The sequence below is a fragment of the Synchiropus splendidus genome, chromosome 1 (genome assembly GCF_027744825.2).
Source record: "Synchiropus splendidus isolate RoL2022-P1 chromosome 1, RoL_Sspl_1.0, whole genome shotgun sequence".
Classification (NCBI taxonomy): Eukaryota; Metazoa; Chordata; class Actinopteri; order Syngnathiformes; family Callionymidae; genus Synchiropus; species Synchiropus splendidus.
Window position 1 is genome coordinate 53,750,095 of NC_071334.1, and position 144,179 is coordinate 53,894,273.

Here is a 144,179-nt window from a genome sequence, read left to right on the forward strand (position 1 = left end):
TGTCCAGGTGCATTTTCCAGGGTGGGATCGTTTATGAGATTAATCTTTTTGAAGATAACTATAAATTTGTCATTCAATAATGAAAAACTAGAAAACAAATCTGCATGAAACACTGGTGGCGCAACAGTAGCAGAAGGCGGCGGTCTGGACACATACGCTATTGTTGATGCCCTGCTACACACTTTGTGAACATATGACATATAATGCAAACTATTTTTAATTATATTTCGGAACAAAGGTCATCCCTACTTCTTCTTGTACTCACCAGACTAACAGTTTTGTCCATAATCGCGTTTTATTATAAGATAATTTTAAACAGGGGTTGTAGATACAGTGTTTATTTACTATTTATTTATTACAGTTTTATATGTTGGTGAGGATCACCCAGTACTGTCTTGTTTCTGTGCGCAGCCATCCATACTTCTTTCCTCAGTTGATCTGAATTGGTAATGTAAATCACACAATGTAATAACAATCTGATGTTCGGGGTTGTCACTAAAGGTGGCATTGGTGTAGGTCGTTTGAGAAGGTCCAAGGTTTGGAGAGAAAAATGAGAAACTCAAATGTCGGTCCATGCTCAAATCATTTCTTCTTCGTCTTCAGGTTTGAGTTTGGGTAGTTTGAATAGGTTCACAAAATTTCCACAGACGTTCTGAATGCTAAGCCTAATGGATTACTGTCTTGTCTTTGGATTTAGTTCCACTCAAACAATCCACAGCAAAGGCTCTGGCAGGTCAGGTCTATTTTAAAAAGCGGTCTGTCTCTGCCTCCCAGACTCTCCCCGGGTCTGCCAGCCCGGCCCATCCTTCCTGGATATGAGGTCAGTAGAGAAGAACCAGAACAAAGGACGGGCAGCAAACATTTCAACATGAACACTTCTTGTATATTTGCTTAAACTCCCTTCTCGAAAAGTGGAGACGTCAGAGTCTGTGACTGCTTTTGACATCACATCCTTCAACAAACAGAAAATACATTTTATATGTATCCAACAATGGATGGATGGATGGATGGATGGACGACATAGATAGATAGATAGATAGATAGATAGATAGATAGACAGACAGACAGACAGACAGACAGACAGACAGACAGACAGACAGACAGACAGACAGGCAGACAGAAGTTGCGGCAGCAGTGACGAACAAGTCAAGTTGCCCTTCTTTCCATTACAGCATGCCACTAGAGCGAGCTCCAGAATGATGCACACACCTCAGACACACCTCCTAGAGATGGGGCAGGAGGAGGGAAAAGAGGAGGAGTGACAGGGTTTGACTCTCAGTCCGCAGCAGGCAACTATTGAGTTAGGAGTAAAGGATGAGGCGCACCAAGGGAAGAGAAGAAAATTGAGATCGTAGCCGAGTAAAGATCAAACCTGTGAGGTGTGAGATGTGTGTCTTCTGGAGGGACTCTGAGCAGAAGAGCTGGACTCACACGGTAAGACCTGTTCTTGAACCTGCATGGAGGGAGCAACCAGGTTGAGTTTGAGCTTGAGCTTGTGCCAGATGCTCATCATCATAGTTCAGGACCGGAGAGTAAATTGAACCCATTATTTTGGACTTATGAAACCACTTCACTCAACTGTTACTGACTGAGATGTTTTGAAACTTATCTACAACACTGCATGCAGCTTGTAATTGGCTACCTGCAAAGAAGGAGACATGCAGAGAGACCAAAGTTCCAGAGCTCTGGGAGGAAACTGGAGAACCAGAGGAAACAGTAAAAATACCGACATTTGAAAACATCAGTAAACACAGCTACCAGGTAGATTTGTCATCACCAGTTTCACACACAGCAAGAGTAAGAAACTACGATGTTGGAAACAAGCAACATGCTTAGTTTATCACAGTTTTTGTTTTAGAATGTGTGGAAGTCAATTAAAGAACGGTACAGGAACAGCTCTTCACTGACCTATAACGGCATCTAACTTTATCATTTAGCTGAAACAAATACAAGAAAAGGCTCAATAAATGTTTAGGATTTAAAATAATAATAATAATAATGAAGAAACATAGTTGCCAGTCTGAGCGTCATCCATAGCTGTCTGTTGTTAAAAGAAAACTGGCTCATGAAAGGTGAAAACCACATTCAAAATCTATGCCTTTCCTGTCCAGACACTGGACTTGCTGTGGCTCAAACCTTTGGACCCGCAGCGCCACCACCAGATGTCCTGAAGATGATCAACCCTCAGATCTACCTGCACTACAACTACACAGGCAAGCTGGACCACCGGCCCACCATCTCCAGCCCGGGAGCCATGGACATCAAGACCATCGTGTTTCTGGTGGTGTGCAGCTTCATTGTGTTGGAGAACCTGACGGTGCTGGTGGCCATCTGGAGGAACCAGCGCTTCCACAATCGCATGTATTTCTTCATCGGCAACCTGGCGCTGTGCGACATGCTGGCCGGAGTGGCCTACCTGGTCAACCTGCTGCTGTCCGGAGAGAAGACGCTGCAGCTGTCGCCTGCGCTCTGGTTTGTCAGGGAGGGGAGCATGTTTGTGGCTCTGGGCGCGTCCATCTTCAGCCTGCTGGCCATCGCCATCGAGAGACACCTGACCATGATTAAAATGAGGCCTTACGACCACAACAAGAACTACAGGGTCTTCCTGCTCATCGGCACATGCTGGCTGATCGCCATCTCCTTCGGGGCTCTGCCCATTCTGGGTTGGAACTGCTTAGACAACCTCCCTGACTGCTCCACCATTCTCCCACTCTACACCAAAAAGTACGTGGCCTTCTCCATCTCCATCTTCATCGTTCTGCTGCTGGCCATGTCAGTGCTTTACATCCGTATCTACATCCTGGTGAAGTCCAGCAGTCAGAAGGTGAGCAAGAACAGCAGCCCGGACCACGCCATGTCACTGCTGCGCACCGTCATCATCGTGGTGGGCGTCTTCATCGCCTGCTGGACGCCCATCTTTGTCCTGCTTCTTGTGGACGTGGCCTGCGAGCAGCGCCGGCGCTGCCTCATCCTCTACAAAGCCGACTGGTTCGTGGCGGTGGCTGTGCTGAACTCGGCCATGAACCCCATCATCTACACTCTGGCCAGCTGCGAGATGAGACGTGCCTTCCTCAGACTGGTGTGCGGAGCCTGCTATGCTGGCAAGGATTCGGTGAACGGGAGCGTGTACCAGCAAGCTCGGGAGCTCAGCCGCAGCAGGAGCAAGTCTTGGAGCAGCCAGATAAACCAGAACCAACTGAGCTCCAGCAAGGCCGAGCTGGACCGAGAGCCAGAGCAGGCGGGTGATGAGGCCCAAAGCACTGCGGGTGGGAACAAAGCGTGCACTGGAGCACAGACCACATAAGAACTGAGGCGTAATCCCACATGACACCAGGAACTGCTTCCAAACTTTGATCCGGTTCAAGTTTTTGACATGAAAAACAGCCGTTAACACAATGACAAAGAAGGATATTTATTACCCCAAAACGTTTTTGCGTTTTATATACACGTCATTGAGGATCTGAAAGTATTCATGGAAGTTGCTGGCGACAGAACATTGTGACCTGTTTAGTCAAGTGTCGCTAAAGCTTGTGAATGTACAGAGTGAAGCATAGACGGTCACTATATTCCAGCTGATTTAATGACAGAAAATGTTGATAGAGGACGGTGGAAGCGTTTTATTACCCGGAAAAGCGTCAATGATGGTGGTGTAAGCTTAGAGGAAGTATTAACTACTAACGCCCATGAAACGTGGCAATTGCTGTGAGAGCCGAGCTCCATCTGCTGGTTAATAGTGGAAGTTACAGAATTCTGCAAAGATGTTGCATGTGGACGAAATGTTGACGGAGACAAATACCAGACCTTCTCAGTCTGATTCATTCAGTATTAAAATCGTTTTGTGTGAATTCTCGATGTACGTAGCTGTATACATGAACAAATATTCCCATTTATACTGAACAATAGGAGGTCTGTAACGGCAGAGATTCTCTATAGCGCCATCTGCTGAGTCGTAATGGACATATAAACTCGCCGACGTCATTCGCAATAAACGTATCTCCATTTGATATTTCAGAACGCAACCATCTCATATTAAGCTGAAAGCATGATGAGTATATATTTCCAGATGCACGCGAATGCAACACAGGAGGAGAAGCGAAAAAATAAACGCAACTAGAGAAGCAGGACCCACAGCAGGTGTTTCTTGAATGGTCGTGATACATTTTCAAGAAGTGTTATATTCAAGTGTTACATAAAGCTGTTTGGAACTGGATGTACTCACTGGGTATTCCTGGTTGACGCCGCCTAATGACGTCATCGTCCATCTTCCCATCTTTGACGAAGCATTGCGACTCCTTTGATCTCAGCCAGACTTTTGGGGGGGGGGGGGGGGGGGGGGGGTTGTACTATCTCCATTCCATGCGTTATACGTAAAAATAAGCGTTGCTCGACAAAAATGAAGAATCGAAAATGTCTTTTCTCGTCCATAATTTAAATTGTCTGTTGTTTATCATTGAAATTGTCATTGTTTACACTGTTGTATGAAAATCACTGGGAAACGATTAAAGAAAACGAATAACATCCACCGTAAACACGTTCTGGCACACGCGCACAAACCATGGGTGTTGAACAATATTTGACTTCATCTAGAGCGACATCAGCTGGACAGAAATAAGGATTGTTTTTTTTTTTTACGTGTATTCGACACGACTTGAATGGAATATATTACGGTAAATTCAGAAAGACAAATGACTTGCTGTTCACCAATCTAACACACACACACACCAGGTCAGAGTAACGACTGGATCCAAAGACAAAGTCAGCAACCCTCATTTGGACTGTTTTTATTTAGATTCTATTCCTGTTGCAAAATAGTGACTTCTGCTGTGATTCTCTTGGACAATATTCAGAATCTGGAAATGATACATTTATTATAATATATATCTGGAGAGGGAGACAAAAGAGGAAACGTTCATCTCAAGCATCAACACGCAGCAGGACCAGACCCGACCCGGCGTGACGGGTCATGCCCCGGTCACGATCAGCTTTTGCACTTTGAAGAAAGGAACTTGAAAAACAACAAACTAAAGGCACATTTCATCAACAGAAGGATGTGACAGTGATGACGTTGTTTCAAACATTCACTTCAGAATGTGATACTTTCATGTTGTTCATGAGTGCCGATCTGTTGCCGGGGCGGGGGGTTGTTGCACCAGGAATTTAAAGAGCTCCAGCTGCACTCCAAGTCTTGGCGTCACATTGCTCTTGTTCTGTGGTAGATGCAAGCAAAGCTATCCTTTGTCTGCTGCTAGTAGTGGAAATAAAAACATGCCTTCTGCCTCATATTTCGTCAACAACACTGAACTCCGCAAACTAGCTCTGTCACAGAGCCAACATTGAATCAGTTTAGATGTGTGAAGGTTCTTCATCATCCAGGCCATCGTACTTAGATGAAGCAGGCAAGTTAAGCTCTGGTAGCTCCAGTGTCTATTTAAATACTCAAATTCAATCAAGTCTACTAGAACTTGGAGTTGCTGGAAATCTCTCTGGAACAGAAGGCACATACTTATGAGCAAACAAATCCAGACCATTTAATCTAAAAGCTGGTGATTTTGATCAGACACCACATCTGAAGGTAGTAAATAAGAAGACCATCATGTAGGAAAATCACACGTTTGGAGGTGCTGATCCACAGCCTCTTTGATTCAATGACCAAACCAACAGAAACATGTCAAAAGTAAAATTTGTGTATCATTGAGTCTGTTAATAAGCAAGAACAGACATGTTAATATTATTGGTGTAGAAATTGGTGGTCAATGTCATTCTAGTCAGTTAAGTCGGAAGAGCTTCCTGGTAAGCTAGGGTCTAACACGGACATAATGTCAGGTAGCACAGTACACCTGGACAAACCCTAGCAGAATCGATATCCTAAGTAGCTTGGACAGAGAAACCACAAGTAAAGCTGCACACCCTGTAACCCGGCAACAGATGAAAGTGAAACATACATTTTCTTCATATGAAAGACAAAAAAAAATGTAAAAAAGTAAAACCTGCTGATGTCAGTGTTGGACGTCGATGTAAAACATTAAAAGGACTGCTGGAGTGTGTCATGAGATGCTCCTCCCTCTTGCAGCAAAATATAGGCACGTTAATATTTTACATTGCATCTGTCTCGTAGTCACACTATGATTTCGGTTGGATGTAAGATGGCTCGGTGCATTTTGCCGTATTCATGAAGCTGTGAATCATTTCCAAAACACAACAGGAAACAGTCTGGACAGGCCGCCGTGAAGTGACGCGTGATTCATGTGTCCACTTCCAGATCACCAGTCAGAGCTTGAGTGAAATAAAATCAGCATCTATTCAAGTCACAGCAAGACCAGATCCTTCTTTGTCAACAGGCTATCAGGAGGAATGGGGGCTTTTTGGTGCCAAATTTGGACGATGAGTCTTTGTTCAATATACGCTCACTGGCAATTTCATTAACCAAACATAACTTTTGCCACACCAATTCTTACATCAAATTCTATTAGTATTTTGGGAAATGAGTTTGTATAGTATCTGAAGAGAAAAACGAACGAACCAGTGTCAAAGAGAGATGAAGCACAGCGACGGGCTGTGGAGAAATTTGACAAAATATTTATAATTGTATAACTGTAGAATGTCTTTTCTTCAGCTGTGGGAATTCAAAATAATAATTAGCAACAAAATTGAAAGCAAATTGAAAGATTTTTATGTTTTTGTATTATTTTACAAGTGGATCAATGGCATTCTTTTCTTCATGATTATAATACTCTCACATTAGCCTAATAAATAGTGCAATTCTTATAATGCCAAGAATACTTTTCCTATCATAATACTGATCCAATATAAGTGATGCACTTGTTAGGAAATGCTGTAAAAAGTGCAACAATCTAAAACCAGTGGAATCAAATCTGTTTCATTGACTGCCAGCAAGTTAAACTAATAAATAACAATGAAGCCAGCATCCACACCCCAGACACTACTGAACTGCAGCACATACTGTACATTCCAGAACCATTTGTTGTTTGTTTGGGTAATTCAATTTCACTCAGTTTGCAGCAACGTAACAAAGATTCATCCTCATTTCATGCCTAGTGAGACGACCAGTGAGTGTAAACATGCTTATGGTGAACTCCTCTAAAGTGATTGTGCTATTTACCCGTGGTAGCTGAACTAATAATTCACAAAGTCAGTAAATAATGTGAGAATATTCAGTGCTGCCAAACTAATCATCCACTACACACTGAAAACAATAATCCATAGAAAACCAACTCTCAAATCATCACTATTGCAAAAGCAAAAGTTATTGTACAGTGTCAGCAAACACAAGCACCTGGTCCAAATAAAGGGGTTTTGGGGGTCTACGAACAACGTCCACGACAACAGCTGATTTTAAGTCATGCGACTGCAGTGACACGAGAAAAAGAAAGTTTGTCTTCGGATGCTAGTCGTCTCCCACTACTGTAAAGCAAAATCACCTGTAATCCATGCTTTCATTCCGTAGAGCAACTAATCTGCGGAGCTGACAGTTGGTGACGCTTTTTCCGGAAAAGAATTCAATATAAACAGCTTTGTAGACGGATCTGATTTCCCAACCTTCTAACCAGCAGCTCTTGTAGAAATGTGGTTGTGCTTGACAGACAAAAATCAGTTCTTATTCTAAAATACTCTGCTAACACCTCTGTGAAGTTTCCTCTAAACTACAAGAACAACCGTCTTTAAAATCTGTTTGAACATCAAATCAGGATAGAATGTTCAAATGCACCTAAATCTTCTCAAAAATATAGCATTTCAGTCGTCGCAACAAAATAAGAACAGTTCTATAAATATTTTTCATCTTTAACCAGTCGTCCTCAGTCTACAGTGTCACGATGGCAACTTCTCCCTAAGGCTCCACTGCAATGTTTGTGTTTTCAGTCACAGTTTCCTTCCCACAGGCTGCAGGAGACAGAGTTCACTCCCAGCAGACACAATTGGTAGATTGTTGTCACGGTGATGACCAATAAGGTGGCTAATGCTGTCAAAGACGTGATCTTTTGTCCGTACCTTTGGAGACAGAAAAAAGAAAGGGAGAGGTTATTGCCCTATCTTGTAACGTTTGTGACAACGCCCTGACCTCCTCTACACTGCTTACTTTTGGGTGAACAACAGAAAATGCACACACACACACGTAACCAAAACAGGAAGTGGCCCATCCATCCAGCAGGATGGGCTCCATGCTAGTGGGGTTTTTGCAAATCAAAGGTTTCATGTTCATACGAACTCCAGAGTGAAAAAAACAATTGAAAAGCCATTCCTTTACAGTAAGGAAAGGCGAGGAGGACTACATTTGCTTAGGGGCCAGTACTGAAACAGTGGTGAGAGGCAAAAGACAAAAGGAGAGAAGAATGGAGTTTTATATTCTTACTTAAGTTACATATGATAAAATAAACAATTAACAACAATTAAATATGAAAGAAAAAAAGCATGAAGAAGAAAATTATGACATCATGAGCTTTAAACATTATTTGATTCGATATTGTTTATGCAATTTTTATTTAATGATTCCTAGTGTAAATAAGGGATGGTTATCAGTATCAACCTGGATCGTGTATTGGATTTTTTTTTTTTTTTTTTTTTTTTAAGATTTTCACCAAACCGATCCATAGTATATAGCAATGTACATAGTAATGTACAATAAATAAAGCACAGTTTGTTTTTTTACTTTTGCTCTGATCCATAAATACAGCCCACATCGGCTCTCAGCCCAAGGAAGACTCCACAAGTGTTCACACTATGTAGCTACTGACAAGCAGAAACTCAATCGGGCACATATTTCAAATGCACTTTTGCAATGATTCACTGCCACATGACTTTCCTGTGCAATTCTTTGGCCTCTGTTCATCCAGCATGTATTTCAACTAATAAAATGGTCTCTAAAGGTGTTTCTATTTGCTTCTATTTTTGATGGCACATCAGACTAAAATATCCACAATGAAATATGTTAAACAAAAGCTGGTACTGTTGACAGAGGATTGAAGGAAAATTAAATAGTGGAGATGTTTTTACTACTTATAGGTACAGCACAACAGCTTTCATTTACTCATCCTCACACTGCTTATTAGTTTATTTAGACGTTCTTTTAAGTGTGTGGGGTTGATCATGAGATGAGAGGCCTGCAGATGGACTGATCTCAGTGACTTATGAGTCTGGATGAGTTGGAAAAAAAAAAAAATCATACTTAATCGCTCTTTGCCTTGATAAAAACTAAATGTGAAATTAAACACAGCAATCGAATTTAAATATTATCACATTGTTCTTCAAGAATTAAGGAATGATGATCTTATCTCTATTTTAGTTACCAAGGGTGAATCCTTACCGTCCCCTCCGGGTCCACTAGCAGAAGGTGCTTTGCGAGTCCGTTGTGCATGCCCGTCAGTACAAAGGAACCCGGGTTGGTGGTGCTCTTACGAACCAGGAAGTCTCCGTCTTCAATCAGCAGCTTCTCAGCATCACGGCGGCTCATCTTGCCGTGGTACCACATCTGACCCTCGAGCTCCTCCTGAGCTCTGAAGGCCAGTGACCGCACCAGCAAAGGACTGGAGTTGTCCACGGATGCAGCCTTCTGGAGACCAGCTATCTGGGACTGGGGCTGAGATTGGGATGGAGGATGTGACTGGGACTGGATGGCGTCCTCAAAGGGCTCTGGTGGATAAGAGTATTGAAAGATTGGCACAAGACAGGATATATATGTAAAATGACACCTAATCTGCTGTGCCATGCGACTACTGGGCGATTCTGCAAAATAGTCTATACCAGGTGTCTCCGACTCGGGTGCGGCAGGTCCTTGATCCAACCAATCCAGCACAAATTGGTTAACCAACCAGGTCTTTTAGATCAACTAGCAGCACCGGACTGACACTCACGTTTTGTATACATATATCTTACTGTGTGACACCTGAATGGTGCACTGGACTGCACCACACTGGGCCCTTTCAGTGCCAATTGGAAACGTATAAACTCCTCACATTTCCACTCGAGGCAACTCTTGATGCTTCAAGATGAAATTGAATAGCACTTATCACTTGCACTTGGTTGAGCACTTACTACGAACCACCAGCACCAACATGGCATATATGACAATGGCATAGAAACAACATAACACTCTACTCACATTAAGGACATAGTATTCAAGGCAACTTAAAACACTTTAAGTTAAAGGTGGTAAATCTAGTTCTCAATGAATCAAACTGGATACAAGCCTTTGTGACATCACTGGAGGTAGATACTGTCAGCACACCAAGCCGTCATGCAGCCAGACATACAAGTCATGTGAGCCTGTTCTTCTTGACAAAAGATGAAAAGTGTCATAAGAAATGTCAAGTAAGTTTAAAGAACAAGGGGCAAGTGCAACCTTCTGTGTTTTGCTGCTTTGCACAATTATTTTGATTATATTTTATGAACCTACTATTCTTCCTCAAAAACTCTTGACAAATGTCTCATCATCCGTTGATATTGCTGCTAGTACCAGTTTGGTACCACCAGTGACGTCACAAGATGGCAGCGGAGTTTGGCCCTCTTATAACAACCTTTTCAGAATCGCAATGTGTTTTATGGTAGTATATTGAAACGAAATTCAATAAATTTTTTTGTACACTGCACTTGGAATAAAACTTCTGTCCAGTTATGAATTGTTGGTGTTGGGAGACATTAAATACACATCATGCCACTAGCAGCTTTACTACGGCGTAGCAAGAGTAGACAGGACTCACTCATATCAAACAAGTCCTTCTGTGGACTTTCTTTGGCTGCAACTGCCATCCCTTTGGTCACATTCTCGGCCTCGGCCTGAAGAGCGGCCAGAACCTGGACGTCAATCTGCTGCGTGTTCACGTATGTGGCCACCTCGCCTGCTTTCCCCCCTTTACTCTCCGGTTGACTGCTTATGTCAAAGGACCCTGGAAATGAGGCACAGTATAAGCAGTCATGATACGTCATTGAAGACATAGCTCCCAAGTTGGCATTGGACCACCTTACCCTGTTGAATAAAGCTGGACTTCTTCTCTTCGCCCCAGTTCTCTCCACAGTGTCGACCCTGATAGTATGTCTGGTCCACAGAGGCCAGACCCATCTGAGCAGAGGAAGGCGTTTGATTCATTCATTCATTCATTTCCCCAAATGTGACACAGATTTTCTTACATCAGTGGGATTGACTGTGTTTCATGAACAACACAAAGAACAGACTTTGTGGAAGACCACACAACAACGCTTGATGGATTGACTTTGTTTTTAACTGCCGCCAAGTTGGACTGAGCCATCAAACTATGCAGCATACATTTCACGGGGAAAGATGCAACGACATGACCTACTGCATTGTGGGTTCTGTGGAGAACCACTGGTGCTCAATCGAATCACTTTTTCATATTCTTGTCCTGGATCAGCACTTTTATGTCACTCACAACCCAAACAAGTTTTAATAATTTTATTTTGAAGCAAAGCTACTCGGAGAATATGTTGTCCACCAGGTTTTTTTTTTTTTGAAGGTCAAACCAATTCTACAAAAGTTATAAAAGCTTGGCATTATGAACAACAACAACCAATGGGATTCAAATTGAAATGCTTTTTCAGATGGAAGCTCCTAAAGCACACGATCACTGAAAAGTGGAAAATCTTCCAGCCATGTACAAACAAACCTTCCCACATAGGTTTGTTGTTGTTTCAACTTCTAGTACAAACGTATTTCTTACAACAACTACCAAAAGCTATTGTCTTTTCGGATCAACTGTACCTGACATCCATCTGATGTTGAATTCTGACTGGTCAGACGGGTGTCGATGAAGCCTCCAGGAGGGGGCATCTTGCCAGGTATATTGTTGTAGTAAGGATGCTCTGCTGACTCTTCCTCTTCCTCCGTCCACGGCGGCTCCTCTACATTTACCACCCTGAAAATGAAATCAAAACATGCAGCTTGGGCTCATATATTGTCACTGTCTGTATCAGACATTTCAAATGAAGGGCTCACCTGTCATGAGTGCAGGGGAGTTTTGTGGCCGGGCACTGCAGGTACTGCTGGAAGCGAAGGTCAAAGGCCTGACCGATGGTGCAGATTACATCCTGGGCCAGGCCGTCCGAACACTCCAGGATATGACAAGCTGGTCAAGGTAGGAGCAAAAAGTCATTAACAGCTTGTTCTACTATCTATTTCAAATAACCACAGAAAAAAATGTTCACCTCGTCTGTTCACAGGGTCCTTTGCTACATAGGCAACATAATCAGTCGTGTCCTGAAACACATATATGGAGGTTGTTAGGAGATATATTGGAGTCAGACCAATCATATCTGCAACAACAAATCAAAGACATCATATTCTACATTGTCTGCACTCGATACAAAGAACAAAATGTGGCTTTATTGCAAAGGTCAAAAAAGCAGTGACATCTGCATTTGAGGTACTTACAGGGTCTCCTCCTGATGCAAAGGAGATAGACTGCATATGATGGTTGGCAATGATCTAATGAAAGAAACGGACATGTATTAATACGTTTAAAAACACAAAGACTGACAAGCAAATTGAAATAATGTGACTCAAAATAGAATCACACAGGTGGTCATCGAAAGTACTTCAAGCTATATACTGTATGCAAGCAATATGTGAATTGTGCAGGACAAATGTAAACAACGGACAAGTGGATAAACCTCAGTTGCATTTGATGCTACACTTTGATTCCACCTGCTGGTGATTAGATTAGATTAGATTAGATTAGATGACCTTTATTAGTCCCACACTGGTGAAATTCAACATGTCACAGCAGCAGCCAATGACAACAACAACACTGACACAATCAAAGACAAGATACAAAACAAACATCAAGACAACACATCCACAAAGCATCAGCAAAAAAAAATAAATCAAACAACACAAGACAAATAAATATCTATAATACACAAACAAACATCATGACAAAATAAATAAATAAAATAGATGTAAAGATAAGGAAATAGATATTGCATAGATTATGGTAAATTATATAAATATGTCCTGACATTGATCATTTTTGATTAACCTGGACAGAACCCTTCAATATTCTTCCTTTAATAACCAGCTAAAATGTGCTAAAAACAGGTTTGAGGTTGTGAAAATAAATAGATAAACTTGCACCAGGGGTACGGGCGCCACGTTACACTGGTGAACATACGACTGTCACGCTCTGACACTGACAGTAGGACTGGAAAATTAGCCACAAATGGTAATCAGAATCTTTCCTAAAACTTTGTTGCTCCCTCCATAGCCGTCATCCCATGCTCCCTGACACGGCGAGGGAGGTCACAGCTGGGTCATTACTGTTATTAGCGCAATTTGTTTTCCTGAGCTAATTAAGAAGAAATAACAAGCAGCAGTGAACTTTGGATCCATTTTTCATCAAGAAACTGCAGGTAGAGGGTCCAACGTTGCCCCAGCGGCGGAGGGAGGAGGACAGGCTGTTCACGTAGGATCTTTTGGGATTATTGATTGGTTGTTAAAAACGCTGTCAATGGCCCCTTCATTTAGTTTGATATTTCGAAGGAGATCACAGCAAAATGCATTATTTTTTTAAATAAATGCACAAGAGACATACGCCGAACGAGAACCGGCAAACTTGTGAATCACAGTGCTGTGATTTAACCACTATAGTACCGCAAAGTCACGTGACTTGATGCTCAACCGAGCATAACAGCCGCGATTGCTATTCCGCAGCTTTGAATAGAACGGGATCAGGATCCTTCGTATAGCGCAAAATGATACTACACTTGTACTACTACGCTGTCGCTCAAAAAAATCTATTCGATTGGTTGGGTAGCGCCGGCGAGGTAGGTTGGCCTGGGGTCCACAGTGAATACATACTGTACAGACAGGTCTTCATATCACTGTGAGTTATGAATCCGTTATCACTGAGCAACCACTGCCTTGATCACGCTGCAAATCATGACTCAAACATGTAAAATGAAAAGTGAAAAAATATTTTTAAAAATATGAACCATCAGTGAGTATTGTATTCAAAAACCACATACCTGTTTGCAGTCCGGCGTCATTAGGTTGAGGCTACTGGTGGAGATATTTAGGTTGATGGACATGCCAGCAAACTGCAGGTTGCTCTTTCCAAGGATATTGGACAGTGATTTAGAGGGTGGCTGGGCAGAACACAAAAGGCAGACATACATTAGTGAGGTCCATTTTCCTCCTTATTAACTCATACACAGTATTTTTCATTCTTAACAAGAGTGGGACTTCTGTTATATTAAAGCCCATACTGTAACCATCATATGTGAATCAAACTTAATCTGCACCTGGGCTTCACTATACGAGTGAATGCACTTCAACTGAAAACAGGAGTCAGGCTTCAGCTTTCATTCCATGCTTAGATCTTAAGGTTGTCACATGCTGCACATACAAACACACGTTTGCCAACCAAAACAAATGGCCAACCCTAACCATTACTCTGAACTTACTTATGATGACCCAGTTATTTCGAAGTCTTCATCCTCAAATTGAGGCTTCCCCTTGTGGGGTCCAGCCACATTGCCAAACGGTCCTCACAGGAATAGTGTTTTGTCAAGAATTGGTCCCCACAAAGTAGGATAAACAAGCAGTACGCGCACACACACACGCACACACAGCCTCCTGATCACAGATATTGTGAACTACATGAGTCACTGAGCACTGTGCGCAATGCATCATGGGATAGAGCTACGCCTACACAGTCCCAGCACCTCTTCATGTCTTTTCTCTCCAAGAACAATCTCTCATTATGCCTCTTCCTGTCTGAATACTCCACTGAAGGGAAGTGTAATACAAAGGATAACTACCTATCAATTTCTATTTTCTGTCACTAGTGATTGTCTCAATATCTTCTCTGTCTCAACAAATCTATATTGAACGGGTCGTGCCATCTCTGACTGAGCGCTTTCTGATCTCACTCATGTACCTTTTTCTTTCGGGGACCTCCTTTTGTGCCTGGAACAGCCTCACACACCAGGCTGATGGCCTCCCTAAAGACGAGATGAATGAATAAATGTTTATTTCCATTCCCGGATACATTGCAATCGTGTTACAGGTTACATGACATTTGTGTAACCATCATGTCGGTTTCTACTCATAACTTGTGAATGACACGTCCTGGACTTGAATTTTGACACACCACTTTATTTATCTGAATTAATCATTTTAGTCAGTGTTACTCATAAGAAACGTGCACATCAGCATCTCAGCAGTAGAACATGTGTAAACCCAGCCACTAAGAGAGCAGATCCTTCCAGAGTAGCAATGTAGGGGAAGCAAAGTCCCACCCAGCTGATTAGAGTAGAAACTAGGGATTTATTATTCGCATTTCAATCGTGAACACTATTTTTTAAACAGCCTACATTTGCAATACATGCAATACATGCATTTACAAACCACTATTCTAGCATACATTAATAGACTGGTCACCGCAGCGCAATATGTCGGGGGAAACAGAGAGGTGTATTAGAACTGTATTCTTCATTGTTTCTATTCAGTTGTGCGTTGTCACTGCACTCAGTCAAAGCATAATTATTCCTTTATTACATCGTAAATTCTTAGTGTTATTTATTAGCATTTATTAATATTTAAATAAGTAATAAATGTATAATGTTTTTCCTGCAGATCGTGATTATTGAACACAAATAATCATGATTATAATTTTGACCATAATCCCACAACCCTCCTGCAAACAGCGGATGAAATATCATTCAAAACAAATCAGACGTGGAAGGTATCATCCAAGCAATCAGTCAATATGAAAGGGAAGATTGTGTGAAAAAAAAACAGCAACAACTGGTTTGAGAAGAAGCCGCAAACACTGCTCTCTGATCACTGTATATAACTTTTGCATACAACTTTTCTTTGCGTCTGCCTCTGCAATGCAGCAACAGCTGGAGAAAGGTGCTGAAACACTCATCGGTCCTGGGAAGTCTGTTCATCATTAGACTGAAGTTGCACTGTTTCATCATCCACCACTTGTCCCTGATAGAGTGATTAATAGCGAATGATGAGTACAATTTCTATGAACAATAGTGAAAAATACACTGAGACATTAATGCAAGTGACACTTAAGGGCCAGGAAGAGTATGTTGACCTCAATTACAGCTACGGGGGTACAGTTACAGTTCAGTTTCAATATTCATAGGTCAGTTATTTTAGGACTTTTTTCTTTTTTTGTTGTTAGTTGTTGATTTATTTATGAATTATTCATTCACAGTCTGAAGTGGAGACATAAGGATTGTTGTCTGTCACTGTTAATCAGAGTAACCACCTATTCCTGCGATATAAAAGAAACCTAAAATAACATTTCTTGACAAAGCTGTTCCTCTCACCTACTGATAGTTAGCAGATAAATAAACAATGGTTACTCATAAAAGGGATCATCATTAGAAGTTGTAGAAGTTGATAGACATATCAATTAAAACACAATGTATGGTTTACAGACAGTAGCTCTGACTCAAAGTCAGGATGGCAAGTCAGAAGACAAGCAGGGGAAATAAAAGGAGAAGAGGAAGACAACCTAGTATGTGACTAAGGTGAAGGATGCTTTTTAGTAGACATACATACATATAACACAATGACAATAATAACATAATGTAACAATGTTACCTTCATTATTATTTTGAGTAAAGACTTGGATGTCTATATCCAGACAAGTACAAAACCTGTATGACTGCATCCAAAGCAAATATAGGAACTGAATGAGGCATTTTTGGGAGACAAACGGATACAGATCAGAGTGTGCACACAGCCACACAGTGCTGCCCTTAGCTAGTGGAGCAGAAAAGTGGACATGACACAATCGGATGTGACTCTCAGCCCTTGGCTCACAGCACATTAGTCAATGATTTTACAGATGAGACAAAAATAGTCATACACATGTATGTTGTTTTTGAAGGAAGTAAAGGATTTTTGCCAAAACCTTTCAAATATGAACCAATATCAATGGCGTATTCACATAGATTGCTTTTATTAAAGCATTTAAAATTGCTTTGTAATAAATTAATTTTGGATCGATGAGGCATGTAGGCGTTTAGGCGGGGTGTTATGACGTGAGTATTTTTGGGCATATTTTGAAGAATTATGAAGAAATCTGAGACAACGATCATGCATAGAGGATATGTACAGAAGAGGTTGAATTCCACTAAGCCACTCATTATCACCCATATTTCATTTTTCATCTAATATTATTTCAGTATTAATGCTCTTATGTATTTGTTCCACACAGTTACTTCATCCATACTCTAGTTAGATTTTTTTTATTTGAAATTGACGCCAATGAGTTCAATAGGGAAGCAGGTGGTGGTAACATTCCTGAACTCATTGCTCCGCATACACAAGCAACACTGGGATCACTGCAGCGCCATCTGTACCGCAGAGAGTTACGAATCTTCAAAGGATTCATGGATCCAGATGGTAATTTGGAACAACACCAAAATTTTGTGTTCCTTGTCCGAATATACATGTCCATATAAAATTCGATTGAAATCCATACGTTAAATTAAGGTTATAAGGCAGGCAGTCAAATAAACACAGACTATTACCTCTTAGACGGAGTGTCAAACTTTGATACTTTGATGGAGTATCACAGCTTTGTTGTGCACATCTGTTAACTGAGATGTATAGTGAATAGGTTCATCAGAGGATGTTATACAATAGTAATGAAAAAATATATATTTTCTTTAGTGGTTGCGTACTGTACATGTAGGCAAAGCGGCAGCTCTGCCTCAGAAAGCAACCACATGTCATTCAAGCATGTGATCAGACCAGCACAGTGGGCCTTGAAATGGACGTGTTGCAGCAAAGGAACTGTCGGACTGTCACACAATGAACCGCAACAAACCAGTTGCCATAATCTTCTACGTATAGCAAAGAAAAGGTATATGAAGGAAAAGCATACCTAGTTATTTGTGACCTTGTGGTGAAGTCCAGAGACCTCATGGATTGCAGAACTTCAATACAACCAAGGTACTGGGAAGAATACAAGAATGGTTAATAATCAATAGCGATTAAAACATTTAATAAGACAGGGTGACTATTTAGAGCATACATACATCCCCAGTTAACCAGCACTTAGCCGTGTTCAGGGTAGCGGGGAGTGCTGGAGCCTATCCCAGCGGTCATTGGGTGAGATGCAGGAAAACACCCAGGACAGGCCGCCAGGCCCACACACCATTCACGCTGGGCTTTTTAGAGTGTCCAATTGACCTAGTGAGCATGTCTTTGGGTAGTGGAAGGAAGCCGGAGTACCCAGAGTAAACCCCCGTTCACATGGTGAGAACATTCAAACTTCACCCAAAAAAGGTCCAGAGGTTCTCACCTTAAATAATCCTTTTCATACTCTTACTTGACCTTTCCACTTCTATGAGACTGCAAGTTCTAGAAAACAAAGGCCATTTTGCCAATATGTTGAAGAATTATGATCAGTGATAAGAACCAAGTAAAATGCAGAACTAAGTGAGTCCAAAAATACATCAAACACTGCGAAATATGGCAGAAAACGATTTTGGGAATATTGTGGGATATCATTCCCTCAAAATGCAATAACAAACAAAATGTGATTCACAGTGCAAAGGAACACCAGGAGCTCAACAACAACAGCACAGTGTTACATTCAAGAAAACCTGTTCCTATTACCACACAAAGAAAATTCAATAATTTTACAAAAAAAAAGAATACTGCAATGATACAATTAACATGAGCAATGTGTCATCAATACTATATTATATATAAGTGACCCCAAAAAACAAGCCGCCAAGGGTTTGCTAGGGGTCAGTGTACTCAATGTCAAGGCACTTATGACGCTGCATGTTTAGTGTCCAGTCCTCCTCAGTAGTCACAGATCCTGTGCTTTAACATGCTGCATTGTTGTTGTGCATTTCTTCATCTTAAGTGAACATCTACCACCTGGTCTGGTTCTCTAAAGGGTCTCGTACTGTGCAAAAGATTTTATTATTTGTCACTCTAGTGTTCATCAAAGACAAAGATTCTGCTTTTTCTTTTCATATTGAAGGTTTTTGTTCCAAAACTCGCCTTACGTGCAAAGGGTGAAAAGTGTGAGTCAAAACAGTGTCAGTGTCAATCAATGTCCCTACTGAGTAATGGTGCATGAAGTGCGGGGAGTGACCACATGATGTTAATTAAAAGTGCTGTGAGCAGAACAGCATGTTGAACTCAATACTCAGACCACAGGAAAAGCAGGAGGCTGGAGGCGAAAGTCCCCTTTTCTCTGTCAGTGCGGATGCTGTCGGCAACATCGACTGGACAAATAAGTGCTTGCAGCCCTAACACAGTTAATGGAATGTCACGCTGGTCCCAGAGACTGTCGTCTTTGTTCAGAGTCGTCGTAGGTATCATATGATAGCAATCAAAGCCTAACTTGATTTGGATGGCAACTCATTTCGCCAGACAATGGTTTGCCCATTTATAAATGTTTCAGTGGCTGCGTTAAGAAAAGGGCTTTAAATGTACAGTACACTGGGGTAGTTTGAACGCTCCACTGTAGACGGTTTACCCAGTTCATTTTCATTTCACTTGACACCCTGAGGAAGCCGAGGTCTACATCATCACTCCCCATGCCAGTGACTCATAGCCAGCATGATGATATTCAGTGCCTTACAGTTGTGCGCCAACTTGCTCCCCTTTAAATGATGTACACTGAGTGCACACCAACAATTACTGGGGTAATAAGATAAACATTAAATCCTCCCTGTCCACCATTTCATAGTCTGAGGACTAATACAGCCACACAGCTGAATGTACAGAAATAACACATCACCATGGTTACAAAGCGTAGCGCCATGGCTGTACAAATGGCTGCTTGAAGCAATATTACCAGCAAATTATATTTTATTGCTTTGTATGTTTGGATTACTTAATGTTCATTTTGTGGTCAATGCGCTTCACTTCAGGCTACTACCTGGTTTCAAGGGCATGTTGTGATGTACAAGGGAAACATGGTTTCCTCTTCCTCTCTTACAGGTGGATGAGCTTGTTTAACAGTGTGTCATGAGCAAAGACAAAAATATCCACTGACCTTTACAATGTATGTGACTCCTGGTCCAGAGATCTTGTCACTGGAGTGTAGCCATCCCCTGGAGGGTTTGCTCACCAGTCCACCTGAGTTCCAGTCCTCTCCTCCATGTTGAAGCTCCTCCAGCCTGCTCTTCTTGCTCATGCTGACTGCTGGCTCCAGCTGCGAGCAGGGGGTCGAGCTGCACAGAGAGCCGCCCACACCAGAGGCTGCTGCTGCTGCTGCTGCTGCTGCTGTGGCTGCGCTGGGACTGGATCCACAGGAGCCGCCGGAGCCCGATCCCCCACCCCCCTGCAGCTTAGACACGGCCAGGTCCTTCACAGCCGAGGGCAGACCCTTAATGGCCAGCAAGCTCCCTGAGTTGCTGAATTTCAGGTTGGACACCTTGTTGATGAGGGTGCAGAGGGTGGTACCTCCATCTTCCAGGTGGTCAGAGCCGTGGCTGGTGGCGGTGCTGGAAGAAGTGGTGCCAGAGGAGGGCTGCACCTCGGTCGGGGGTGTGTAGGATGTCTCGGCTGCAGAATGGGGATTAGCCGAGACCTTGGAGTTCATGGACAGGCCGTGGAGAAGATCATCGACGGATGTTACTGACTCATTCCTGAAGCGGTTGTATTTGGTACGGTGAAGCATACCCTTCTCTCTCTTGAACTCTCCACTCTCCCCACCAAGCGATGCACACAGCCTGCCTCTTTCACAAGTGTGCTGGCAGACGCGGCTGAGCCGAGCTGATTACCCGCTCCATTAACATAGCAGCGGTGCGGCGGCGGTAGATACAGGTAGCAAACGTCTTTGAGCAATCAGAAGCCACCTGACTGTAATTTCCTCTATTGAGGTGACAGTGGCGCTTGTGTTGTGCTGCCGCTTCTGTCGCCAAACTGCTAAGTAAAATCCACAGCTGTAATCCAATCAGTCAGAGGGAAATGTGGCGACAAAATCCGTGGAAACACAAATGTAAAAGCTGAGGAAGCAAAGTAGGAGCTGTTGTTGGGTTTCCAGCGGTGACACTGTTGCCACAGCAAAAAATAATGATTTCTCGCCCGACAGAAAAAAACAAAAATAAAAATAAATAATCCAAAAAGTATGGAAGCAGAGAAAAGCTCTGTATTGTCGATGATCAGCAACACTGTGAGGGAAGAGCAAACACTGTGTACTGACTGCTGCCTGCCTGCTCAGAGCTGAAGCATGACTCACTGATCTGAGAAAACCTTCTCAACAAAAGGCTTGCTGAACACTGCAAATCACTTCCTGTTGGAGGGAGAGAGAAAAATAACTCCCACTTACAGCACAGAACCAATCAATTTTTAAATTCCCCAGTCTGTTATTAGTTCAGAGAAATGTGCACCCTCTTGCTTGTTTAGTGAGAAATAAAAAAGATGCGGTTGTTTTAAATAACATAGCAAGATAATTCATGCAAAACAATTTCATCCAAAGATGAAATCAAAACATGGCATGTAAATAAAAATGGAAATCAATGAGTGGCATATCGCTAACACAAGAGAAACAGCCATTTTTTTTACTTTCCATCCAAACGTCATTTCAGTCCATCCACAAATTAGAATTCATATCTGATTATCTGCTAAAAATAAGCACATTTGTGAGTGATTTGCCTGATTATAACTAAAACACATTATAATAATTTATAAAAACGAAGACAAAACATACGACGGCCATTGTGCACCGTTGTGCAGGACATACAGCGATGTCCCAGTGCTTCATATCATCAACCAAAAGTAAGATATCAATTTAAAACAACAACCTGTTTCTCAGAAAGACGTCAGGTACAGCATTAAGTCTAAATATATACGCATCAACTGGCTCTACTTGAACTCCCTGAATGACACAACTCAGAAACAAACAGCAAGAACGACATGTTTCTACAGTCAATGCGAGAGCTAATGGGACAAACGAAAAAGCTATGGAGTCTCCTTAAAACCAGCAGCAACGAAGAAGCATCTTTGTCTCCCTGCTGGAGGAAAGCACACAGCCAGACACCATTCATGTAAAATGTCCTCAGGAGCATCTAGCAAAGCCAAAAGACTGACGCTCATTCATAAGCAGCTTCCGCTCTCACTCTGCCGCAGACTTCGCACTGCAGTCCCTCCCAACATCTCTCTTCCCTGCCTGGCAAATATAGAAAAAGAGGGAGAGAAAAAAAACACCGCGTCTGCCTTCTCTCCTTAGAAACAAAGGAAAAAGACAAAAGCAGGGAGGAAAATCATAGCCCCTCGCAAATCAAAAGTGGCAGCAGGATAAAAGTGCAAACGGGCAGAAGAGAAAACAAGCGTGCAATATTTAGCCTTTTATGTGAATGAAATAGCAGGCTGGCATACCAATGTTTCTGTGAATGGAAGCAAGGCCTTTCTGCCTCTGCAAGGCAATCCCTTGGGATGGCAGGGTCTTATCCAATGAGGAGCCGGCAGGATGACTCATTCAGGGAGGCTTGCAGAATAGTGGAAGAGACCATTCTGAAAGCAGGTACACGTTTCCTTATAACCGCCTGGTCCATGGCTTCAAGCGTCATCAGCTTCAAGTAAAATGCAAGAGGTGGAACTACAGTGTGATTGTGACATTATAATGATATCAATGAAAGCATCAGCTTCTTAGCAAAGATGCACATATACACCCCCACTACGGCTGTCACTACTTACTGCTCTTTTTCAACAACCTCCAATAGTCACCACCTACACATCTAATTGGTGATTATCAGCAGGGATGCATGAGGAGAACAGGTAGTAAAATGAGCAAGAGCATGAACTAATAGAGACATGTATGTTATATATATATATATATATATATATATATATATATATATATATCAGGCTGGAAACTATACTTAGTACGGTCCTTTTTATTTTAGATTAGATTTAGATTATACATATACGGATTTGATTGAGGCTATTTTTTTCCATTGTTTTATAATCATATTTAGTATTTCTCATATCTTTCACTGATAACAATAGAGGGAAAATTGTTATTTTTATTTTTTAAGTTTTAAATTAAATTAAAAATACTCACTTTACCTGTGGGAGAACAGTATTGACCATATATACATGTGAACTATACCTATACATGTGAACTAACCTATATAACTGTAATCGCAGCAGTCACAGTCACAGGGATGTTATATATATATATATATATATATATATATATATATATATATATATATATATATATATATATATATATATTATAACTGCGAGTTATTTGATGTCATGTTTGGGATTCCTCTGTGAAAATTTCAGGACTGTTGGACCATGACATGCAGAAAATATTTTCTTCTAGATAAACAGGCTTTCATTTAGGGCAACAACTAATGATCATTTCGACTAGTCACGGACAACTTTACTAGTCGACATATGACGTGCAGGTGAGGCCGAACATGATAACATGTCCGTTTGTCTGTTGGTAAATAGAATACATAAATATACAATGTATGTAAATTGCTGTAAATGTGATACATTCCTTACATTTACACAAAAATGAGGAGGATGTAGGTCTACTATTATTACCCGCTCTGTAGGATTGTGAGGGGGACGTTGCTCACTAATATACTGGCATAGAGGTAAATGAGGGTGACATCAGTAGGTAACAGCAAACAAGGACATGGGAACAGACAAAAGGAGTGTCCATTGACAAGGAATGGATATTGCACTGTCTCCACTAGATGACTGTTGCCTGGCTATTTTGAGGCAAGCATGAAGCTAAATGATCTGTGTAACAGTGACTTGAGACAGACAATATTACTAATAATGTTTTTTTGTTTTGTTATCTGAAACTAATTAAGATCTTCCATTTATACAAGACTGCAATTTCAATTATTTATCTCTGGTAGCACTGAGGTCATAGCTGTGGAGAAGTGCAGGCATGTCAGAGTTGTAGTGCAAAGCTAATACAATGTCCAATAGTCCATAAACCGAGGCAACACAAAATTAGTTCAACTTCATTAGAAAAATTATATTATATTATATATTTCCAATGGCACAAAAAAGAAGGGCAACTTTTGAGATGCCACATACAAGGTAAGAAACTGTACGCCTGCCCACATTCAAACAACCCTGTCACTGCCTGATGCGGTACGCCGGAAATTTCGGGACTGGAACCGGAAATTGCGCATGTTTTACCAACTGGCGTTTACTGGTAAGCGCATGCGTCCATGGTTATATCGCGCACAGGTGCACTTTTTTTTTTTACTTAATATTTTTTTTTACTTCTAGAGTCTAAATTAAGAAATTGTATGTTTTATATGATATTCTATTTTTTTTTTTTTATCCAAAAACTCCAGCGCCGCACCACGGTAGACATAAACCTCGTTCAGGGGCAGATGAGCTCGCTCCTGCTCCTTTTAAATCAAAATGAAACAAATTTTAGGAGAAATGTTTCCCATACACTCAGTATTGTATCGGAAGCAATGCACAGTGCAGGTCAATGTATTGGAGGAGTTTGAAATTATTAATGATTCAATAATACTGGATTAAAAAACTAAAGTAGCAGATAGAAACGTGCAATCTCCAGATTACAATGACAAATATTGGTTATTTTAATCATAAAAAATAATCAATTGACTGGTGTGCGCATGCATCAACAGTAAACCGGTTTGTTCATAACGTCCTGCTCCAGCACCATCATTTCCGGCGGACCGCATCAGGCAGACGGACCAGATCGTACTTATGCATGCGTGTAAAAACGTATCATTTTTAACAACTATTTTAGAAAAACCCACAACTTTACGCGCTATAACCAGTAAACACAATTCGAAGACCTTGCGCATGTGTGTTTCTCACATCTGGTTCCAGTCCCGGAACTTCCGGCGGACCACATCAGGCAGTGACAAACCCACACCTGACGCCCTCACCTTCCTAAACAGCGCCACCCTGGGCAAACCTAGAAACTACACTCAAAACGATAGAAGATGACGTTACAACAAAATTATTATTGTGGCTCCAACAATGATGTACGCAGCCCTGCAAGTTATTATAAGTTAATATATACGTTTAAAAACCAAATCTGGAGCGACACTTCTTTGTTTTCATTTCTGGGCTAACTGTTATTTGAGAAAAATAAATACTGTGTGCACTGTGTACCACTACTCCTTTGTCAAGAAAGAAATGATTAGCCATATATTTCTATTCGCACATGTTCGGAGTAACGAAATCGAGTGTTAAAAACAGTGAGATGAAAACAGAAACCAACTGTTAGCTTCGAAGCTAGTCTGTGCTCCGCACACACTAACCACAACAACGCAGAACAAACGCTCCGACCTTGACACAGTGACATCCGTCGACTTGTAAAAGCCGTAACAGTTCACTAAACTAAAATATCACGCATTAATCATCCATTGCCGTAAATGCGCACCTGGCGCTTGATTACGAACCAGAGCCGCCGAGTGGTTCACATGATCTCGGTGAACCAATCGAAGATGGCCGTACCATGTATTTAATCGGATGCTACTCCAGACGTCAGTTTTTGTCGGATTTTACCCAGGAGTCATGTCCCAAAACCAAATATACTATTCTAACAGATACAATGACGACTTGTACGAATATAGGTGAGTCTCTATCAGCGCTATATCAGTGGAGTAAAGTGCACAAGATTGGGAAAGTAGTGTGCGTACAGGAGCGTGGCAGATGCCTTGACTTGTTCAACACAACGGCCAACGTGTGATTCTCACTTTTCGTTTTGTATTTATCCACCTGAGGCACGTTGTCCTACCTCGAGAGATGGCGAAGTATGTCCCACGGTCCCACCTGATGACTGAAGACGAGTGGAGACGACTGGGTGTGCAGCAGTCCCAAGGCTGGATCCACTACATGATACACGAGCCAGGTACTTCTGTCGCCTGTTATGACTCAAGGACGCTGGACTTTCTCTCACACCACAGATTCCTCTTCATGACAAATCTAACGGTCCAGTGATTCTCTGACGTCGAATCCTTGTTTGCTTCTGAAAATTTGACGCCAGTAAATCTGGAGTTACTGAGCTTCAGTTTTCAAAACTACTGGTGAAAGAATTAGACATCTGTATTAAAAAAGGGGGAAATTTGTTATGTATTTGCAAATATACTAATTTTATTTTTATAAAATAGAAGCACTACTTTTTGTTGGGTAGCAATACAGCAACCGTTCATACGTGATTCGCCTGCCCATTAATATATGTGTGTTTGGAGTCCTGCAGTTCAGGAAAATAAAGGGATGCAAAGGAGTATCACTGGCTGAGTTCCTAAATGTTTTGCAAGTACGTCTGGAATATAACAGTTTGGTAAATGGTGAAGATCTCAGTTGAAACATGTGGAGCTGCAGATCAATTGAGCCTTAACCATGTGGTTCTGGGTCCTGGGTCAGGAATATGAATGATCATGTTTTATCTTTCAGAGCCGCACATTCTCCTGTTCCGACGCCCCATCTCCAAGAACTGACCGCTTAAAGGATGCCTTGATTTTTAAAGATTTCATAACGTCATAGTCCTGCCCCTGAGGCCAAACACTCATGCCTTGATGTGGTCTCACGGCTCGAGGCTTTAATGGGAGGGAGCTGCGTCAGTTTTGTCAACACACAATTAGCCAGATGCCTTATTTATCTTTTTATTGTACTTTTTTTGACCGTTAAATTGTTATGAAGAATATTTTTTTCCACATGAATTTGTCAAATTTTGAATAAAAAATGTGTTAAAATGAGGCCATTTAATGATCCGTTACCAACATTTGCCGCTAGATGGCGCCGGTGTAAGATTTATGAATCTGGCTCTAATTCCATTTTCACTTAACACCGTTTGGTCCTTAACTTTTGTGATTGTAATGCGTTTCCAGTGTACACTGGTAAACAACAAAAATGAAGCACCATTTCATCAAAAGCGTTAAAATGATTTGAACTTTTAAGACCACCTGATTCGATTTGTCTTTTCATAGTTTGCCCCCAAAGCGTTCACAACTTCATCCAGACATGTCAAGATTAAGTTTTATTATTTTGACTGCAAAACGAGCACAAGGTTCCAGCATAGAGATGCTTTGCATTCAGTTTTACTGAAATGAGAATATATACACAAAAATTGAGGACACATTTCCACTGCACATGGTTGTCTTGACTGTCTTCTGGACCAGCAGATCCTTTCAAACAGATGTGAATAAAAGCTCCACAAGTGACACAGCTCATCTCTGTTTCGATGTCACAAATGAGGCTGACACCAAGAAAGTGGGTTTCAAGTCTTCAGTGGCCATCACAGCTTTCCTGTTAAACACAAGTGAATGAACTTGTGTCACGTTACTTCATAAATCAAGCAGATCCCATCACTGCAAAATTAATGTATAATACTAATATACCAGAGAGGGGAGAAGCTTTACTATGAATGTATTAAAGTGATGTGCTTCAACAGCTGGTTATTGGCTCAGTCTCACGTCCATGCTCGAAAGACACACTGAAATTTGTCAGTTTCACAGCACCAGACCATTCATCAGTCATGCTGTGAAAGGTTCACCAAGTGAGTAAGTTGCATGAGGATGACAGTGGAAACACTCCGGCAGGTCCTACCCAGGCCTTCTGCCACTTCTTCAGCAGCTGCTCGTGCTCAGTCATTGCGCTTCTCCACTGGTTTAAGTCCCTCGATGGAACGCTCTCATCTGTCAACCAACAAAAGACTTGTACAATAGTGCAGTTTGATGTGTTTAATTCTGGACTGTCGGGGGTTTCCTGTCTAGAGTTACATTCAAGCAGTGCGATTGAATTTTAAATGTAAACTGTGCATCAGATGCAAACTTGATAAAAAAAATTAAAAAAAAAAAGATAAGAATGAACCACTTTAAAAGCAAAGTTTGAAGTTGAATCTTGTATTTAAGCCTACGTTTGTAAGCAGCATTGATCATTTCACTCCTACTTTTGTTGGAATGTTAGATACCATTTTTTAAGGCACTATTTTCTTACCATGTGTAATTTCCTGCAATTGGAATATGTTTTTGAAAATGTGTTTTACCCAACAATCTGATAGTTTATTTTACAATTGTATTAAAATTATAAACAAAAAGATGGCTATTGGAGGATACAAGTGCCGCCATTATAATTTCTGTTTATGATGAATGCAATACCCACGACACGTGAACTAACTTGAAACAAGGATTCCTTCACAACACCAATGCCTAAAAACAAAATATTAAAATTGGAGGGTCAGGGGGGCTAGTGATGACTTTTTTCTATAAGAAACCACACATTTCTAAATACCTCCGATACTGAGTTGGAGGTCAATCTCAGATACGTCACTTCCTGTGCTGGCCTCAGCAACACAGTGGAATTTGGCATCTTTGAGGAGTGGCCCCTCTTGGAGCCAGCTGCTCACCAGAACCAAGCCTGAACCCAGTGGTTGACGATACTCCTTTACTCCTTTTGGAGCGGTGTTTAGGATGTGCTTATCCTTGAGCCAGTGAATGTTGACGTCACTGGGACCTGGAGGACAGAGTCAATGACATCAAGGGCACAACTGCTTTGAATGCAACGCACAAAAACAAATCACACTTCACACCGCAGTGCCATGCTCGGTATCAAAGATGCACTTTTTTTTAATACAGAATAAGGCAGAATATAAGAATTAGTAGCACCCAATCTATTTTTAATGAATGAATATTGTGACATTATTAACCAAACCACCAGGGGACGCCCATGGTGACAGCAACAGTTCAGCTAGAGGGTACGTTTCCAAATGATGTCCAGAAAAGTTTTTTTAAACATCAAAGGTTGATATATTTAAGGTGAATATTTCACCCTCCATGCCCAGCTTCCTGCAATGACAAAAGTGTTTAACACTGCATTTTACAAGATGCGCATGCATTATTCAGAGTCCACATCAAGAGGAAAACATTTTCATAGGCGAGTCAAATGAAGAGGCAGATTTAAAAAGTTTCATGTTTATTGAACACCCTAAGGAGAACTGCCCCACCCACCCAAAGCCAACTTAACTGTACATCTACAAAAAGTCTTTTCTATATACACAAATATATTTACATTGTGTTCACAGGCATAAAAATATCGAGTTTCTTCAAGACATCTGACACCATAGATGAGTTTACAACTTCAACTTCATGTCAGACTGCCATTTCACAAGAAGAAGACACTTAGCCATCCAAAGACAAAGACTTCAAAAAAAAATAAAGTGGGGTTTGGGATTCTTTCGGTGAAGCTAGCCATTCATATTTCAAAGACGACAATCCTTGTTTGTTTGCGAGCATGCAGATGTCAGGTGTGAGGATGAAGGGAAAACAAGACGGTGAGTGTCAGAGACAGCAGGACTCACCTAGGGCCAAGCAGAAGAGCAGGAAGGCCTCCTGAGCATGGACACCCCAGGCCTGGTCCTTCAGCAGAGGCGGCAAGAGCCTTACCTCCTGACCCTCAGTACTGTGGGGCTTTTTGGAGAATGAAGGTGAGGAGGAAGAGGAGGAAGGAAGTGTAAAGGGAGGACTACTTCCAGAGAAGGACAGTGATGATGCAGTGTCGACAGAAGAAGAGGCTGTGAGGAAGGGAGGGATGGAAAAACGTGACTTCCAGAAAATAATGTCATCCATCAGAACTCGATATCGCAACCTTGGCGAGTGGTGTCTCACTTGATGAAGCCACCATGGATCCTCACCATAAACCTGTTATGCATAATGAGGTCAACATCTTATAACATATAATCTTGTGTGACAAATCACTGAAGTATTTTCATTTTTGAAACATTTTCAATCATTTTTTAAAAAAATCAATACAAAAAGTAAAATGAATAATCTGAAACACTGATGAATAATTTAACTAAAAAATAGACTATTTGATGACAAGAACAAAACCATTATGTTTGATAAGAACTGAGCTCTGGCACAAGGCAATAAATAAAAAAAATACCACAGGCTAAAATCTTAAATAATCTGTAAAGGTTCTGGATTAGAAGGTTCACTAAAAGTAACTAAAAAGTAGTTTCAGATTGTTTCCAGGGAAGAAAAACGGCCACTGTACATGGAGGCGATCAGTATTGACACACAGGAGCATCTGAGTTCATGACATCAGAACAGTAACTGCACAAATTTAACAAGGCTGCACCGCCTCACTCCTGGGACGCCTTCAACACCTCACAGTGGTTAGAATGACTTGTCTTGAAACGGCTCCTCGCTGAGCCGCTCGTCCAGCATACAGAGAAATCCTTCCCTGAGAAACGCGCCCTGCTTCCACACCCACTTCCCACCCAGGCTGTACAAACGGCTCCAATTTGGAAAACAGCGCATCTTACCAATTTGGTAAACAATGTTTCCAATTTGGAATTTAACACATAGCTTTTCTTGCTGGGCAATAAACGTGTGCAGCGATCGCAGAATTCCAACCAGTATCTGCGACTGAGATGTGAACTCCATCCACACAAGTAAGGTTACATTTTGATATCGTAAATTTTGCCTTTTTTCTGCTGCCAATGTCGTCTCCTGCTGACTAAGGTTAGAGGCTCATGACTGGGATTATTTTCAACATTGTTATTGTGCAAATACTGATCAAAAGAACGTAACCCAAGTTGTGTGAATGCAGAATCACGTGTGGCGGGACTCACAACTTTGTGTCCACTTTGGGTCTACAGCTCATCTGCGTCTGCGAACTGTATTGGCTGTGATGAGCAGTCCACATCAAAGGGTTTCTCATGGGAGGGCATCTCGTCACCAAAACTGTGAGAAGAGATTCTCCCATTGCCGCACTCCGGCTCGGTTTCGTAACCAGTGTCGCGCAGAGCTCGCAAATTTTGGGTTGTTTGGCTGCCATTCCGGGTGGGCTGCTCTGTCATGTTAACTTTTTCAGTGGTAGACGTCTCCATCAGACCCGCTTCACAGGCTCGGTACTCGGGCTGCGTGGCGCTCTTGTGACTTCCCAAAAGAACAGCTCGCAGCCGCAGACAAGAGGCGGGGAGGTACTGCATGTAACAGTTATATGCCAAGGCAGCCAGGAAGAGGAGGAAAAAGAGCAGGAAGAGTGAAAGGAGCGCCATGTTGTTGTTGTGCTGAATGTATTCTGCCTCTGGGTCTTGACTCTCTGGTCGAGAGGCGCTGGCTCTTGGGAGCAGGGGGTTGGACTTGATAACAAAAGTGCTGCTCTGAGACGAAGTTAGTGATGTGTCAGTTTGAGGTGGGTGAGTGACAAAGCTCTTAGGCGTGAAGCTCGGAGGGGCAAGGGCTGAAGTTAGTGGGACCGTATCAGCCTCAACATTACCTTCAACAGACAGGGAGCGAGCTGCCTCTACGCTGTTGACCGTCGAGTGGTCGGAATGATGAGAGGGTCTGGGCGGGAGGTCCAGAGCCAGCACATAGGCAGCCAAGAGGCGGCTGAAGTTTTTCTTAACGCCAAAAGACCATTCCACAGACCAGCACTCATAGTGGCCTTGGTCCTCGGGAGCCACGCTGTAAATAAGGAGACCATTTTCTCCTATGAAGTGGAATCGAGAGTCCTCGGTGAGGAGCGAGCCGTTGGCCTTCCACATCACCTGGGCCACGTTAGAGCTGAGCAGGCATGGCAGCTCTGCAGAGCTCCCCGGTTTTACTGTCACAGGCTGGTAGTCCTTCAGCGGGAGCCCAGGCACTGTGGAGGACAGAGTCCAGGGTCAGACATTGAAGATCTAGTGGAACTCACAGCACATGTTGGGCACATTTTAGGAATCACATCCTTCACACTTTCCATCACCATGTCTGTAGGACAACCTCCACAGTACAATTTTTAACATTAACACTTCCAGTATGATTCAACCTCAGCGGCAAAACGCCACATCATAAAAAAAAAACAATCTAATTAATTAGAGAATTTGTGATTCATTAATCTCAATTAATCACAGTTTAATGGTATAAGAAGCCACATTTTTCAATTTGAATTAATTCGGTATATTACTGAATGAAATGATGGACCCATACATATATTTAAACAACAAAATATTGTTTATTTTGCATCAGTTTGACAATAGCACAATAAATCACGGTGGTGGCTATATTCTAGTTTTTCTATCACCTTAGTTAAACTAAAGCTCTTTTAATGTCTTGAAAATATTTGTGTAACATTTGTATATGGCCTCAATGCTTGTTTACATCTTTGTACTTTACCTGGAGGACAGCGGCCTGCATCGCCATTCAGGCTCTGAATCAAGATGCTGGAAAGAAAGAACAAAAGAAACATCAAATTGTAATCTGTCGTTTTTGTAGTACAACATACAGTCAGTCAGAGTGTTACCTGAGCTGCAGATGGGGATATTCAAAGATGCTGACACAACTTGCACCATGAGGGTCCCACGCACAGTAGGGGTCTCGAGCCAGCAAACAGTCAGTGCATGACAGATGGCGGCTGCAGAAGGATGTGGGTGACTGGACCACGCCTGAGTCAGAACCAGCGTAGAGGGAGCGAGTCTGAGGAGGACAGCAACATCACTGAATCAAATTCAAATAGTTTTATTTTTTATTTTTTTTTATTTATTATTTTAAATTTCAATTATTTTGTTATTATGGCAATCACATGATACTTGATAAACTTAGATCAGGGGTGTCATACTCCATACTTGTTGAACAGTTTGTAAATGCCATTCTTTGTTGCAGGATCCTGACATTCATCCACTACCCCATCTTCCACCAATTCCCCTTTCAACTACATCACTATTTAGGAATTTTACAGATTATTGTTGACAAGTACAACTCCACTAGCCAGTCTGTCAACGCTGATATTTATACAAATATTTGAGTTTGATTTCAACTGTATGGATTTAAAGTTCTTGGCAGCCGCATATGATTTGATTTTGTGCGCCAGAATTGGCCCCTGGGCCTTGACAGACATGTTTCAGGTGAAAGTTTCTTGCACAGATAAGGTTGCGGACTAATTTTGTGAGTGAAGCATCAACTACTGAGACCTGCAATACTGACCTCTGGTGACAGCAGCAAGTTTTTGATGGGCTCAGCATTCTTCAGCAACTGAATCTCTTCCACAGTGTGCACGTCTCCTTCATATATCACTGACTTGTGAAGGATGCCCTGATCTGGACGACAATGATTTGCAGCTTTGACCTTTGTTGATATGGACACTTAAACAATGAGAAATCATGCCTGTATTAATTTACCCGTCCCAGTGAAAATGACATCATGGATCCGTCCATCGAGGGCTTCAACTCTCTCTACCACAATCTGAGTGTAGTTGACGTCTTTGGCGATGAGTCTGGGTCTGTTGCCGATGGGCAGGATGGGATCCTCCAGCAGGGGGTGGTCTTTCACGAACTGTAGCGTCTTATCAGGCAGGTGCAGGGAGCTGCTGATGTTCTGATGCCTCATCAGGTTGTTGATGCACTTCATGAAGGGATTTAATGCAAACGATTACAAGAAAATGACAGCTAGATGGCGCCGTTTCACACAAATTAAGCGATGGAGCTCGATTCTCAGCTTGAAAGAAATGTCATTCTCAAGAGTGCATAACAACCTTAAGCACAATCGCTTGGAAATTTTGATGCATTCATCTAGATCCACGCAGTAAAACTGCCAAATGAGAAACATTTGCTTTTGTACATGATTTTTTTAATGACATGGGTTAAGGAGGAGCTTCAGTATTTTGGGCAAAAATGAAGTTGGTGAACGTGTGTATAGGTACTTACAGCTCCAGGGCGAGGAGAGGGTGTGATGCCATTGTAGCGCACCCACTTGGTGTGAGACTGTTCCACGGTGGCCTTCTGCATGTACTTGCCTTTGGAAAACACTTCTTCCACCGCCGTCATGTTGTAGGCACAGACAGCAGACAATCCAACATTTCCCCTGAAGAACAACATCATCACAACACGCTCTTCTTGTTTGACTTCTTGACCTCTTCTGAAAAGGTTCAAACCACTGACCACTGAGAGGTGAAGATGCCATAGATGACAGTTTCCCTCCAGTCAGCACCCTTGAGGATGAAAACATCATGCACAACATTGAAGACAAAGTTGAGCTCAGGCATGGAGCACACTAATTTGGCTTTCAGGAAAGAGGTCCACTTTTTCTGCAGCGTCCGCTGGCCCCCGAGGTCGCCCTGTGAGGAGAGGAGATCCACAGAGTTCTTTAACAGCTGGGAAGGTCAACTTTCTGACAGGCGATTAGTACAAAAACAAATGTAGGTGTGGTGTTAAAATACATGCAAAGATAAGTGCAAATCATAGATATTGAGGATAGGTGACAACTGGTTCACAAAGACAACTGACCTTGCAGACACGGGCCACACGGGGAATCAGCAGCTTGCCAAAGAATTCGTACTCCACAGACACCTCAGTGAAGAAGTAGTAGACTTTGTCATCTTCACCATCTGCATCATTTCTCCCATCTCTGATCACGTCAGCAAAGACAAAACTGGGCTCTGTGAAAATTGAAGAATAAAATCAGCTCATACATCCATGTGTCAACAACATAGACATAACCCGATAATTCAGTACATTCATCTAAATAAAACACCACTGTAAAAATACTTTAAGTCCAGCCACATGCTTTCTAAACAGTAGATTTTTGTTCATTTCACTTTTCTTTTACTTTATTTTATCTGTTGTTCTTCAGTGAATTTCCATCCTCATGTATTTTTGTTGCTTTCCTGGCATTCAGTCTCCTGAGTATATTTCAGTCAGATGAATAATGTCAAGTAAATTTGACTGACATGCCACACTTTTCTAAATACACAAGAGTCATCACAACACAGTAAAAAGCAAGCCTTGAAAATATACTTACCGTTAAGCCACGATGTGGAATACTCTGTCCTCAAGAGCGTTTGTGATTGTGAATATCTAGAAATAATGGGTTCACTTCCCAAGAAGTTAAAAGCTGTCCCAGAGTACAGCTCTCCATCTGGAAATGGACAACACTCGAATTAGGCCTCCTTGGTGTGTGAAGTAAAACTACTAATATATGGAAATACTCAAAAAGCCAACTCCAAAATCACAGATTCAGGTGTTCTAGATCTGGCTCATGGATGAAAAAGTGTCTTACACAAAAGTCAGACAATCGGACAATTTTTTAAATCAATGCTTAATACAAAAAAACATCAGGAATGATATTACTGACTCAGGGTTCGATTAGCACATGATTGAGAGTTAGTCTTCCAAGCTCCACTCCACAGCAGATACATATACTGCTGTTATCTTTGATCAAAGATGAGAGCCCGAGAGAGATGATCATATGTGGCTGTTATGAATCGGAAAATGACGCTTTAAAGCCACATGCAAATGAAGCCTAAGCGTATACAGCTTTGGTTTTAAAATAGCAAAAAGGACCTGAGCCGTGGTACAGAAGATTTACTTACCAACCATGACTGTGGTGAAACTCTGCATCGGGTCAAAGGAGCACTGTCCACGTCCGTCTTCAGGTCGACCCGCCAAAGAGAAGTCAGATAGTCTCTGTGGAAGGTTGGGGCATTGTAACTTTGCTTTTTAAAAAAAACAGCTTTCCCAAATTTAATACACAACAATTATAAAACTTATATTATACACAAATATAAAAACTTATGACTATGTCCTTCAAGCACAGACAAACAAGACCTTTGTTAGACACCATGAATTCTAAAAAAGAAAAATCTACATACGGATGGTGAGTGAACCTGATGTAGAAATGGAAAGCCTAGGAAGAAGCCTACACTGTCCAAGAATACTTCACTGGAGAATAATAATTTCATGATAATAATAATTTAATACCAACCAGATAATCACACTGAGGCTGAAAGGCGTGCGTTCCGCAGACATAAAGCTGGTGGTCATCCATGAACTGGAGCACTCGAATGTAGTTCAGACAATCTCTCTGAGTGATACAGAAGGTAAAACATCAAGATGTGGGCTGATATATTTTTACTGATTCAAACATGGAGAAAGGACTCACATCTTTGGTCTTTCCCTTGAGCGTGCACATCCTCATGGGCTCGTCTGCCACTTTCCACAGAAGCTTCAAATCCATCAGAAATCACCAGTGAGAAATGTCTTTTTCAAAGTGTTGGTTGTCTTTGAATACCTTGTTGTGACTGAGGGTCACATTCTTCTTGCTGAGCTCAAACACAGCCTCTCTCGCTCCCACATACAGCGCGTCTTGTTTCTCACTCAGCAGTAGCGTGGAATAGTTGAAGACTCCCGGCTCCGAAAACTCCATCAGATCTAAATCTGAGAATTACATCTTCTTTTAACGTCCAACAGGTCACCATTACACACTTAAAACATGTTTTGTGTTTGGCTTGTGTGGATCCGGCCAGCATTAGTCGCACCAGGTGCAAGAGGGTTCATGTTGCTGGTGCTTGAACACAAACACACAAAGATGAAAGCAAACACTGTTGCTGACTGACTGCTGAAGACTGTGAGAAGAGGAACTGCACTTTGTTCAAGCTGTGCTGGTTCTCACCAAGAACTGCAGCAATTTATGTGAGGCATAGCAGACAAACACCATGCTTGACGGCAAGACAGCAAGGAGACTGGAAACAGCACAGATATAACACAAAGCAGGAATTCGTAGTAAAGGTGACAGTGGACAGCAGAAGACAAGTGACGGTACATGTTCAGTTTCAACAGTTATGTGTCATGGCAAATGATTAATGAAGCTGTTAAGACATCTATGAGGTAGTGCAAGTCAAAAAACTATCCACACTACAACTGTGTGAGTGTGATTACTGCACAGATTTATTTTTTATTTTTTAAGTCCCAGTTTGCATGTAGAAATATGTGTGGCGATCTGGCCGATAGTGTGTAATTTAATGCCTTTTAAAAATCAGAGTCAACATTTTTTTGGTTTGCACAAGATGACACTGTTGAAATAGGAGAAGTGGGTCTGGTGAACCCAACTTAATCAACCTTCCCAACACTGAGGACCTCTGACAGTGCTTTCAGGAATGCTGTGGCCTGCCTCTGTTATGTGTCAACGTAAGAACGAAGCACACGGTTGATAAAAAAAGCGTTGTGAAACAAGAAGGAATCTGAGTGGCTTCTTTCATTGATGCAGTACATCGAATGACAATCACTGCAGGCATGTCTGCACAGTAACGCAGATACACAGCTAGGACATCAGAATCAGAATCAGAAGAAGAAAAAATAGAAATATTCTACCAAAAAAAAGGGAATTTCTAACAATGAAACTGCTCTCAAATTAATCAAGTATAAAATTAAATTCCACGTCCTGTCAATAACAATGTGTCTAAACACACCCCGTGAAGAACTTTATCCAGGACTTGTTTCTTGACACTGTGCTGATGCACATATGGTCGGAAATTGCTATGCTGATGATGTCAGCACTTGATGCTCCAATATTTAGAAGGAAACTGGAAAGTTGTGGTTCAGACGTCTGTGGAGATGCAAGGCTGGTTTGGGAATAAGCATGCAGCAGTTTCAAAACTGTCTGCTAATACTTTTTTGCTAAATCATCACTAACTGAGCGTTCGTGTTGCAGTACCTGCGGTTTCTCTACTTCATGACATGAACAACTTAACTGATTAACCCTTCATTTTACAACTGCGTTTTGTTTTTTTAAAATCACACGCTTCTTGAAGAGTTTGAATCGATTCATTTTTAAGTGTATTTCACATTCAGATTAAAGTTAATCAATTAACTATTGGACACGAGTTTGGTCTGGAGGTAAATTCAGCCATCTAATTGGTAGATTGTGACATCACTCTGCGGCAGCCGCAGAATATATAACATTTACAAATATTTATCCAATTCACTTCCTCATCTCTGAAGCAGCAATGCTGATGACGTTGCTCAGATTAGGGTTAAAGCAATTTGCCAACTGCTCGTGTCCAGTTGTAACTGCATCAGGCTTCATATTTGCAGTTGGACAGTTTCAACGCTGCCTGACTTTGGCGTCCAGAGGGTTAATAGTCTGAGGCAAACGCAATTTTAGCATTGCAATCGCATCTCCTTCACTGCAGCAAAATAAGAACAATTAATGAATAACAGATTAAGACAGACTAAAGAATGAACAAAATAAAGCAACTGAAATCTATTACATTCATTCTCTGCAACAAATTAACTTAACACACAAACAGAGATTGATTTTGTAAAATAATGACAGTGCGCACCAGTTAGCTTGCAAAGCTGTCCGTCCGCCAGAAACATCTAATACGAACATAAGCACCTTATAACTTGCAGCAGGAGATTGAGAAACATAAATGAGACCAACACATATGGGTGATTTAGTTATGAGTTAAGATTAGCGACATAAATCGCGGATGTTTGCAGATTAATAGTGAGCATTAATATATCAACATTAAAAACCATATTAGCAACAAAGAAATATTTTAACTGCTGGATCAGAAATTCTATCTTTGGACAAAATATTTTAATAAAAACGACAGTTTGCCTGTGCAGTTTAAGCCACCTATTTCAAATGTCAGACATTATATTTAGTTGTGTTAGAGGAAAGTAAAATACAGTATTTGTAATCTAAACTTAACAAAGATGTATTGTACATGTTAGGGGACAGTTAAAGAGGGTTAAGGATTAGAGCATTTTGCTAGCTTTAAGGGATTCTGTAAGTGTGTTAATAAGGTCTTGGGGACTTTAGGGAACCATTCTATTTCTCAGGGACTCTTTAATGTTCTTGGTGTAATCAGGGTTTCTCAGAATCACTGAAGCAAGAAAATGAAACTTACCTTTATGCTTCCAGGAGCTTCGGGGCACAGCGTGAGGTCCATGAGTGGACACCTCCAGAAGTAAACCCAGAAACACGCCCAGCACGCCAACCCCCATATTTGAATCTGATAGCTTGGGAACGGTGAAGTTTCCTCTGCAAGACAGAAACGAGGATAATGAAACATCAGCTACGGGAAGGTTTAAAGACGAGTCGGAAAGGGAGAGCTCCTCACAGGCTGAGCTCATCAGGAGGACAGGGGCTGAAAAGGGGACAGACATGAAATCCACTTCCCTCATACTGAGAGCAGGCGGCTCTGATTCATCCTCTTTTCTATTGCTCAGTCGAGCACGTCACATGAAGAAAATTAGCGCAGATTTATTGAGCCATAATGTGTCTGATCTCTGACGTTTGAACATGTCAAGTGAAACAAAAACTACTTTCGAATTTGTGGCATGTTTCAATATTAACCAAAAACTATAGCAACAAATATGAATCTACAATTTACTAGTAGTATTGAGTATATTAGAGTATTGAATAGAAGGTAGTGCAAAAGAAAACAGATCGGAAACAAGAGATTACATTATACAAGTTTTACTCCGTATATTTAAGGCCACTATAACACTGAAGGAAAAAAAATGTAAACCATGCAAATTAATCGATATGCACTTAATGTTACACAATCTAAACAGAACCTTAATTTAAAAGTATACAATACTTTCTTTAAATTCAATTAAATATTTTCCAACTCACAGGAAGTATGCAATTAAGAAGGCAAAAACTTAACTTATTCAAATATTCTACATATGAAGAAACCTCACAGCAAAATTTAGAAAACCTTAATAATAAATTAATAATTAGAGTGCATTCCAGCAAACAAGTTCAGAAGTGAATCATTGCTAAGACAAATACAAAATTAATTAAAAATACTTGTATCAAGAATCAGACCAATGAATCCTTGTCTTTTGGCATGTCCTGTCTGGGGTTTCCATGTTTTCATTAGGTCATTCACTGTATCAAGTTCAACACAAGAAATGTACACAACATTTTGTATGTGATGTCGTGACATAGCAGGGCAAAGCCATGAGTGACGCATCAGTACTTGTGTGCCAAATACTTCAGAAAATCCCCCTTTTCTCACAAACGTGTTATTCCACTTTTTGTTGAGACAGACGAGCGTATCTGATGGCAATGGCGACGGGCGTCATGGTGGCAACATTCCTTGTGGATATCGGATGCCGGTGTTGTTTGTCATTTGAACGGTTGAACAACACAAAGCTCACGCTATGAAAGTCAATTCCGTGTGACTGAGGGCAACTTGAGGTTTGTCATTTGGTATGTATGTTGCAAGGCACTTCCTCATTTGCAAAGCAGTATCTGGCTAAAATGATACATGTATAGAGCCAAAGGTGAATGTGTTGTTCAAAAGCCTTAAGGTCCTAACAATGGTCCTAACAAAGGCTAACAAAATTGCAGGTCTTAAGTCGGCCTTAAGGAACCAACACTGTACTTATCAGAAACATGTGCAACTTCATTGACTCACGGTTTTCAACCAAACTAAAATTTGTGAACACTATTGTAAAAAAAAAAAAAAAAAGGCATAACCACAGGGTGGAGGAGGTGAATCCAACTAACAGCTGGAACATCTGTTGAAAATGAAACAATCTGACATATTTTAAGGCAGAGCTTCCTGTTGTCGTAATAAGTCACTGACCACGCAATGACCCTTAGTTCCTCTTCTTGTTATGTTTCCTGGAGTTGATGCATACATATTTGAAATCCACTTATTAACATTGATTCTGATACAAATGGAAGTCGTTTTGACATCAGTTTCCAATATATTTGGGTGTGGTCTTTAGCATTAATAAGCTCTGCCTTCTTTCAGCATTTTGCCAGTTTGACTTAAAGCAGCTAGTGTGTGTTTGTGTTTTAAGTATGATCTACTAATGTTTGACCCTTGAGTCATTTTTCGCCTCCATTACTTCTATTTGCTCTGTAATTTCTTCACTGCAAAACTAACAAAAGCTCATCTTTTCTCTTTTGAAGCGTCAAGCTAATTTTTTGGGTCACATTAATCCAATGTTGCAAAAAGAGCATAAATTAGCCTGGTTTCCGTACAACCAACACACTCTCAGCCCATATGTGCTCCCTGAATAAACTTCTGTCTTCTGGTCGTTGTTTCCTTGAAGCGATTTACCAAAAACAAGTGTGTCACGTCAGACTAAATATAACAGTCTTGCTTGAATTCAGCCAAGTAGAAGAGCCTCAAGTCCGCACGTTATCCTTAACCTCATTATCTGTTTTGGAAGACTTCAAACACAGGTAAAACTTAAAACCAACAGCCTTTGGTTTAGGTGGTTTTAGGTCGCAGTATTTAAGAATATGTTGTTGTTGGGTTATTTCCCCTATAGCTTAGCTGCATGTAGAGAGGCCTAACTGCCATTTCAGACTCAATAATGCTCACATTAATTTGGTTTCAAGCAACCTGTTATTGAATTTCCAGGTGCCTTCGGCTCAGTCATGTGAAGAATAACATGACTCAGTGTGACTCTGTTTTATGTAAGACGAAACATCTACAGTGATGCGTCTTGGGTTCACTCGCCATGGTTGTTCAGATAACCGCTGACTGAGTAAAATGATACGGACAAAGCAAGTAAAACTGGTTTGGAAGAAGAAAAAAAAAACTTCAACTTGGCCAGTGAAGCCAAGGATGGGATTAAGGGTTGTCAGATAACATGAGTGATGAAGACAGAGATACCAAACTTTTTTACAAAACATGCCAAACGGCAAACCGCTCTTACAGGCTGCGCTAATGACTTAACTCGGAGATTCTGTAAATTTCCACAACATGAGGGAGGTTTCTAGGGCCTGGATGACAGAAGAGGATCACACGGAAGCCCTGCCATTGTTCCTCAAACATAATCTTTTCAATAAAACACAAATAATAAATAGAAGTTACCCATCGGCAATAAAATTGTTCTTGAAGAAGAGGGGGTATTAATCACTTGCACATCACAAGGGTTAAAACGTAACAGGTCAATGACAGATTTTCACACACTACACCCTGATCGTGAACTGGCTCTACAGCTCTGCACGAGTTCACCTACCATAGCGAACCACTGCCGTGTCAAGTATTGTCACCTAACACTGCATTTTGCAAGAAAGCATCACCTCACTGAAAGATGGCGAACACAAATCATGTGTACAGCGAACAACTTCAATGTCAGGAAACAGCCGAACAAAAGGTTTATCAATGAGGACGTGGTAATTCCTACAGACACACAAGGTTATGTGAAGAACTTTAACATCCTTCTCTTGCCTCCTTTCTGTCACTATGATAGCCATAGAGCCTTCAGCTGCTCTGCTCTCTAACTGCCGGGCTCACTCCCTACCGACGTCAGAAATTTCAATTTGCTTTCACTTTTCGGCCTCTCCCTCAAACTTCGACTGTTCAGGTGCACTTACTCCATCCAAGTTATATTCATAGGCAGTGAAAAAGAGGTACTTTTGGGAGTGCCCCAGAATGTGTTGACATTATTCAGTATAATAATTATGATAATAATAATAATAATAAGAAGAAAGCTTAATTTATGTAACACTTTATAGAATGATTTACAGGCAAAACAGTGAATCCGTGACCACAAATGTGGACAGCAAGGCCCACAGTGAGCAAGAACTAAGGAAATGTAAGGAGGATAATGCAAGCCTACAACAGTTGAGATTGAAATGTGGCGGTACACATTGTGTTTCGGATCTCTTCTGGCTCGAGGACAACAAGCAGAGACCAACCTAAGGATCTGAGGATCCTGGTTGGCTCGTAGGTCAGCAGTTCTAAAATGTAGTCAGGGGCCAGGCCAAGACAGGATTCAAAGTTATCAGTAAAAATCTTAAAATCAATTCTGAAGTGGACGGGGAGCCAGTGCAGAGAAGCCAACACTGGAGTGACGTGCTGCCATCTGTTACAGCCTGGTAGAGGTCTCGCCTCAACCTCTGGGTTCAATATCTTATTTGTATTGCAGATTAAGCAATTGGAATGTCATTTATCCACCATTAATTCCAACTAAATATTTAATTAATGACCCAGCAGGGAAAAATCTAAAGTATTTAACACATAAACCACTCAATCATGACCTACTAGCACAGTTTGGATTTGTTCTACTTAGAATGATCTATCTGGTAGAGCCAGGAGGTAAATATATATAGTACATCACACACAATCAATAAAACTCAATCTGTTTGGATGAAATGAGAGGGGCAGTAAATTGATTATTGATTACTTCTTATTACGAAATGAGCAGTGCTTTGGGTGTGACCTTCCACGTTACTGTTCGCCAGGGTTTCCTCCAACTAAATCAGGCTAAGTTGGAAATCCATTACAGTGTGACTGGCTGTGGACTCTAGTCAGCTCAGAGGGGTCAAATGCACAAGGACCTATTGTTCACTGAAGATGAGGGTAGCCTCCACTCAACTCCTCCTCCACATTATCACTGTAGAGTCCGGAACAATGGACACACAGATGGAAAGAAAGAAAAGAGGACAGGGAATGAGGGACAGCATCTCATCTCCTCCTCCATCCAAGTTTCTTCCACAGTCTTGCCAATCGAAATTCCAGGACTGGCTTTCTGTGAGGCACTTCCAAAGATCACAGTCTGTTAAGATCTGAAAACATGCTGTTAGGACCGCCCATAAAGCAGTCAGGTGAGCAACTGTTAGGCGAAAGAGGCACACGTGAATGAACACGAAACTGAATAATTGTCTGCTAACATAGATAAATCCTGAAAACAAGACCATCCATGTCTTCGAGTGCAGCACTCGGTGGTTGGCAACTATCAATTTCTCCATTCGGCATGAGCTCCATTTAGGGCAATGATTTAAAAAAAGCTTAAACCCCCTTTCAGAAGCACTGATACAGTCACAGAAAGAGCACTTTGGCAGTAACCCGGTGCTGCTGAGAGATTTAGAGCAGTAACCACACTGGCAGGGGATTTTTTAAGGTGGTTACCATGCTGGCAGGTTTCTTTGAGCCCTTTGTGTTCCCTTCTCAGCTGCTTTGGCTGGACCGGGAGGTTGACACCTGCTTGGGGCCTTGGGGTTCCCAGCACCACACTGTTCAGTGGGCACACAAGCTGGCATGCAGCCCAGTGAGGACAGAAAGGAGAAGAATAGGTTTATCAGAGATGACCAGGGAACAAAATGAGTGTGTGTGTGTGTGTATAGATATATATATATATATATATATATATATATATATATATATATATATATACGGATGGCAACTTTCTTTTGTAGCTATAATAAATAATGGGATTATAACTCCTGGGTGAGGTCTTTGTGGTCGCCATGGTTTGCTGATTCATAATCACCACAAGAATTTCTAACCAGGAGTACAGTTTCCACCTATGACCAAGCGTGTTTCAAGGGGGAAGAATATTTTTGATTCTTGATCTCTGATGACACAGTGTACTTGATTAGATGGGGAAAACCCACGAAAAGCTGGGTTGAGAGACAGAGGGATGAAGAATCATGGAGACCAGAAAGGGAAGGGAACCAATGAGGTTCATGCATCCAATGTTCAGCAATCAGTAATGACATCTTTGGCAACCATACTGGCAATCGCTCTGAATTTTTAAGGTCAGACAAAATGTGTCTCCTCTGTATGATACCCTGTGGGATTAGAGCACTACAGCTTGTGCAATGATTTAGTGTTCTAGAATGCATATGACATTTTTCTTCTCACACCCATGCCACTTTAAATTTCCCTCAACAAGTTAGAGAATAGAAAAAATAAAATAAAATAGTGAAATATTCTATATCAGTAAATGTAACATAATGAGTACATTGGGTACAATGTTATGTGGGCTGGGAAGTGTTTAAATTTAAGATGGCTGTCAACATGGAGCAAAGTTGAGCAAAGTTCTTCACTATTTCGGTTTTGCCTTAATGCTTTCCATTGCACATAGGGTGTGACCAGAGTGCTGGTGAGTGGAGTGACAACAGATGTTCTTGTGGAGAATAGAGGAGGGTTAAACGTATGACAAAATTGGAAGGGAGGATAATAAAAGTGGTCGTTAGACTTACTTATAATAACATCCTCTGGGACAAGACGACTCACGGGACATAACTTTAGCATCAACGTTCCCCATGTTGTTTTCAGACAGTGGAGTGACACTGATGTAAGAGGGTTGGACATTACAAGTCAGCTAGCAACCTTACTTCCGTTTTTCAGTCTGACACTTTATCCACCACAGTGCTGACACGCAACAAGGTCATTGAAATTTTCCTGAGGATTAAACAACACGGGTGATATGGATTTTTAGGGGCACACACACATAAAATCTACCAACTTAACTTGACCACTTTATTATTTTTGTTATTGTTTTTCCTTTTTTTGCCACGTCATTGTGTAGAACAAATGTGATTATAATATGAGTGTCTTGGGGAACATCATTTATATCAATGTATAATAATATACATTCATGGCTGTCAGGTTAACACATTAAAAACATCTTTTGTGAATCTTAATATGCACGTGTTTGGATGACGACCTGCTTCTCCACATGTACATTTTGAATCACCCTCCGACTCTCCTGTAGTACACGGCAGACAGATCAGGAAGCAGAGCAGCAGCGACACGGGTGGAGGTAAAGGGGGACGTCTTTTTAATGGCAAATTTAGTTTTAAAGTCATGCCAGGTGGCTCTTGTGACAAGGCTAAAGTTATTTGTAGTTACTGTCGCTGAGATTGAGTTACCATCAGAGTCTCATGTGTATTTGCACAGTGATGATGAAGGTTCCCACGATGGAAGTTGGATTCAAGCAGGGCTGACACAGTCACTGTTACAATGTTGTGCTTTTGAATGTTGTGTTATTAAGCATTCAGTGTCTCAAAGGTTATTCTAAAGAACACTTTCTAAAACACTTTAGTATCTTATGTTGGGTTGTTGTAGTAAACAAAAGTTTGCATGAGGAAAACATAATACGCCACTCTTGTGTTTAACATTTTGGAAATTGCAAGTTAACTATGGTTATAACGCGATTACAATTGTAAAGTTATTTCAGAAGTGCATTCCAAACTGACGGTAGCACTTGGGGTTACACAGGGTCCTTGGAGTAGCTTGCAGTTGCAAAAAGGTTGGCGACTCCTGAATTAGATTACGCATTACAACATTTTTACACTCAATTTGCAACGCATCATTATTCTAATAGTGAATTCAGATGCCGATACTCCAGCTGATAGGTTATTACTTTGTCACAGTAGATGTAATGGTACTACATTGACAGAGGAAAAGCATTGAGTTGCTGTGTGCACAGACATTTTGGGGGCTGGTGGCCCAGCCAAAAAAAGCTCACCATCACGAAAAACATCATTTTTGGGTGGGTTCATTTGCTAAGGTTTGCTTTACCGTGTCCTTTTAGTACAGCTGTTATATCCAGTGTTCGAGAGAATCAAGTGCAACACAAAGCATTACTTTGACGATATCCATTTTCCTCTTAGGTAGACATTAACAGATGTATTAACACATGAACAGATATATTTTTTCAAGCATCCACGTAGAAGATGGCAAATGCCCTGCTTGGTCTATTCATGAGGGAATTTTTAAAGTAACATAATTTAGCAATCGCAGCAGAAAACATCTGTGATGGACAGTAAATAGACGTCAGATTAAAGTGGCGCAGACTAAACCCTCTGTAATAAAGCTGCATCATGTTAACATTAAGTCACCATAAACCCTCTCAACAGCTGCGCGACCTCCTGTGGAGCGCCAAGTGTCGGTCACATGGAGAAAAATCAAGTGCACTCCGCAACATATCATATCATAGCGCAGTCACGGAAAGCCCACTGACAGATGCAGAGATGTTAACCTTTTAAAAAGCCAGATTTTGGATTAGGAACAAGTACTAAAATATTAAAATTAATCCAAGTACAGCTTGGACTGAATGGGGTGACAGTGGCCATTTATTTTGGAGGAGACAGCAGCTGTTAACAAACCAATTCTGGAGGATTAAGAAGTGATTGTTCCGTCATTGAAAGCCAAAATCTTTTAGCTGAGGAAGAGAGTTTGTGTGAAGGCAACACCATACGGGGAAGTAAACTGGAAGCCCTCGTCAGTAATTACTAGTTGGAGGGGCCGCGCTGAGCGGGTATGTCAATCTAAAGTGCCCACAGCAAAGGCAAATGAGGGGTCAGGTCCAGTAAAGAGTATATTTAGTCTACTGATGGCAAACTTTAAAAACAACACGCCCTCCCTGAGTCACATGGGTCTGAAAAATCTGGGGGAAAAAAATCCATATAAACATTTGAGTGAAGTTGTCCAAGTGGAGGAACAAGGATTTCAGTGTGGTGTTCCCCTCCTGAATGTGCCTCTGTAGTCCAGCAGCGAAACCATCGACGTTCACATTTACTCTAACTAAAAGTGACAAGGTTTTATTAACAACTGCGGCAACAAAATCAGCTTTTTTTGTATTGTCCACAAAACGCTCATAATAGGACATAATACCTCAAATATAAATCATATTTCTTCGCTTGTGAAAGCAAAAACTACTCGATCAAGTGATCAACATCGTAAGGTTAGTCTATCAAGTCAAAGAACCTGCATTGTATTCAATACATGGTTTATGAAGAATTTCTGTATATAATGCAGACTGTTATTTCGATCTGCAGGGCATTCCTTCAATTTTGCCTCCTGTGCATTTACATCAAGGACATTCATGCTCGACCAAAGTGTTCACAATTGTGTTCAAACAACAGCATGTGATCCGATCCATAAGAGGGCTGGTGACACCTCACAATACAAGTAACATCCGACTTACGGCCTGCTCGACTTACGTCCACCCGTACTTAAGACCACAGCCAGCAGATTCTTTTTTTTTTTTAATTCAATGTCTGGCACCTCAGCACGTAGCAGCCCAGCATTGCATACGACAGTTATGGCAGCACAGTATCCCAGCATCTCACTCTCACACAGCCATCTAACACTACAGTAGTACCTATAACCTTCACGTCGGCTATTTTGAATGGTAATCGACTTACGTCCAATATGACTTACGACTGGTTGGTCGGAACCGATCCTGGAAACTCAACCCATCAACCTCAGGAAACCACCGTGAGAGACCATCAGGAGTGGCATAGGAAATTATCCCATTCCACCAAGTCTGTGATATATTATACATGCATTGGAACGCGTTTACCTCATTATTTAAAACTAAATGGCGAACTAAATAAACAAACACGCACTAAACTGTGAACACAAATGAATAATTGTTTTGACACAGGCTGATGTATGTAGAATGTGATAGATTTATCTAGAAACTCCCGAAAAATAAAATAAAATTATGCCAAAAAAAGGTCAATTAGGAACTGTACACCAACACAGGTCAAACAAACAAGACAAAATGCTCAAAATGGCTTACAATCTGTGATAGGAATCTGTCATGATGTCTACTTCGTTGAAGGAGAAGAGATATAAGATAACTGAACAGTAACAAGTTCGAATGTCACTGTATCTTTTGGCCTTTTTGTTTTCAAAGAATGCAGTGTCCCATGGCTTATACTGCTCTATCAAGTAATGCAATATGATCAACTCGAAAGCAGCAAAATTTGAAGCTTCACAAAATTCAATGGGTTCAAGTGGGTTTACGGCGCTTGTTCATCATTCACTTAATAATCTGACACACACTACTGTTCTGTGTAACACACGCTCAGACATTTAAAATTGGGAAAGACTTATGTCAATTATGTACATTTTTTCCAAATGATTAATCACATTACATTGTTCATATATATATATATATATATATATATATATATATATATATATATATATATATATATATATATACACATGTGTGTGAAAAGACCAAACCTGAATAAAGGAAAGCAGCAGCTGATTTAGGAGGTGAATAGTATAAGACACATGTAAAACAAGCACATGAAGTATGTCGACATTGAGCACCATCTGATGAAATACAAGTGACACAAAAGAAAGTAACCTGATTGGAATATAAAGCGTTTGACCCCAAATCACCATAATGAAACAATAAAAATCAAAGGCACACTGCAGAGGTGTGGTCATGCGGGATATAAAAAAGAAGGGAAAAGCCTCAGGGTGGTCTTTGGCCAGAAGAAGATTAGGAAAAGCATGCAGCATCGCGTTGAAGCCTGCGAAACCCAGGAGGAGATGAGTAATGGTTTGCACAGCAAACAGGGGGATGAGATAGGAGTAGAGTTTCTGACCTGTGGCTCCTTACAAGACGCGCCGCTCTTCCTCTGGAGACAACTATAAAATCCTCAAGCTGGTGAAGGGGGAGAAGACAGACAGATCAGACATGGCAGTTAAGCTGTGAGCATGTATGGGGGGAAGGAAATGGTTTGTTAGTTCTCAGAAACAAAACAGATAAAATGTAGACATGTCGCAACACTTACAAAAAAGGCACGAACAAAAGTCGATCATGTGAACTGTGTCAACTGAATGACCCAACGTTTGTTCTGCATAGAACTCCTCGTGATGACCTTTTATAGTCAAGGACAAAATATTTTTGAACAGTTGAATAACAAACCATGACCCAAAACCAGCACCGGAACATGAGGTCTGCTCCCCCACAGTCATTTCCTCCAATGTCTGCTGCTGAGAACTCGCACCATTTCCTTTATTGTTAATGTTACATACAAATACCGCACTGAATTATGTTCCCCTAAACACTGGTTCACATCAGTTTTATATCGACATGTTCTGAGAGAAGACAAGCCACAAAACGTGCTGTAGCTCTTTAACAACCTCTATAACAAGAACACCAAGTGAAACATCGCCTTGTGTTAGAATCACTTAGAGAGCTTAATATTTGACACGTTGGACAACAAAGACATAAAATATAGAGGAAACGGTTAACACATGGGTGAGAAAGTAAAAATCATATCCGCTTTTGTTGAACCGCTCCCGTTCGGTCACCAGCTGACCAGTTCAGGTGAGTCAGTGAGTCGGTGCTGCCAGAGCTGAAAGTCACAAGAGACGATACTCCGTACCAACATGCAAGCATTACCGAATATTATGTCACGAACTTGGTCAACAGAGAAAATTGTATTTTTGATCAACTATATTTGCTGCAATAGACAGTGACAAACTTTTACAGTGTTGGATTGATCACTGTGGTGTGGCTTTTTATGATTTTAGTGCTTTGGTTAAATGTGATCTGTTCTGGACACTTAAATTCATACCTTCCATTAACACAGGGTCCAGGCTACTCTAGTTAATGGATATTGCTTGTTCGACCTGTTCTCTCCTTGAAGACAACTGACCTGGAATAAAAGCAGGTCGACATAAGACTTTGACCTACAACCCCTGGAATATGTTTGATTTATTGTGAAATATTAACTATTTAACATTGGCAAAATACCATACTGTATACAATAAGAAGTTTAGTTTCTTTCAAAAAAAAAAAAAAAAAAAAAAAAAAAAAAAAAAAGAGTTGAAGTGGCAACCTTCTTGTGACAGATGGTTGGGCTGCTATTCAGAAAACTTTCCAGTCTGTTCCCTTAGACTGGCTCCCTGAGTGAGAAGAAAAAGCTCACGACTGGCCTGAATTCATTCTCCTTGCACAAGTACACCAGCTTTATTCCCACAGTCTCTTGCGAGCCAAATCTGTTTGAGTGGAAAAACATGGGTTTACATACTTGGCCTTGACCATTGCTCACTTCACCAGTGCTACAGAAATGGTCACATTTTTTCATAGGGCTACTAATGACTGTATCACAGCGCAAAGTCTTAAACAGTGTAGTCATGTGAAACAAAGGCAAACAAACTGAACCTAAACATACCTATTCATTAGCGTTTGTGTTGTCGTGTAAGCTCGACTGGAATATAGAGATCCCCTACACCTCAGTGTAAAACAATAATATAAACATGATTATTACAATGTTAATAAATAATTTTAAGTAGGGATGATAGACCAGTCCACAAGCACGTGCTGGTAATTGAACAGGAGTCCATTGAAACTCCTCAAATTCAAGACTTTTCTATGTCATTATACGTAACCGATGTTCAGCATTTTCATGAGTCACTGTTGTTACTAAGATGACTGGGAAAATGAAACAGTGTGTTTGCATGCATTTTTTAAAAATATGAGATGTATTAATTTATGAAAGGCAGGCCTAGACATCGTCACATGTCCATTAGAGGGACGAGTGGGCAACAGATATCAAGGTCAGGAACTGTACACTTGCAGGGCATGTTGCTACTCCAAAAGTCCAGCTTCATGTTTACATATCTGTCTGGCCTTCTTTGTCCAGACACGTCCATTGTCCAGTCACTAATTCTCACCACCACACACACAGAGTAAAACCAATGACAAAAAAAAAAAAAAACAGGTTTGCGGACAACAAAAAAAGACAACACAACGGGTCCCTAGTCTCTCCCCCACTTTGACATCAAGCTCAGGGTGCAGATGACAGTAGCGCAAGATTGATGTAGCCCAGGTCGAAGGTTACATCCCCTTCGACATCCTTCGGAAGCACTTTGACTTGTATACCCTGATTCACACAAAACCCACTGACAGCTGATAGAGATTTTTACTCTGCACCCTCAAATCCCAATGACAAAACGCCTTCGCTTGTCTTAATTCAAAACATCCTGGCGTGGAGTCAGGCCTCACGACTGTGACCCGCACCTTGCCCTTGCTGACACCACCGTCTGGAGAGGAAGTGGACATGTCAGAGGACTGAACTTCTTAATGATGAGTGGACTTGAATGAGGGGAGATTGAATTGAAGACTCTTCAGCCACAAACAAAAGTACGAGTAGTCCTACTTCAGCACCTCAGTCCAGGGCAAACATGGTATCGGGTGGGCTCCTGAGCGACCCCCATCTGCATCCAGTTTCAGCCTTGACGGATCAATCACTAGAGCAAAGCATTCATTTTGACATTACATGAATTGGAAATCGCTACAACTGACAAAGTACCACAAAAACTAGCGGTAAGAGAAATCAGTCAGTGGATTAAAACACAACAAAAGCAGGTGAAGCATAAATCTACAGAATTATGGTCAGAAAAATGTCAGGATGCTAGATAACAAAAATGAAAACATAGCCATTTCTCAACTCCTGAACTGATATGACCAGCGTAGCGTTTGCCAGCCCTGCATGGACAGCGCAGGTGGTTTGTAGTGCCATGAGTTCCAAATGTTGCGTCCACAGCCTGGCTTGTTCCTGGGAATCCAACTGGAATGCAAATATCTAAACAGGAATGTGGATGGATACCCACTATGTGTAAATGTTTGCATGGGGGCTAACTCCAGAGCATAACGAAGCATTTGTGCGCTTGTTGGAACATAAGAAGGCATCTCTCAGACTATTGTGTGAATCTTAAGTAGCCGCATGTTGAGGGAGTCTTTGTTTGCCTTCAGCATCAGGGCCACGTCCTCCAACTTTTCCCCTCACATCCCTTTTGGCACAACATTTATCATTCTCCAACCGACAAACAATCACCCAACATTGACCATGCTAGAGCTCCACAATAAACCACTGCCCTCCCCCTCTTTTCACTCTTACCCGTTGCCTGGTTACTTTTCATCCGATGGGACAGCTCATCAACAACATCATCACCAACTTAAATACTCCCTCATGTCAGATGGATCTTATCCAGGAACGCTTGCTAACAAATTCTAAATCAGGTTCTACCCTTATGAAATATTTGGCACACAAGAATATTGAGTGACAGTCTCACAATTTAAAGCATATATAATCATTGCTTTTGATGCTCAAAACACTAGACTTGCACTGAAGAACCACCGCGTAACATCTTCCTTGATTGATAAGATTCAACTAAACAAACCACAACTCACATTTGTGGAATGAGTCTGTTGGAGCACAAACATCATAATCTGGAATGTTTACCAAGTTCCTTCTAGCAAAAATGTTTCTAAAATTCCAATCATTCGATATGCACCATCTTAAGGGTAAGCAAGACCAGCAGGTTTCTTTACAAGCTGCCAAGTTATAAGCAAAGAATGCAGTCAAAGTTGTTGGTAACTCTTGAGTTTTTTCACAATACACTCCACACCCAAACCACTGCTAAATAGGATAATTATTTTCGGTTTTGACAATGGCCAAACTTGTGTCAACGCAATTTCCATTTACTTTACTGAGACACACAATAGGGCTGCCCTCATTTGGCCTCTTGTTCTGTTTCTGCCTATCCTTTTCAGCTGACTGGACTCCACCGCTAATACTGCTTATTAAGAACTCGGGCAGATTTTTTTTTTTTTGCTTACTAGACCCGAATCCTCCGTCTTCTACTAAACTCAAGACACACTTGGAAAGAGAGACAAAAGCCAAGTTGACAAAAGAAACACAAAAAGCGAAAAGAAACAGCCGGACAGCCCACACAAAAAGGAAGTACAATAAAATGAGATTACTAACCAGAAGCAAAGGAAAATCCTTCAATGGACTGTTTTGTACAAGAAGTAAGGCAAATGCAGCAGAAAAAATGCAAATCTGCCTAGATGCGAATGTCATACATCTTCAGGGGTGACACTGACCATCTTCAGACCAACCCCCCACAAGCTCCCGTTACTCTGGACTGCTCTACTGCAGGCTCTCTGCTCACAAGTACACTTTAACTCAAATTGTGCAGAGCATGATCATACTTCATCGGCAGCAAATGAGACCCAAAAATGACAGCTAAAATATAAACCACTTACTTGTCCGTCATGGCGTCAGTTAGCGTATACTGGTTCATTAAAACTTCTTTTGGATTCCCCTTGCTTGAACAGAAACAGTTCTTTTGCACAATGTCCCAAGGGATTCTAGAAAGACAGATTAAGTAGAATATTAGTTTCTCACATGTGCAGCCAACAAAAACAGTTATTAGAATGAAGTTATAAAGAGTCTCATACGGATAAGACTGTGTCAGTATTTAATAGAATACAGCACCTAGATGGCTAAAATTTAATATCCCCAATTGACCTCTCTCCATCTTATTAAAAGTACTGATCAAAAAATAAGTAATCCACACATAAAAATAATGTATAAAAATAGAAATGAAGTTTGTACAAAATATTTAAGTTGACAACTAAAATAATTTAGTCTTACCAAATATATTATTATTATTAAATATATTATTTCATTATTTTTTTTAATTATTTTTGAATGGACTTCAACTCATATGTTCTCAACATGCCTACAACACTTTCAATTAAAACAAGAAACGTTTGTTACCTCACATAATACAGTGCAAAAATCTCACTGTAGAAATGTCACCAAAACACTGAAAACACCTCATAAATGACAAAAAAAAATGTGGTTACCAAGTAAACTCAGACTACTTGTTGTGGAAAGTTTGGGGGCACATTGGGACAAATGATCATGAGCAAAGGATGTATGCAACAATTCGAGGAAAACAGCCACAAACTGTCTAATTATGCATCCTTGCTTCAGTGACTCACAATTATCCTAACAAGGTCACTTAAACTTACTGGGGTGCAGTAACCATGGTTACCAATGCAGCCAAGCAGCCAGCTAGCTAGCATAAAGGGAGCACAAAGTAATCCTGCAGCTAGCGAGCCAACAGTGAGAATCCAGAAGAATGCATTGTGTATAACTTGAATGAGATGAGCCAGAGCTGCCAGTTGTCGCCCCAAAACATAAAATGCTTTTGTCAATATAGGGTATTTGACAGTTACCAATAATATAACTTGTAGCAGATGTTCTTAGCTAGAATTCCAGCAGTGAAATTGCGATGAGATGAGACCAAGCAAATCCTGAATCCTCTGAGCAATATCCAAAAACCTGGCGTTAACCCCGCAGCTTATCTGCCTTTAAAGGATTATGACAGGAGCTGTGGTCATAGATTCCAGGCTATTATGTACAATAGCCTGCCAGAGACATAGACACAGATTAGGACCTGCAAAGCAGGATTGTTGAAGTTGATGGGTAGATACATGATGATTTAATTCACGCAGTTGCCGAAACGTTTGACACAGAAATATGTTCAAACGAAAATTTAATTTGGAGGATTATGAGTTTAAAAATAATTTTCATCATGCCACCCACGCAGTGGCGCCTGGTAACACGAGCTCCATTTGTGATTGAGGTTCATAAGACGGGTTTTGTAGTAACCAGGTTATTTCATCAGAATCTCAAGAGATCAAAAATATACACCATGAAGAATCCCTCTGAATCCAGCAAACATGGTGAGATCACATGTCTTCCGCTTAAAAGGCTGTGTAGGCAGAGAATCAGCTGAGGGACTTATCTCATGACCAACTTCTAACAGGCCAAATTGCAGCAATCCAAAAGACTCAACAGCATTAACACCACAGCCTCACAGTGCAGGACTGTTCTACGACTTCTGACTTGTGTTTTAATAATATTATTCTAAATATTACTCTTTCTGAACCAGTGACAATTTTTAACACAAAAAAATTGCTGGTTCAGACAAATGAGGTACATCAGAGAATCAGACAGCCAGTAGCGACGGTCTCTCGGAGCCACACCCAAGTCCATCAGCCTGTAAGTCAGACAGCCTGCAGCCATGGAGACAGCACGTGGGCTTTCAAGGTGTCTGTCAATGCTCAACAAGCTAATGTATTTCTGTTGCTTCTGTTTAAATCACCCCAGCATTTATTCTTCGGCTCTGCAAAAAACACTAGAAAGATTAGCAAGAATAACCAAAATGAAGGAAATAGTTTGTTTGGCTTTGTAAATTACAAATAATTTCAACAGTATAAAATTGATGGTAACTGAAAGTGTGCACAATTCAGTCATTTCACAATTTGGGTTTTGAGAGGCAGATACAAAGAGCAAAAACTGTACTAACCAACAGTCAAATTCCCCTAATCCTCAAGCTGAAGCAGAATTACTGAACCATTGTAAGATGCAATTTTGAAACCAGCAAACATCCCCTTCCACAGTCACAAGACAACATTTGGTCAGTATGTGGTGGTTTAAAAAAAGTCACATGAGCGAGAGCAGATGAAAAAAAGTTTCAACTGTTCAGCACTAGTGATAAAGAGTCGCTTTGTGTCAAGCGGACAACCTTTAAGTGCTATAAACCACAGAACTCTATCACAGGGCTCGATGAAGTAATTCAACATTCAACTGTGCTTGACTTTCCACCTGAGGAAAAATATTAGTTAAATATAAACTGTATAGATGACATATCAACCCATCTTCAATAATGGTGGAGATCCATTTATGTACCCAAGATTAATATCTGTTTTCTGACAAGAACGTTTGACTCAGAAAGCGGTGCTGACCAGTACAACCTGATACGAAGTGTGAATGGTAGACTCCTGTAACAAGCTTTAAAATTCTGTTCATGGTCATAGCACGAGGCAGACAACAGACAGTGGCGGGCCCATACCAATCTAAATACTAAATCTGACAATTTTTTTTTTCCCAAACTATGAGATGATAGCATGGAGAGTCCAGCCAGCTGTTGAATACCAGAAGGCAGTTAGACTTACTGTTCATTGACATGGCCATGTAGGATGTTTTGCTCTCCCAGGTCATGGCATGCACACATTTGAAAAACAGAGAGCAATTCCAATCATCTTGATACATCCAATAACAAGAAAAATATGACTTGACCACGGCGTAAAATGCCATGAGGGTACGCTCCCAGATCCACAGCAAAGAACCAGTCACTTTTCAGCATCATCCGGCAACCCAAACAATAAATTATTAACCTCACAGAACACGCTTGATGCAGCACAAAACAAGGCTGCTGCTGCATCAATATTGTCTCCTTTTATTTTCAGATCAACAGAAAGACGTTGACAGCATCTGCATCGATGCCGACTGACAGGTCTCACAAGCTGCTTTCAGTTGCGATCGCACCATCGTGACTGGAACGCACCTGCAGGATGAGAGAGACCAACGCTGGGCAGGAGGAATATTCCACTCAGGGTGTTGTCACTCGGACAACAGCACGTATTCTGCCTGACAGCAATGGAAAATCTGGTCATCCAGCGTGAGTGGTCGATCGAGACTCCATTGACTCTCCCTAATTCTCCCTCTCTCTTACACACGTGAGCATCTACAAGCAGCTCTTGCACGAATGCCCTGTCTGCCTTCAATAAATGTCAGCTGAAGTCGTCCATTTCACCCTTCATACCGCAGCCAAATGCTTCTTGCCTGAAGACAGCAGCAGTGCAGGCATCGCGCCTCCGTAAAGTGTTGATATACCATTGCTGGCAAGGGGGAGGAGGGAAGTTGGGGTGACGAGTGAGAAAAGAGGAAAAGGGGGGAAGGGGTCTGAGGTTGGTGTAGTGTGCATTTGTGGGAGTGTGTCTATTGTTAAGGAGATGCCTTTTTTCTTTCCTTATCGGCATGAATAGGAGCTCCAGGTCCAGCTGCTGCCACCTCCTGCTCAGCCTGAGGTGCGGTCAAATACACAAACACAAAGGTGTACAGCAGAGACAGTTGGTGGCCGCGGGCAATCAACACACAATGTCGAGAATCAAAACTGCATTCTTGATATGTAAACAGTAAAAATTTGCTTCCCATCAAAACATAAGATTAAAATCTGCTGACATCTCTGTGACGCAAGATTTTAACAGACTATCACCTTGAGACACTTGATGCTGAGTAAGCTAAGGATGAATGCTGGAGGTACAGAGAAAAGTCTCCGCTCAGCCGCGTAAACACTGATATCTGACCTCATGACAGAATGTGCTGCATGTACTGCACACTTGGTACTGGCTCATGGTACGAGAAGCCTTTTCAAAACCAAAGCATTTCATCACTTTTGGCCAGTCATCAAGGGGTGTAAACAACAGAAAGGGTACAAATCATCATTCAGATGAGTAAATACTTGTAATGAACATGGCAAACTACTGAACCATTCGATCCGCCTTGCATGGGTCAATCACCCCTAATGAACCGGGGATTCTGCAGTAGATACCACTGGCACATCTGGCTACTGTTGTGTCTCAACCACTGAAAGCCCGCCCCCAGTTGGCATTGTCCAATCCACTGTCCAGCTTCAACCAACATGTGTCTATGTCTAAAGCCAGTGTGGATAAATGCCAGTGCCTATTGCAGGGTTGTCTGATGTGGGTCCGAAACTATGGGCCACAAACCGTGGGCTAACATCTACAGTTGAACCTCAAGTACATACAAGTAGTCTCCATTCAGCCCCTCTCCTTCAGAAAAAATAAAAGGTCTTAATTTGAAACCACAGTGAATGTTTGTTTTTCTTATTAAATATTCATGTAAATATTACATCGCTTTGGACTTCAGCTGCTGTGGTTAGTCCTAACAACTTACGGAGTGAACCAAGTTATTGAATAATGTTGTGAGAAGAGGTGGTGCTGTGACCTCTTGGGTCCTCTCTACCTGGGTGTAAGCACCAAATCAGCTCTTCTGCTCAGATCAGCTCAGGGGCGATCACTGCACAATATGAGCACACTTTAGCAAAAAAGACAAATACAAATCAAACGTTGAGTAGTTTGTACACCGATGGTTGGGCATCCTGTGAAGGCAGTACAGTAGACAGAGATTAGACGGAAGGTGGAAAACAAACAAGGCATGACTTCCAGCATCAAGGATAAATTAAACTGATATGAAAGCCTGTTAATATATTTTTCATTTATTTATTTATTTTATTTTCTACTACCCATCATCAATCAAAACAATTCAACCAAAGGATAGAGGAACCAACATATTGACCTACTTGACAAAAATGAAAATAAAGAATAAACAGTAACAGAACATAAAATGAAACATTGCCTTCATGAAATGTTGATTCCATTGTCAGACATTTTTGCTGAGACATTTCTGGAATGCACCAATGTATTATTCATGGACAAGCGCACATGTAAGTGCCGCATGCCCCAGTGTGCTTTTGCTAGACAGTCAGCTGTAGACCCTTGTTGCCAGTCAAGAATTATTCCGGCCTGAGGGTGTCTAGGGTACCTGGGTGTGGCGAGGGGGTGTTGTTTGTATGCATTTGAATAAAAAAAGGAAGGGGGGTTTAACCCAGACGTCAGCTTCAGAGAGCCACTGCAGCACACCTCCAACATCAGACACCCTGACCTCTGACCGCTAACCTTCTACTCCCCTAGGGCTAAAACAAAGAGGTTCAAGCAAGTCATTCATCAATGTGTCCAGTCTTGTTTCCTTAAAATACAGTATCTAATAGATTCATGGAAAGGCCCAGTGCTTTTATTGCACATCATTAATATTTGTGTGTCTTGGGGTCTTATTTAAAATTGGAGCACAGACCACTGAATAAGTCCGATAATGAGATTGCGAATGAGCGATGGGGGACAATAAGGCTGCATGGGTCAGTGTCAAAGTCGACACCTTCTACAGTGACTCCACCACAGCATGGGCTCCAGTGTTCACACTCGGTATTTAAGCACAGCAGGATAGAGGCGACCTCACAGTGCAACATTAGCAATGAAAAGGATCCTTCACATCAGAGTATTGGGAATGGTCCCCTGCACATCCATCCACTACCCAACATTTGTCCATGCCCATGTTGAATGTGTAGTTGAGCTCAGTTTCTTACACACGCTTCTTTAAGGAACACTGGACAGCTGCCACAAAAACTGGGACTGAATACAGCCAAAACTTGAGAAACCAAAAACAAGTGCCATTCCTGTCCAAAGTTCAAGTGCAGAACAAAGCTCTTTTTCAGGCCGAGAGTTCCTGACCGAGTTTCCCACCAATGTTAAATTGATAATTGTCTGTGAAAAGGGGTCTCAAAGGAAGCGTTGCGTGCTTGAGTGTGGTGAAACAAGCAAGTGTGCTCAGTGTAATCAAATTTAGCACATGCGAATCCTGTGCTTCCACTGAATCTGCAAGCGAAAGGACACAGTCTGACTCAACCGTCAAGAAATTGAGTGTCATGGATCAAAAAAGATACGATAAATAAGAATTAGTATGTGTAGTATTCAGGGTACAGTCACAATTCAGGAAAGAATTCTAGCAAATGAACAACATCAACTTGCTATATAAGGTATCAATCGAGGCAGACTTAATTTGAAAGAAGATGTGCTGGTTGGTTTACACTTGTAAAATTGCGTGGTTTAAAAGCATTACATAGGGTGTTGGAGATTCAGGCTGTTTTGAATAACAAAGAGGACTTTTCTGTGAATATATGTAGATGGATAACATTTTTGAGAAATGACATTTGAAAATGCTGGATCCGTGTGGACAGCCAAGGGGGATATTTTTGAAAATGGTGACGTCACAATTCCTCCCCAAATGTCACCACTTCACAACAATACCGGCCCACTAGAGAGTATTAGGGCTGCACCGATCGATCAGAAAGCCGATTTATCGGTGCCAATAGGGCTATTTATGACGTCAAACGACAAATATACGCGTTTTTTTTAAAGAATTATTATTATTTATTTAAATAAGACACTCATTTTACTTTTACATGATGAGAAGTGTCATTTCTCCTTAAAATTTTATCACAATGTTAAAATGACAAAACAAAGCAGGAATTTCTCCTGAAAATCCCACAATGTGTGATGCTGCTGCCCTGCCTGCAGAGTAGACCTGCAGCTGCAGACATAAGAGCCGGCCAGCCATGATGGTGGTTGTTGGCAATATGTCTCTGTCAAGAAAAAGACAACTTGCAGTTCGCAACACCACGCCAAATTCGAGCACTACCAAGAGGCTAACGAACAAATGGTAACCAGAGCTATTCGCAGGCGAAACCAATACTAATGGAATTAAGAGTAACAGTTCTGTTCTGTTGCTGAAGTCCAGAGGTGACCCAACAGTACCGCAGCCAATAGTGCACCTGGACTCTGATACTCATTCCCTGGACATGTACTGGGTGTAAAGAGGAGCGGTCTGACCAGTTATAAGGCAACTTTCCAGTATTTAGTTAGTAAAGTTTACATTGTGGTTTTGATCTGTTCATTGTTCATTGAAAAGGGAATAAATTGTATTTATTTTACATTGAGCACATACGTTTGTGCAGTCTTCTTAATTTGTTGGAGTATTACAGCAACACTACAGTCGTGGCACAAGTACAACATCAAAAGCTATATCCTTTCCCATATGGTCTGCATTACCTGCTTAAAAAAAATGGATGTTTAAAATTGATTTGTACGTTTGAAAATGGTGGGTGATGAAATGATTTGCATATAGTGACACGTTTTATGACAATATCGGGCCAATAATTATCTGTGCTGGTAACCGTTCAAATAAACCCTCTGGCTGATCAGATATAGTAGTTTAGGCAACAACGTTTCTTGCCGTTGAAGGGCCTTAGGCCATGTTTACATAACAAATGCAAGTGCCACTTTATAAAGTTTTCCCTAGTATTCTCGCACTTGGAAACCATGAGATATGAAAAGGTTCTGATTAATATGACCACACACGTGCAATGAAACTAGACTTTTCTGAACGACAGCAATGAATGAAACAAGACAAGTACGAGTAATATTAAAAATTGCAATATATGTGAGATGGCAGACCACAGACCGAAACATGGAAAAAAAACCTGTCAACAGTAGCTAGTGAACACAGTTGATTTCCTCTAGTTACCATGTATGCAGTTCCACTGCCGGCAAAACGAAATGAGTAACACATTAGTCAAACCACAAAACTGGGGGGAAAGTCAGTGACAGAAAGCACTCACAAAAAGGCAACGTGGCACAGAGCCAGCGGCTTAATGATTTGTCTGTTACTGGTGAATGATCACAAAGTAATATCCTGTTCTGGCTGGTTCTTCGGACGCCCCTGAGGGTCTAGCAAACACGAGACGGGCTCTCCTAAGTTCCAATGCAGAGCCAGTCGAGCCATCACATTGACAAGATCCGGGCGTGTGACGTGACCCAGGCGTGGAACTGTGGAATCAAACTCAACCAGGCAGAAGAATGACTTTTTAAAGCTGCTAGGGATGGGAATGTCATGGCGGGTGAGCTTACTGGAGGAGCTGGGTGGCTAATTGCGCCAACCAAGAAGCGGAAACAGATTTCGACAAGGCAAAAGCTGCATTTAGTAAAGGTTGAACTGCCGGCATGTTACAAAGTGACCCTTTAGTAACGCAACTCAACACAATTATGCGAGACATCCCTCCGAAGCAAAACTATTAGTTGTTCAAAAAATATATACATATCACACATAGAGGTAAAATGTAATTTAAAATACCTGAAATCACAAAAAGTAATTGCATGTAGCATCAATCATAGCACAAAGACAAACACTAATCTCGTAAGTACGACCAAGTAAAACTATGTTTCAGTCTCTAAAACTATGACAGTGTAGTTGGGTCACAATATCCATTTTTTAAATAAGGGTACTGTAATAGTTACAGTTTTCAGCACCCATTGAAAACAACGTTACACATAAGGGAATAATTTGTGTAAATCTTAATGAGACAAGTTGTGACTGGCTTCTTTGGCATACAATTCTCAACTGGTATCTCCACAACTTCGTGGTTTTAGCAACAAACATTGGCAGCTCTTTAAAATGATGCAGTTGCCGAAGATTTTTGAGATATTATTAGCAGTTGAGCACAACTCTGTGGTCACCTGCTGTTAAGTGACAAGCTTTGACATGAAAGAATGGCAAGATCGAGCTATGGCATATGTTATGAAATTGTTGGATGCACAGGCAAAGACATGAAACCGGAGTTCTGTCTTCATGAGGACCGGTTCAATGACAGAAAAAGTTATACTTGACCTTAAGTGTAGCCAATAATCTAAATAATTTAGAAACATTTGAAGGCAATTTTTTTTACAAATAAATAATTATATCAGCAAAAAGACTACTCAAATTACATAACTGTCAACAAGTCCCTAGTAAGACCAACATTAACTGCATCAATAGCATTATATAAGCGCAAATACACCCAAATCTGATGTGTGTGGCAGAGATGCAAATGAATACACATTTTAAAAAGAGGTCCAGCATAAATCACTTAATTTCAAGCATTAAGATGAGAGGTTAGTCACAGGGTCTAAAGTAGACTTGTGAGTCTTACCTCTTACTTAGTGGAACATTACTTAGAGGACGTCCAATTCTTTAAAAAAGATTGAAGTAATAACATCTCTGGCTAAGAGTTCCGAGTGAAATCAGAATATTTTTGCCAACTTTAACAAACGCTTGGCATCACCCCATAGTTCAAGCGCAATGTAATTTAAAATACCTGAAATCACAAAAAGTAATTGCATGTAGCATCAATCATAGCACAAAGACAAACACTAATCTCGTAAGTACGACCAAGTAAAACTATGTTTCAGTCTCTAAAACTATGACAGTGTAGTTGGGTCACAATATCCATTTTTTAAATAAGGGTACTGTAATAGTTACAGTTTTCAGCACCCATTGAAAACAACGTTACACATAAGGGAATAATTTGTGTAAATCTTAATGAGACAAGTTGTGACTGGCTTCTTTGGCATACAATTCTCAACTGGTATCTCCACAACTTCGTGGTTTTAGCAACAAACATTGGCAGCTCTTTAAAATGATGCAGTTGCCGAAGATTTTTGAGATATTATTAGCAGTTGAGCACAACTCTGTGGTCACCTGCTGTTAAGTGACAAGCTTTGACATGAAAGAATGGCAAGATCGAGCTATGGCATATGTTATGAAATTGTTGGATGCACAGGCAAAGACATGAAACCGGAGTTCTGTCTTCATGAGGACCGGTTCAATGACAGAAAAAGTTTGGGTTCATGTGGACAAAAGTCTTTCATAACGCAGAACTAGTACAGATTTGATGTGTGGACAGGGCCTTGGTTTCATTATGACAGTGGTACGTTCTGTATTCGTTTCCTGTTCTTACAAGAATATGGAATTTAAACTCTCTAGAATAGACTGGAATGTGAAAAGGGGAAGCTTTGCCAAATGCAGCTCGGTTACAATTCATTATTCGTGGATCTCCCTTCGGGGAAATTCCAAAATTGACAGCATGGACCAAAAACGCTAAATGATTATCAACATATTTGGCACACAATATTTCAGGAGATCAGCAAAGACAACTGGAAACATTGCCCTTATAAATTTAAGTATAGTAATCCATATGAGAAAAGGATGAACTTAGCATCTTTAAACACAATGTTAATGTTTTCTATAAGCCTCTGAGAAATATGTCTGTGTTGAGTGAAAGGAAAGATATGATGGCTGACTCTCAAATGCACCAAACCTCTATCAGAAGCAAAGTAATTTCACTTCTAAATAGACATCCGGGCTCCAAGACTAGAATGTTATACTTGACCTTAAGTGTAGCCAATAATCTAAATAATTTAGAAACATTTGAAGGCAATTTTTTTTACAAATAAATAATTATATCAGCAAAAAGACTACTCAAATTACATAACTGTCAACAAGTCCCTAGTAAGACCAACATTAACTGCATCAATAGCATTATATAAGCGCAAATACACCCAAATCTGATGTGTGTGGCAGAGATGCAAATGAATACACATTTTAAAAAGAGGTCCAGCATAAATCACTTAATTTCAAGCATTAAGATGAGAGGTTAGTCACAGGGTCTAAAGTAGACTTGTGAGTCTTACCTCTTACTTAGTGGAACATTACTTAGAGGACGTCCAATTCTTTAAAAAAGATTGAAGTAATAACATCTCTGGCTAAGAGTTCCGAGTGAAATCAGAATATTTTTGCCAACTTTAACAAACGCTTGGCATCACCCCATAGTTCAAGCGCTGTGGTAAGCTGTTATCTAGCCAAAGACCATCTGATTTATGAGTCACTCCTCTTTGATCCAGCCGGGCCATTCTTTGCTGTTAACATGTGCATCACTCTATGACCCTGTAGCAAATTAACCACAATGCATCACTATTTATAGGCAGCGCAAAGCAGGAGCTCCCCACTAGAGTTTGGTAGCAAACAGGGACCTACATCATATCAGCAAGTGGTCATAACGGTATGGCTGCTTTCTGACTCTCCTATGCGAGCTATGCCAAATTAAAGCATAGCTTTGATACATCGCATAGCTTCAATGGCCACGAAGCAGTAAGTGGACTGTCGGCCGGGCCAGAGGGCAGAGAAGGGGACGAAAAGCATCCCGAAAACATGCCATTACTCCCTCCAGCTTCGAGAGCCGCAGGTGAAAGGTTTATTGGCCGCAGCTGCGTGGACACAGCGAGCCTCCGGCGTCTGGACTAGACCAAACATCTCATCGAATGTTGACATTAATGTGTGTTAATAAACCTGCAACTATGTGGTTTTAAGCCTCGTTGCTGTCAATGGCGCTGCATTGCCGCTGCCCTGAGAGAGAACTCCTGATTTATGCATGCTGAAAGCAGAGACCTCACTGTGACCCCCGGCTGCCGCAGTGCCATCTTTAAAAAGTGCAACCGGGCTTTTAATCGATTCAAAAAAAGTTTCCCGAACAGGCGTCAGGCGACAATTCCATCTTTACATATTCCGACACGCGAAGAAGCAGTGGAAATACATTTAATGTTCTTAACTAGTCAAAGTGGAAGTGTATGAGGTTGTTTCCAAATCCCGGTGGTGTTCTGATGCTGCACAACAAGTGCAACTGGGCTGGAGCTCCGCGACGAAGCTCAGAAACGGAGGAGAAAATAACTCCGCAACCCGATGCTAACCAAAGCTCATTCAAATCCGCCTGGGAGCGTAAATTTCGAACTCACCGGGCGGTCGTGTTCCTCTCGTTCCAAGTGGTGTGGAGGTGTCTGTCGGTGCAACAGCGCAGTAAAAAGTTTTGAGTCCTGCCTGCTCTTAGCTCAGCATGGCGGCTGTGACCCAAGACTGATTCAAACCTCCCCCGGCTCTGATATCAACAGACGGGGGAGGAGGGGTGGGCTGCGGGGCTGCTGGTGGGCAGGAGAGAGCCGTCGAGGGGAACGATCATACTCCTTCATCTGTTTGTGATATATTTCACAACTCACACTTTGCTTTATACTCTAATGAACCTTTTATTGCACATTATCATTCGTGATAAATCCTCACAATTCGTTTAATTTTGACATCCTTTAGAAATGTAACACATCAAACATAAAACGTCTGATAATAAAGACTTGCCTCCGATATTTACTCCGAACTTAAGACACTAGTTCAGTTCAGCATGTTGTTGACTTTTACTTTTAATATGCCTATGATCAAATAAGTGATTTCACTCGTTTGTTATTATCTATAGATGTTTTCATAGTTGCTGCACTTTACATTAGATTATATCACTCCTCAAGAAAGAAGACAAAGACTCACTAAATGCTGCATACAGAAAATATACAAATATATTTTAATATTTACTTTATTATTCAACAAGATGCATAAGTAGGGAAACATGAACTTGAATTATTAAGTGATTACTTATCATTGATTTGGACCCATTAGGATCTTATAAATAGTGTGTCCCACTTTGAGAATCTTTGATGTGAAAATAAAGTTAAGTAATAATTATATTTGACTCATTGCCTATGTATTGTTTATCAATAGGTCAGGCTTATATATAAGGATGATATATAAATATTGACTTTATTAAAACAAGAACATGCAAGTAGCAAATCTTTTTCAAATATATTGATATGTAGTTAAACTTAAAGAATGTAGATTTCATAAAGGAATGTAAAATATGTCATTTTATATCTCTTTGGACACCTAAATTGTACATTTTTATACCGGAAAATTACTTTTAAAGTTAAGGTAAAAAAAAAAAAACTCAGGATGAAACGACTGCACATGACTTTCTTTTTTCATTCATAAATAGAAAGAGACCATTGGTTGGTTTGGTAGGTCACTGTTTGGGGTTAAAGGGTAAGCAACATTTTGCCAGTGGAGGAGTGAATCAAAAACAAGGAGGCAAAGACAGTCTGACCCTTGTCTCATTGTGCAGTGTCGTGCAGGAGGGCGTGGGGTTTCCCCTGGACCACTAGACTGAATACAATACCATCTTTGAGTCAGATTTCTACTGCCGGGGCGGATGATAGAGTAACGTCACAGTCCACCTCTGGGCATCCTCGTATGGAATAACAAACACTCAGACACACACCTGAATCGCCTGTTCAAAGCAGTCACTATGTTTAACAGGAATCAAATGCATAAAATATGTCCATTCTCTGTGGCAGCATTCTACAAATTGTTTATTTTCATGTCAGTCCAGAGTGATTTGAGAGCTTACAGGGAATAGCTGGCTAGAGTTAAAATGGGACGATAAGTACCAGCTGAAATGAATCTGAAAAGCAGCTGGGTTTATCTTCACTCACTCTCTGACATGTGCAGCTAAGAGAAAACAGGTGACCGAGGAATGTGTGAGGAAGCCTAACTGTAATACCAAAGCTCAAATTATTTGTTGCCACTGAGCTCTGTTGTAATAAATACATTTATTGTTTCCAGAGATCTTATCTGCTTTGTTTGAAACATATACCATTTTTGTTAAACGCTAATTTAATACCATAGCATATGATTGACACAACTATTCTTCTAGGGTGAATTCCACAACTTAATATTACTGCTCAGAAGAGGACAAAGTACAAGTTGACTATTTGAACATCACAGACACAGCCTGCCAGACATAGTCACGCACACAAAGGACAAGGAAGTAATATAGTAAGGTGTAGATTTCCAGTCTAAGTATAAGATCTTCATACCGCAAGTTGGATATATTTAGATCCACTTGCTCATGTATCCATGTGGCGCAGCAGACCACAATTATTCACAACACTGGGAGGTCCAAGTCTCATCTGTGAACACTCATGAGGAGACTTTGGGCGCACGATTAATGCAAGAGTCAAAGGTCAGGGCTAACAGTCATCTCTTATTAATGGCACCTCTTGTGAGTTAGCGCCATTGCAACACTTGAAGGACTCAAAATTTGGTCACATGCTGAGAATCACAGAGCAAATAACAAAATAAAATAAAAATAAATCAGGGTATTGATGCGGTGTTGTATAGTGAGTAGCTTGTCATTAGAGTGGGAGGTCTAAAATTATTTGTTTTATAAATCAATGTACTTTGATGGAGCAAATGCTTTAAACCATTTTAAGTGTCACAACAAATTATAAACTTGACAAATAACAATGAAACTAAAGCTATCGTTATGTGTAATATACCAAGTCCCCCATGTAGTTAGTCAAATTTAAATTATCCCTGGAATGTTGAAAAAATATTATCGTCATATTATTATTGTTACTATTATTATTCGTTTATTTTTATGATTATACGCCAACAAGACACCACCATCTAGTGTTAAAATGTGGTGTTACAGCTGATTTGTTTCGTCATTTATTTTTGGTGTCGTTCAGTCACGTTGCATGCTAATGATGCATTATATTCTCATCATCATTCGCCGACACGCACACAACTTGTAATAATCACCCAGTTTTGAACAAAACCTTTAAGCTCTCAAAAAATGGCATTCAAATAATTTGTGTTTTTTTAACATAAAAAATGTTTGAAACTATGGCTAATGAGTAACAAACCTTTGAAATGAGTATCAACATCATTTTGCGTATAAATCGCAAATACATGTACATGCAAATTAAATGCGCCAAAAAAAAACATACGAATCGATGCCTGACATGAACTCTTAAAAATAAATCGTTGCAATGACTGTACGAAATAATTTAATCAATGCACGTAATTTGAGTAATTCGTCGAAACGTTTATAAATTGCAATGAAATTGGAACGTCTATATAGTTTTACCAGGGAAGTAAAAACCTCTATTGTGAGGCGGGTCAAACATTAACACGCCAATCGCATTGCAAGATTTGTCACGTGTCTACTTCTAACCAATGGCAATTCTATGATTATCTCTTTTTGCCGCACCCAAGTGGGATGGCGGAGGATGGGCGGAGCCAGGCGGGGAACAGCAGCACCGAGATAAACTCCGAAGCCTCGAGAACCCAGGATAAAAATAGTGAAAACCGGCCGTCCAGACTTTGGGTTTCACTCTATTTCGACTGCACAAAGAGGGTAAGAGCACATACATCACAGTACGTCTCGTGTATGAGCGCTACTCTTTTAATTGCTTTAGCCTGCATCGTGTCTTTTAGAAAGCGGAACTATCACTGTTTTGCTAATATGTTTTCGTCGAGCACGGCAGTTTGCAATCTGGTCTTCACTTATCTGCTCGTCCGAAGAAATTTAAAATGTCCTTGCGTTTTGAAGCACACGCCTCTGCTCGGACGGTTTCCGGTGAGGAATAACAACAACACCCACACGCTAGTAGCACATATATCCCCCAGGCATCCGAACACGGAGCAGGCCGGACACCATCACCTTATTTTGCTTTCGTTAGTAGACCATTTCCTTGTCTCGATCCATTTGAACTTCTCTTGTCGCACTTGGTTTTCGATCTGGGTGTGTATTTTAAATCTGCTCAGTTGGCAGTGATGGAGCAGTTTCCTGTTCTCCGCACGGCGTCATGTTCTGCATAACAACTATCACTGTGTAAATCAATCCTCACATGCTCTTATTTGTCGAGCATCTTTGTTATGTATAATGTTAATTTCCTACTTGCAGGCATTGTCAGAAAGATACATCTTACTGAGTGCTTTGGGTGTGCGAGAGATCTGTAATGTCAAACACCAAGCTCATTGTTCAAATGTAGAATTAAGTTTGCTCCCAATTAATAACATCTTATTCATGTTTGTTTTTTCGACACTGTTTTAACAGCCATGTTAATATAGAACCAAACGCACGATTCTGGACTGATTCAGATATTCACAGTACAGTTTGCAGGAAGGCCCTGCCATTCTGGAACCACGGCATTGATTTGCAGGATGTGAGATAGAACATATTTTACGGGAAAGGTAAACTCAAAACATACAAAAATAACCTGCAAAAGTCTGTTGAACTACAAAGTCTATTGAGTTTGCAAAACAAGGTTTGGCAAAGTTATATAATCAGCATGAGTTCCATTTGGCTAAACGTGGTGTCATTTAGTGAATCTCTGAAGCGTTCCATGCTTGTGTGCACCTGGAAATGATGGGCATCATGGCTTTGTGCACTGACTGCTCCACTTTCCTAATTTACATGTTGGTTTAATGACCTTGTCTCATGTTATTTGAACTTGAAGTGCAAATAGAAGAAGCGTAAATGTATCCGAACTTTCATGATATAAGAGTAGATCTTGGTTAACCTGCAGTTGTTTTTGGCCATTTAGATTACCACACAAAAATCTGAAGAGGAAAAGTTAAGTGAATGTGGATCCCACATCAAAGGTCACCATGACACATTTGTCATTGAAGAAGTGAGAGATCAGAAATGCAAGCGATAAAATAAAAAGTTTGACCCACTTATTGAGAAAACTTTAAGCTAATGTTATAACTTCTGCTTCTCTACATTGGATGCATTTTAGAATTCTAAGGGGTTCTGTTGACAAAGATGGGTGTGCATAAGCAGTTGAGCATGAGTAGTACTTGTTTGTTCTCAAGTCTAATTGATGTTCTGAGGCGTCTATGGTAATGAACATTCATTTTAAAGTCGCAAGGGACTCGAGTAGAGTTTGATCTGATGCAGCAATTCTGCTCTTCTGCATTGATGCAATAGTTGTCGTTTTAAAAATTTGGTATGAGAGTCAAATCTGGACAGCAAACTCTAATCTGTTGCTGTGTCTATCCACTTGCAACCTACTGTGAGACAGCTTCCCCCTCCCAACTGAAAACTGAATGTAGATTAGCAAAGCAATACTGTCAAGATGAATTTTCATTGCTTGCACGATAGGAGATGGTAACCCCTTGGACATGCTGTTTAAAGGAATGAAACTCTCAGAGGAAGCGGCTTAACATTGTCAGTCTGGCTTTGTGTTGCCACCCTTGATACACACACACACACTCACATACTGTACGCTCCTGATTCAGAGATGTGCGAGTTTGGTTCACTCCCACTCCTCAACACCCACGCCAGACTGCAGTGCTGCTGGAAATGTTCTTTATTTGAAACAGTCGCCTTGATTTAACTTTTCCTTCATACTGGTTCACTTAGAATTTCCTCCCCTTTTTGTCCAACAGGAGGATTAAAACAATGAGTGATGAGAAAAACTGTGCAATGGCAGTGGATACTTTGATAATGACCAGTCTGGTGTCATCAGATTGACGCCCGCACACATGCGCACACACGTTTGTCTTCATATCTTAGGGACGACCATCAATGACATAATTCCCCAGCCTCTCACCCTTAACTTAACCACCCAAAACAAATGTTGAACCTTAACCAGGACTCTGAACCAAATGTATGCCTAATTATTATAAACTGCTTTTACCCACAGTTTAACCTTCTAAACCTTGTGAGGACAGGCTGAAATGTCCTCACAAAGCAAAATGTCCTCTCAAAAAGGTGGCTGGTCAAGACTTGGTACTTGCAACTATAGCAAAAAAAAAGCCCACAGTCGTACAACATCTGGTGTGACTCACAGTTGCTGTTGTGTTCTCACCAGACAACTTTGTAACATGGAGGCATTAGAGATAAGTTACTGTACATAGAGTCACATGAAGTGAACGAGCATGTCCCAGGCTTACTCTCCTGACACTGGTCAATAACAATTGAGGTATTTATACTGACTGGAATTGATAATAACATAACTACAGAAGAAATGCTTCTTGCTTTGCTTGCTTGTTTTGTATTGATTCCAGTGGTACGAAATGTGCCACCAAATGTGTCATTGTGTCTCCTATAATGCTATAATGTCACAGTTCAATAGCCCCAATGCTTACTATTATTATTTTGTTATTGGTATTGTTTTTTTTCGGCCAGCCCTAACTGAGGATTAAGCCATCGACATCCTTTACTCGGTCACTTGTGAAAATACCTTTCACTTTAAATTCATGAAACATTTAGAGAAGAACTACTTGAAAATGCAGATACCCACTTCATTTCTGTCACAAAATAGCAGGTTAATAAGCATTTTTGGAGCAAATGGCCTTGTAGAAGTGCTGGAAGTCAGACCATTCATCTTCTTCCGTCCATTTTTGTGTTTAATAATGTTTGTTTATGGTGTTTTGTTTAGATTTTTTTAAATTGAAACGGCAACTGAGTCACATACCTACAGTAGAGCATCTGCCATTTTACTTGTTTCTCTTGCTGTGTAATTCTGAGCTATTTGGGGGATGCTGCCATTTTCTAATCTTTAAATATAATACAAACAATGAAAAGCATATTCTGATGCAAAGCTACTTTATGAGGATGTCCAGTTTGATTGCTGAAGACATAAATTGACTCCAGGACCTGTTAAATGTGTTATTCTGAATATCCAGAGTGTGTCGAGATACTGACTCATGCACAAAACCTTTTATTGGAACAGTGTCAATATGACACCGTGGGCATTCCTACCAGTTAAAGTGGCTGCAGCCATGAGGAGCACTCACACCCCGAGACCAGTTGCTGCTGGATTCTTGCTCCCAAGTCATGCCTGGCATTTCAGAGTTTAAAAGAGTTTCGATATTTTGTTGCGTCGCTAAGCTAAACTACTGTCTGGCTGCAGTCACTTACTTGCTGACGGTGTGTGCGCACAATAGGTTACGTACAAGTTCCTTAGTGTTTCGCTGATGGCACTTAATGTCCCGCAACTCCTCAGCCGCTTCGTTGATGGAAGCGAGCCGCAGCTGCAGCGCCGCAGATCAAGCTGGAACATTTCTTCTAATGTCACTGCCTATAACTTCACCTCAGTATAAAGGTGACCAAATGTGTAAATTAATAATGCGTCTTTTCTTGCCCCATCGATGATGTAGAAGATCAATTGATGTAGTTTTCCTTTGAGTCTTCTAATATAGTTTGAGTATTGTACACAAATTCTTGTTCTTTTTTTATAATACAACTTAAATAATGGTTAATGTTCTCACAAGTTTTCCCAGTGGTGCAGTCGGCTGTCTGATAGTGGCCTACAGCTGTTCTTACATAACCCAAGTCTCAAAAGACTGTCTTGTGTTTCCATGGTAATGTTTGGTTTCCATGACGATGGCACCCTTCACAGGAGCGGAGGCTGGTCGAAGCCCATGTGCGAATGAAGCCATTTTTCAGCAGGGAAGGTAGATCTTGTGAGGCGGGGGCCGATGATTATGAAATCATGGTGTACATCACAGATGGAGTTCAGAGAGTCGTTTTACTGCTACATGTTTTCACTCTGGTGATATATTAGGGTGATATGTTGGACCATTAGCATTTCAGGGCTTGAATGAGCGGTTTCTGATACTGCTTATGAACCATGTCGATTTTACTAGATAAGGTGCTGGCTCATAGAGCTCAGCACTCAAGCTTAGGCTACCTGGTTTTCTGCTGCTGAAAATTAGAGTTCCTATTCTTTTTTTGTCCTCTGCTTGCTGTGGTGACTTAGCTGGATGTGATCAAAATTTGCCATGTCAATCTATCTGAGCAGTCACTTTGCTGCACAGACCCCTTCTGAGTCTGAAAAAGGTGATGACTTATGAATAGATGTGCACACAATTTGTTAGGCAGAGTACAGTTCTTTGTTAAGCTGCATTTTGGTTGGTTTTGTGATCTTTTAAATCGCTTCTGAATCGTGGCAAATGAGAATCTCAATTTTTCTATGACTCGATTTGTATTTCTTATTTTGCACACCCCTATTTATTATACATAAAAGTTGTGTGGCTCACTATGTTTTCTAAAGCACCATAATGAAAACAAGTACTTAAGCTTTTCTACACCAAGTAGCTCTGGTCACTGCAGCTGACAGCTATGATTCACGCCCACGACTCATCCCAAAGGGAACAAGATGTGACTCTGCCATGATGAATAACAATCAAACTTTTGTCAGAGAGGCCAGGAGCAGGTTGTTTACACATGTTTGACGCTGTAGCTCAGCTTCACATTGTCATGTTTGCATGTGTTGTATTTCAATCCTGTCTATGCACAATTGCTGTTCCAGAAGTCCAAAGTTCTTCATAATGATTATTTCCTTCCACCGTCTTTCTTCCGGTGCTTAATGTAGTTGATTTTGCTTTGTTGGCAACCAAGTATTGATGCTTAGCGGCACTGTGACCCCTAATACTCACCCGCACAGATGCCTGTGAGGCTGTCTGTGACCTTCAGGCTCAGCAGGATGTTCCACTGCTAGTAGTGTCCCTGTCAGAATATTTTCCAATCGTGGTGTGTTTTTGTTGTTTAAATCTGTTTTGTTGCAAGACTAGTCACTTTAATATTCCTCCAAGTAACCTTTCTTCCTGGGAAATGCATTTGTAGAAATCAATCAAACCATTTCTGTTTGCACCACGACAGGAAGTCTTTCCGTTTTTGGATGACCTTCACTAATGGTGTTCATTGATGATTTCAGCCTTTAGGCATCGATCTATAATATATCTATCTACAAGACACATACTGTCAGGTAGATTTAATTCTAAATTAATGTATTATTGTATGTTTTTTTTGTTACAATGGTTCAGTAATAATAGCAATGTGATAAAATAATCTCTTTGCGATTATTTGATGTAGCTCAGAAAAATGTGATTGCTAAGCCAGCACCACTCGGGTAGTAATGTACGCATTGTAACTGCTATTTTTAAAAGTTGTTTCTGCCTGAAATGTGTTTGCGAAAAGGGTAACATTATAAGTGAAATACAAAAAGAAAGCAAATAGCAAAGCTTGTTTTACTACTCCTTGAGTTCATTTCTGTTCTGAAATAGAATTGTGCAAGTTGAGTGACTTTTGTTGTCTATAATACATCATCTGCTCAGGTCTGCCCAGGATGAACGGTGACTCAGGCGCCGGAGTGGTGACGGCCCACCCTCCGACCACAGCGCCCCACAAGGAGCGCTACTTTGACCGAGTTGACGAGAGTAGTCCCGAGTACCAAAGAGAGAGGAACATGGCACCCGACTTGCGGCAGGATTTCAACATGATGGAGCAGAAGAAGCGGGTGTCCATGATCTTGCAGAGTCCGGTCAGTACTCAGATGCGGTCATGTCCGGGTCAAAATCCACACAACGTCACAGAATAAGTCTGTTTGGTCTAAGCTGTTTGGCTGCAGCTGATATCACATGATGCAACCCGTTTATTCCGAGTCAATGATGTGTGTGTTCAGAATACAGGGCAGCATTGTTTACAGCTAGTTCTGATAAGAATGTTCAGTTTGTTTGTATGGTTGAGATATGGAAGTCAGCTTTTATTTTACAGCATTTAAATTAAGTTTTTCTTTATTTTGTCTCTGTTTAGGCTGTGTGTCTTAGCAGCACAAACAAAATTATAAGAGGTGGCGTCCACTCTGACTCCAAGCAATCTTAAATTCTACTTATTGAACCTATTTTTGCTCAGTTGCTCTGTTATTCTTTCAGCTTTGTTGTTTGATAATGGTTAAAATATAATTATTTCCTGTTTTTTTTTTTTCACGGCTGGCCTGAAAGGCGTTCTGCGATGAGCTGGAAACGATGATACAGGATCAGCTGAAAAAGGGGAAGACACCCACGAGCCTGCTGGCACTGCAGCAGATTGCCGACTTCATGACCACAAGCATGCCTTCCATGTATCCAGCTGCTCCACAGGGAGGAATGGCAGCGCTCAACATGAGTAAGTAGACAAGTGTGTGACCTTTTCACCTCATGTCCTGAAATCTGACTGTGTGTGTGTGTGTGGTTATTGTGAGTCAGGGTTCACTTCAATGGCAAATATTTAGCAGCCTGCCTGTGAAGAAGTTGATTTTATTTTTGTGACAGGAGCAATATTCTGCTCAACTACCTTCACAACTGTGTTTATCGCATTGTGACACCATGACTGATCGGTCGCTCTAATGACTGACAGGTTTGGGGATGGTGACTCCAGTCAATGATCTACGTGGCTCCGACTCCATCTCCTATGACAAAGGCGAGAAGCTGCTTCGCTGCAAGCTGGCAGCATTCTACCGACTCACTGACTTGTTCGGCTGGTCTCAACTCATTTACAATCATCTATCAGTAAGAGAACTTTCCTCCAAATGTTGTCATTATTTTGTTCATCTGCAAAGTTGACTCAGAAGTTCATGGCTATTTTTGAACTAATATCATCATGTTATCGTCCTCCAGGTCCGTGTCAACTCTGACGATGAGCGCTTTCTTCTCGTTCCTTTTGGGCTCTTGTACAGTGAAGTCACAGCTTCAAGTCTGGTAAGCATCACTGCTCCACCCCTCTGTCACTGTGAACTTTCTCTCTTTTCCTCATACTTACTTGTTCCCCCTCTAGGTGAAGATTGATCGTCAAGGTGAGATTGTGGACCGAGGCAGCACCAACCTTGGAGTCAACCAGGCCGGCTTCTGCCTCCACTCTGCCATCTATGCTTCTCGACCTGACGTCAAGTGTATTGTTCACATACACACAGCTGCCGGTGCTGCGGTGAGAGACTTGATCAATGGCGAACATGGGTTTATAGTTGGTACTGACTTGCGTTATGTCCTAGGTATCGGCGTTAAAATGTGGCCTGTTGCCCATCTCACCTGAGGCCCTGGCTGTTGGTGATGTTGGCTACCATGACTACCAAGGTATTCTGGTGGACCAGGATGAGACAGAGCTCATACAGAAGAATCTGGGGAAGGACAGGAAGGTAACAATCTTGTATTGATTCTTGGTGGCTGTCAATGACTGAATTTGTTTTCTCTATCTCCGCTGCTGCAGGTTCTCATCCTGAGGAACCACGGCCTGGTTTCTGTTGGAGAGACTGTGGAAGAAGCTTACTATTACATCCACAATTTGGTCACTGCCTGTGAGATTCAGGTAGAACTCGATCGTAATCCTAAATCAATTTCTCTATTGATTTTCAGTGAAATATATCAATTCTTGTCTGCGTCTCTCTCAGGTGCGGACAATGGCCAGCGCTGGAGGCCCTGAAAACTTGGTGATGCTTGACCCAGCAAAGTACAAGTCACGTCCTCAGGTCCCTGAACCAGCTGGTGATGGGTCTGCTACACATCCTAAATGGGGTGTCGGGGAGCAAGAGTTTGAAGCCCTTATGAGAATGCTTGACAATTTGGTAACTATCAGAAGGAAACCAGTATGTTTACATGGCTACACTTGTCTTGATAATTACATTGAATTACTCCAGTAAACCAGAAAGCTCAGGTCTCGTTTGCAACCATTGTTTATAAAAGGGTTCCTCTACTTCCCTCAGGGCTACAGGACAGGCTACCCATACCGCTGCCCCGCATTGCGAGACAAAGGTAAAAAACACAGTGATGTGGAGGTGGCCGCCACAATCCATGGCGGCTACTCATATGGCGAGGACAGTGACTCGGGCGCTCGCTCCCCACTCAAACACAGCTTCCAGCGCGGCCAGCGGGACAAGACCCGCTGGCTTAATGCCAGCGGCCGCCCCGACGAGCCCTATGAGGACGGGCCCGATGGCAGCAGCCCCAAGTCGAAGCCTAAGGTGTGGACGAACATAACACACGATCACGTCAAACCCTTGCTGCAGTCTCTCTCGTCCGGTGTCTGCGTGCCAAGCTGTATAACCAACTGCTTGGTCTGTGCCTACCTTATTGTTCATAGTATAGATTGTTGTTGGAAATGAGCAGGTGAGCGGCATCATGAGTGTCAGGGGACAGCCAAGGCATTTCTTTCACTTTCCTCATAGCTCTTCTTCAGTGCCACTGAAATTATTGTTCAAAATCCAGAAGTAGTTCTTGTTTCTGATTGTTTTAAAGTTACGTTTTAACAGAAGAAACAGTAAGTCACAGTTTCCATTGATCTAGTCTTTTAGAAAAGCCTTTTCTCATATTTAAACTTCACTAAACCTCCCAGAGTCTCCAGAATCCTTCTGCATTGTTAAGTCTGTTCACGGCATCTTTCTGCCTCCTGATGCCGGGCCACCTGCCCCCTGCATGCTGTTACCCCACCACTGCACGAGTTGTCCTTAAATGCATTGTTGGTGTTGATGTTTTTCCCAGAGGAGCGAGCAGCAGGGTTGTTGCCCGAGTCCTCATGTGGACGGAGACACAGATCCGCATAGGTAGAACTGGTTTAAGAGAGAGATGAAACACCCAATATGAATAATAGATGAAGGAGAAGAACGCAAGTATGGGAATATGTTTAGATATGAAGTTTCGAATGACAAAAAAAAATCAATTCTGTTGCTGCTAGGAATAATTTAACTTAACATGGGTCTCTTTATTGAAAATGAGAAAGCTAAACATTTGAATATTTGAGTTGACCCTGACTGATTAATGGATCAAATGCACGCTCTTTGATGAATATTTAAGTTTCTATTTTGATGCGCTTCTGCATGTTCACAAACTCGGTGAAATGCTTACCTAACATCTGAAGTAATTATCTCCTGTTGGGAAAGTAGGAAGTGTTGTGTTGTCAAACTCTTTCTCAGTGAGTATGTCACGTTCACATTTTCATCTCATACTCCAAACCCAACTCGACTGAGCATTCCCTCATTCAGCTCCTCGTCTGCCAGAGTCGAGAGAATAGTCATGCTTCCTTGGCAACTGACTAAATTAAAAAAAAACTGCATGAAAGTGAGTTTGTTAAATCTATCCTCACCTGCTGCTCATTCAAAAAAAAAATCCCAGGCTTGCATTTCTTCACCCCTGCTGTGCATTACCAGGGTTTTTACGAGTGATAAAGGGATCGATGTGGACAAAGGGGGATTTCTTTCTCATAATTCAGGCGGTGACGAGTTGCACTGTACGGGCTGGTGTTTTTTTTTTCTCTCTTATCTCTGTCGTCCTTGTTGTCGTGTGTCAGCCTGGGAAATGACTTTGGTGATGCCAGCTCACCCCTCACTGCCACTCGCTTCGTAAGCCAGACTCATTGTCTCCCACCCACCCATCTCTCACACTCCCACCACGGTTTATCTACTCTTAACCTTCGTTTGTTTTGTTATGTGATGTTGCTTTGATTCCTTTTTTTTTGTCAGTGATGATGACTGATGTGTAATGCACAACTGTATCAGGAAAATAAGTGACTTCCATACTGCGATAAATTGTCTTTCTTACTAAAAGAGATTATTGTTGAGGCAAATTTAGTAATTATTGCTATTGCCTTTGCCACAACTAGGGATGGCTGGTAATGTATTGTACATGGTTTATTGCAGAAAACAATCCCCACAATGAGAATTTTATGTCTTGATTAAGTCGATAAACAGAAGAACACTGGCACCATTGGACTTGCATACATGTATACGATGAGTCCATGACAATGGGCCATGCTCTCCAGCTCAGCGGAGTTTGGCAGTTGACCACATTGTTACAGTCATGGAGAGTATGGAGGACTTTGGTGCACAATCCTAGTTTTAAACCTTCTTTTAATACAAAACACTCCCAGTAATGACAATAATAGACTCTGAGTCTCTGGGCCGGTGTTGGTTTTGTTAGATCCAGCGCTCCAAACACATTTCTGACGTGGTTCATATCGACACATGCAGGGTTTTCAGTAGTGCTGCAGCCTCTGCAAAAGATCGAAGTGAAAATAGTTGGATATTCCATGGACATCCTGTTTGTGGAATATCCGCTGAATAACGCCGTCCGTTGGCACAAGAATTTCTGCTATTTCTTCAGTAGTGTCCGAAAAATGTGTCCTGACAGGCCCACACTTATTTAACCCCAAAATAAAACAGACCAGTCTGTGAGGTTACGAAACACCACATGGTTCTCAGAGAAAGGGAAATATTGAATTGCCCGTCTACACACTTGGCTAAGTATTATATTTAACGTAAACGAATGATGATATTTGAAACTCCAGTAATTCAGAGAATAAATTACTTGTAATAAATGTAGATAATTCTAAGTTTTGAAACAGGAAAACTAATCTCTGATCCAATGTTTTCCTTTGGGTCAATGAATGGTTGTTTAAGAAGTGTCCTTCGTCGACATTCCTTTTTCCTGGTGATTCGTCATCATTGTTGGTTTTCTTCACTTCTGTTGGTCCATTTCATTTCAGCACGATTCAGTCTTGTGATGCCTGCATTATATTTTGTGTTTTTATATTTTGTGCCTGCATATTCACTTTTTAATTTAGCTTCAGAACCGCTTTAGTTCTTGTGCTGATGTTTTATCTCATGTTTACAGTGGACCAAGGAGGACGGTGTCCGTCAGGCTGCAGTAGCCAATCAGTTCATCCCACTGAACACTAATCCTAAAGAAGTGCTTGAAATGAGGAATAAGGTATTATCTTTTCCTCTTGTTTGTCTATGATTCATTCAACTCTAAAAGAAGATGATTTGTTGTAGATTCGGGAACAGAACCTGCAGGACATCAAGACTGCCGGACCCCAGTCCCAGGTTCTGTGTGCCAGCACTGTGGTGGAGCGGAGCTTCAACCAGGTGAGCCCGACAACTGTCTCACTCATCCTGACCACATGCTGCAAATATTCGGGAAGTGAGCCCTGTGAACTGCAAGAAGGGACACATATTAAACCTAAAGTAATAATGGCTAAATAAATATGATTGATTTCAGTCAAACTACATTTTACTTCTGTTTTCCATGTTGTGTAGAGGGGATTTCTTTTTTGTAATTTTTCATTCATCTCAAATTAGTTCCAGCTATCCCTGCTCTTCAGATTCCTTGTCAGTGAAACACAAAAAGCTGTGCACTGCACCAGTGGCATCTGTTGGTTGTAAATGTGATTTTTGATTTATCTGTCAACAATTCTTTCCCCTTATATTCAATGTGTTTATATCTGTACCTGCATTTTCTTCATTGAAGTTTTGCATTAATGGAGAGCTAAACGTTTGTACTGTAGTCAAAGGTTGGCTGTGTAACTGTGACATTATTCTTTGACCACAGAAATTGTCAGTTTGGCAGGTAAGTAGTGTAATCTGATTGGTGACACTCTGCTCTCCAAACCTTCTGGCTCTGTTTTAAGTCCATAGTCATATGTCATCCATTTTTTTTAGATTTACATTTATTTAATCGTCTTACTATGGTTTTATCTTTTGTTGTTGAAACTTTTTGACTGAGGCTTTATACAACTGATCCATTATCATACCTGCATGCAGTTAACGTTAAGGTCCACCATCAATATGTAAGAATCTCAGCACCCGCTTGAAATCTCCCCTGGCTTTTTGGAATACATGGAATTTCGTGGAGAGGAGGTCAAAAAGGCATTTTGCTGTTTTCTTCTTCTTCTCTTTTTTTTTGGCATTCATTTTTGCCTCTTCGCTGCACGATGCTTTATTTCAACAACCTACATCTCTTCGCTTGGCTGTCTGTCAATTGCGAGTCCCCTGTGTTTGAGTGAATGCCGAGGTGGAAAGCGAACTGCTTAACTACTTCATTTAAAAATAGCTGTTATCAAAGTGTTACAACACCTTTTGTACTGCAATTTTTGTGCAGACCCATATTGATATATATGAAAACCGCTCTTTCCACCTCTCTGAGTGAATGGTGCTCATTTTCTTGCCTGCATCAGTTTGCTAGTTTGAAGAATCAGGATGTGCCGATCCCCCGCCTCACTGGGTTTACTATTGCAGGACGCCCCTCTCTCTGACTGTACAGACACTATTGATGGCCTCGATGTGTCCGAGGGGTCCTATAGTCCTGCTAAATCATTTAGAAAGGTACTTCCCAAGAGCGATTATTTGCTTTGGTGTGACATTTTTAACTGAACGCGGGTGAACACAAATTGTAATGTTGTCTTATAAAACCGAATAGTTTCTCTTCTCATTCTCTCATTTATTATACTATATTCATGATAATAATTTTGGAGACTAAATTAGATGTTTTTGGTTTTAAAATTTCTGACCATTGGCATATCCATTTCTCATCATGTCCTGCAGGGGGAGCTAGTGACGGCATCCAAGGCCATCATTGAAAAAGAGTATCAGCCGAAGGTCATCGTCAGCAAGCAGGGTCCAAACCCATTCACCAAGCTCACTGACCAGGAGCTGGACGAGTATCGCAGAGAAGTGGAGCAGAAGCAGAAAGGGGGTGAAGGTAAAGGATTTTAAATGCACTTGAGTTAGGTTTTACCTGTCTTTACAAGTATCCAAAAGTGATCTATTTAAAAGAAGTGTCTCTTCTACAGCAAATCTGATATGAATGTCATCCTCGTATAGAATAGTCGTCAGAAAACCTCAGTTTTATATATTAACAATATGTTTTGTGAGGATGCTTTCATAAGTTAACCTAAGAACGTTTTCATTTGCAGTAAAATAAGTTTATAACTACTATTCATTAAAATTGAAATCCTCATGACGCACAGTATTTTATTTAATATTAGTTATGTAGATAAAAAGAATAAAGCTATCGTAGCTTTTTAAAATACTTAAGTAGGATGATTAATTTTAACACATATTAAAGCTGTGAGGGGAAAACGTCAGCTACTCAAATGGTAATTGGTGTAATTCACTGCCTTGTTTGTCATGTCTAGTGACATCTTTAGTGTCCATGGTGTGATCATGTCGCCCACACACATATGTGGCTTTACAGTGCAAGGACAAGACTCGCCCCAGGGCAGCTCTGGTTCACCGTGCTCTCAGCCTAGAAGGGAGCCACTTCCTGCTTCGCAGCATTCTGATTCAACCAGTGTAGCATCAGGCTGCGCCACCGTGGATAAGCCCACGAAGGGAGGCACAGAGAGGGTGTCAAAAGAAGAGTCAGCCCCAGAATCTCCCCATAAAGAGTTCCATTGCGCCGTGGTGCGAGCTCTCAGCAAAGAGTCTGGAGTGGTAGCGGCTGGTCAGGCTCCAGGTACTCGAGATGAAGTGGAATTCTGAACAAATCTGGAGTTCCACTTCCTCCTCCATCACCTCAGTGCTGGTCCTCCTGGTTCCTTCCGAATCTCTGGGAATCCAAACCTAATTTCCCCCCCTTCTTTCTCTGGGTGTTTTTGTGGTGTTATCATGTTTTTAGCCTGCAGTTGAATCTTCACGAGGGTCACATGACAATCAGACGATGACAATGGAAGAATAGAATGAACTTGATGGAAGATTTTACTGAATGAAATTGAAGAATGATACTAATATCATTACAAATCTCAAGACCTGCTTGCTTTACATTTAATTGCTCTCAACCGATGTCTGAGTAACACAAGTGGATGGAATTTAAACTCATCTGCATAACTTTGTTAGCAGTGATGTTGAAAACCTGTGGTCCAATCAGATGAGCGACTCACTCCTTCCCTCCTTGGGTGTTTTTTTTTGGTGTGGTTCCCCTCTCTCTTATCACAGCAAACTGTTTGAGTTTGTCTCCTGAGATGATTTTGGTTTTCAGTAATGTTTTGGTGCATGTGCTTTGTCTGACTTGCCACACTTTCCCCTCTTGATCTATCAGACATTTATTTCTTTCCATTTTCTTCCAGATCAACCCCAACCTGTGGAAGCAGAGGAGGAGCCTAAAGGCCAGAAACCTACCGCCACACCGCCCAGCACCCCAGTCAGAGCAGAGGAAGGTAAGTCTGCCCACTCAAGTCTTTAAACTGAGCCGCTCCGGTGCAGCCTGGTCCAGTATGGGTTTCTTCTGTGGCCTAAAATCGTGGGTGGCTCCTGCCTGTTCATCTGCCTGCCTGTCATGTTGTGGTGTTTTTTTAAAACGACTACTGCTGATGTTGTGCTGTGTTGGAAGTAATAACAGACCAAGAGTTAAAATCCTCAAGATCTTTATTACCACAACTCAAATTCCACTTTTGTTTTGGCTCCTGGTCTTTATTACTATTGGATTACACTGAAACAGTGATTTGTAGTCACACCTTAACCTGAAAGTATGCAGTATGTAGTATATTGACAATTAAGAATCATCAATAATTTAAAAACTTCTATCGCATTTTAAAAGTCTTGTTTTTTTAGTTTTTTATTTAGATAGATTATATAGGTATACTTATTAATATTTTGGGAAATCAGAACATACAATACAATAAATGTAACACAAAGGAAAAACTTTCAACCAATGAGTAGTAGTCACAACACCTACTGTTTTGGAAATAGTAAACTTTGAAAATTAATATGAAAATAGTACTTTAGTATTATTTATAGTTTTTTTGTATACCTTTCTTTTTTATAATTTTTCAAATCAATGAAATCTGTCTTATAAATTTTATGAGTAATTGAGTATCTGAAAACTGTGTATCCCTGAATAGTCATTAAAATTAACCAGTCATATTTTATCCGGAATTATACATAGAAAAGGAAAGTTACATGCTGTGCACGTGCTTGCTTTTTCATTATTTTATTTGTTATATTTTTTTAGTATTTAAAGTAGTTGAATATGTAATTCTTTTCAACCTTTTTAACATAACATTTTATTAATATGTTTGAAAGCAGAAAGATTACAATAAATAAACGTAGTGAAGTATTAAGGATAGAACAATTCAGTCATGCTACATGACCTTCAGATAAAAAGCATTTAATTATTTGAAAAGATTTGACAGAGAAAAGCACAAACTGATATGAAGCTTTAGTCATCCTGAGTCTAACACAACAGTGTTTGAAAGATCAAAACACACTGTTCATGTTCAATATCGACTCCAATAACTTCCACTTTTGTGGAGGGCAGTAGTGAGTAGCCAACAGGTGTAATCTAATAAGGCAAAGTGTCTATATTACTGTACTGTACTGTTTCTCTCCTCCACTTCATTCTTCATCTATGATGGGGTCCCCTGAGAATGGCTCCCCACCATTCTCCACCAAGCTGACCTCATCTTCCATTTCCCCTGTCTTGATTTGATTTGAACTCTGTGCCTGTGGTGGTTTGACCTGCATAGACTTTTGTTTCTACTTGTGCTTCCTTTCTTCTTCGTGGCTGCGATTACAATCAGGAGATGGAAATACAAAAGAGTACCTGTTACCATAGTAAGTAACGATCCAACTGACCCTCCAAGTGCCCCGTCACCTCCATGCCTGTGTGTAATCACTCACCATGTCTCACCGTCTGCATGGCTTCAGTAGCAGTACTAACCCATATGGCAGGTTCAGTCCAAACTCCTCCTAGTCCCTTCGCTGAGGTATATTTCCCACATCCTCTTCATGCAACTCTGTAGAGTCTAACTGGTTCAGTGTGCTAGTTGTAGTAAATTACGGGGAGGATGTGACTGAAGTACACCTCAGCGCCAGCCAAACAGTCTCAACGACTCACTAGTTTAGCCAACCTCTCCGACACTAACCTGGTCAATGTTATGTAACGCTGTTTTGTTTGAAACTATCAGGTAATGTCATGACTGTCATTTGTTTTGCAGACGATCCCTTCAACAGGTACCTCTGTGATTGTGTTTGCTTGTGAAGCTTCAGGCTGTTGTGAGGCTAACGCTTGGCTGTGTCAGCGTGGGCTCCGACCCATGATGTGATTAAGACTGGGTGCAGTTCTGTCACTGGTTGTTATGTTCGGCGGCTGCCTCGGGTTCTGCTCTGATTCGGTCAGGTACTTTCGGCTGCAATGGTCTTTGGTTATTTAATGGCTTCTGGTTTTGGAGCTGCGCTCTCTTAACACTTTTCCACTGAGGCTGCTGTGAAGTGGTTTGTGGCACCAGGAGAAGCTGGCTTTGAGATACCATTGTTCTTAAAAGCAAATACAGGAAAACATGTCTGTTTATTCATTTGTTTATATAAACTACAAGATATCTCCAGATCTGACATCCAAGCTTAATACAAGAGTAGAAATATATATATATATATATATATATATATATATATATATATATATATATATATATATATATATATATATATATATATATATATATATATATATATATATATATATATATATATATATATATATAGTTGTTGAATTATAATTGACAGTAGTATTCATTTTATTTTTTAAATGAACTTTTACCATCTGTCATTTAGATAAGAGATATAAGAAAATGTCATTTGAAATAGTATAAATGAAGAAATAAAACCCCAATGATCATCAGACATGTGAGAGCTTACTTGTGTGCCCTTTAAAATGAGTCTCTTGTTTAGTAAGTGAGTGAGTGAGTGAGTGGATGAATTGGGCCTGTTTTTGCTGCTCACCCGTTTGGGCTTCTGACTAAAACCTGTGGAGACTTCTGCTTCCTGTTTCCTGTCGCAGACCTTTCCCTGTGTCTGTTTGTGTCCAGGCTGTACATGAACACAAGAACAGCTCTCATTAAGATTTCCCTCTTTAAATGAAGGTAAATTTAGTCCGTCAGCATGTCTGCAGTTAATTACTGAGGCACTCGGTGATGTACAGGTTATTTTTTTAGCTGTTGTGGCGTGTCCGAAGTCATTTAATTTAAATTTTTTGTCTAACTTAGTGTAGTGCAGACACTATGAAGGGATTTTTGTTTATTTTTTTGGGGGGATGAGCTTCTGAATGTAGAATGATGACTACCTTAGTTTGTGCTGGTGTCACCAGGTGCTGGTCTTGCAACACAGTATATTTTACGTGTATGAATGGGAAGTTTGACTATTATTGGTGCCTGGAAAGTTTTACATCAAATACTACAACGACTCTGTGTTGAAGTTAACACATAAGTTATTCAACCAGAGAAGCCTGAAAGCCTTCCGGACATCCTTTATCTGAAGTTTGTTATTTAGTAGTTTACTATCGTGTTCATGTGCTCGTGTGAAGAGGGTTTCAGCACAGTTTCTTTGCTTAAGAGCAACTGTTCCTGCCTTACTTGTATTGTGTTGGTGAGGAAGTTAAACCTGGTCAAAAGAGCGGGCGACTCACACCTACCTTCTCTGTAAGTGGGCAATTCTGTAAGTGAAAATGACCTGCTGTCGTTCCTCTGATTGACCTGGAGTTTGGCAACACTGGGTTGAAAATCATGCTTAGTTTGAGGAATCATGGATAGTTTACACTTCTCAAAAAGTTCATGAATGTCTGCTGTTCTGTTGGAGGAAACGACCACCTGTCGGTCTTAAACGTGACCACAGTCAAGTCTTATAGAAAGATTCCATGAATATGTACTCATTGTCCTTCTTGCCTCTTCCTCTCATCAGAATCTCATCCCGAGCAAACGTTTAAAGACGAGAGCGACGCCGCCACGCTCAGGCAGACGCTTCCAGACTTAACCCCCGATGACCCCTCCGACGCATCAGCCCTACCTGCTGAAGACCCTGCCCCAGCACCGGACCCTGCTCCCACTGCTGACCCAGCACCTGACAGCGCTCCTGCCGAAGCCACAGAGGATCCTGGTGAGGATCCAGCGGACGCAGGCGAGCAAGAAGGCGATGAGTCTCCCAGCAAATCTCCCTCCAAGAAGAAAAAGAAGTTCCGCACACCTTCCTTCCTGAAGAAGAACAAGAAAAAGACAGAGTCCTAGAGGACCTCAGGATTCGGTTGTCCAGCCTGGCACTGATTTTCATTTGTGTCCTGCTTTTATTGCATCACTCACACACACTTTTGCTTTTTATCCTTTTGTATTGTCTGTCCTCAATAGTGTGTACCAATTTTGTCGGCTCACTACTGCACAGCTGCGTCACGTCTCTTCCACTCTGCCGGCCTTTCTATGCATGTGTGTTTACCATAGACCCCATTGGACCCCTGGCCTGCCACCCCCATGTTATTTTTAGGAAAGATAAATCATAACCACTAGAATGTATTGGGATTGTATCTAAACATGTGTCTTTGAAGAACAGTGAATGCTGACGTCTGTGCCCGCATTATCCCAGAATTAAATCTGACAGAAACCACTCATTTTTCATCTGCTAAATCTTGCAGTTTAACCCTGTATTGTCTTTCAACACTGCATTGTGTCATAGTTTGATTTGAAGTCGGTATGTGATAGCTACTTCAAAACTCATGCGGCCAATCGTTATGACGTGGAACATTGAAGTTTATGAACTATTTCCTGATGCAGTGTATTAGTCAGCAATATTTTTATGCGTATAAAGTCTGTATTATACACCGTCATACAGCTTAATTAAATCAGCTGCAATCAATCTTCATTTGTTGACTTTTTTTTTTTTTTATTATTAAAACTCCACCCCTATGATCCATTGTTATGGCCTTATGGATGTGTTGAAAGTACCTTTAACTCTGATTCAGAATGTTGATTTGGGAAGTGACAGTGCTTTCTGAGCATCTATACTGCTGCGTTGCTTTTAGGATGAAGGAGAATAGAGTTAATAATAGTTTAATGCCAAGGTTTCAAGAACATGTTATTCAAAGGATGAAAAATTAAAAGTTAAAATCTGCTGATTTGGATCAAACTTTAAATTCTAAAAGTGTAAAACGAATGCATTATTAATGAACAGAGAGCCAAAAATGAAAATGTTGGAAAAGTAAGTAAAGCATGTTCCAAGATAATTCAGACTTGTGGATAAGTATGAAGACATCCCATTTAAACTAGATGCACGTGGTCATTTGCTGTATTTAATTTTAAATAATCGGTAAATAATTAATAGCTGTCACATTTTTGTATCAAAAATCATATGTGGATGATTTCTGCATTTGTAGGAAGTTTAGTCAGATTAGAAATTGGTTGTAAACTCTATTTAAACTTCTACTGAGTTAAAAGTTGGACCACCAGCCCTCAAATATTTGGAAATCTTAATTCTCACCGCACTCTTGTGTTTATTTGTTTTTTTTTTTAAACCTCAGTGTCTGGACTACTGTGTACATTTGTTAATGACTGATATAAGCTGTGCATTTCCAAATGTTACAACACAGAGAAAGCTAGTGGATGAAAGTGAAGTAAAAATAAATGTTCAGAGACCATTGTGTGCTAATTTTACCCAGAACTCACAAGTGAACCGGTGCCCAGTTACCATGCCATGTCGAGCAACAAGCACTGGACTGTGTTCCTGTTATCCCTCATGTTTGCTTATTTTTCGGTCATGCCATAAACTCTGCCTGCTCACTTGCTCTTATTTTGAGAATGACTCAGTTATTCCATTACTATTCTCCAGAACCGTCTGCAGCAATACACGGCGGATGCCCACTTCATGTCATTTGAGTTATAAAGTGTTTTTTCCCCACCAACTAACCTCCTGTCTGTCTGTTTTATTTGCACAGTAGTCTGATCCTCCTTATGGAAATCTTTTACTTTGGCCATTTGCTGACGTGCTTCCTGTTGGAACCACTCCCACTCCCATGTGTCTGGTCATTACATAGCGGATAAAATAATCCACCTGTCTTCTCTCGTGGTGCTGCCATGAATAAAACACTACGCTGCAAATCAAAGATTTGTTGTTTCCGTTGTTGGTCTTTTAGAGGCGTCATAGCTTTCAATTTCGATTTGTTACCAGATTTTTTTTCGAAGCAATTTCAATGACAAAGAATTCCAAAACACACATCCAAGTATTGCGACGCTAAAACAAACATTTGTTATTAGTTGCTGTCCTTCACAGCCAGTGTGGTCAGCATTGTCAGCTTTTTATGAAAGCATGTGAGGACATCTCACAGCGGTAGAATTTGGTATGCACAGAAAAGTATGTTGTTTCAAACAAGAAATAAAAAAACTGCTGTCGCGAAGGTAAAATTCCACTCCATTCGATGGGGGCGCTGTTGCAAAAAAAAAAAAAAAAAGCCCATTATGACGCGCCTTCTTCGTTTTCACCTCTGACCCCAACATTTGCACGCTGGTAGTGGAGTCACACCGAAGCAACGTGGATACGGTCATATTAACTAAATTCTGTTAAAACGATCTATACCATAATTCCATTATCAGATGGTTCGACGCACATTTACTTGAGAATTCCTCGTAACGACCCAGAAATAAGGTAAGCGCTGTCGTCCATTGCGTTTGTTGACATTCCATGGCGACGATAAAAACTTCAAGGTAGACGGGTGCCGTTCTTATATATTTTGTCACGTTTTGTACGGGTTTGTGGTCCACATTCATGAATACATCATCTATGAGTGTGTCAGTTACATAGACATTTAAGAGTTTGAGGACCATTGAACGTACACCTAACACTAGCCAGGGTTGGTGGAAGACATCACAGGACAGAACTAGTGTTGTTGTCTGAGTGTTGTCTGTCCGCTCTCGATCCCTTTAGAGATGCATGCCTCCGGTTTTGAACTCAACTCGAGGTTCTGATGTACCTTCGGAATTAGCGTGTGTTCCAAACCAAAGAGCTGCTGCCTTATGGTTGTTTCGAGTTAGACACATATATTAAACCATCCACTGAAACATTCTAACATTATTGAACTACAATCTAATAGCTCGGAGTGAAATGTATACGTTATGACGTTGATGCTGTGATATAAACTTTGAAGATATTAACATTCAGATATCCACGATATATTCTTATGGCGTCAACGTGATATGAACATTAAAGGTGTTTCTTAATTCATCAGAAAGCTATGCCAGTGCCAAATGTCAATTTTACATTTTGCCCTTCAATGTTCATCAACCAACCTTGGTTGCTGTTGCACCAAAGTTAAAGCCTGAGAGTGACTTTCAATATCCTCTTGTGTCATGTTTTCATTTGGAAAAGCAAGTGTCATATGGTATTGTGTTGATATCTGCAAATGTGTCCATATTGTTCAGGACTGTTGTGATCTATGCCTTATCATCTGTAGTAACACGTAGCATTCATTTCAGATGGGGAAGGCACCAAAAAAGAGGAGCCTTGCAGACAAAGTCCGCAAAACCAAGACAAAAATCGAGATCAAGAACAACCCTTTTGAGGTGAAAATCAACAGGAAGAAATTTGAGGTTCTGGGACGGAAATCCAAACATGACGTGGGTCTGCCTGGCGTGTCTCGGTCCAAGGCCATCAACAAGGTTGGTCAGCTTCATCTCTTCTCTCTAGAAATGTCAATTGATCATATGCATTATTGAGTCAATATATATTTATGTTCAATGATCTCTACATATACTTTCCTCACACAGAGAAAGGAGACGCTGCTGAAGGAATATAAACAGAAAAACAAGTCCAGCAAATTCATTGACAGACGTCTGGGGGAATATGATGCGAAAATGGCACCAGAGGACAAAATCCTGCAGAGGTTTGCAATGGAGAGACAGGTGAGCATGAATATTGACAGCATCTTGAGTTACATTTTTACACCGAAATAGTTTAATACTTGCATCATGCAATTAAATTCACCATCCATTAATACTGGTTAGAGATGTAGGTGGCAGGTATCTAAATCGCTAACATTCTTTGTCCAGCAATGCTATTGCTCCCCTTGTGACCATCTGGCCTCGCTGTTTTTGTGTGTAATTTCAGAAAACACGACACATGTATGTTTGAGATGTGCATATTTTAAATCTTGTGATTAATTTGAGTCTTCAAGTCTGTGAATTTCATGGAAATGTTGCACAACCGGAGCACCTGGCGTAAACTGCTTTATCTTTTAGCGCGTCCATGAAAAGAAGGATGTGTACAACCTGAATGAGGAAGAGGAGCTGACTCACTACGGCCAGTCTCTGGCTGAAATCGAGAAATTCAACGATTTGGTGAATAGTGACGATGAATCAGAGGAGAAAGGTCTTTTGTCTGGTGAGTGAAATGTTAAAGGTCCACTCTTGGCTGAATGTGGACTGTGTAAAGAACAAGTGTGGTTATTTGTCCAGCGGAGTTGACGGCCTCACACTTTGGAGGAGGGGGTGGGCTCCTAAGGAAAAAGGGGTCGGGGGAGCAACAGGACGAGGACTCGGGCCAGAAAGCAAAGACCCGACAGGAGCTCATTGAAGAACTCATACACAAGTCCAAGCAGGAGAAGGTTTGTCTATTTCGTTGCTTGTTTTGTTGCTGTTGTCGTAGTAATGGACGTCACTTTTAGGAGTTTAAAATGTCTTTCTTTCTGCTAGCGTGACCGTCAGGTGCAGAAGGAGGAGGCCCAGGAGCTGACGGAGAAGCTGGACCAAGAGTGGAAGAGTATCATGTCTCTTGTGGTGAAGAAGACGCCGAAAGCTGAGCGAGAGGACAAAGCGGAGGAAAAACCAAAGGTAGTGACTGAGATTTTTCTAAAGCAAAAACACAAATGACTCTTCGTGGCTCCATTCGTCTTCTCATGGTGCTGCAGCTGGAGGAGTACGACATGATGGTGAGGGAACTGGGCTTCGAGATGAAAGCACAGCCTTCGGAGAAAATGAAGACTCCAGAAGAAGTCGCCCGTGAGGAGAAGGAGAAGCTGCAGAAATTGGAGGTTTGTGTCGACAGGGAAGAGGCGCTGAATTTAATGACTGTCTTTTAATGTGTCATTTCATTGTCAGGCGGATCGACTGAGGAGGATGATGGGAGATGAAGGTGTGCAGGTCACACAGACTCAGAATCACATGTCTGCAGACGACCTGAACGACGGATTCATCCTAGACAAACACGACAAGAAGACGCTGTCCTATCAGGTGAAGGACATCAAAGTTATGATTCACACATGCTTTGAAATTTGGATTTATTAATATTGCTTTAATATTTAGGATGGAAAATGGAACTTGGGTGAGGAGGAAGAGGAAGATGGGGAGGAAGATGATGGAGAGGAGGAGGAGGAAGAAGAGGGAGATGATGAAGACGAGGAGGAGGAGGATGTAGAAGAAGAAGACGATGGGGAGGAGAAGGAAGGAGAGGAAGAAGACCAAGAGGAAGATGATGATGATGATGAAGAAGAAGAAGAGGAAGAGGGCAGCGTTGAAGGCGTCGATGGTCACTCAGACCTGGAGTCTGATCATGACAGTGAGGCAGAGGAAGATGCTGTAGCGAAAAGCAGGAGCAAAGAAGAAATCAAAGTCCAGCAGGAGGCGGCCAAGTCCGAGCTGCCATACACATTTACAGGTCAACACGCACATTTGATTATTATTCGGTACTAACAGCATGTGTTACTTCTAATTAATAAAAACAAAGCAAATAAATATCTACAGTTACAATAAGTTACAGTTACAATAAGGAATGACTTTTGTTGCCTAAATGTCTCACTTATACTCAAGTCTTCATTATTGCCAAACAAGTTGTACAACTAAAGTCATTCATGTTGGTCTGAAAGTTTTCTTCTCATCTTCCCTGTAGTTCCTGAAAGCTTTGACGACCTGAAGAACCTTCTACTGGGCCACACTCCGGACAACCAGCGCCTCATACTGGCCAGGACACTGAAGTCCAACCACCCCAGTTTGGCTGTGGGCAACAAGGTTAAGCTGCAGGTACAAGACCAAACCTTGGGGCTCTGCTCTAGTTATGACCTGTGCCATGAGCTTCTCAGTGCACCAATATGTTGCTCATAATCTCATTAAATGTCTTTAGTTTTTAAAATTTGTTCAGAAGGACCAAGCTCTGAAGTTTGAACGAGTTTTGTTTATAGCTGAAAGTGGGTGAAAGTGTTGAGATGTGTATTGGTCTCATTGTTTCAGAAAATGTTTGGCTCCATCCTGGAGTACATTGGAGAACTGGCCACCACAAGTCCACCAGAGCTGGTCACCATAGACAAGCTGATCCCGTTAGTGATTTATTTATTTATATTATTGGTCTTTAAATTAGCATTTTAGGTGTACAGATCTGAACCCACCTGCTCCTCTCTCCACAGAGAAGTCTACAATCTCTGCCAGATGTTTCCAGAAGCCGCCTGTAAATCCCTGCAGAGCATCATCAGAGATGCCGGTCACAGCATGGAGGAGGTGCTGGAGGTCAAAGGGCAGGCTGCTTTCCCCACACTAGACATGGTATCATTCTGCTCCGTCTGCTGGAAGTCATGTTGTTTGCGGTGTTACATTTGTTTTGGTGTCCACAGCTCATCTACCTGAAGCTGACGGCGCTGCTGTTTCCCACTTCAGACTTCAGACATCCCATCACCACGCCTGCGCTGCTCTTCATCGGACAGTCGCTCACCAAGGTGCACTTTTGACTATAAAAAGGATCATGTCTGTTTCCATGGCAACACCTCTTACTTGTTTTTGGGGTTGGATTTTTAAGTTAATAGCAGTGTGGGATCACATTTGTGTTTCTTCTGCTTGTTGTGTGCCCTTGTAGTGTCCCGTGAGGTCACTTCAGGACGTGACGTCAGGGTTGCTCCTGTGCTGCCTGGCGGTGGAGTATGTCTCCCTCTCCAAACGCTTCCTGCCTGAGCTTGTTAACTTCCTCCTTGGGACGCTGAACTTGGCAGTGAAGAATAAGACGAGTCTGGGTAGCGTCACACTCCGAGTTTCCTCTGTGGTGTCTGAGGAAGAAGTGTGATTATGGTTTAAATGTTATCCGGCAGGTTACTCCACAGTGCCCCCCTTCAGGACCACGGGGAAACACAGCGATCTCCTGGTGCTGTCTGACTCCCAGTCCAGTCAGCACTGGGTCAAGAAAGGCCTGCCGCTGTCTGCCACCAAACACCTGCAGCTGGAAACAGACCTGGAGAGAGACCACTACAGGTGGGGAGCAGTTCATCTATTTATAGCATATCTTTCCAGCACGAGGCCTGCGCTTTTCTTAAGTAGTGTTTTTACACTGTGATGTAACGGTTGCTGGGAGACGGTTGTGGCTGAATCAGGAAGACGAGACGCACTGATTTTTCTTCAGCTCAATTAGACCTCCAAATAATACAGAACTACAGTTTAAGTGAGAATAAAAAGTCTTGACGTTTAAGGAGCCACATTTGAATTCCAACTGAAGTCCTTCTACATTCTGGAAATATTAGTGGACTGGCGTTCCCACCTGATGGGACCAGAGCGCTGGTGTCATTCAGCGAGTCGGCAGTCGGCTTTCACACAGCAGCTGGTGTGTGGGCTCAGAGCGGCGCTGCTTCAGGATACCATAGTTTCTGTAACTTGTAGAAGACCGCTTCAATAGAAGAACTGACGCACTGAGACCCGCCATGATCGAATGAATATGTCATTTGAGCTAAGAAAAGGTTTTAAAGAATGAAGAATTTGTGAAAACCACACATGGGATAAGGATCTGGAGGAAACACAGATTGCATGCTGCAGCGGTGCTAATGATCTACGGTGGATTTGTTGTTTACCTCCCCTGCCTTATCACTTTTCTTCAATGCCACTTAGATTTTTCTAAGCGATATATCCCAAATCACTTTAAGCCACTTTTATCTCTGCAGGCTGTCATGTGTCTCCACGTGTCTGGACCTGGTGAAGAGTTGCTGCATGCTCTACAAAGACCTCCCCTCCTTCACCGACATCCTCCGGCCAATCACAGCGCTGCTGTCAAAGCATCTACCCGCCCAAACTTTACCAGACTCTCTGAAGGTCAGAGTTAACATCCTACATTTGTAGATTTAATTATATATATATATATATTTTTTGCGTTTTGGATTTATTTGTTTTTATGCTATGTTCACTTGTCTTTGCAATAATATTGCTATATAAAACAATGTTTTTTGTATATATATTTTATATATTATTTTGTGTATATATATATATATATATATATATATACGTATACAACTTCCTCACCTAAAAGCCCTTTTCACGACTGACATGTAATTTTCTCAACATTGTTTATAGGGTGTGTGTGTGTGGATATATACTACTACTACTAGTACTAATACTAGTTTTGATAGTCCTCCAACTTTGAAGCTGGAACCTTGTTCTAAAATGTGATGGTTCTTCTCTAACTGCGGTGTTTCAGGAGCTGCACTCTGAGATCCTGGCGGTGATCAGCAGCGCTCCGGTCACTCACCGCCGACTGGTGTTTGATAAGAAGAAACCCGTTCCTCTGAAACTGCTCACGCCGAAAATCGTAGAAGTGTACGTGCATCAGAGTTTTTTTCTTTGGGTCCATGAAGCCCGTGATGTGACTGGTCGTTTGTTTTGCTTGACAGCCTCGACTACGGGAAGAAGCGCGGCTGCACCCGGGAGGAACGTGAGAAGGAGCGGCTGAAGCACAAGTACAAGAAGGAGTTCAAGGGAGCCTTGAGGGAGATCCGGAAGGACTCGCGCTTCCTGGCCCGGGAGAAGCTGAGCGAAGTCATGAGCAGGTACGAACACCGCGTCCATGTGGTGCTGAAAATCAACCTTCACTCAATGTAACCATCGTTTGTTTGTGTTTCAGAGATGCGGAGAGGAAGCGGAAGGTGAAGGAGCTCTTCGGCAGTTTGGCCACACAAGAGGGAGAGTGGAAAGCACTGAAGAGGAAGAAGAGGAAGTGAGGAGGCTCCAAATAGCCCTTTTGAATTTTGACTCTCCTGTCATGACGTTTTTATACTGTGCATTAACTGCAGTGTTCTCACATCATCCAATAAAACCTCTTCTTCTTCTACAATTCTGCTGTCTGTGACGTCGCTGTGATCTCCATGTGAAGCTCCAGCGGTGGACTGACAGAAGCTGCCGCAGGAATAGAAATAATCCGCCGTGACGCAGATGTTGGCCTTGAATGAAACAAAACATCTCACCAGAGAAGTTCACCTTGAATTCCTCTGCTTGACACAGCTAGCTGTCAAAGTACTTTTGATCACGACTGAATTGAAGACTCTTGCTTTTTGAATGGAATATGGGAAAATGGCTTCAGTATTTATGAATCAATCATAGAAGCTTAACTTTAAAAGGCTCATGTGCATTACAGTCTCAGGTTCACCTGCATTGACTAGGAGCTCTACTTTACTGGCCAGTGCTGAGAAGCTGCAGACCATTGAACAGTGGTGGCAGGTTACAGCAGCTAATCGTATCTGCATAAATCTATTAGTTGGTCATTTTTTATTTCTTTTAAAATGACAATTTGTCTTTTTTTATGCATCATCATCAATCACTCCTCCACTTTTTGATTAAAAGAGTGTTGAGAGTGCACTATAGCATTGTTTTTCCAACCGGTGTGCCTTGAGGGTCAGGCGTGTTGTGGGAAATGATTCAGTTTCACCCGATTGATCTGGAGTTGGTGGTAGGTGATGTGATGACAGTAAATCATGAACAAGTAGAACGTGTTGTTTTACCAACATGTGGAGATTACATGGATTCGGTCACATTCTTTCTATGCACTATAGATCTATACCGACGCGACTCGTCCATCACTCCTTGCTGCGCTACGCTTGGTGCTCCTCTTCCCACACACACTCACAGCAAAGAAGGTGGACCCGTGTCGCCAAAGACTGTCTGCACCACAGAGCTAACAGGACCTCTCACTTCAAAAACATTATTGACACTGGTTGCCACTGGGTCAAATGATCAGATCCAATCCCTCTAAATATTTGTTTTAAGGGAAGATGGGTGAATAAAAATCACAGTCAACCTACACAACATTACGAGTTACCTTTTGGCTCCACAAGTGACCCAGCTGAAGGTCCTGCTAGGAAAGTGTCACAAGCTGCATTTTTAGAGGCATTTAAGAAGCAGGCACTCATTTCATTTCAGTCCATGAGCAACCCTGGTGAATCGCTCCCATAAGAAGGACAGGTTATTCCTGTGAGAACACCCTCATTTTCGCCTCCTTCTCTAACAATCTGAACAATGCAAGGTTTCATTGCACTATTTCTTGAAAAACAAAGATCGAGCATTGTGCCTAGTGGGCTCCAAATATGTCACTGCTTCATGAAGCTTCATCAGCTCACCGCTACTAAAGCTAAAGCCCCAAGAGAATGAAAGACAATTTCCTATTGGACCTAAGTTCAGAGTCTTGCCCTTAAAATGGCGCAGACTACGCCATTAGCTCTGATGCTAATGGTGAATCTTGCGCACTCGAGTCAAAACTTCCCATTGGGGTGTTTTGGTTTTTTTTCTTCTCTTATTTAAATAAAAAAAAAATCTATTCAGGGAAACAGCTGTTTTTTCAGTGTCACACATACAGTTTGAAATTCTATCTCAGGAATCTATATGTGACATTGTCAACTTCAGATCAATACGCAGCAGCTTCTATTGACTGATCATTTTAGCCACACTCTCCAAAAATCACCTGAGAAAAAGTGGCAGTGGACCGAAAAGATTCCAATATCTATTCATTTTTGGCCTTCTCGGCAGTTCTGGGTTTAAAATATCCATTCCAGTGGATTGAGAACAATCTGCCAAAGAAAGTCTTACAACACCTTTGTACACATTTTATTCAACACCCACGATTCAAATAAACAGCACTGATTGTTTCACATGCTCTTGAACCATTATCGCTATGGTTACATACAAAGTACGATTGCACGATTAGCTTAGCACTTCAGAGTCCACCACAGAAAACAGACAAAAAATAAGACTTTCTCCATCAAGCCGTCACTCATATTCAGACACTTAGGTGATGGTCGAGGAGCGCCACGTTGACACGCACACCTGGTGACACGGTGCGCTTCTCAGTGGGAGGGAGTCACTGGAAAGGGCAGCGGGTCACGGGAAACACACTTGAAGTGCAAAATGCACAACGGAGAGACACACGCAACAGCAGGACGCACGGCACACACATGAGGATGCTGGGCACAGACTCCGGTTAGGCACGATGGGAATTGGCAGGGAGATGTGGAATGTTTCAGTCGTGACCTTTGATTTCCGTTCTCTGGCGTCTGTTCAATCGTCAGTGTCATCCTGCAGGAGGTGGACAAGAAGTGGACAAGTTAACTGTGGCTTCCTTTAAGGACGTTCTTCTTGCATCGCTCGGCTCATGACACAGAAGGACCAGTGTTTTGGTTCCGATCTGCTCGACCAAACTCACTTTGAGTAAAGAGAATATTTATATAAACTGGCTTATCTGGACCCACGTGGACAGCGTGGCCACTCAGTGCTGACACTGAATTTAGTGTTATCCCAATAGTCTGCTAATGGCTACATTAAAAAAAAAAACCAAACAAACCATGATTTAGCACTCAATAGTTTTAAACTGCTAGCTTAAAAGTGCTGAGTAACCATGTTGTCAGCAAACTCACCTCTGTGACGTCAGCAGAGTCAGTCCCAACTGGTGATTCGGCTAAATTGTCTGCCACAGATGTGTCATCGTTCTGAAACGTAAACACAAGTTCTAGTTTAGGAAGTAATGAAGCGCTGTTTTTATACAACAAAGTGAGAGTCGCACACTTGTCGCAGTGTAGGCCGATCGTTCAGTGAACGACTGTCAAACCACAGAGAAAATCTGATTAGAAGACAGTCATAGCATTATATTTTAGATATAGAGTGCTTTTTGTGAGACCTTTTAAAAAGAACGACACCTGTAAAACACAAGTAAGAAAATCATGTCGGTCCTGGAGCCATTTGCAGCCCATGAAGGGATTTCATGCGCCTTCAACCTCTGCCACACTCAGCCAAATGATGCAAAATACACTAGCATTTCACACATTGAATTTGAACTTCACATCAGCCAAAAAAAAAAAAAAAAATACTAATAATAACGTTGAATATAGCCACCATCGTGATTTATTGTGCCATTGTCAAACCGATGCAAAATAAACAATATTTTGTTGTTTATTTTGTGGCAAATATTCTGATACCATTAAACTGTGATTAATTGAGATGAATTCATCACAAATTCTCTAATTAACTAGGTTTTTTCTGATCAAATCCCACCCCCCTCAGCATGCAATGTTGACTTCTGCATCAACATAGGGTGCAAAGGTCACATGACCATCACTGGTATTAGACTCCATGGGAGTGAGAGTGTGTTGCATCAGCTCTTTCTGACTAGATCCTCTCAGCCAAAAAAATGCAACACTATGTGTCGACAATTGAACACTGTAAAAAAAAAACAAATGTCCCTTAGGTCCCAGTTTTGCATTCATCTTAAGTAAATAAAGTAGGAAAACAACAGAGCTGTTATCACTAAAGTGGCCAAGAACAAGCCCACAGCTAACCCCACTGTTGCGGTACGTAAAAATCCTCGGCTCAAAGCAAAGTGCTTTGTCCACAATGCTGAACATAGTGGACGAAACCTTGGGCTTCATGAAAGATTAAAGATGTGTGCCATGTTTCCTTCACCCCTGGGCCCTGACTGTGGACCCCTGCCGTGCTGCCGCTAATTAAAGAGGGAAGCTCCTCTCCTCCTCGGTGTGTGTGTGTGTGTGTGTGTGTGTGTGTGTGTGTGTGTGTGTGCTGCTCTGAGAAAGCTTTAATTGGTTGATCATTTCCGGCAACTAGCGCTGATGATCAAGCAAGAGTGATGCGGATAGCAGCGTCTCGGTGTTGCTGATACAAAGCCATCAGGGTGTTTTACTGTGTTGATCTGCAGTGGACAAAGACTTGTCCATTTCTGTGAGGGCACCGAAAGTGACCCGCAGGGGAGAGTGGAACCATGGGAGGGGAGTTTGGGCTTCTAGTGTTTGAGTCGTCTGACAGCAGGATCAGACGAAAAATACAAGGTTGGATTTGGCTCATGACTCACTAAGGAGCCAGTGAGTTTGAGAAACTGTGTGAGACGTGGAAGAATGTAGGTGCGCCTGAGCCCACTGATAGCTATGGGTCAGCTAATGAAAGAGGTGCCAAAGATTTTGTGTTCTTAGCATCAATATCTGATGCTGTTGCAGTGAAGCGACATTTTTTTTTCAGGACTGTGATTTCGTTTTTGTCAATAAGGGCCGTGGGAAACTGTACGTTAAAGGTTGTGTATATCCCTGTCATGAAAATAACCTGAGAACCTGAGCACCTATAGAAGTGTTGCTTACGTTCCTCATCCCCCTCATCTGGACAAAGTAGCTGCTGTCTGAGGAGGACACACACAGTGGTTCTGAGAAGTGATGAGAAATAAAGGACACGTGGAGCCTCAATGCTTATGCTAGCTGATCCAGACCTTGGTAGTTCCATAGGTGTGGCCACCCTGGAGCGGAGGTGTGACAGTTAGTGTGTTGCTCACTTGTTTGGCAGGATCCTTCTTGACCAATCCAGTGGCGGCGGCGATACTACCGGCTCCCTCCACTGTTTTGTGGGCCACTGCCGTTACCCCGGTAACCACAGCTCCACTCACTTGGGACACTCCAGACACAGTTTTTCCTGCAACTGTGAGGAAGAAGAGGAAGTGAGAATGGAAGTGTGGACATGTGACACACATTTAAAAATGGCAACCAGGACATGAGAATTGAGTTCAACAGTGAGCTTTGAAGAGGAGGCCTCATGGAAATTTGAAGGACAAGAGAAAGCAAGGAGCGGCAGATTAGGACACCTCACGCGTTATAGCTGTCTCTGTGGCCCCACCCTAGAAACACCCAAAGAACCTGCATGGGGAGTCATTATATACATGAAATGTAAGCCACCTCTTCAGTCTTTGTTTTGGGTCCCTTGGGTTTCAATACAGGAAGAAGGTGTATTTGTATGCATGTTGCAGGTATTTTTCCAAAGAAACCATGGAATGAAACAAAAGCTCCAGCAGTTTAGTTTATTTGGTTCTTCTAAAAATGTTCAGCAAATGAATGTCGACATTTGTGATCTCAGGCAAATTCAAGTGAAATGTATGTAAAGTTATAAGGTGAAAATTTCATCTGAAATTTGGAACATTTTCCAAAAAACAACAGCGCAAAACTCTTTCATACAAAATAAAAATTGGCTGCATTCTTCCTAATTTTTTAAAATGTTTTTTTGACAAAAAATATTTTACCCCATTAAAAACAATTACGATTAAATTGAAGGTGACATTTTTGCTATTATTTTTGGCATGTAGTTTTCAAAACTACAGTTTTTCTCTATCCCTGTTCTTGCTGTTGATTTATTTCTTTAATTTTCATTCTACTTCATCATTTGTTGCTGTTATTCATTCATCAACATACCTCAATTATTTAAGTAAACCATAAGAAAAAAAAGGGTAAAAAATAGAATATTAGGTTTAGGAAAACAAAAAAAACACAAATTGTTCAATAAAAGCTAATTGTTAAAAAAGCATTACAACTCTTCATCTTAAAGAAAATAGTTTAACTGTTAATTGTGGCAGCATAGTTTCAAATAACAACCAAATGTTTTCATCCTCATATGAATAATCAGATCTGAAAAGTATCTCTTGCAAATTCAACATTGTCACACATTCATCCTATTTCGCTTTTCCCCCCGAAAAACACATTCTGCAGTCTCTGATCATAGTTTTTGTGAAACTGGTCCAACTGGTTTGGATTGTGAAAATGAAGCTTCCTTGTTTCGAGTTACACCTAAACCTTGGACCATGGACAGACTGTAGTTTCAATTTTGTCCAGATCTCAGCTCCATTTACCGAGACTCTGGCAGACGCTACATATTGGATGATATGTTTGAGGCTCCTCTCACTTGGTCCCCTCATTCTGGTGTTCTGTAACTCGCACTTCAACAAAACCGTAGTTTCCCCCGAAGGCCGGAGTTGCTTTGGATTCTCTGCTTGTTGTGCGTAAGTAGCAGCGAGCCAGAGGGAGTTGAGCGAGTGGGGCAACGAGACACGTCACCAATGGAACACACAACTGGAGAGAGCAATTGTAACTTCAGGCCTTTTAGACCTCTGGAGAGCGAGAAAGATCCCCACAGGTCCAAACCTCAATCTGAGGATGAAGACTTCAAAATAACTGGGTCATTATCATTAGGTTTCAGTTTGGTTCAGAGTCATGTTTAAGGTGAGCCATGTGTTTTGGAGGGTTAAGTTAAGGGTGAGAGGCTGAGGAGAGCATGATGTCAATGAGAAACCTCTCAATGTCCCCACAAGGAGAGCAATACACACGTGTTTGTGTGTGTGTGTGTGTTGTTGAAGGAAAGACACTGCTCTACTCACCAGGTGAAAACATTAAACAAAGCAAAAGGTTTAAACCACTCAAATTCAGACGCCTTACCTGTGGTCACTCCATCCTTGGTTTTGGTCCCTGAAACAGATCAGAGGTCAATGAATCAGAGAAAGGCGCCACACTCAATGATTCTTCTTTTTATTGAAGACATGTCCGGTTCTCATAGAAGAAGACGAGGAGGACACCCACCGACGAATATGACCCCGTCCTTGGTCATCTCCGCGGCTCCGGTCACTCCCTGCTTGGTCATCTGTGCCGCTGACGCGACACCTTCCTTCGCTTTGGAAAAACCCTTCTTCAACACGTCCATCTTGGCTTGAATGAACCCCGAATCGCCGCAGCTGGAGAGGAGATACAACAATGAGAGGAAAGAAGCGCTCGGCTCCCACACGCACGGCGATGCCACCGCCCTACTTTGTCTCTCGGACGCTTCGAGTGAAATGTCAGCGGAGGAAAATTCCACCTGTAGGATCGTGTGAATGGGCGCTCGCTTCGCGCAAGTGAGCAGGTGCGATTTCACTCGCGTCCAAAAGCCAAGCGTGCGACGCCGCGTTTCGTTGAAACAAGTTGCTTGGGAGGGAGAGCACAGTTCGAGTGGAGAGACTCACGCACCTGTTAGCTCCAACTTCCTCGCCGCCGACTGTCAAGCGCAGTGATCCGGGAGGATTCGCGCAGCCGAACCGGTTAGTGGAGCACAACCGCTCACTCACCCCGCAGACAGACAGACGAGCAGCAGGTTGGACAGACGCCTCCCACGCCTCCTTGGTGATGATGATAGTGGTGATCGATCAAACCTCGTGATCGCCGCTCTACACACACACGCTGATGACGTAGCCCCCGCTGACAGAACGTGGGTTGCCCACGGCTGCGTGGGTGCAGGATGCCAACATTCATAATCACTTTCTGGTGGACTGCTGTTCCCACATGACGTCAATGTTAAGTGTATCAGAGCAGGACTAAAGGTGTTGCAGAGGACACTCATTTTATGGTTAAAAAATATAATAATAATAATAATAATAATAATAATAATAATTATGATGTGTTTGTTTAACACAAGAGAGCGATTGAAGTTAATAATAATAATAATAATTTTATCCATTATTTATTATTGAGTTTGGGTGGTTGGGGCAGCAGCTACAGCAGGGTGAGTCCTTTCAGTGTGTTTCCATCTTCTCCCTTTGTTTGCATTGGTACTCCCATATTCCAAGGACAGACAGAAGCCATTTTTTACACACTTTTTTTTTGCGTGTGTTCACTTTGCGGACCGACTATTGAGGTGTATTCTAATGTACTTTGACTGATGCCTTTTTCGTGTCACTTTTGCATTATAGCATTTTTGTGTAGCTAACTTTTGTGTCTCTTAAAAATATTGTTCTGGTGAGCAAGTCCATACTCTGTGTTATAAGAATATTGATGTTTTGTTCATTTTAATCAATCAGTACCATCCTCCTTCTGCTCAATCTCTAATAATGTTCCACTTGAAAGAAACTGCCATGAGGGCAGGGTCATATTGTGTTGGTGAGGATTGTGTGCTTCCAGGAGCAAGATGCACTTGTCCTTGAGGCAGAATCCTGGTGGCGATCTACTGTAAAGAAAGGTTGTTTACACCATGAACACCTTCTCCATTATATATTTAATGACTCCACATTCAATGTGTATGAAACACTGTTGCTCGGGAGCAAATTGTGCACACAGATACTCGGACCATCTTATGAACAAATGCTCGGAGCTTTCAGTTTTCTGCTTGCGTTGTTCTCTCCTCGAATGATATTGCCTGTTCTTTGCAGAGCATTTCTATCAGACTCACAAAGGCAACATTCAGAAACCAAGGTCTTAACACTGCAGTGGACTTTTCAAAAGTAAGAACAGTCCATCACCGTCTTCAACAGTTTTGCCGCAGTTACTGTCGCGTTCAGGTTAGTGAGCAGCCTTTACAGTGGGAGTCATTGGTAGCAACTATGAGCCGGATTTCTAACTTGGCACCACTGCCATATTTTCATTGCTGTCATTCCAAATTTCTCATCACTGACTCCCAACAAGACAAGAAAGCCAAATTTTTAGCCAAAAGCCTTGGATTCTGGAGATTCTTCCCTTCAGTTGCAACACTGCTCACGCGCTTGAAATGACTTGCAAGGTGTCTCATGTTTCCCCCTGGAACTGTATCTTCTTATTACAAGTCCATGTTTTTTTTTTAGTTCAGAGTTGTCCACAGCAAGTGTGTATTCGATCAGTATTCTGTCAGTCTGCTATCCATAACTCAAAATGGACCTCAATAGAGAATGTGTCATACTTGGAGTTAAACATTTGACTTGCTGTCTGCCTTGTTTTTGACCAGTGAAAGCAGCGAATCAATGGTGTTTCTTACAAACTGATCTTGCGCTAAAGGACCCCTCTGTCACATCATCTCATGTTTCGTTGAAGCTGCCTTCAAGCATCACGACTCAACTGCACCTGAATGGTTATGGAAAGTAACTCCTCTGAGTTTGTCTATGGACGAAGCAGATGGCCTCAACAATCACTTTTCTGTCCTCTTCTCAGTTTCTTCTGAATGTGTTGCGTGAATCATCATCTTCTCTCACAGACATTCATGTGTTTTTCTGACTGATGAGCCCAAATGAAAGCCCTTTTCTTCCTCGGTTCAACTGGTTCATAGTGGCCATGAATGTTGTATAACAGCGGCTTCTTCAAATCAATAATTCATCCTCCAAATCATGTCTCATTGTGGCCAGGTTTTGGACATCAGGATGTGGAGGACACTGACAAAATCCTCCTGAGGTGAGAGTCAGTCCACTAAAGCTGCTCTCCATTATCTGTGAACTAACAAAGAAAGAGGTCTTTCATCATCACCCATCCCCTCAATCGCTATGGTTACCACAGAGGCACGGTTCGCAGTGGACTCTGTTGGACTTGTTTGAAGATGTGACTGATGAAAACCCAGTAATCCCCCTGAACTACTTCCTGTCCAGCCTAGTGGAACAGTGTCATTGTGGCTGCAGTCAGAGTCTCAAATGAAGTTGTGATGGTTCTCCAGAGTTTGACCAACACAGAGCGTAAGGTGCAGTATGTAAAGCACAATACATTTAAATGTTCACAACTGGAAATGATGCATTCATTTAGATCAAGCTGCTCACACATGTGCCCACATGAGCCTTGAATAGAAATTCCCACACATGGCCATTAGATAAGACTTTGAGAGCAATATTTGAACTTTCAAGTGGTATGATACGTCCTCTAGTGGATGCTAAGCACAAAACATTAATCGTTAATATCAAATTTGTTTGAAAATATTTTACTGTACCTCGTATTAGTGAGAGTACAGAGCTAGAAAGGCACTGGGACAGTGCCCGCCTCCACAAACTACTAATTTCTGCCCATGTTGTTTCAATATTACGGTCCATTTAACTCATGTTTCCATTATCTGGAGTGCATTGAACCCAATCATTGAGCAGGCAACAGTAATGTGGTGCAGGAGTGAATGAAAAAAAAAACATTCTGTCAAAGTTTATTTATTTCACTGTATGCTGTGCTTTATAAAAAAATTAAATTAAATAAAATCACTTCTAAGCAGGTTAATTTCCATCCAACCCTGCAAGGTATTTTTAAATATGTTGACAGCTTATTCCGTAAACCTCTGCCACTCTCTGATAAGAAACCAAACTGAAGTCTGCAATGATATTAAAAAGCATGAACATGCAAAATGCTAATTTCTAAAAAACACACAAATAAATTCATTTTCAAAGATGTTACAATTAATATGTACAAATTGTATGTAATGAAAAATGCCTAAAATTATGGCTTGTTAATTAATATTAAAATATCTGTTTCAATTACAATACGAAATATTTAAATAAAAAAATATGCATTTGATATAATATATCTTAATGAAAAAGAAAAAAAAATCCAAATGGACAATTATTTTACAAATGAAACATTCACTTCATAAATATGTTCCTTCATATTTTATATTTTGACTGGCTCAAGTCTCCGAGTAGCAAAAGCTCTGACCATTGTCACTAGAGGTCACACACAGCGTCTCGCGCGCTGGAAGACCTAGCTAAACCGACTATTTCTCCTTTCTGGGCTCGTTAAACAAAAATATCACAACTGAACCCGAGTTCTACAGGACAGGCATGACAGCTATTACTTTACGTGAAGCATAATTTAACACTATCTCATGTGCAACTGTGTCAACCCGTCATCTGAGTTGCGACACTGCCATCTAGTGGCGGTTTAACGCTGTAGCAGGTTGAACCTGCTGTCCGTCAATTCCCACAACCCCGAGGTTATCGGGGTCCCACACTGGTTGAGAGATCCAGACAAATTACTTTGAAATATGACACAAGGTGATTAGTTGTGTAAAGTCTAAAATGGGTGCATAAAGTTGAAACAAAGGCTTAAATGGCTCAAAGACCTGCGGCGGTTGGAAGTCACAACCTCGATGAGCACTGGCATATTTTCATGACTGTTATTCTCCCGAGCACCTCCGTTAAACCTCCGGGGAAACGCTGACTCATCTGAGCAACAGTCCTGACTCGTTTCCTTGACGCTGTTTCAGGAGGATCATCATCATTAAAGTCGTGTGTTCGGCAGCTGGGACCTATTCCTGCAACCTACTGCGCATCTACTCGACACACACGAATAGTACAAGGCATGAAAACACTTGACTGGTCCATCAGAAGAAGAAGTCGTGTCGGCTGTGAGTCATGTGCGATCACAGCTATTAAGGAGCGACTCCAGAGACGCGCTGATGTCGCTGGTTGGCTGATGCTGTGCAGATGCGCCTCTGCACAACCGCGGTCCCACACCGCAACACGCGCTGGCTTCACCACTTATTCTCCACAACACAGATGTGATCGCTTCACTGAATTTTTTTTTTTTTTGTTTTGTTTATGAAGAACCTGCAAGTCGTCAAAGTCAACGGGTCGGTTGTTTCACTGTGATATTTACTTTGATACACTGCAGAGAAAACAGTTTGAGAGCCACATTGTAACATTTTATTTCAGTTTGAAGGAAATCATGAGGCATCTGGTGCTGCGCAATGGTAACTTCCTCAGAGAAAGTATAACTTGAGTTTGACATGATGGTGTTTCATAAAGACAATGTAGAAGACATCAGTACAGGCGCTATTGAAAATAAAAGTGAAATGTGCGTTTGAATTTACATTTGGAGTCTGGCAACACCATCATACACGTTATATTGTATGGATCGTTTGAGTGATTTAACATGTTATTTTATTTGAAATGACAACAATGCAACAAAACAGATTTAAAATACAGCGTTCATGTTCAGTCCCAACGCTTCTTCAGACCCTTACGCGGCCACTAGGTGGCAGCACCAGACTCATAAAGTCAACACTACCGCTGCACTTCATATTCTAAAGAAACCTATCATCTCAGTAACTGCGCATTTAGCTCTTATTGTAATAAATGAAAAGTCTTTCAGCCTAAATTTTCATTCAAAAATCTGTGTATTCATGGCTAAAAGTAAGTACTGCAGGCGTAAGAAATCTTGATGCTCATCCACCGAATCTATCCAAAATTTGATAACACAACATGGTGTCTGTCTGCCTTATCCCGGGGTCATGGGCACTGTTTTTGGTTCATGACCATCGTCTGATGCCCTGGTTTCGACACACTTTTATCATGCAGCCATCAGATGACAACACTGATAAAGGAATGAATTACAGTATGTGGCTGTGGGTTTCTCTGTGTGGGCCCGTGGTTCTGGCTTGTTTTACACCTTGGATATGGACTGTGCCACATGAAATATTTCCATGTTCTTTTTTGATATGCACCTTTGCAGAGACAATAAAATGAATTTAAAAATAAGTGAAATATGTTTTTAAAAAAAAGAATCTATTCGTTTATTTTACTATTTGCATTTATTTTTTGTGTTTTTATTTATTGTTACATTAAAAAAAAACACCACCTTCCATCGGGGGCTTGTTTAGAATCAGATTTAACAAAATCTACTGAACAAATCACCTGCTCTGTGGAGCTGTGGAGGCAGGTCTGATTCAGAGTCAGAGCTGAGGAGGGGAAAGGTTTGGAGTCGCTTGATGGAACTGCAGCAACAGATACAAATGAAGCTGGAACAGAAATGGAATTTTCCAGGTTGAGCCTTTGGTGAATCAAGTGTGATTACCTCAACAGATCCACTGAAAGATGTTAAACATAAAACGACTTTCCGGAGCCGAACAACAGAGAAATTGGATTCATATCCGGCGTTTCAACTTCACAAAAGTCAGTTAAGTCATGGAGGACTGTTGTATGTTCCATCTGATAAGGCTCCAGGGGTCACTGCTCGTGATGTCAGTAATGCAGTTCATCTGTTGGATCCCAAAAAAAGACCAGCAGAACTGGATGAACCTCTGGATCTGATAACCCACCTGGCCTGACACGTACTGAACGTCAGATCAGAGCGATAGCTGGTGAACGATTGTCATCCAGAATGGCTTGAATTCCACTGGTGATGGCATATTTGATAGCAATCCAGGACTCAGATGAGAGAACGGGACACACGGAGCTCCTGGAATCAAACAGGTTTACATGAATGTCCAGTCTTCACCACCGTCCAGTGAGCCCTGATGCACTCATGATCGGAATGATCAGGTTTAATTCCCCAGTTAAGAAAAATCTTTATATAAGTCGAATAAAGATGAATGCATTTTCAATAGCGCTTTGATTTATCTCTATTTCGAAACTGTTTTTTTTTTCACTTTTTGTGGGGCTCAGAACAACAAATAAATCCCGTTCCCAATGATCCTCTGGACACATCTGCTATCACCTACAGCAAGGTTCTGCTACTGTTGGTTCTGATTCTCCTACTATCACTTCTACTCCTACTGCTCCTGTCATTACACCATAACTACTGCTGCTGTTAACAATACTCATCTTAGTGCTACAGCTACTGATACAGCTGCTCAAAACGTTGCCACTGCACCTGCTGCTACGCCTAAGTCTACCACACGTACTAACCACCAGGAGTGCTTCAATCTCTGTAGTAGTAGATCTACAAACCCATTTACTATGTGCATTAAATGATTAAATTCCTAAATGTATTCACACGTTTGACTTCGCATTGCCAGCTGATTGATTGTGTTCAGTGGATATAGACGTATGAAAGCTAACGTGGCGACACTGAGCTAAAGGCTCCAGCACGATCTGTACACTGTTAAATGAATGACCTCGGTGATAAGTGCTGAGTCATGGCTTTGGCTATCGACTGTGCTTCTTTCTCCCATTAAGGCCGCGCTAATGTGTTCAATACAGCGCTCCAGATTTGACAGACTTGATGAATGGCTAAGTTTGGGGAGCGCATGAGAAGCGCCGGTGGTGTTTGGATCCTCATGGCAACTTTGGTAAAGATGAGTTTTTAGAATTAGCTGTTTAGGGCAAAACTGTTGTGCTCTCCCTCCTCGAGCCTAAGCAGTTGCATGCGACGATTGAATCAACAAAAGCAAGAAACAATCCAAGTCCTGACTATTTCCATTAAGATCTCTCCGGACTTCATGTAAGAATAATTTAACGATAACAGTGAGTTCGGATCGGGCGCCATGGCGACCTGTTGCTGGCTGTTTACGCCCGCTCTGGAGTTTTTTAGCAGTGAAACTGACAAAGCATTTGGCTTCAGTTTCGCTTTGAAACAAGAATGAAACTGTTTTGGACTGATGAGCATGTGGCTCCCACAACAACACACGCTTAGTGACACACAGTGTTTGATGCGTATCGTGCCTGTGTGGGTTTCTGCCATAGATCTGTGGTTTCCAACACAAATCTCTGGCACATGCCGAGGTATTTTCATCCTGTTGCTACACAGTTTCGCTCAGTGTTTCTTAACAACATGTGAACCAACATCAGCGACACTCTGACCTCAGGCAGCACATATCTGGATCCCAGTCAGGTGACTTAAACAGAACCAGGAGCTTTGACCGAAACCCTTAGTTTATCTTATTTTGATAATTATTGCTCATTATCTGAAATAGAAATAGCTGTGCTGGTGTCAGAAGAACATCTGTCCAGCCCAAATTGTATATATTTCCATGGGCAGATGAGGTGCAGCAGGCAGGACACATGATATCATGTGAAGTGTGTGTTTGTGTGCGAGTGTGTGTGTGTGACTGTTGTTTTTGGAGGTGGTCCAGACATGCAGATGGCTCTGGTTTGTGTTTTCACCGAGCGGCTGCACGCCTCTCGCCTCCCCAGTGGCCATGACAAGCCATGCGTGGCTGCACACCCGGACATGCTCACACAGACGCACAAACCCTTTTCATTTAACCTGCTATTATAACTTCTTTTAACAAACCTTGGAGCTACTACGTCGACTTCCATGTGGTTATCGCCACCCGACAGTTATTGTGACACTGCTTTACAACTGTTGCCCCTACATATGACATAACCAGTACCAGTACCACGCGTGTTACCACCTCTATCACACCTATGTCTTTTCTCAATCGGAACTACAACTACAGCTTTTTGTAGTACTACTTTCACAGTTACTTGTGGCAACACTGTTACATCTACATTCAAGTGCTACTGCAAGAACAGCTATTGCTTTTACTGAGGTGACTATTTATTATTGTACTGGTACAACAATTCATACTGAGTTTTTGCTCCTACTACTACTTGTACTACTACTGCTACTGTTAAATATATCAGTATTGCTTGTGATAGTTGGTGTACCGCATTATGGCAATGGCCAAATGAATACTTCTGCTTCAAATTACTTGCAATTATTACTTACAATTATTAAGGACACAGGAACTACTACTTGTACAATTACAGTAACCTTGCCCTGGTTTGCACTGCTGTCTCTCAGCAAGAAGGTTCAGGGTTCAAATCCAGCTCTGGACCTTTCTGGGTGGAGTTTGCATGTTCTCCCTGTGTGCGCCTGGATTTTCTCTGGGTACTCCAGTTTCCTCGCACATCCCGAACACATGCTCAGTAGGTTAACTGGACACTCTAAAATGGCCCCTAGGTGTGTGTGTGTGAATGGTGTGTGGGCCCTACAATGGACTGGCGACCTGTCCAGGGTGTATTCCTGCCTGTCGCCCGATGACCACTGGGATAGGCTCCAGCACTAAGCGGTGGTTAACTGAAGACGTATGTACGTGCTGTTACACTGCTGAGAACAATACATTGACCACCTCAAATGCAACTGCTAGTTGCATAAATGTCTCTTACTCAACTACATTTAGTACCAGTCAGGACAAAAAAGTAAGCAAGAAATCCTGCGTCTTCTCAGGTTACGTCTAATATGTAATTACGTCTACTACATAGTACATATTACAACATTTTACTAAGATTACTACGTCTACCATATCAGTCTTCTCCACCTGTTACACCCTGACTGCACTCTCTTCTTTAGCAATGAGTTCTTTGATGGCATGCCTCCTGTTACAAATACTTTAGCTACTACAATTCCTCTAGGTCGCTCTGGAGCGCTCCTGAACCCCTCACAGACACACAGAACCAGTCTACTACTAACAGTCTACTACTAGACTAGACTCAAGTCTACGTAGCTCAGATGGCAGGATGGTCGATGCCTGTGACTGAGAGGTGGCCGCACTTAACCCTGGTTTGTTCCTGGTGCTGTGTCATAGCCTACTGCTGTGAATGGGTGAGACAGTGTGAAGCGCTTTGGTTGCTGGATGGAAAGTGCAGTACCGGTAAGAGCCATCTCCCCTTTTAGTTCTGGTCGAGAGATTTCAGCACATTGCCTCGTGTTATTGTGTAATACATATTCCATTCCAGTAGAATGTGTTCAGAAAGTTCACAATTGAAAAAAGAAAGAAAATGAAACATTTTCAGATGACCTTGGCGTTCATTGTCTAATCGATGTTGCTATGCTGCTCCAAACAGACCTGTCAACATGGAGTAAATACTTTGGGATGCCCTGGTTGCAACATCAGCTGTGACGCCTCCCAGGTGTGTCTGTGTCTATTTTTAAGGAGCGACAGGTAACGCGGCGTGTGAACCTGCACACCTCTGTACACAGTCCACGGCCGGAAGCCACTGCTATAGCAACGGCGGCAACAAAACGGCGGGGGAAGCCTTTGCACTTCCTGGGAGCTCCTCTGGTATTCACCCTCAAGTTTGGACTGGTGTTTGTCATCTTTAGGAATGTTGCCGGGGCGACCAGAGGCCAGGAGGGAGATCCCTTATCTGCTGTCACAGCTCAAAGACAGCCATGCTAGAAACAAGAAACAAAGCACTCACACCTTTAAGGTTGGTCCCTTTACAGCAAGTGCGTCACCATGGAGACTCCGGTGTTTGGGTGGAGCTTCTGCTCCAGAGGGCATGAATGGTTGCGTAGCTCAGACAGAGAAAAGAGAAAGCGAGGGCGTCTGAGTCTGAGCTTTCTACGCTTTCAAGCCGCTGACTCATGAATGAGCTGCGAACCCAAGTCGTGTTTTATGTTTGTGAGCGACAGGGTGGGCCGCGTCTCTGAGCCATGCTCACAATGTGGAATGTGATTGCGACAATGTTGTGCAGCGTTGTTTAGCACTGACTGAGGCTGACCTCAGAGCTGTGTTCTGTTTGGAAACGGGATTAGGTGTATCATACACAGAGCAGTAATGGCTGTCAGAATGTTTGTGGACAGATATCTCGCTGCAGGGTCCAATCATGCGTGGCGGCAGCAGCGTTGCAGCAGGCCATCAAATCATGAACGGGCACATTATTTTCTCAATAAATCATCTTTATATGACAAAACTCTCTCCCTAAAAATGGAACAGTACAAATGACATGACTGTGGAGTCGACCAAACTGCATGTTTTAGGATTTTAGAATGTCCTTTTGACAGCCTTGGTCTCAGCGCCATTCTTGTCCTGGCTGCCGAGATGGAGTCAGAAAATGAATAGAATATGAATGAAAAAAAAAGTACATTTATTTGGGACATTTTCATGGAACCTGATCAGCAAATCCTGCTTGCTTGTAATGTGTGTTTGCAAAGAGGTGAACAAACAAAGAAACAAACAAATCTTTTATGACAATAGAATGCACACTGACAATTTAAAATCTAAAACGTTTGTTACGATACCTTTACACTGTTTTTAATTGTCTTCCACAATCATATGAAACAATGAAAATGAAAAAAAATTGAACTCTCTCACTATACATTTGAACTACCAAAATTAACAAAGCGGCCATTCACAATATCTTTTGCGTCATCTGGTTTTTGTGTCTGCTTGCCTCTCATTCTCCTCCACTCTTTATTCTCTGAAAGCACTGAATGAAACCTACAACCTCTCCGTTAAATAAATAAGTTGAGCGTTTGAGAGGTAATAGGTGTTTCAGCTAATATGTTATTGGTCATGTTTTGGTCTTTTTAATTTCCAAAACACCTCACAGTATATTGACAGCGGGTGCTTGTATTTTTTATTTTTACCCTCCTTTTTAAACTTCTGGTTAACATCAACTCACAAAGCGCTGCGTTTATTGGCACATTCTTGTGAATAATTGTAAATTATGTCCGTTTTTGTGTAAATAGTTGTTGGTAGGTGACACAAAAGGTTAGTCAATTATAATCTTCATTTGGTAACTTCATAATTTTGTTCTTATACCAGCTGTAAGGTTGAAAACAAGAGAGTGTAAATTAGCTAGCAACTTTATTCAGTCATTGCATGATTGGTGTATTTGAAATAACAGGTTTATTAATGTCTTCCTAAATGTATTGGTTAACAAAATCTATTTAAAAGCAATATATATCCTCTGTATGGAATATAGTGTTTCTCTAGTTTGTTGAAAACACCCATTTCAGTGTAAGACACTGGTTACTAATTTGTATCTTGTTATGCTCCTCATATCCAGTTCAGAAGACAAACCACACAAGTCACTTTGTCTCTCAGACATTTTGGAAGACACTATGGGTGTATAAAACCTTGTGCGTTGTATCAACACATGTTCATCTATGAACTCAGAATGTTGAGTATATTTTATTTTTGTTTTCTATTACTTTGTAGCAACCATCAGTGCCCTTCTTTTTATTAGAAGTGTGATGGTGGTGAAGTGGCTCCTGAAGAGGCTGATGCTGGCTGGTCTGTTCGGGTGCACTGAAATGAAAATAACACTGATTTCTAGTTCTCTTTGGTAAAATAAATGTCTTTTTCTTCAAAAGAAATACAATTGCCTATGTGTATTGCGTCAACTCTACACCACAGTCCATGTGTGATGCTTTTCCCACAGTGAAAAAATACACAAAGTTGTACGTGGATCCAACATTTAAAAGTGTCTGAATGTCAATGTCACCATTGCACAGTCATGTTACGAGAAATTTGGCTAATAACAGCGTTGATAAAAAGAATGTGTGCACAGATGGTGTCAGTTGTGTAATAGCCAAACAATCCAAATGATTTCCCCAGTGGTAAAAGTGAAAAAGAAATGTTATCTAAAGCCAGTGCATCCCAGAAATGTGCGCACTTGCAATCATCCCTTCAAAGGAATGAGTCTAAAACAATTAAACTCAGTGAATTTTAAAATGCTTATTGGCACATAATAGTGTTGCTCTCTCTCACACACACTCACACAGACACATATTGCTATTTTTGTGAGGACCTTTCGTTGACATTATGCTTTCCCCAGCCTCTCACACATGACCCAAAGCAAACTTAAATCAAATTAAAATGTCCCAGTTATTTTTATTAAGCTTCAATCCTCAAACTGAGGCTAAACCTCATGGGGACCAGCAAAATGTCCCCACAAATAGCCTCAAATAGCAAAAGGTCCCCACAAGGAGGAGCGTTTCCAAGAATTGTTCCCCACAAATATTGCTCTACAAGTTTGCACACACACACACACACACACACACACACACACACACACACACACACACACACACACACACACACACACACACACACCACACGTTAGTTTTGTGTTTTTTTTTGTGAGGACCTCTCATTGCCAAAATGCTTTCCCCAGCCTCTTGCCAACCATAACCAGGACTCTGAACCAAACTTACGCGCAATTAAAATAAACTACTTTTACTGCCGTTTTAACCCTCTAAACTTTGTGAGGACAGGCCAAAATGTCCTCACAAAGACAAAAAGTCCTCACAAGAAGGTGGCTTGTCAAGACTCTGTAGTCACAAGTATGGCAAAACATGCCTACACACACATACACAGTTTTTTTGTGTTGCTGTGACCAATATTGCGGTGTCACTTCCAAGGATCAGAATTTCTTTACCAGAATTTTGATGCTCCTAAAAATATCTGTAAATTGGTTATTGTTTGAGACATTACATTTATGGTATAATGTCGCTAATCGTAGTATTTGTACCTCAACATCAGTGACATAAGAAAGTGTACAGAATGAAGACTGTCTTTTTTTGTTCAATGTATTCGTCTTTTTTGTTCAATAATCTGTAATAGTCTGTATGAACATGCGTATTGTCAGCCAAAGCCCGATGGCAGAAGATCAATTGAAATTCAACGTGCTATTACTTACTAACTACTACTACTATTAGTCAGATTGTGTGCTGATCTGTGTCTTGAGGTACATACACAAAAATCATTTGATTCTTAGAGGTTATTTTACAGATCTCGCTGTGAAAAGTGAATATAGGCAATCAATGTCTTTTGTTGCCGAAAAAAAAAAACGCCAAACCAAAATAAAGTGGGTGAGATCCTGGTTGATCTGGTCAGAAGCGTATGGTTGCCTGGGTCATGCATTTTGTATTGTATACTTTTTTTGGTAAAAATTATATTCTGCTGTCTGGTGTGATATCCTGCATTATGAAACCCCAAATTAACTTTGTTATCAATGTAGTAAGGTCCATATCTTGCAGTACTTCAAGTACTTCCATCCATGTCTCCAGGTAACTAAAATATCACCATCTATGCGTCAGTGCCTTTGGTGTTGTCGCCCATGTATTTAACAGTGTATTTGCGTTCTGATTGATCGATGTATCAAAGCATGCGTCTAACCATGGTCCATGTGTCCAGCCATCTGTAGTATTGAGGATCAACAGTGAAGTATCAGGATTTGAGTTGTCAGATACCTATGAATTTTGAAACACAAAGTAATATGCTTGATGATGTTTTGTGCTCACAAAAATGAGATTTGAACAGACATATTTGAATGGCAGCAGAAGTAGTTTGTCTCTCGGGTGTCGCAGTAACAGCAGGCTGTCACAGTGAAAGTCACGTGTTTGAGGCCAAAATTGTGGCGTAATGACTGTAGGCGGCCAGATCTCTTAAAAGTTTGCAAAACATTTACTGCATCGCATTAAATCACCGCAGAGGCTCGGATCAGCAGAAAGAGCTGAAGATGATCTTATAATAGAGTGCGAGCGATGAGTCATGACGCTCTGGATATAGATACTGTGGTTTTTAATGACGTGAACTTTGAGGAACAGCACTTGTGATGCTGCTCTTTATTGGCGTCTTTATGTTGGAGCCTACACATGAACATGTTGCCTCCATGTTTCCCTATGGGCCACCACAAACATTGACTTAGAAGCACCATTCGTGGTGGAAACTATGGATCAATATTACACCGTGTACTTCCTGGGGAGACACCAGGAACAAACCCTGTTGGACATAAAGTGACCTTTCCTTTGATAAACAACATTTGAGGCTGCTCAGGTGCTAAATCAATTTGGATAATGTTAATAGAAGCGTTGCAATATTGATTAGGGATCATCTACCACCTACGTGGAGAAGCTCGTTAAAAAACCTTAATCCCCAGGGCATCCAGCCGCCACCAAACCAGCCGACGGCTGTTTATGCCGAAGTTGACCTGCTGAATTAAAGATCAACAAAAAAATGATCTTTCCCTTGAATGAACATCAAATATTCATGGCCAAAATTCATGGCTAAAAGACACATCGCTGTTCAAAACGTTTATTCTGAAGTGGAATTTCTGTTCAAAAAATGATGCAGTTAACCAAAAATGTTTATTCATAGTTTTAAATGGCTATGAATAAATAAATGAAACATAGATGACCAATGGCAATATTTGAGGTCTGTCGATTTTTCTGTCCAGTCATCATGTGAATTTAAACAACTTAGTGGGTAAATAACTTGACTTTATGTTGTTTGAGGAAAAGCAAGATCTATTTTAGGCATCTGATCACAATAACATTAATATATAATCCATTCTAACATGGCAGGTACATACAAACAGGCTGTGCTCTGAGAAGCTCATGGAACGCTAGCTTTATGTAATTCTGAATCTCATGTGTGTTTGAGCCGCACTAGGATTTTGGAATCAGCATATCATACAAATGCAGCCGTCTTGGCTGCTAGCATCATGGAAACAAGCGAGGTGTCAGTGGAATGTCAGAAACCCAGATTCACGGCGCAACTCTTCACCTACTGCACATATTTTACATCATGTATAAGAATGAACCCCATGTTATGTAAACACCTACGTACTGCCGGCACATTGATGATGATTTAGCGGAATGCATTTTTGACAACGCACATGGAGAAATGATAAAAAATGTAAACATTTTCGTTGGGCTACAATTGGTCGCTGCTTCATAGATGAATTTAGATGTTTAAAAAGACAGTAATCTGACTGTAAAATGTCCTGTAAGTGGCCACACCTGCTGTGTAACAGAGATGACATGCAGTGCAATAAAAGATGTCTCCAATGCTTATTCAGCCGGAGCTGAGTCCAAACAGGTCCAGCTGGTTCTTACAGCAGAAATGGACAATCAAACATGGAAACCCAAGCTGAAATCCCTCTCTGCGCTGGTGTCCACACCCATGTTGTTTTCATAGAGAAACATACGCAGATGTGCACGCACGAGCTTCTCCGTTTTCAAAAGTGACGTCAGAGGAATCCTGCCGTGCTGCTCAAAATAAACCTGCCCTAAATTCTGTTTTGGATTCACAATACAGTTCTAAAATGCTTCCTGAGTGAACGTAAGCGCTTATCTTTGGCTGCCGTGATAGGAATCTGAACTTTGTTTGTTCAACTTGCAGTTTGTGGTTTTGTTAAAGACAGGTATGATGACAACGTGTATGAGGTCACCGCGAGGACGTTAAGATGTGACGTTCGGGCGGACATGCGGATTCTGTAATGTGGCAGAGGTTTGCTGTCCTGTCATCACGCACTTCATTCTCTCCATTTTCCATATCCTGCAATTGTTTTTTCACTTACATTTCTGAGTAATTGTGAAAGAGATTTGTTGAAATTACCACACAAGGCTGCTTGAGTCGTGTAGTTTGGCTTCATGTGGAGAGAGGAGACGTCACATAGCAATGAGACTCAACATGAGCATCTGCACTGTGCAGCCAGTCCCCTGTAATGTAAAATGTGTTACTGGTATGATATTTGAACAGTAGCTGAGAGTTGTGTCATGCACCATAGGCACCCAGCACTCACTCTACTGAATACGATTGTTATTTTTTTCAAATTGTACATGTAGCTGCTTTGTTTGGTGATATAGAAAATTCTGGCTCTGGCTTCGATCTTTACTTAATCTCATCAATCTTCTAGTCTTTTTGTTGCCCAGAGTTAAAAGAGATTGTCTTGGCAAACCTTTTTGAGTCCAGGTGTGTTGCAAGGTGGGTCAAGTGAAGTGAAGGGAAAACCGGCTTTACATTCAATTTAGTGTGGAATGCTGACAAGTGACAACTATATTTTGCCAGCCATTACGTGGGATTGGTTGAATTTACTAAACGCCTCAAAGCCATGTTTTCTCAGACTGAAATGCTTTCTCATTCTAAATATGAATGCACTTTATTTATTTTTAGGTCTAAAGTAATCGATCAGGTTAATATGGCTATCAAATTGAAGCGTTGAAGTATTCGCAGTAGATTGAACCGAGACAAAATCGGACTTCTTGGGGCCGAGGGCTCCTTGTCTTCTTTCTCATCTTGCAGAAAAGGGGACACAACGCACGACGACGGAATTGAATGCAGGTGCTTTACGTTCAAGCCTGGAACTGTTTCCAATCTCCCAGCTCTGTTTTTAACCCACAGACACGCGAGGGGATCTTCTCGTCCATTCATTTAATTTCAGTGGACAGATTTGGGGAAAAAATGATGTAACCATGAGAGAGGCTGACATGGCCGTCTGGCGTTTGCTGCTTTGAGGATGATGATGAGAGAAACTCCATTATGAAGAATACATTCTCTATTTACCAAATATGCAGTCTAGCAAAGCCAATATCACAGTGTTGTTCAAATATCATAATAAATTTTTTTTCCTGCATTTGCGTACTTGTCAGAACTAGTTTTCGCTGTGTTAGATTTGTTATAATGGATCCATATGATTCTGGAAGAAACCAGGAAAATAGCATTCCGAGCTGTTATTCTTCATTGAGCTTTTTTTTATTTTCTCTCTTAGCTGTTGCACCTTCTTGTTACAATTTCTTTGCTTCATTGGGTTTTTTGTTCCTAAAAGTTAGCCACCCAGTCATCTATCGCCATTTTATGTGATGTTTAAATGTGTCGAAGAGTCCGTCGCTTGTCTCACCTCAACCCCGTGTCTGTTGTGCAGCTCTCACATGTTATTGTCTCTTAGCTTGTTGAACAACACCGAGTTGCTGAGATATGGCCCAGAATTCAGTGTTGTTTGGAGACTTGGACAGAGCTTCGCTCATGTCTCCGCAGGACCATGCCCTTTGACATCATTGTCATGAGGTAGGTACATTGTGACTTACAAGGCCCAACTGCGGTGGCTGTTGCTGTCACCTGTCCTCTGTTGTGGGCTGATAAATGTGAAATCAAACTTTTACATATGTCACCACACGACATAACACATAGCAAATAAGAGCTATCAAAACAAGGTATACCACCTTGCCCCATTCTCAAAACCAAACAGCTCGGAAACGTGTAGCGAATTCAGATATTGTCTTATATTGGTGGTACTTTGCCCTGGAAACCGGCCATGGTCAACAGCTTGGTGACCCACTTTCCGAAACACTAGTGTGGGCAATTTCACCCTGTGCAATATTAGTCTGTACTTATTTCATGTCAAATGTGCTGTTGTGCTACACTGCAGTTTGAAGAATATCGGTCATGTTGGTGTCAAAATGGGTGAAAATATAGAGTCAAATTTACCCAGATATCAGTCTCAAGTTGCGTTGTGTTTTTTGAGAAGACATCAAGCTTCATAAAGCCACAGATGGCTTTCATACTTCTTCCTTGCACCCCCCTCTGATATTTCTGTCCCAGCCTCTGAACCGCCTCGTGTCTCTCTAATATAAGCGTGTGTGAGATTTAAAAAGGAGGTAAACACTCTGGTTTTATCATCAGGCTCATTCTTGTAACTAGGCCCGTATAATTGAAAAGCCCTCAGTGCCTATTTAAAGACACCAGTGGGAACGTAGAATCTCTTCTGTTCCAGCTACATAAGAGGAACTGTGTGCAAAAGGTTCATTTTAAAAAATTCTTCTCAAGTAGTGGAGCAGTTAAATGACAAAAGAACAACTTGAAATAAGAAAGCGTTCACATCTTCATTGTGTGCTGTGTGTTTTGAGACAAGTTTAAACTCCATCTGTTCTTCCATCTGCTAGACCGAGAGCCCACAAAAACCAAAATTAAAGTTACTTTACTGTGCCTGAACCGTTTAAACAAGCAGAAATATCAGCAGTCAGCGTCTCCTCTCTGCAGTTATGACATTCAGTTTGTTTTTCCCCAAATTATATCACCAAAGTGGGCCTTGTTTGTGAGCAGACAGCTCGTGCGCCATGCTTGGCGATACTTTCATTCCCAAAGAAAGTGCCTCAGGACAAATATACCGGTCAGATTAACATGGAGATGACTCTCTCTGCACACAAAATAACGACAAATCCTTAGGGAATATTTTAATGTGAGAGAGCAAGTGAGGACACTTTTTCACTAGGCAGAGAACGTTCTCGTAATTGCCAGGCGGCAGCGAAATGTCAAAGGTTGCAGTCTTGACATGCGGTTTTTTGGAGCCTTCTAATGAGCTTCGGTTGAAGAAGATGTTCACTTTATACTGCAGATGTGGGATGCACCAACAAGAGAGATGGACAGCTTCAGGATTACCTGTCAAATCCTTTGAGTTTAATTATGTTTCTCTGATCGGAGCTGTTCACTGTTCAATATTGCGTCACTGTGTTTGGGGTGTCGAGGCTGTTTAAACAACCTGGTTGTTCAAATTACAATTGATACTGTAGTAATGTTGAACTTATATAACATTCATTCTTATGATCAACTTATCTTATCAACAGAACTTTCCGTTACCCTTTTACTTTCACATTTTTTCAGCTATATAAAGATCATAAATAAGTTTAGTTTCCCCAGCTTTGTTGGTCATGGAGTTAGTTAGTATTCTAAAATCAGAAGAAGCTTCTATATACTTCTTGCTTTAACAAGCAGATTCCTACTTTGTCAGCCACCGTGGATCAATGACTGATGCAGGATTGGTTTTGCACCAACTCCTCTTCACTCCCATGACATAATTGATTGAAGTCGGCAAAATGGACTTTTGCATCCTATGCTGACACCACAGACAGCCTTCCACGTTGCATGGTGATGCAAAGGCCTTCCAATGGAGTCAAACAATCTTGTCTTTCCCGTGTAGTGCTCCATGTGGGGGGTGTAGAGGACCATTGCGCACAACCGGGGAAGTGTGAGGGGCAGGGAGACTTTCAGAAGTTCTCTTCACTGAATCACATTGGATGGCAGGTGCTAAATATAACCCCTTACATGGGTCTCCCCCACCAAGTGACTGAAATGGAACAATAGCAATTGACACGCTGCTTAATACGTCACCATGGAAGGCTGAAGGCAGCCTCCAGCGTCACTATAGGACGCATAAATCCACCTTCCCAACGTCAATATATTACGCCATGTGAGTGGGGATGTGTTGTTTGGGTTGGTTCGGTATTGTTGCCACTGTGGTAGTTTTCCAAACTGCCAGGATTAAAAAGGTACAGTGATATTCATTCAGTGCTAAGAAGGCACTTGGACAGTTGGACTAGTGACAGTGATGATACTGGCTGTTTAGAATGATTCTTGTTTTATCTTATGGATTTGTGACTCAGACCAATTCCCACCTTCAAAATTCAAAGTTCAAATCTAAGATTAAACTGTCATTTTAATATTCAAAATGTTCACTACATCATGAGATTTGTGTAAAGAAACTAAATAAATGCTATGATTCGATTGCATTGCATTATTGACACAAGCTTGACTTATGTGGCTATGACAAATCTAAAAGTGTGTAAACCTGAAACGCTGTCTTCATCAAGTACATCTGTTTGATAAAATACACCATCTGGGACTGTACAGAAGAGTTTGAATTAGATGAGGGTTGGGGTTATTGGACAATATTAGAGTAACTCCAGTTTCTGTAGCTGTTGTGTTTTTCTGTCTTGACATCATTTATCAACACTGCCCCTGACACATATCAAGTCATAGCTGCAATTGAGGCGTGCAACTGAGCTCTGCAGTGACCTGCAGCCAAGTATATTTCCACATTTCAGTCGCCACAGTCAGACAGGAAAAGATCAAAGATGCTGCAGGGAACCAGCACACAGCAGACGTCAATGACAATCTCCTTGATGGTTGATGAAATTTATCCTGTTTTTATTTATTAATTCTACTCTAAGAGCTGTTACTATTGACTAAGCCCATTCTGTGTTTAATACACGCCAGAAAATAGACAATAGAATTTTATGAGTGTGTTTGAGCCGACAACTAGGGTTGTGGTACACAGTGAAATAACACATGTTGCATGTTACTTAGCAGTTATATAGGTCTCACCATGGTCAAATATTTCTAACACCTTCGAATAATATGAATGCATTATAGATAAGTGATGTGGCTGTAATATTACAAATATCATTCAGATGCTTATACATTAAAATGACATTTTCACGGTTTGGTTCGGAAACGTCACAATGAATATCTAATGATAAAATAAAACAAGAGCATTTCAATGAACTGGAAGGTAAGTGTCAGTTGACAGTTAGTGAATTAACACGTTATCAAGTTATCTGTGTTTGCACTCAGGTCTTTTGTCAAGGTTAGACTGTGTCTTCTATGACACGGACGCCGACTCCCTTTTGAGTCTGACGTTCTTGCCTAGTTTCTTTGATGTCTTCTTTTGAGTACTTATTCAAATGTGGATAGTATTGTATGTTGAAGGCTGGTGTAGTTAAATGTGAGCTATGACTGTGACAGGTTTAGTAGGGAGGGAGGGCTTATTTAGATATTAGCAATAGATAGATAGATGCCCTTTGTCCCACAGTGGGGAAATCTGACTGAAACCTGTGGGGTGCATGGTTCTAAAAAGATCCCTACATTGTGAGAGCAGATAAAACAGGAGACCTCTGTTGTGTTTGGGTGATGCTTAAATCCTTCACTGGGTACAGGCAGCTACGTCATCGAGCATGCCTCGGCGCACGCTTCTGTAATTACCTCCAGGTTACTCGGTACAGCCAACAAAGTCTCGACACTGAGGACACATCACTTGGGATCTTCCGGCTCCAGTTGTTGATATGTCATGGCTGCCAAGTCATGAGGTCTGGCCTGTTGTGTGCCTTTGCTCTGCGGACCCTGTTGGAACACATTAAAGCACTTAGTTCGGAGTAGAACTAAGTGCTGACAATATGGACGGACAATATGGACAAAAAAATGATCAAGATAAATGTCAGTTCGGTGACAATGTCAGTTATCACGGTGAATACATTTTCATTCGAGTCCATGTGTTGGACTCACTGCAGTCTCGCTTGAAACTGTTTTATGATGAAACTTATTAGAGGAGATTGTCTCCAACATCAGTATTTGTTGATGTTTAAATACAAGAGTTGACTAAGCATAGAGATGAGAAATTCAAATGTTTCACAGCTCTGGTCCGATATCCAACTATTTTCACCAAGGTGTATCGCCGAGGCGCCGGCGCAGACCTGCATGTGTTGATGTGAACCAAGGACCGTGTCAGCAAACCTATTAAGGACCACTCCATCTGATAAAATAAACCATCCAGAGACTCAGAGTTGACCAGTGTCATCATCAAAGGTTTCCTGTATTAAAAAATAAGTTCAAAACTACGATCGGGAACCAAAGTCCACCACACTCTCTACAACTGTCACACGCCGGTGTGGGCTGTCAAACGTCACAGAGCTGGAGAGCGTTGTCACGCTCTCGTCATGTTCATGTATGCAGGTCCAATGCAGCGAGTGAGCTGTGTGTTTATTGAATGTATCGTGAGATGCAGAATTGTCATTGTGGAGATTGTCTTTGTCAATTGTGTACGATAAGTTATCGCCCATCCCAAGTTCGGAGAGTGCTCGTAACATTTACCATTACACCTCTGGTGTATAGCAAGTAGCCATGACTGAAAGGGCAGATCAACAAGGAGAGGATACTTGGGCAGAAATGGTGGATGACCTGGATGGTGTCTGTACTAATATGTTCTGTCTTTCAGCAACGTATTTCAATGACTGTGACCCTGAAACCCTAGTCTTAAATGTTGTTTTTGCTGTCTGACCCTGAAATTTTACAATAGCAGGTACAATAGTTTGGGGTTAACACCGAACTTCTAGATCGGTGTCATATTTTTAGGAAGGATGTCCTGAATGCACTGCTTGCACCTCTGCCAAAGGAGGGTGGAGATTCCCGAAACCAATACAAAGTGAAGTGATTTCCCTTTAACAAGCTCAGATCACGAGAGATAGATTGTGTTGAGGGGTTTGATGTTACTGAAACACCTTTTTACTTGCATTGTTGCATCCACACACTCTTCCAGTTTGCTAATATGTACGCCTCAGGATCACCAGTGTTTTTATAGGTCAACTGAATGGCATAGGAAAAAGATATTTACATGAATGAAGATGATCTTGTCCTACAAGCTCTGCCTGTTTCCATGAGCAAGTCAATCGAACACATCCCACCGTATTCTTCTGTTTAATACTTAAGTACATGTGACTGAAGCTCAAAATGAGATGATGTGGTTTCTGGTTGGTTCCCAAACCATTTGTCACTCACATGAGGGAACATGAACACAGCGTTGTGGCCCCCGATACACAGCTAGGCGCGCGGCCGCTGCACTGCTCCTCACACGTTCTCAGCCGTTTGTAAAGTTTGCCTGGCAGATTAAATCTCTCAATGGCTTCAGAAGTGACTCACTGGATTACCACAATCTTTTAATTGGCTATGTTTCAACAGCACGTAATGGGGCTTGTCAAAGTTGACAAACAAGAAAACACTCACACACGCTGCTGATGACTTACCCAGACTCCCTCTTCATTATAGTTAGGCCTAATGAACAAGCACTTCAGCAACAATAAAACAAGAGACGGGAACAACTGATCTGTTTCCAACCTGCCTGTCCAGACCTCACCTCACCAGCACACTTTCCCTCCACATCAGCAAACACCAAGACACTTATTTGTCAAGCGAGATAATACGCGCTGACACGGCCATCTCAGACAATACAGTGACTGTTTTTAATGGCTCATAAAATCCCCTTACTTTTACTCAATACCACACGTCTAGACTATATTTTATTGTCATTATTGCCAGGAGCTTATTACGCCTTTATTGTGCAAGTCACTTGTTTTTTTGGCCTTTGTTTTTGTCATTCGTTGTGTCTTTTGTGGAATATGAATCCAAAAGGTCTGTCAACCAGCCACTCGTAATCAGAACCAAGTCAAGCGCAAGGAACCAGTAAGTGTCAGTCACCTCGGGTTAACACAACTCTAACACAACTATTATCGGGTTTACACAACTATTCCTACAAATGGAGCACACCAGAGCTTGAGCTGCTAAGAGACAACACTAGAAGTATCATATAATAATATTTCCATCCAAAGCAGCTGACAAAAAGCACATTTTTGAGTTGTTTGTTTTTGTCTGTTGTTAAGGGTAAGCCGAGTGTAAAAACTCTCCATTTTGAGTGCAGTGACTAAACAAAATCTTTTATGTTATTGTCACAGTGTGTTGCTTAAAAGTGTCACAGAATTTAGGTTCTGTGCTTTCTATCAGTATTTTATCAGCAAAAAAAGCTGCAGTTGTTGTTTTTTGAACTGATCACAACAAAATGACATGATAAATGAGTGTCAAACAGAAAATGATGGATTTCAAAGAGCACTAGCAACGTCTGTTCCTTGTCAGCAGATTTGAAAGTGAGTTGAATGTTAGTTAAGCAGAGAAAAAACGTTTTTTTGTTCGTACAAAGATACTGGCAAACTAAAGTGAGAAAATTACGAGGTCCCTGTGGTATTAAACATTGTTTTTACAAGCAATTGCGTTAGACATCTTGTTTGAATCAAGTTTGCAGAATCGAATTTCTTTAAATGTATGAAACCATTAATCACAAAGATTATAAAAAAGGGTAGCTGCACAGTTGAGTAAGGATATAAAATGCGGTGTTGAATTTGGCTACAGGGGCTGAATTAAGGGTGATCTTATCTCACCAACTGTTGCCCCAACTGATGATGATGACGCTGAGGGTTTTACTCAAGAGCCTTGAGGCCTGGGATTACCAGTCTGCCACAGAATAATGACTCAACTGTTCTGCTCCCAAATCTCTGACGTGAAGGGTGAGAGAAGGGGTAACAACTTCGGAGTTACGGGTTAAAAGAAACCGACGGTAGCTGACATTCCTGGATGCTGGTAAACAAGGTGCTTGCTGATAACAGAGAAGAAAAGAAGGCCGTTGGTGTTGGATTACATCATCACATTTATTATGTGGGGTTTTTGGCTTGAGGCTGAGACCGCTATTCACCCCTTCACCCTCACATTTACAGTGCGCCCCCCCCCCCCACAAGCTCTCACTTCCCGCTTCGCAGCTGTTGCCGTGTGATGGCTGTGTTGTGGCACAGGTGAATGATGGGACAGAATTGGGTGGGGGGAAGGTGCGTTTCCCTCCAAATTCCCAGAGAGAGTCATTTTCATCCTGGCAGTTTGTGTCCGCATAATTTAGAGATAAACAACAGGTGAGACACACAAGAGCCCGGGGTGATAATCTAAAGAGGGATTAGTAAAATAGCATGGCGTAGATTAGGTGACACAACAAGACCCTGGAAACACGCTGAGGGAATCATGACTGACCCTGTGGCTAACGCAAACAAGTGATACTGTTGGTGAGTCGATGGATAATGTGCTGGATGATTTATTTGGTTTGATTTCAGAGTGGTGCAGTCTTTGGGGGAGTTTACACTGAGGTGGCAGGGAACAGCGAATATACCTTTGTTTACATTGAATCTTACATATATGAGTTGAAGTATTTTGCCATTTTGCTACCACCCTTGTGATGTTACATGGGTCTAATAATGGTTTGTGTGTTGTCAAAGCAAATTTCACACTTGGCAGGTGGCATTCTGAAGTCATGTAAATTTTAATAAACAAAACATTTTACCATCAAACTACTGAGCAATAGAAATAGCAAGCCTGTGAAAGTGTTTTTATATTTAGCTCAATGACCTTTCTCAACACTGTAGAAAGTGCGGTTTGGCTCAGATGCCCTGAGAAGAAAACAGATTCCACTTCAGAGGAAGTAAGAGACAAACAGGTTGGCATTGGTTGGGTCTGTCTCCTCCCTCATATTCAGAGGATGACGTGGGATCATGCCACACTCATGTAATTATGTCAACTGACGTTTCACCAGAACAAAGACTCTCACAAAAGATCTGATGCCACCACGAACACGCTACGTTATTCAGTTAATTGCAGCTGCTGACTAAAGCTGCTAAATTTATGGACCTGGATGGCAAACTCGGCTATTAATCAAAATTTGTACTTAACTTCATAAAGAAGTAGGTGTTTTGTTTCCATGATTCATTGTTAAAGGGTTAGTACTGTACAGTCCGTATCAAATTGAAATCACTCAATGTTTATAGATGTTGCCGTTCAAACTTCAGTGTTAAAAGTAAATTGTTAAAAGCCTGTATCACAAAATAAAGTGATATTTATCATGTTTTAACTTCTAATATGGTATTAATTGCAGTAATATTAAGTGTAACAGTTATATATTTCAATAGAGTTTGTGATAGTGATATCCATGTCACAGGTCAGGGACGTGGAGCGGGACCCAAGTGCAGTGGTGAAAGTCACAGGAGGCAGGAGCGAGTCAAAAATAATCTTTTAATCATTAAACAAGAAAAACCACAACAAAAAGCGTCACTGAACCGGGAGAAACAAAGCAAAAACTGAATGTTCAAACGGAGTAACCAAAACTAGCAGAAGTCCATAAACATGAGTAAAAAGTCCAAACAGAAAGCGTCACCGAACCGGGAGAAAATAAGAGCAGAGTCATGACAATGCAGGCCGGGCTAGATATGCAGGGTGTGCACCGGAGGAACGGGCCTATAGCACATCCAGTGCATCCAGTAGATGGCTTGAGTCTTGTTCTACTATTAGGCTATTGAAGGGTGTTGGGCTCAGGCTCAGCAGAAGATCATCTAGGACCTCGGAGACACTGCAGTGAGAAGCAACCACATTTATTGTGGCAGAAGCAGACACCCAGGTCTGATCAGACTGTGGTGGGCCAGCCTTGGGTGAGGGTGTGTTGTGATGACCCTGTGCCTCTGGGGGGAACAACTGGTGATGTGTCATACTGGAGCCAGTGTCCTTAAACACTACTCTACTTAGCTTCTGAAATGCCCTAATATCCAGTCTCACTCACACGTCTCCATCCACTGATGCCGCAGCAGGTCACACTGCAATCTGATGGGCAGCGCTGTATCCACATAGCTTGGGTTATGTTCCAGCGGCTGATGTTAAACAGGTGCTACATGACTTTCATTCCTGAGCTTCTCACCATCCGTCATTCCAACACATTTCCCCTGAATAAAATTACAGTACCTCATGTACCGGCTCTGATGTTTCCAAAAGTCAGCGATTTTAACAATGAAGTCCTGTGAACAGGGTGGAAATTTGACCTTTTTTTATAAGCCGAAGCCTTTAAATTTGACGATATCTTAATCAGTAACACATGAGCGCTTGGATTGAGTTCGCCCAGACGGTGTTGAAGTGCCACGGTTGCTGTTTCTTAATAAAATCTTCCTGAGACGCACATGCAGGTTGGAAGCAGCGCATTCTCGTTAGAGCTTCCTTTTCATAAGAGTAAACATCCCAACAATGAAAGCGTGTCGTCAGCGTTGATCGAAACCAACTGCCATTAGCTGAGCTCCGTCACGCGCTGATGCTAGACCAGTTCCCCTAATGAAGCTCATGATGCAATGACTGTTGATCTCTCTCCAAGGGTCTGGTAAATATTTGCAGGAATTGAATTTGATGAATCTGAAAAAGTCGTCTTTCAATTCCCCACTCTGTTTTCTTTACGTTGTGCTTAGCAGGCCTTATCTGACTTATGCTGAAATGATTCGAACCAGCTGACACACTGCAAATAAGCTCCATATTTAAAATCACCAGGAAAAAGGACTTCTATTTATTTAGGAGACTGCTGCGGTTGCCAGCAACAAAGGGTCGCACGGCCTCCTGCCATCAGTTGCCTCTTTGGTGTTTAGTTATGTGTGAAAAGTTTATGTTTGAGAACCTTGATAAAGCTGGAATCTGTTTCGTTCCAAAACCAACAACACAAACGGCCAGATCCAGTGGATTTCAAGTGACATTTCTGTTTGGAACATGGCACGATAAGAGTGAATTTTTCCATCACTCACTGCTCAAACCAAAGGGAACACTCAGTCCAAGTGTTGAGTGAGTTATTCTTGAAAAACGTGTGAGGTTTGTTTGCATATGAGACAATTGTACAGATTGATCAGATAATCCACGTTGAAAAGTTAATGTTCAACTTTTAGTCATGCAGTGGAACCTCGGTTCTCGACCACAATCCGTTCCAGACGGCCGTTCAAGAAGCGAATTGTTTGAAATCTGATCGATTTTTCCCATTACAATGAATGGAAAAAGAAACAATGCGTTCCAAGCCTTAAAATAGTCTTTTGTAGGAGTGAATGTAGAGTGTCTGCTGCAGGTGCGCTGTTCCTCTATGTGTGTGGCCGCTGCATGTGGGAGGGGTTGCCGAGTGAGTGACGTCTCTCCAGAAGTGAAGAGGTGCCCGGTGCGTGTCCAGCTCTGAATGTGCGCTTCTGTGCAGTTTGGCTGTGACAAAGTCATCAGTAACCAAATAACTGTCCGAGACTCGCCTCATCCCTGTCCCAGCTCTAGCCGACAACAGGACATGTGTTATACGCAATAACAGAGCACGTCGTGGGTCTGCTGATCGTTCCGCACACGTTATGTTTTTTCCGGCTTTTTTCGGGGGCGTTCGAGTTCTGGATTTTTGTTCGAAATCCAAAGCAAAAAAATCTTGAAATTTTTGTTTGAACTTTGACCTGTTCGAAGTCTGGGACGTTCGAAAACCGAGGTACCACTGTACTCCCTTTTTGTGTTTGTAGTTTGACCCACATGTTAATTTCAACCCATGTCCATCTTTACATCCATAAATTGTTTTCTTCCCATTGGGGGCTGGTTGGCAGCGACTCTCACATACATGCAGATATAGTGTGCTCCCCACCCAGAGTTGCCTGCCGCTGGATACTGCCCTTCTTGCTGTGCTATTGCTGCACTAACTGCTGTGCTGCTCTTGTTCATATGTTGGTAAATTGTATGGTTTAAACTGCGATGAGAAAGAGAGTTGCTTAAATCGTGCAAATAATATTCAGCAGAGGCAAAGTTCTGGTGAGGCTGGGCCGCACATTTGGGGAGGGAGGGGTCATGAGTGTCACTGGTCATTCAGTTCCATCCTCACCATATCATTAAAACTATAGTAAGCTGTGGAAAAATTTATTGATGGTAAATCCCCTTTAGTGTCAATAGGGACCACCTGAAGATCTGTGGAACTGGATCCTATAATAAAAGACCACCAACACCATGTTATGTTCAACATGAACAAGATGGTAAATGGAGGTAATTTGGTGTTTGGTTATCCCGCAACGCATGCTGTACACAATCATACACTGTCTGCAGTAGGATGGCGGCCGATCCAAGTGTACTACCAAGGGCAGGCAGGGGTCAGTGTCAGGTACTCAACATCCCATACATTGAACCGGCAACCTCTGGTCACAGGCCAACCATGCTGCCCTCTGGGCTTAGTTGCCTGCAAATGTTTAATTTTTAATGTGTATATACTCTAAATTTGCTCAGATGGCACTTACATTCTTTTGTGATTTTTGCACTTATTGTATATGGAATTATAGCATGTATGTATCACTATGTTGCTGTTTTGAGGTTTTCCAGCATGCCCTGCAGGACTGAACGGTTACTGTCTGCACGATGTCCTGCAACTCTATTGTCATGAGCATTTGACTGACTTGTTGGTTTTGCACCATAAATACAAGTGTTCTGTGTTGTCTAGTATTTATCCATTGTTCAAGCGAGGAAATCGCAGGATTTGGACAGATGTGCAGATCATGAATTCTAAGATGTCTATGTTTTCCTCTGATCATACTGTGATGAGTGGGTTACTGCATGCCAAGCGGAGAATGTTTAAGCCTTAAGAAACGTGATGTAGAGACAAGAAAGTCTATAACTTGAGCCTGTACATTGACGACAACAAACCACTTTGGTACATGAATGCTGTTAATCTCACCTCAGGGCTATAAAAAGCTCGAGTTATCTTCCGCTCTACACGACAGCAACATGCACAAAGAGACGAGAGCAGGGTGGTAATTCAAGCTTTAAGCTACATCTCTGGATAGCGTGTGGACTTGTGAGGCCTAGTTTCAACCCGTGTTTCCTGGTGAAAAGAGTTAATTCTCTTTGGTGGTGTCTTATTACACTGGACCCATTCCATCTCCAGTGCCATGTGCTGGAAAACCGAATGGAGGAGAAGTTTAGATTTTTCACTTTTGAAAAAAAAACGATAACTGCTGCAGCATTTCTTCTAACTTTTTTGTCAGTGCATTTTTGTCAACTTGGCTCGTATTTTGAAACCTGTCTGCGTGTGTATCTGGATAATGTGACCGGAGAGGATGCACCGGGATAAAGTGACACAATGCAGCAGGTGTGGGAAGAAGTGCTTCCCAAAACACTGACATTTCCCAAGGTAGCCATCAATAGCTTGGATTTCCAACGGTCGACATGGCCCTGGGAATATACTGCCAGTGTGAGAGGAACAGAACAAAGATGGGAGACAGCGGGGGCAAAGGTGATGGTTGCAGGCAATACTGCAGTTTATAGGTGCTGCGAGTACCTTCTGTACTGACTTATTTCTTTTAGCGTTTCTGGTCCAACTTGGTGGTCTGTGAGCATTGGATACTTCTTTGAAGAAGGGACGACATGTTGAAGAGCTTCCAGAACGTCTTCCAAGCAAGGAATCGATTGAACTTCTCTATGTCTCAATTCAAACCACGAACTCTCTGAGGCCCATGAGTTGCAAGAAAAGGATCTCTTGAGAAAAGACACTAAAGATAAACAAAACACTGTTCCCGTACTCATGAGCAACTTGCAAACAAACTCTCAATTTAACATTTGAATTTGGACAGTTATAAAAACACCACAAGAACCCATGTCAAATCATTTGTTTGTCATCAATCTGTCTGAGAGGAATATGTTATTTTCAAGTGACTATTTACGTTTTACTCAGATTAAGAGCCTGCAGTGACCAGGACTATACTCATTCTACCTACTACAGTGCATGTTGAGAGTTGCAACACCATCCTCCATCTTTGTTTTTGTCGGATTTACCATGAATGTAACGTCACTCATGAACAAGAAGAAGCTCGTCCAGGAGAGATCTGAGAGTCATTACAGGGATTACATGTCAGTTCTCTGTACTGCTCTTGTATATGAGCAGCCTGTGGTTTGCTGATCTGTACGTTCAGAGGGCTTTGAAGGCCTTTTCTCGGTCTCCCCTCTGATGTGTGTTAAGCTGTTGGCTTGAGCCTGCAGCCCCTCTGGTCTATCATTATTTGAACTCCCTACAGACATGCTGGCTTGTTTCTTGCTTGTTGCTCCTTACCCCATTACTCACATGGCAATGATCCTTTGCCTCGTAACATCTTCCCGTACAATCGGTAATAGAACTTAAGTGGAGAGGAACACTAAAATTCCAAAACAGATAATATTTCTGAGCTTGAGCAGAGAGCAAATGTGCTGAGTCATTTTTCCTGGACAGCTTTCCGAAGCGTTCTAAAAATGAACAGCGCAAGTTTCTCAATATGTTCTTTCCGATTCACTTAATCTATTTATGGCGGGATGAAAATCCTGGTTGCTGTGATTTTGCGCTTTGTTTATGTGTCATCTAATCTCTCAAAGTAAATGCACCGTCAATATGCTTGTGGGAAAACCTTGTAAAAGTCCCGAAAGGTGAAATGACAGCAGATTTATGCGAGGTTGAAGTGCGTACTGCTCATGAAGTGGACGCACAGAGAGGCGAGCGTTTCAGAGTTTGGATGCAAAAAGCCACAAACATCTGCTGCATGGTGACAGAGCTTCAACGCTTTTTGGAACCCAACTGAGATGGCTGTGGACAGTCAGCCGAAGAGACCAAGTGTAATTACCGGCACATATTTAGTCTCACAAATAAAGAATGTAAAATGAAACATTTTGAGAAAAAGGTTTTATGAAAAGCATGTTGGATAAGTGTGAGATTAGTTGGAAAAGTAAAAAAAAAAGTCTTGAGTATGATGAACAATAAAAATGAATCAATATGACGCTACACAAATATATGACATTATTAAACTTACATCATATACTTTGGCAAAAAAGCTTTTTTTTAGATTGAAATAAAAAAGTTTGAAATATTTCATAAGCAACCAATGAAACTTTAGACTATTCCCAAATGCATAGTATGTGTTTATTAAATACAGCATTAGGAATAAGTAATATAAAATAATCACTACAATTTATTTGCTTCGTGCATACTTTTACTGAGCTGGTAATGGCCGGACAGGTAGAATGCCAAATGTATTCATGAGGGACGCCTTAAGTATAAACATGAATAAAACTTAAATGAGTCTCCCGCTGCACTCTCCCTTCTCCTACACAATAAGAAAATCCCTTTTGAATCCAATGAGTCGATATGCATTTGCACATTAGAGAGCAAGTGTGACGTCACAGGCTCGTGGCGCGATGCCCAGTGATTCTGCATCTGCTCTCATGGCTCAACACCAAAGACTCTCCCCGCCTTGTTTTGTGGTCTGAGTCAGCAGAGCGGGATGGTGCCCAGCAGATACTAGTCGTGTTTATGCGAGCGCCACAGACTGCTGACAGAGGCAGGAAATTAATTTTATACACAAAAGTGCCAAAGCTGAAACATATATTAGGCACTTCTGAAGGTGTGTTTAAAGACAATGAGACTATAATGGCGAAGCAGGGTTTTGCTTTACTGTATAGACTGTAGTCCCTGTGAAGAATTAAGTACTTGGCCCACTCTGCTATTGATTTAAAGTTGAAGTCTGAATTTTATTAGAAACATAATTGTACAATTTAGATTTCTCACCAGATAAACCCATTGTGAAGACCTTAAAATGGTTGCAAGTGGTGTCATGTTTGAGAATTCAGGCAAGTTGGAGTCAAGTTCTGGACTTGACCTTGAGCTTGGAGGGTGTCCCACTCACGAAAATACATTTTCTAGACTTATTGAAAATTACATTTTCCAGAACAATGTATTTAAAATGTATTTATTTATAGCACGACCCTACCAGAAAGGTGCCCAGCCTCAAATTTTTAGCACGGGGCGTGTCAAGGAAGGAGAGCAGTCAGGTGGTTGCAGTGGCCCTGGATGAGAAGAGCTGGAATCAGAACTTATGGGTCACAAGGATAATTCTCCTCATGTGCACCAAGAACAAGCACAGTCTAGTTGCTGCAGCCGTTTTGTATTTTCTGAGGTAGCATGTGAAGTGAGTGCTAAATAAAAACCAGACCAAAGGTGAAAACATGTAAGAATGAAGTTGTAAAACCATCAACATTTAAGCTGTGATGAAACTCCCTGATAAAATAGATAAAGCAGAAGCTCCAAATAACAAAAAGGAAAAAAAAACATCTCCATTGCTTACACAAGTGCCTGGATGTCATTCTCTGTCTTGTTGTTCCTTGAGGCTGGAAACATTGACATGACTATAATTTTATTGCAGGTTTTACGATGCCCACAGGGACCTGCATTATATGTGCCTGTGTGTTTTTGGGCCATATTTGTTTCCCAGTTTGCTTGCAGCAGCTGTTTGGCTGATGGTATGTTTCAAAGCATCATTTGCAGATAAGGAACATCGAATCAGGAATTGGAATGGCTCATGGAAAAACTACTTTGCTGTTGTGTTATTGAGTTTGATTTCATTCAAAGACAAGCTGAGCAAAATAAGGCTGGAGCTGCTCTGCTCTTATGGAAGCAATAAACAAACACGGACTATAGAGGCAGGATGTCCGATCAGAATTTAAATCTAGTCAGCTGCTTGGCAGAAAATGTATATGAGTCTATATATGTTCTCATGCTTTGCTCCTGAACACAGAGAGTCATTTCATGATGAAAAGTGGAACATAATACAAAATACATAATGTATCACACACAATTTGGATCGTCAGGATTTCCAAGCGACTAATGCTATCACTAGATGTGGCCATTTCCAAGTCTGAGTGTATACAGTATAATTTAACTAACTCACAAAGGAACGCAGCCAGGTGACTACCACTTCCTACCATTGACAGCCAAGAGAAGAACATATTTCATTGACTCTTTTGATATGCAGTGGTACCTCGGTTCTCCACCACAATCCGTTCCAGGCGGCCGTTCGAGAAGCGATTGGTTTGAAATCTGAATCAATTTTTCCCATTACAATGAATGGAAAAAGAAATAATGCGTTCCAAGCCTTAAAACAGGCTTTTGTAGGAGTGAATGTAGAGTGTCTGCTGCAGGTGCGCTGTTCCTCTATGTGTGTGGCCGCTGCATGTGGGAGGGGTTGCCGAGTGAGTGACGTCTCTCCAGAAGTGAAGAGGTGCCCGGTGCGTGTCCAGCTCTGAATGTGCGCTTCTGTGCAGTTTGGCTGTGACAAAGTCATAAACCAAGTAACTTAGCTCTGTCCCAGACTCGCCTCATCCCTGTCCCAGCTCCAGCCCACAACAGGACATCAAACCCTGGAGTGCGGGCTCCAGCCTCGGAGGTGTCGAGAACGAGCACCTCCCCTGTGACACTCTACCACGGTCCAGTGTGGAGACAGGAAAGGTTTTACACCTCAATATGAAGAAAAAACAGTAAGTAAATGTAGCAAACGGCACACGTCTGCATACAGAGGCTGCGTTATACACAATAACAAAATGCGTCGTGGGTCAGCTGATCGTTCCGCGCACGTGATGGTCTTCCTGGCTTTTCTCGGGGGCGTTCGAGTTCTGGATTTTCGTTCGAAATCTAAAGCAAAAAAAATTCGAAATTTTTATTCTAACTCCAATTTGTTCGAATTCTGGGACATTCAAAAACCGAGGTGCCACTGTATTACGGCAATCGCTCATATTTCTCATCAGATGATGCAACTGATCACCAGTGTCCACCATCTTGTTCAACTTTACCAAGCTACTTCTTGTCACTTTAGACGAGAGTTGTAGTGGTACACCAAGCTCTTGACTTCAGTATATCTTTGCTACGACACGGGAATGGAATTTTGGAACATTCAGAATTTATTTTCCTTTACGGTGCAGCATGAGGAGAGGATGGTTCCGAACTTACAAAAAAGATTCCAAAAGTGTGATGGTGGTTACAACGGCGCATTGAGATTCATCGCTGTTAAATGTGGACTTGAACAGTGTAATCCAGATGCTCAACCGGTCATGCGGCAGGTTGTAAGGATCCAAATGTCACTGGAGCATGCCTCAGAGCAGGCTTTGCAAAAATACCTGCTGGATTACTCGCTACACGCATTGAAGTCTCTGACACAGCTGTAGTTGTTTCGTGCTTCCGCTTTGAAGATCGTGACGGGACCGAACGCCCTGTGCCGAAACGGTCCGGTCTCAGTACGTATTCCATGACACCCCTACAAAATATGTGTTGTTACTGCTGCACTTTTTTCCAAAAACACTGACAACTTTTCCTTATGCGCTAACCCGCATGCTATCAATTAGAACATTTTATGGGTAAGTGAACTGTTAAACTGGATGATGAGTTGGTCCTTGTTTCCTATTACTGATCAATGTGGACACTCTCCACTTTTATTTTACTAATTTGAACAAGGCTGCTGACTGTTTTTTTGTTATTTTTTTGGAGCCAACAATTGAACTGATATTCTCAGGGCCCTTGGGTGCTGATCCCCCTCTGTGTTGTGCCACATGAGCGACCCACTCCAGCCGCCATAAGTGCGACGGCGATGTCCATGTCATAACCATGCACCCCTTGATCATGAGTGTGCCTGTACCACTGAGCCAGCCAAGCTCCATGGATCACGCTGTGACGCTTCGGAAAACCTGGCGACTAGTGATCTGCATGTGCCAGGACTAAATGGTCGACAACAAACCGGTGATGGATTATGTCATGTCAGGTGTTCCCGTGCTGCTTAACAGACTTCACAAAAATAACAAACGTGCTGAAGTTCAATACTTTTCAACTGAGTGATGAAGAACAGCTGGAGGGACTGACCGTTGGTTTACCCAGATAGCGGATTCAATTATGTGCAAATCTTTGTGATGCACTGGAATCTCTAACTTGATTTGGCGGCGTGTTTGTGCTTTTGTGTCATGGCGCTCATCTGAACTGCGTCCAGCAACGTGAGCTCAGAGCTATTTGTTGAGCGGGAGTGTTACTGAGGGACGGTTTATTGTCTGATGGAAGCGAGAAGGAGGCAGATGCTTTCTCAGGGGGGAGGCGGGAGCAGCATGCCTCCTTGCTCCGTCCTGTCTGATGGCAGATGGACTCCAAGACTGAACTAAGGAAAACAAAAGGGACGTGTGCAGATTTTTTCGATTAGCTGAACAATGATATGTTTCAAACAACACATGATCATGCAGCTGCTTTGTCTCTCATTGGTCATTGGTTGACTGGAGATTGTAGATCGGTTTACGTTTAGCTCCGTGTGCCATCAGCCTCCAGACTCTTGACTTCATCTCAGTTTATCACTTCATCTCTTCACTATGATCAACCAACAGGTACTGGTACAGGTACACAAAAAGAAGCAAATCTCATGTCATCAAACAGGGAAGTATTGCAAAGCACACTGCATTCTCAAGTCCTGTGTTTGTTGTCAAATGAAACTTGGTTTGTGGTTGCACAGTTCGTCCAACATTATAGCCCTAGAGGAAGTAAACACACATTTATGCTGTTATTGATTTAGTAACGTGACGTGTGGCTCATGTCAGCATGTGATCAGGTTGCACTTTTAGTGGTTGTGTTGAAATCCCTCTTGTGCTGAAGGTTTCACACTCGTGTTTTTAAAGTAGTTGCTAGGAGAAACTGTGGTTCACGTTTCAGGAGGTTGTGGGTTCAAATCTGCAGGGATTGCTGTTTGGCAAACGCGTGGCAATGCTGATTAGCGCTGTTCAACAGCATGTCCAGCTCAGAAACATCTTTTTGACCTTTGACCCGGGAGAGCAAGGTCAATACAGGAGTCCTTGTCGCAGGACGTTCTTCACCCTGGACTTGTCCGGCGATGACGTGCGGGTACAGGAATGTGCTGATTTAAGATGTGGCAGCCATGAAGATTGTCAAATAGTTGTTGTTATTGAAACCAGGCTTCGCTCGGAGGGAGAGACGTGCAGATTATATCGAGCTCAATCTGAACAATCACAGTTTCATGGGTTTATCCATTGCTGGGTCTGTTTTTGTCCCTGATCTAGACTCATGTTTGTGCCACGTGAAACATTCCCAGGCCAGAGTGAGTGTGTAATCTCCAGCTTTGTCCCAGTAGTAGTCGGTCAATTCCCCTGAGAAAGTGCTCTGTCTCGATGTCCTCGTTGTCTGCCTCTTTTCCTTTCACCATGCAGAAAGCCCTCGGAAAAAAGCCATTATTTGCAAATGATAATTCATTGAACAAATGAGAAATAATTCAGCGTAAATGGCTCAGATCAAGCAGATCAGGTAGAATAATTGATGCGTATTTGTAATATGAATTTTGAATGGCTTCAGTTTAATTCCACAATTTTAAAAGATTAAAATTGTTTTACGTCACTGTGAATCTTTGCTGGGTAAATATTACTGAAGGATTTTTCAGTGACATACAAAGAAATTGCACCGTTTATCTATAATATTACGACCATCCATGTGTGTTGGTTTTCAAATGCGGTAGAATAGCAGAAACACAGTGAACCAGTGGAGCACTGTGAATGCTAGTTATGACCATGCAACCTCCCTCCATGTGTTGATGCTTTCACCAGTGAACAGAAGTAAGGAGTGACGCCCTGACGGAGCTGTATACAAATGTGCTCTTCACACTCCACCACATTTCTTGATACATTTTTTCAACAGTAATAAAGTAATTTTAGGTTTTTGAACATATCTGATACTGTAGTTCTATTATTTCTTTGACTGCTGGCTACAGAAAGTTGAAATGGATCACTGAATTAAACTGAATTTGTCTCTCCTGCTTCTAAATAAATGTCTCTTTGTGTCCGTGCAGTGATCAAAGGTGGGATAAATATTAATTATAAATAATTATAGTTGTATTTGAACGTGAGAAAAAGTCAAATAGAAGTGGACCGGTCCGGCAGGTTTGTCGTGTTGGCAAATGCCACGATTTAAAGACTAATAGAAGCTGACTGTAGCAGTCTCTTCTATATTCTTTTGCATATGAATGTGCTAATGGCTAAATAGCGACAACCAAACATTGAGATGGGTTGGGCTTCATTCACAGGTCACAGTGTGAAGAGTCTGGCTTAGGACAGTGGCAGCCATGATCCAGAACCATTCCCACGGTTCAGAAAATTGTTCTCACCCATTCCCTGAAAGAACCGCGGCAACTCTGACTTTCCACGGTGTCGGTTCAACATGAAACCCGCTGACCTTCACTTCATCCTCTTGTGGTGGGAAAAATTATCCTGTCATTTTCAAGAATATAAATGCCTTGGTATTTTAGAAACTCCTACGCACACATTAGGATCAATTTGGAAAGTTGCTGAGGTCACCAATTTGAGGCTCAAACAAGACATATTCGCTTAGATGAAACATCAACATGGAGCTTATTTTCAGGAGGGAACTAAATCCACACCAGTGTTCTGTATATTCTTCAGTCTGGAGACCAAATGACAGTGCGCATGCGATGAGAAAGCCCTGCTAATATATAGGTCTTATTGGTGCTGATTCACCCAGTTTCACTACTGCCGATGACCTGCAGCCTGGAAATCACCTTGAGTTCTGCTTCTAGTTGAGTATTCCAGGAGAAAATCTCCAGCATGTCTTGGCCCTCCTCCCATCCTGACCTGTCAGGAACATCCAATCAGGTAGTGGACCAGGAGTTACCGTATTTTTCAGACTATAAGTGGAACCAGCGAAAAAAAAATCATAAAGAAGAAAAAACAAAAATTAGTCGCTATGGACTATAAGTTGCATTTTGGAGGGAAATGTGTTTTACACATTGTCACTGTCACATGAAGCCGCAACACCACAAAGAAGTGACTGAATGTCACTCATCTGCAGCCGTTCTCACCCAGTTCATTGCATCAGTATCCGAGCTGTACACAGTAGTGTTCCTGTCATTTTGTTTTTATGACGTATCTTGGTGGATTTTTTTCCCATTTAAAGGCATTTTTATGCATTGCATTTTTATGATTGTTTTCCTTGTTGTGATGCCCAACGTGTGATCATGTAGGCTTTCTGGAATGGAGTGTGACCTCGATCCTTGGTGTGGGTGACAGTCAAGACTATTCTGGCGCATCACGGCCATAATGTAATATTTAGGTCATGTCGGTCGGTGTGAAATGACATTTCAGTGATTGTGAAATCATAGATTTAATTATATATAAGTCGCACCTGAGTCGGAAGTTTGTCTGCAAGATTCAGTAAATCCCTCCCTCAACTAGTAGATGAACTGCACTTCTTGTAATTGTTTGTATCCATATTCTTGTGGTCACTTCTCAAAGATTGTGACCGTAGGTGTAGTTGGGAGCATGGAGGACTCACTGACTCAGCTTATTCTGGCTGATACTGCACCTGTTACTCGAACAAGTCCAAGACATGCCTGCTGTGCTGCTGTAAATTAAAAAAGCCTCAGCTGAAAACAAAGATAGTTTTCTTTGTTTATTGTGCCTTCCCTCACCTATGGGAAACCTGGGCAAAGTGTGGCCTGGGGGCCATATGCGGCCCTTTGCCTGTATTTTCGTGGCCCCTTTGTCATCAGACTAAGTGATATGATGTAATTGTTCTGCCTTTTTTTGTTTTTTCTATTTTAGTCATCACCACCACTTGTTTTAAGACTAAAATTTCCTTCTTTTCAATGGACATTTTTGTTTTTCTTTTTCCTCAAAATACATTGAAGGAATATTGAAAATATATTTTAAAATAAATTGCCTTTTTATCATCTATTGTCTTCATCACAATTCTGTTGATTTATATTCAAATGCATATGAAATGAAATATTTCAATAGGTTTATATTCACACTTCTTAATAGTTTTACTTTCATGTAATCCTTTTAGGTTTGTTCTGTCCTTGTTGCTTGTGTATTCACTTTGGATAATTTTCCATCATGTTTTTAGTCATGGCTGACTTTCTTTTGATGATGGCCCCTCACAACAGTTACAGTTACTGATGTGGCCCTTTTGTTTGTACCCACCTCTGACATATGGCAATATACCTTTGGCCGTTCATGGCCTTTGTCTCCTGACGGCTTGACATACACAGTGTGCTACAGTTGCATGAAGCTCAACCTCATCACTCCACAAGTGGAGATGGAGATCGGGATAATTTAATTTTGATTGGGGATTTTTGATTTACAGTAGAAATGTATCATGTTTCAACACCTAGATATCATTGAGGGAAGATAGTTTGGGTTCATCTTCGCTACTGAGCCAAGCATCTGAGGTCACTGTCTGTGTTATCAGCGGTCCCAGAGTTATTTGTTTTTGCAGAACATCCCGAGACACATTTGCACAATGGTTTATTGGGATTCGTAATAAATGGGTCAGATAATATCTGGATCATTAATAGGTGGTTGAGTATGGATTGGTTACTTCCAAACCCCTCAAAGCCTTTAGTTTTACAGTGAAATCATTTAGAATGTAAATGTGGCCTTGGCTTTAGCCTGAAAAGACATTACACAGGCTTAGTGCTGAACATGACTGACTTGGCTTTGCTTTTTTGTTTTTAATTTGTTCAGAATGACCAATAATCGATCCAGTTGTAAATAAAAGTGAGGCACTCAACCACCTTATTATTTCTCTTTCTCCTATTTGTAGTACAGTCCTTAAACAGTCCTTAAAGTCAGCGCAGCCTTTCGACGACGCCAGACAAAAACTGCCAAATGAAAAGGTTTATGGTGCAAGAATGCAGCGGAGGTGAAAGTGGAAACCAATGATTCAGTTCTTCTGTTATGATATGAAAGTGAAACACAATGATGGGGCTGAAATTTATTATTTGTTCTGAGAGCGAAATAACCAACTGTGGCTCATTTGAATTGATGAATTGTTTTGAACAGAGAAGTAATAAAAATCCAATTATCTGGTTACCTTTCATTGCTGAGCCCGACCAGAGTAGATCAGGCTGAAACAATTACTCACAAGTCATGGGGTTTGCAAGGTGACCTCGCCAACATGAAATAATTGTGACTTCTCAGATCTGATCCCTCGAATATTTACACTTCTAAACGTGTTTTTCCACGACAGCCTTCATAAGCATGTTTTGATTCAATTTTACGCTCTGTTTATGATAATATTTCACACCTCACAATGCTTCCAAGTTCTGGAGACATAAATAATGCCAGAAAATCCCCCAAAATGAGCAGCGAGAGTTGAAACAAAGAGACCTGTTCATGAAGCTCGACCTAAGCCTTTGTAGGAAGGGGAGAGCTCATTAGACTTTTATTAGTGTTGCCTTCTGCCAACATGTGCTTTAGGTTTGCTGGAGTTCAAAGGTCATCATATGTCTTAATCAGCCGATAATAAGTATCAGAGTGAACTCTCACCTCCGTTGTCTCATGATCCTGACGTGTGTTTGTTGATAATGTGGTTCAAACTTTCATCCAAATTGTTATCTGCGCGTGGACTTTATTTATCGCTGATGCAATCGTATGAAGAATCCGATTTCTTCTCTCCTCCACTCCTCTATTCTCCTCTCGAGCGGCTGGACTTGGAGGTCTGGGCAAACATGACACCCTCCGGAGGGGAGACTCAGACGGGTCGCCCCCAGACGTCTGCGTGCACAGCAAATGTGATTAAGGGTCATTTGAAGGGGGGGACATTTTGACACGTGTCTTAAATTTGGAGTGAGATGAGGAATATAAGGGATGGAGGAGGATGGAGCGGATGTTGAACGTACCGATGTTTCCTGAATTTGCTTGGTGGCGGCTTCAGCAGAGCTTATAGTGTGAGATGAATCTGTTTGACCATGGCCAGATGGCATGAGTGGTGGAACTAAGAAACTAAGCAAGTTTCCTTTGACTACCTTCAACTGTGGTTTGGCATTCGATTTTAATACACCAATGACATAATGGGATCCATTCTAAACATATTCTGTTGACTAGTTGCCATAAAGTGCTACTCTCTGTATTGGTAGGAAAATAAAATAGAACATGTTTCACTGCTGAATTTCTCAGATGATAACAGATGATGATTTCTAGGACTGTATATTGTAATATATGTGAGATTAAGATAGATGTTAAAATCCTGCAGGAGAGATATTAGCTATTAAGATAAATGCCTCATTTGTGATTGTGGATTTATTATAAATGTTATAAATGGGTTTGAAATGTTTGTCTGATGTAAAAAAAGGCTCTCCTTTTACCTCTAATGATTAATGCTGAATTATAGTTTAAAGTTGTATTCCATCTTCCCTGTAATATTTTGGATAACTGGTTTAATTTTGCAACCTTTTTGTATCTTATTTTAAGGGAGGATTGTACCCCATCACATTTGTTTTTCATATTTGATGACTTTAGAAGCTGGAAGAACATAGAAAAAAAGAAGAAAAAAAAAAGAAAAGAAAAGTCAAAATGTAAAACAAAACAAGGTCATAAAGAGAGAGCGTTGTTTATTAGTGAAGTTTTATTTATTGAAGAAGCGAGGATTCAGAAGAAAGCTCCAACTTTTATAGTCTGACTGTTGTGAGGGGTATTATGGCCTGTTCAGAGACACTTCACAGAGAACCTGTCATCTGTTTAATGAGGAAGACCGATAGAGATGAGGAATGTGTTTCCAGTGAAGCCAGCGGAAAATAAAAACAACTGAAAACGATTAGGAACGAGTAATTAAATACTGTCGTATATTCTTGTTAAACGTCTCCAAAAAGGACCAGATAAAGCTACAAGATTTGTGACTATGTTGAGGACGTGCTCCAGATTGAAAGGAATTGAAACAATGTAATATTTCAACAGGAGAGTCCATTAACGCCAGAAAACAATATGTTGCAAGTTGTTGAAAGTTAGTGCTGCATGC

At 41.4% G+C, this 144,179-nt stretch overlaps 7 protein-coding genes across 16 annotated transcripts; 4 read left to right on the forward strand and 3 right to left on the reverse strand.

Annotated features, from left to right (window-relative positions):
- Positions 1-1,272: 1,272 nt before the first annotated feature.
- On the forward strand, positions 1,273-4,302 carry LOC128769027 (sphingosine 1-phosphate receptor 3). The gene is made up of 2 exons (XM_053882261.1): positions 1,273-1,434; positions 2,112-4,302. The coding sequence occupies exon 2, from the start codon at positions 2,174-2,176 to the stop codon at positions 3,302-3,304; it is 1,131 nt and encodes a 376-aa protein (XP_053738236.1). The 5' UTR covers positions 1,273-1,434; positions 2,112-2,173; the 3' UTR covers positions 3,305-4,302.
- Positions 4,303-4,842: 540 nt separating this feature from the next.
- shc3 (SHC (Src homology 2 domain containing) transforming protein 3) lies at positions 4,843-25,940 on the reverse strand. Of its 2 annotated transcripts, XM_053854785.1 has the most exons (14): positions 25,725-25,940; positions 22,343-22,477; positions 20,016-21,257; positions 17,880-17,950; positions 14,904-14,967; positions 13,990-14,109; positions 12,398-12,451; positions 12,172-12,223; positions 11,963-12,092; positions 11,729-11,882; positions 10,978-11,071; positions 10,713-10,898; positions 9,320-9,645; positions 4,843-8,007 (listed from the first exon to the last, which is right to left on the reverse strand). In XM_053854785.1, the coding sequence occupies exons 3-14, from the start codon at positions 20,640-20,642 to the stop codon at positions 7,879-7,881; spliced, it is 2,007 nt and encodes a 668-aa protein (XP_053710760.1). In that variant the 5' UTR covers positions 20,643-21,257; positions 22,343-22,477; positions 25,725-25,940; the 3' UTR covers positions 4,843-7,878. The 2 variants fall into 2 exon arrangements, with proteins under 2 accessions (XP_053710760.1, XP_053710759.1); XM_053854784.1 differs by having other exon boundaries at positions 20,016-22,477.
- Positions 25,267-27,280, forward strand: zgc:86839 (Cyclin-dependent kinases regulatory subunit 2-like). Its single transcript, XM_053854786.1, has 3 exons — positions 25,267-25,560; positions 25,711-25,838; positions 26,384-27,280. Exons 1-3 carry the CDS (start codon positions 25,457-25,459, stop codon positions 26,425-26,427), a joined length of 276 nt encoding a protein of 91 aa, XP_053710761.1. The 5' UTR covers positions 25,267-25,456; the 3' UTR covers positions 26,428-27,280.
- Positions 27,281-28,377: 1,097 nt separating this feature from the next.
- On the reverse strand, positions 28,378-65,282 carry sema4d (sema domain, immunoglobulin domain (Ig), transmembrane domain (TM) and short cytoplasmic domain, (semaphorin) 4D). 7 transcript variants are annotated; one of them, XM_053854779.1, is made up of 17 exons: positions 65,160-65,204; positions 53,268-53,372; positions 48,811-48,869; positions 38,600-38,733; positions 35,977-36,122; positions 35,848-35,910; positions 35,671-35,769; positions 35,279-35,372; positions 34,708-34,824; positions 34,194-34,345; positions 33,849-34,024; positions 33,615-33,771; positions 33,090-33,312; positions 32,896-33,008; positions 32,216-32,388; positions 32,089-32,135; positions 28,379-31,576 (listed from the first exon to the last, which is right to left on the reverse strand). In XM_053854779.1, exons 4-17 carry the CDS (start codon positions 38,694-38,696, stop codon positions 30,582-30,584), a joined length of 2,652 nt encoding a protein of 883 aa, XP_053710754.1. In that variant the 5' UTR covers positions 38,697-38,733; positions 48,811-48,869; positions 53,268-53,372; positions 65,160-65,204; the 3' UTR covers positions 28,379-30,581. The 7 variants fall into 7 exon arrangements, with proteins under 7 accessions (XP_053710751.1, XP_053710753.1, XP_053710758.1 ...); XM_053854781.1 differs by lacking the exon at positions 65,160-65,204 and adding an exon at positions 62,522-62,666; XM_053854780.1 differs by lacking the exon at positions 65,160-65,204 and adding an exon at positions 56,426-57,247.
- A 3,010-nt stretch (positions 65,283-68,292) lies between these two features.
- On the forward strand, positions 68,293-87,233 carry add1 (adducin 1 (alpha)). The gene is given in 18 exon segments (XM_053865400.1): positions 68,293-68,440; positions 74,155-74,360; positions 74,821-74,983; positions 75,215-75,366; positions 75,475-75,555; positions 75,632-75,781; positions 75,846-75,989; positions 76,061-76,159; positions 76,242-76,415; positions 76,554-76,811; positions 79,456-79,551; positions 79,617-79,709; positions 80,859-80,945; positions 81,165-81,321; positions 81,817-82,077; positions 82,688-82,777; positions 86,292-86,551; positions 86,554-87,233. Coding segments are annotated over 17 exon segments (2,787 nt in total). The 5' UTR covers positions 68,293-68,440; positions 74,155-74,165; the 3' UTR covers positions 86,881-87,233.
- Positions 87,234-88,857: 1,624 nt separating this feature from the next.
- nop14 (NOP14 nucleolar protein homolog (yeast)) lies at positions 88,858-95,435 on the forward strand. Its single transcript, XM_053865413.1, has 19 exons — positions 88,858-89,015; positions 89,843-90,025; positions 90,134-90,268; positions 90,605-90,746; positions 90,821-90,969; positions 91,058-91,195; positions 91,273-91,395; positions 91,463-91,594; positions 91,667-92,018; positions 92,250-92,380; positions 92,588-92,673; positions 92,761-92,896; positions 92,965-93,066; positions 93,204-93,357; positions 93,433-93,592; positions 94,273-94,420; positions 94,803-94,921; positions 94,996-95,151; positions 95,226-95,435. Exons 2-19 carry the CDS (start codon positions 89,843-89,845, stop codon positions 95,320-95,322), a joined length of 2,643 nt encoding a protein of 880 aa, XP_053721388.1. The 5' UTR covers positions 88,858-89,015; the 3' UTR covers positions 95,323-95,435.
- Positions 95,436-97,176: 1,741 nt separating this feature from the next.
- LOC128770554 (alpha-synuclein-like) lies at positions 97,177-102,579 on the reverse strand. 3 transcript variants are annotated; one of them, XM_053885161.1, is made up of 6 exons: positions 102,504-102,579; positions 101,983-102,134; positions 101,842-101,871; positions 99,918-100,060; positions 98,005-98,076; positions 97,177-97,666 (listed from the first exon to the last, which is right to left on the reverse strand). In XM_053885161.1, exons 2-6 carry the CDS (start codon positions 102,101-102,103, stop codon positions 97,649-97,651), a joined length of 384 nt encoding a protein of 127 aa, XP_053741136.1. In that variant the 5' UTR covers positions 102,104-102,134; positions 102,504-102,579; the 3' UTR covers positions 97,177-97,648. The 3 variants fall into 3 exon arrangements, with proteins under 3 accessions (XP_053741136.1, XP_053741116.1, XP_053741126.1); XM_053885141.1 differs by having other exon boundaries at positions 102,406-102,543; XM_053885151.1 differs by lacking the exon at positions 102,504-102,579 and adding an exon at positions 102,208-102,367.
- Positions 102,580-144,179: the final 41,600 nt, after the last annotated feature.

What these genes read in the sequence shown, in the direction of transcription:
- shc3 (XM_053854785.1), bottom strand. Translation starts at nt 20,642, where the DNA reads ATGCTTCACCGTACCAAATACAACCGCTTCAGGAATGAGTCAGTAACA. An exon ending in GAGTCACATACATTGTAAAG is followed by an intron (nt 17,951 to 20,015) that starts GTCAGTGGATAT and finishes TATTCTTCCCAG; the next exon opens with TACCTTGGTTGTATTGAAGT. An exon ending in TGACGCCGGACTGCAAACAG is followed by an intron (nt 12,452 to 13,989) that starts GTATGTGGTTTT and finishes TTCTTTCATTAG; the next exon opens with ATCATTGCCAACCATCATAT.
- sema4d (XM_053854776.1), bottom strand. Translation starts at nt 53,305, where the DNA reads ATGAACCAGTATACGCTAACTGACGCCATGACGGACAA. An exon ending in TGACCCTCAGTCACAACAAG is followed by an intron (nt 35,911 to 35,976) that starts GTATTCAAAGAC and finishes ATGGATTTGAAG; the next exon opens with CTTCTGTGGAAAGTGGCAGA. An exon ending in TATCCCCATCTGCAGCTCAG is followed by an intron (nt 32,136 to 32,215) that starts GTAACACTCTGA and finishes CTTTCTTTCCAG; the next exon opens with CATCTTGATTCAGAGCCTGA.
- nop14 (XM_053865413.1), top strand. Translation starts at nt 89,843, where the DNA reads ATGGGGAAGGCACCAAAAAAGAGGAGCCTTGCAGACAAAGTCCGCAAA. An exon ending in GCTGCCATACACATTTACAG is followed by an intron (nt 92,019 to 92,249) that starts GTCAACACGCAC and finishes TCTTCCCTGTAG; the next exon opens with TTCCTGAAAGCTTTGACGAC. An exon ending in GCAACAAGGTTAAGCTGCAG is followed by an intron (nt 92,381 to 92,587) that starts GTACAAGACCAA and finishes TCATTGTTTCAG; the next exon opens with AAAATGTTTGGCTCCATCCT.
- LOC128770554 (XM_053885161.1), bottom strand. Translation starts at nt 102,103, where the DNA reads ATGGACGTGTTGAAGAAGGGTTTTTCCAAAGCGAAGGAAGGTGTCGCG. An exon ending in CAAGGATGGAGTGACCACAG is followed by an intron (nt 100,061 to 101,841) that starts GTAAGGCGTCTG and finishes TCTTCCTCACAG; the next exon opens with TTGCAGGAAAAACTGTGTCT. An exon ending in AGAAGGATCCTGCCAAACAA is followed by an intron (nt 98,077 to 99,917) that starts GTGAGCAACACA and finishes TTTACGTTTCAG; the next exon opens with AACGATGACACATCTGTGGC.
- zgc:86839 (XM_053854786.1), top strand. Translation starts at nt 25,457, where the DNA reads ATGCTACTCCAGACGTCAGTTTTTGTCGGATTTTACCCAGGAGTCATG. An exon ending in GACGACTTGTACGAATATAG is followed by an intron (nt 25,561 to 25,710) that starts GTGAGTCTCTAT and finishes TATCCACCTGAG; the next exon opens with GCACGTTGTCCTACCTCGAG. An exon ending in CTACATGATACACGAGCCAG is followed by an intron (nt 25,839 to 26,383) that starts GTACTTCTGTCG and finishes TTTATCTTTCAG; the next exon opens with AGCCGCACATTCTCCTGTTC.
- LOC128769027 (XM_053882261.1), top strand. Translation starts at nt 2,174, where the DNA reads ATGATCAACCCTCAGATCTACCTGCACTACAACTACACAGGCAAGCTG.